Source organism: Anopheles coluzzii, chromosome 3 (assembly GCF_943734685.1).
Source record: "Anopheles coluzzii chromosome 3, AcolN3, whole genome shotgun sequence".
NCBI lineage: Eukaryota > Metazoa > Arthropoda > Insecta > Diptera > Culicidae > Anopheles > Anopheles coluzzii.
Genome location: NC_064671.1, coordinates 50,781,017 through 50,925,195, shown reverse-complemented (window position 1 = coordinate 50,925,195; position 144,179 = coordinate 50,781,017). Strand labels below are relative to the sequence as shown.

Below are 144,179 nucleotides of genomic sequence, written 5' to 3'. Positions count from 1 at the left end.
TTCGACTTCCGCGGTCCTGTTTCAAGTGCGGTCAGACTGATCATGTCTATCGAAATTGTCCTCAACGGGTTCAGCAGATTGCCGTTACTACAAATGGTCCTGAACATCTAGAAACAACGCCTGTGACGGAACCAGTTTTTACTCTTAACGCCAACCAAGAGGTAAGTGTTGCCTATAAGAGTCAAGATGTATGGAGCAAATCACTAAAATTAGTTTCTCTTTTGGATACTGGTAGCCCTAAAAGCTTCGTTAATGAAAACGTTCTCCCTAAATCTCTTGTTGGAGAACCTAGGACGTCCATGTTGCGTGGAATAGGAGGCCCAAATTTATTAACGTTAGGATTTGTGGAGATGCGAGTACAACTTGCCAAGACCACGATACGTCACACCTTTATCGTCCTTCCAAAAATATACATGGAATGGCCAATGATTCTTGGTAGAGATGCATTATCCAAGTTAAATATTCAACTCAATCAGATTCAAAATACGTACACTATAAACACTTTATTGAACATGAATAATATGAAAAAGCTGCCTTTAATAAAAACGAATTTATATCAAAAGCTCCATACACTTGACATTGTAAAGAGGTCAGTCGCACGTCGGGAGGGAGATTGCTCATTTTCTGCTTTAGCTCATGAGTCGATCGATGTGTTTACCGATACATTTTCTTCTTTGTGTATGATAGATGTTGTTGATCAAACAAATCCCATTGATATTGGTAAAAACCTTACAAAATACCAAAGTGAAGCTGTAATTGAATCGATAACAAAAAATTATTTAGAGTTTCCTACAAATGCAATCGTACCCTCAACTTATACTATGAAAATAAATCTCTTACATGACACTCCTATTTCTACCAAACCAAGACGGTTGTCATTTGCTGAAAGAGAAAAAGTAAAAGTAATAGTAAAGGACCTGCTAGAAAAAAATATCATACGCCCAAGTAACTCACCATACGCGTCTGCCTTAGTCCTGGTTCGAAAGAAAAATGGCGAAGTTAGAAAATGTGTTGATTACAGACCATTAAATAAAGTAACAGTTCGTGATAATTTTCCATTGCCTCTTATAGACACCTGCCTAGAACATTTGGGACATAAACAATACTTTACGTTACTAGACCTCAAAAGCGGATTTCATCAGTTAGTTATGGATGAAGAATCGATTAAATATACGGCGTTCGTTACACCTGATGGGCAGTACGAATATACCCGCATGCCCTTCGGATTGAAAAATGCTCCGGCTGAGTTCCAACGCTTTATTAATTCGGTACTTAGAGAATTTATTGAACGAGGGGAATTGGTAGTGTATATAGACGACATTTTGATTGCTTCAAAAGATTTTGACCAACATCGTGAACTGATCGGACAAGTGTTAAACGCGATACGCAAAAATGGTTTGGAGTTACGACTGGACAAATGCAAATTTGCCCAAAGGGAATTAGAATACCTTGGTTACAATGCAAACTGTTTAGGAATACGTCCGAGTGAACATCATATTAAATCAATTAAAAACTACCCCTTTCCTCGTAGCAAGAAACAAGTTCAACAGTGCTTAGGCTTATTTTCATTTTTTCGGCGGTTCATCTTTTTCAAATATTGCAAAACCACTAACAAACTTATTAAAAGAAAAAGTACCATTTGAGTTTACTAATGAATGCATTCAATCATTCGAAACTTTACGAAATAAACTTATTCAATCACCTGAGCTGTCAATTTACGACCCTAGCAGAGAAACCGAACTACATTGCGATGCAAGTTCTACTGGTTTTGGATCGGTTTTACTACAAAAACAAGATGATGATAAGTTTCACCCAATTGCTTACTTTTCAAAAACAACATCGGACGATGAATCCAAATTACATAGTTATGAGCTGGAGACACTTTCAGTAATTTACGCACTCCAAAGATTTCACACTTACGTCCATGGCATTCCCATAAAAATAGTAACAGATTGTAACTCATTGGTCCAAACACTGCAAAACCGCAATTTATCAGCAAAAATCGCTCGTTGGTCATTATTCCTAGAAAATTATGACTATTCAATGCAACATAGGCCTGGATCATCTATGCCTCATGTAGATGCATTAAGTCGAATAGAACACGTAGCAGTGATAGATGATCTGGATATAGATTTCCAATTACGGATTGCACAAGCTCGTGATGTAAATATTCAAAAAATAAAAACTGAACTACAGTCTAGGTCAGTAAGTGATTTCACTCTTCGTGATGGAGTAGTATACAAACAGTCTTCACCAGGTCGATTTAAATTCTATGTACCATCAGAAATGATTAACAATGTAATTCGATATATTCACGAAAAAATAGGACATCTGGCAGTCGATAAATGCTATTTACAAATCAATAAGAATTATTATTTTTCACAAATGAAAACTAGAATTCACAATTACATTAAAAACTGTATGAAATGTGTTATATATTCCGCCCCCGTGAAAACTAATCATAAAAACTTATACACTATACCTAAAATTGCCAATCCCTTTGATACATTACATATCGATTTCATAGGTCCTCTTCCTTCAATAGATTCAAAGAAGAAACATTTGCTAGTAGTAATAGATAGTTTCACAAAGTTTACAAAGTTATACCCAACAATATCTACAAGCACCCGTGAAGTGTGCAATGCTCTTAAATTATACATGTCATATTACAGTCGCCCTAAGCGAATAATTAGCGATAGAGCAACATGTTTTACGTCCGATGATTTTTCAAATTTTGTATCATCTCGAGGAATTACACATATACTAAACGCAACAGGATCACCTCAGGCAAATGGGCAAGTAGAACGGGTCAACCGCGTCCTACGACCTATTTTAAGCAAACTTACGAATCCGACTAATCATGCTGATTGGACAGTTCAAATTCCATCGGTTGAATATGCGCTCAATAATACAATTCACGCATCTACTCACTTCTCTCCATCTGTACTTTTATTTGGAACAGAACAACGAGGACCGATTCTAGATGAACTGACAGAATACCTAAATGATCAAAATCAAGCTTCACCTTGGGATTTTAATACAATACGAACCATAGCATCGAATAATATTACCAAGCATCAAGGGATTAATGAACGACAACATGCTATCAAATCTAAACCAGCACCTGTGTTTACTGAAGGGGAATTTGTGGTCATGCGCAATATAAATAACACCGTCAATTCAAACAAAAAATTTGTTGCTCGATACAAGGGCCCCTATGTTATACACAAAATACTTCCAAACGATCGGTACGTCGTCCGTGACATTGATGAGTGTCAAATGACTCAAATAGCTTATGACGGAATTTTGGAAGCTGATAAAATAAGACGATGGATAGTCCCTCTCCCTGGTGGCGATTGACTCTTTACAAACAATCTTGGGCAACACTAATAGGATAGGGATTGAGGGCAATTAATGAAGTCAGGAAAGGCCGAGCTGTAGACGTATCATAAATATGAACCTTGGTCAACCTCACCTCAAAATGTATGTATACCTTATCCTTAACTGTCAAAAGGATACGACAACGTCTGTCATTCGAAAACGGAATCACAAATAAACAAGTCGGAAAAACCTTGCTCCGTAAAAAACTCGTTTGGAATAAAACCTTTGGAATATATATATACCTATATATACCTTTGTTCACAAAACCCCGTCGACTATCATATGGAGAGCGAAATCAAGTACGTGAAATAGTTAATGACTTATTAGAAAAACAAATAATTCGTCCAAGTAATTCGCCGTATGCTTCGCCTCTAGTTTTGGTCAGAAAGAAGAGTGGGGAAATTCGCATGTGTATTGACTATAGGCCTCTCACTGTTCGAGATAATTTTCCGCTGCCGTTAATAGAAACATGTTTGGAACATTTAAGTAATAAGCGAATTTTTACATTACTAGATTTAAAAAGTGGCTTTCATCAAGTCAAAATGCACGATGATTCGATTAAATATACCTCGTTTGTTACCCCTGATGGTCAATACGAGTATGTCAAAATGCCATTCGGATTAAAAAACGCTCCTTCTGAATTCCAACGATTTATCAATAACATATTACGTGAATTTATTGAGGCAGACAAATTAGTAGTTTATTTAGACGATATCATCATTGCTTCAGTTGACTTCAATTCTCATTTGAGCACTCTTAGTGCTGTCCTTACGAGAAAAACTCATTTTATCTCCCGTATTGGCGATATTTGATCCAAAACGTGAGACAGAACTGCACTGTGATGCCAGTTCTTCTGGTTTCGGTGCGGTTTTGTTACAAAAACAAGATGATGGCAGATTCCATCCCATAGCATATTTTTCTAAGAGCACAACCACGAATGAAGCTCCATAGTTATGAACTAGAAACATTGTCGATCATATATGCTTTGAAGCGCTTTCATGTTTATGTTCATGGAATACCCGTAAAAATTGTTACAGACTGTAACTCTCTCGTGGAAACCCTCAAAAACCGTAACACCTCAGCCAAAATTGCTCGATGGTCGCTTTTCCTTGAAAATTACGAATATTCCATTCAACATCGTGCGGGTTCCTCTATGAATCATGTCGAAGCTTTAAGCAGATTGGAATCAAGTTGCGCTGTCAATGAAATTGATTTGGACTTTCAACTACAAGTAGCTCAGGCCCGAGATTCCGACATTGAGGAAATAAAAAAAAAAAACTTAGAGTTGGGGCCTGTTGCTGGTTTTACATTGCAGGACGGGTTAGTATATCGCGTATCACCTTCCAAGGGACTACAACTATACGTTCCACGTGAAATGTCAGAAAACATCATTCGTCATGTTCATGAAAAAATAGGTCATCTAGCTGTCGACAAGACTGGTGGTCGACGTGGCATAGGGCAGGAATTCTGATAGTGTCCAAATTGAGAGCAGTTGTAGCATCTCACTACAGCGGGTGCCTGCTGGTTATCCGATGTTCTTGACACATTACTTGGCTGGCGGATGGTCCCTGATGATGATGGTGTTGCAATGTGTTGAGGGCGGATTTGCTCGTACCGTTTCAATAGTCGCTTCAAATCAGTTAAAGAACGAGCATGACGTTGTTTACAATATATATATATATATATATATATATATATATATATATATATATATATATATATATATATATATATATATATATATATATATAATCAGTTAAAGAACGAGCATGACGTTGTTTACAATATATATATATATACATATATATATATATATATATATATATATACACGCGTGTATATATATATATACACGCAATCCTAAGTCTTTTCAGATACTCCTACGTGGACAGCCAACGCTGGTTTCGATCGACCGCTTAAAACCAGCGTATGGTGCAGAAGAGGAAGCCACCCCGGCCCCGCAGTGCTCGTGGGAAGGGCTAACGACAAACCTGCTGCCGCCAACAACCGACCACTCGGAAACTCTGCCGTTACCGGACGTCCAGGCAAATTCGGACCGCAGAGACGCCACCGCAGCCTCCAAACCGACGTCGCGCGAACAACCAGTGCGTAATCAGACGACACCCGCACCACCATCGCACCCGACGACATCGAGACAAACCGACCGAGCCGCCGTCGACGCCCCACCACCCTCCATCCTACGCCGCAACGACCAGACGGTATCGACCGGCGTCACCAGGTCTCAGCGGAAGGTCATCATACCTCTACGTTACCGGTGACACCGCTCTAGGAGGGGAGTACTGTAGCGACCAGACCGCCATCTGGCGTGGGAATCGTGAGCGATCGTGACATCCAGGGACAAGGACACGGATCTCCGTGAAGCGCACTCACCAGGCACACGAATGTGTCAAAGTGACGTGCGCCGCGTGTCCAGCGCTACACTTCCTGCTGTCAGCGAGCACATTCTCTCTCTTGCGACCCAACCTCGAAAGCGAACAGACCTCTTCCTTCGCTCCGCGCTCGAAACTTCCTCAACGTGAAACCCTCTCGCACGAACGTGCGCAACCGTTCATAATATAGTGTAAAATAAAGTTCCGTATTACCTACTCACGAAACCCAACGCGTTCGCGACATAAAAAATTAGGGACCACTTTTGTGGGGCCCCTAAATATATATATATATATATATATATATATATATATATATATATATATATATATATATATATATATATATATATATATATATATATATATATATATATATATATATATATATATATATATTGTAGACGTATCATAAATATGAACCTTGGTCAACCTCACCTCAAAATGTATGTATACCTTATCCTTAACTGTCAAAAGGATATGACAACGTCTGTCATTCGAAAACGGAATCACAAATAAACAAGTCGGAAAAACCTTGCTCCGTAAAAAACTCGTTCGGAATAAAACCTTAGTTTACATGTCAGAAGTGGGATTAATCTACAAGTATGCCTACAACAGAAGAAATAAAATGGTCATTAGACGCAGCTGGTATTGAATACCCAGAGACGGCAAAGGCGACGCAACTACGACAATTGTTTGCAGACAACGTGAAGAAGACAACAAGTCAGGAAATGGCGGCTGATAAAACACGTGGAGATGGTGATGACATAACCTCAAATGACGAAGCCGCTGCTATAGCCTCACTCGAAATGAAAGTAAAACGCCTGGAGCTAGAAAAAAAACTTTTATCTTTAGAAGAAGAAATAGCTGAGCTTTAACCAACTCACCTTAAACCAATATCAATGAATACTATTCAATATATAGAAACAATAGTGCCAAAGTTCACCGGAGAAGGCGATGAAGATGTGTGTGCTTGGATTCGTTCCCTTGAGGACATTTTCGTTATGACAAACGTCCCAGAGCCTCAAAAACTGCCGCTTTTGCGTCGATCGTTAACGAGCACAGCTGTTTTATTGGCACAAACTACTAAATCAAAAAATTACGAGGAGTTGAAGGGCGAATTGCTAAAAGAATTTAACAACAAGCCTTCTAAAGAAGTCATCTATAAAAATCTTAGAGCACGCCATCTGAACGCTAACGAAACAACGCTTAGATATTTGTTAGACATGCAACACATTGCAGCGGCAGCTTCAATTCCGGAAAACGAACTGGTGCATATCATCATTGACGGTCTCGGTGACCCCATACATACTGCATCCATGCGATTCATCGCAAAATCGATCGAGACGCTGAAACCTCTATTGAAAGAGTATGAATATATACGAACACGTGTACAGACAACGGTCCAGAAATCGTCTGTTCAACAACCACGAGTCCAGATTGCGCGAGCTGAACCAAACCAGTCGACTCCCAGATGCCTTAATTGCCGGAAATATGGACATTCGGAAAACTTCTGCCGCATGCCGATTCGACTTCCGCGGTCCTGTTTCAAGTGCGGTCAGACTGATCATGTCTATCGAAATTGTCCTCAACGGGTTCAGCAGATTGCCGTTACTACAAATGGTCCTGAACATCTAGAAACAACGCCTGTGACGGAACCAGTTTTTACTCTTAACGCCAACCAAGAGGTAAGTGTTGCCTATAAGAGTCAAGATGTATGGAGCAAATCACTAAAATTAGTTTCTCTTTTGGATACTGGTAGCCCTAAAAGCTTCGTTAATGAAAACGTTCTCCCTAAATCTCTTGTTGGAGAACCTAGGACGTCCATGTTGCGTGGAATAGGAGGCCCAAATTTATTAACGTTAGGATTTGTGGAGATGCGAGTACAACTTGCCAAGACCACGATACGTCACACCTTTATCGTCCTTCCAAAAATATACATGGAATGGCCAATGATTCTTGGTAGAGATGCATTATCCAAGTTAAATATTCAACTCAATCAGATTCAAAATACGTACACTATAAACACTTTATTGAACATGAATAATATGAAAAAGCTGCCTTTAATAAAAACGAATTTATATCAAAAGCTCCATACACTTGACATTGTAAAGAGGTCAGTCGCACGTCGGGAGGGAGATTGCTCATTTTCTGCTTTAGCTCATGAGTCGATCGATGTGTTTACCGATACATTTTCTTCTTTGTGTATGATAGATGTTGTTGATCAAACAAATCCCATTGATATTGGTAAAAACCTTACAAAATACCAAAGTGAAGCTGTAATTGAATCGATAACAAAAAATTATTTAGAGTTTCCTACAAATGCAATCGTACCCTCAACTTATACTATGAAAATAAATCTCTTACATGACACTCCTATTTCTACCAAACCAAGACGGTTGTCATTTGCTGAAAGAGAAAAAGTAAAAGTAATAGTAAAGGACCTGCTAGAAAAAAATATCATACGCCCAAGTAACTCACCATACGCGTCTGCCTTAGTCCTGGTTCGAAAGAAAAATGGCGAAGTTAGAAAATGTGTTGATTACAGACCATTAAATAAAGTAACAGTTCGTGATAATTTTCCATTGCCTCTTATAGACACCTGCCTAGAACATTTGGGACATAAACAATACTTTACGTTACTAGACCTCAAAAGCGGATTTCATCAGTTAGTTATGGATGAAGAATCGATTAAATATACGGCGTTCGTTACACCTGATGGGCAGTACGAATATACCCGCATGCCCTTCGGATTGAAAAATGCTCCGGCTGAGTTCCAACGCTTTATTAATTCGGTACTTAGAGAATTTATTGAACGAGGGGAATTGGTAGTGTATATAGACGACATTTTGATTGCTTCAAAAGATTTTGACCAACATCGTGAACTGATCGGACAAGTGTTAAACGCGATACGCAAAAATGGTTTGGAGTTACGACTGGACAAATGCAAATTTGCCCAAAGGGAATTAGAATACCTTGGTTACAATGCAAACTGTTTAGGAATACGTCCGAGTGAACATCATATTAAATCAATTAAAAACTACCCCTTTCCTCGTAGCAAGAAACAAGTTCAACAGTGCTTAGGCTTATTTTCATTTTTTCGGCGGTTCATCTTTTTCAAATATTGCAAAACCACTAACAAACTTATTAAAAGAAAAAGTACCATTTGAGTTTACTAATGAATGCATTCAATCATTCGAAACTTTACGAAATAAACTTATTCAATCACCTGAGCTGTCAATTTACGACCCTAGCAGAGAAACCGAACTACATTGCGATGCAAGTTCTACTGGTTTTGGATCGGTTTTACTACAAAAACAAGATGATGATAAGTTTCACCCAATTGCTTACTTTTCAAAAACAACATCGGACGATGAATCCAAATTACATAGTTATGAGCTGGAGACACTTTCAGTAATTTACGCACTCCAAAGATTTCACACTTACGTCCATGGCATTCCCATAAAAATAGTAACAGATTGTAACTCATTGGTCCAAACACTGCAAAACCGCAATTTATCAGCAAAAATCGCTCGTTGGTCATTATTCCTAGAAAATTATGACTATTCAATGCAACATAGGCCTGGATCATCTATGCCTCATGTAGATGCATTAAGTCGAATAGAACACGTAGCAGTGATAGATGATCTGGATATAGATTTCCAATTACGGATTGCACAAGCTCGTGATGTAAATATTCAAAAAATAAAAACTGAACTACAGTCTAGGTCAGTAAGTGATTTCACTCTTCGTGATGGAGTAGTATACAAACAGTCTTCACCAGGTCGATTTAAATTCTATGTACCATCAGAAATGATTAACAATGTAATTCGATATATTCACGAAAAAATAGGACATCTGGCAGTCGATAAATGCTATTTACAAATCAATAAGAATTATTATTTTTCACAAATGAAAACTAGAATTCACAATTACATTAAAAACTGTATGAAATGTGTTATATATTCCGCCCCCGTGAAAACTAATCATAAAAACTTATACACTATACCTAAAATTGCCAATCCCTTTGATACATTAAGGCCGGGCTACATTGATCGTACTCCTGAGTGTAATTTTTGTGAACGCGTACGCCATCTAGCGGCGGCGGGTCGAAGCTAGAGGCTGGTATAATTTATCTGTCAAAAAGCGTTTTGGGTCGAGGAGCCTATAATTTTGATCACAAACCAGTAAACAAACAGCTCGGTGAGTATGTTCGATATTTTGTCGTGTATGTTTTTTTGAAAATATGTGGTAATTTAACATACATATTGTATTTCTAGCCATGGAACAAGCAGGAAGCAGTCGACGCAATGAAAAAATAGTAAGTACAACTGTTTTTAACGAAAATTGTGTGTGTGTGTGTGAACTGTTGTCTGTGAATCGCCGGCTCGGCTCGGGGCCGCAATTGTGCTGAACATTTTATTGAAAAATGTAGTGTTTGTAGGTTTCACAAGTGCTTAAATAATTTGTTGTAGGGTTTGTCCATCTATTTCATCATTTAAACTACATTGCAGAGTGTGTGAAACTGGTTGTTCGTTTTGGTATTGTAGCGGTTTTTAGTATAGAGCGAGTTTTTTTATTCATGAGGAACGGCTTTGTCATATTGCTTGGTAGAACTTTTTTTTACAAAATTGTAAGCAAAATTTACCGGCCTATTTGTATACATTTAATATAAAAATAGCACGTGTTATTATTATCACTGTGGTTCCGGTGTGACGGCTAGCATGACCGAATTATCACGCGATTGTCGACCTTTCTGTTGTTTTAATTTAAATTAAAAAAGGGAAGTATTTAACTGAATTTTCTTTTTCATTCCAGGATCATGAAAAAAGCCTCCGCTTCATTGCCGAGGTGCAAAAGCACCGTGTTTTGTGGGAGAAAAAAAATAAAAACTATAAAAATGTAGTTTTGAAGGGCGACGCGTGGGCTGCGATAGCGGCCAAGGAGGAGGTTTCGCCACAAGATGCGAAACATCTGTGGTCCCGACTCCTTGGCATTTATCGGACCAACAAGGCCAAGGTCAAGAAGACGACGCAAACCGGTGCAGGTACATGTAGGAAAATATATATACAGTTAATTTATTATTTCTCATCCCAATTTATTATTGTTTTATTTTAGGCAATGACGACGTGTTCCGGCCACGGTGGTTCGCCTACCAAGCGATGTCTTTTGTAGACGAGGCCACCCAAGATGCGGTGCATGTAGACACGGTGAGTATGTTTATACTTATTTTAAATAACTAGTGGTGTGGGTTAACTAGTTTGTTTAATCTTTGGCGTGGAAGCTAATGTCAGCTTTCAAATCATTTTTTTTCATAAATGCCTAGTATTGAGCATCAACACATTTGGGTATCCATGATTGATAGATGTTCTCCGACGAACTAGTTGACCTTACTCACATTCTATTTAACTAACTTAATGCGAAGCTCGTTTGTTATATACATAAAAAAGCTCTCTTTTGCACTTATAAAATAAACATTTTGACGAACAAAGTATATCATGGTGGTTTTCCCCATAACACCACAGTAGTATGTGCTTCGTTCGTCAAAGTTCTAATACAAATGAATCATTTCACACACGAAGTGTTCCTATGATCCTTAAAATGTACACATATACGGACGATCACGACAAGCAGGAAATGCTGACCAGCGCACCACGTCAACAGCACGAGACCAATATGTATAGCCGTCCGGAATGATAGTGCTGACATGACGATGGATTCTTTCTTCGCTCGTTGTGCAATTGCAATCGGCAATAACAATTGGCAATCGATCGTTGCGCTGGAAGCAGGTGCGTAGTTGATAGACGAGCGTACCCTGCTTGTTACGATCGTCCGTGATACTCCGCTATTTCAGCGGGTCGATGGCCAATTCGTCCGATAATGTGTTTGGGCGAATCGCTATCGTGTACGTAGCTATAGTTAAGTTTCTCCATGATCAATCTTGAAGAGAATTGATTGTAGAAAGATTTTACTGTACATAGTTACATGCGTATGATTATCGCCACGTTCGTCCACTCGATCCACCAGCAGCAACCAAACACAACAGGCATGTGGCCACCTTTATTCGGTGAGTGAGCTAGTAAGCCAGCCAGTTTATCCAGCCGCTAATAGAGCAGGCGAGTAATGCTTAAAAAAATCCGTAGTTGTTGCACTCGCGTACTTAAATGTATATTATAAATAACCATGCTGGTAGTAATGTACAGAATAGTTGGTGTAGTTGTGTTTGCGATTTCATAATTTATTATTAATTTTAATATCCATGGTATTGGTTGGATGGATTTACGTAGAACGATTATGTTTTAAATGGTTTGCAATGTGGTTCCTTATGTCAGCAAGATTTTCTGAAGGTCGGGAAGCAATGTTTTGGAGATCGGTCAAGCCCCCTTCACTTCTCCAATCTCCATCGACTCGTCGCCCGCGAACAACCCTATCAAATGCAGACGGGGGTGTGTATGTGTCCCGCGAAGCATGCTTGCGCAAAAAATTGTGCAAGTAAACTGTTGTCAAAACAATGTTTTTGGCAACATCCGGCTGCAGTTGTATGCCTTTGAGCACTCTCCATCGATTCGCTAATATTCCAAGCGAATTTTCAACTGGCATACGACAAGTAGAGTGCATTTTGTTGAATATACGCTCCATTGAATCAGGAGGATGCACCCCGCTGTACGGTCTTAAGCAGTAATTGGTAAAGGCAAATGCCTTGTCACCGAGAATAAAGTATGGGACTGGGGTTTGGTACGGGACCTGCAATGGCGTTGCTGGTGGAATGTTTAGTTGGTCGTTTTCTAGCTTGTGATACAGCCGTGTGTTTTTAAATATTCCACCGTCCGATATTCCTCCCTTACCACCAGCATCTGCCCATAAAAAGTTATAATCAGCATCGACCACAACCATTAATACAATACTAAAAAATTTTTGATAGTTGTGATATTCGGATCCGCTATTACGAGGGCAAATAATTTCAACGTGCTTCCCATCGATTGCACCTATTGCGTGAGGAAATCTCCAGCGCTGCTCAAATCGTCTTGAGATTGCAAGCCATTCTTCTTCGGTAGAGGGTAGCTAAAAGAAAATAAAATAGAGGAATGATTTCAATGCATGTTTTAGTTACTGTATATTTTAGAGCTTATGAGAAACATAAATTATGATTTTAATGTTCATTTTCTTTTTTTTTCAGCTTGGCTACGACGATGAGGGCCTCACTCCCCGTTCCCTCGTGGAGGCAGCCTACGCGGTTCCACAATCGTTGGACGACATCGATTGGGATGCCGCGGTTGCCTTCGACCCCGAGCCATTCTCTCCCACTCCTTCTTCCTACCCTTCTGCCTTATCCGTCACTCCTGGCACGATCCGCGAGGGAAACGGTGTGAGTGGGGCCCTCAACAACCGGCTGCAACAACCGGTTTCGGGTGCAACAGGCGCACCGGAAACCGCAGATCCGGACGATTTCGGCCGGTACGTGGCCGATGAGCTTCGGCTTATTCCGTCTCCAAAAAGGAGACGTATTATGAATATTCAGCGGGAATTATTAGAAACATTAAAAAAAAATCTTTAAAAACATAACTTTGAATACTTTTTGAGTTTTGTATATCACATTAGTTACTTGATTGAAGAGCTACGTTCGAGGAAAAAAAAAGTTTCCGTTTTACATGAACCTTTTAGTAATGGGCGGATCGACCCGAACCTATCGGGTCGGAGCCATTAGAAAGCGACCCGGAGTCGTTCGGGTCAACCCAAAAGGTATAAGTAGTTTCAGTGGGTGCAAATACTCCGGTAGGTGCGAGAAAGCATAAACGACTCCGACCCGTTGTTGCTGCGAGTTCGGGTCGGGTCGGGCCACGGTAGGTTCGGTTGCAACGAGTTCGGGTCGACCCGAAAGATCAGTAGGTGCGAGAAAGCATAAGCGACTCTGACCCGTTGGTGCAGCGAGTTCGGATCGGGTATTGAACCTACCGTGGCCCGACCCGACCCGAACTCGCTGCACCAACGGGTCGGATTCGCTTATGCTTTCTCGCACCTACTGATCTTTCGGGTCGACCCGAACTCGTTGCACCCGCGGGTCGGATTTGATTCCAACTCCGACCTAGCGCACCCGCTGCACCCACGGATCGGAATCGATTCCGGCTGACTCTTTTTATACGAGGACGTTGAAGAGGAAAACGTAGTGCAGCACATTTCACACGTTCATTCCGGCTCCGTTTTTCATGAACTATCCGCCGGCATTTGCTACCCAAGCAGTGAATTTTGATCCAAAGATGCATGTAGAAAAAATGAGGTTTTTCGCTATAATTTCAACTCTACTCTCTTCATCAATACTGTTGTGTGTGGGTTGATGTCTTTATCAATCGCAATAATATTTAGAAAATCATTTTTTTTACCTTCACACCGTTGTATTCATGCGATTAGAGTACAGTTGTTCGCAATGCATTCTGTTTCTCTAGCCAAAGAGTCCCCAGAGCAATGGTTGGCCCCGGCAAACGGGAAAGTTTACTGGCAGGCCCTGGTGCCTGCCACCTGGCTGAACGTTTTAAACACATAAACACTGAAGCGAGGCTGGTTACACCCGCAACTTACCTTGACATAATCCCGCAAAGCCTCGATAAGACATGCGCACGTCTCTTTAACTATTCTGCTGATAGAATGCCTCGACACCTAAAATTATATGTTGATTGATAAAAGTGTGCTTAGCAAAAAGCAAATAGCTAAAATAATATTACTTACCCGGAACACGTATTGGAGGCTGGTAAATGTCTCTCCAGTCGCAAGATAACGCAATGTTATCAGCAGCTTTTCCTGTTCCGTGATTGCTTTGCGGAAATCTGTGTCCATTTTCGCAATTTTTGGACCAACAAGGGACAGTAAATGGAAGAAATCTTCCTTCTTCATCCTTAAAAATCGGTTCATCGTCTCGTATATACCCGATGTCGTGATGTCGGTCAGTAGCCGGTTGCCGGTTTCGTTTCGGTTCAGGAATAAGTCTTGAACCCACAAACGACGTGCATGCGGACTACGGGAACGAGATCGGGAACGATCCCGGACTTCGTTGTTGTCATTTTCAAGCTCTGGCTCGCTCATTTTTCCAAAAAATCGAGAACCAACAACATTTTCACTTCTACTAAACACCGGCCGGCAAACGATTCAAACAATAAACAATGCACACTGCTACGATCAAGGTGATAACATTGACTACAATTATATGTGGAAGATTTGGCTGTGGAAGCCATGATGGATGGAGTTTGGCAGATGGGAAGGAATGTTGTCGTGCGCTTTGTATGAAGCTTAGGCACCCAACTGTCAAATGACGATTTGCCCCGCAGTACTCGGCGTCCTGACCTGTAGCAATTTATTGATTTTGATCAACATGTCAAACGGCATACAGACAGCCTGGTCGAAAATTGATGAGACACCAAGCATGAATAATTTTGGCACTTAAATTATACCCACATCTAGCTTGCGCTGGTCGCCGCCAGATGCGCTAGTGAATATAAAAATTACGCTTGCGAGTACGATCAATGTAGCCCGGCCTTTACATATCGATTTCATAGGTCCTCTTCCTTCAATAGATTCAAAGAAGAAACATTTGCTAGTAGTAATAGATAGTTTCACAAAGTTTACAAAGTTATACCCAACAATATCTACAAGCACCCGTGAAGTGTGCAATGCTCTTAAATTATACATGTCATATTACAGTCGCCCTAAGCGAATAATTAGCGATAGAGCAACATGTTTTACGTCCGATGATTTTTCAAATTTTGTATCATCTCGAGGAATTACACATATACTAAACGCAACAGGATCACCTCAGGCAAATGGGCAAGTAGAACGGGTCAACCGCGTCCTACGACCTATTTTAAGCAAACTTACGAATCCGACTAATCATGCTGATTGGACAGTTCAAATTCCATCGGTTGAATATGCGCTCAATAATACAATTCACGCATCTACTCACTTCTCTCCATCTGTACTTTTATTTGGAACAGAACAACGAGGACCGATTCTAGATGAACTGACAGAATACCTAAATGATCAAAATCAAGCTTCACCTTGGGATTTTAATACAATACGAACCATAGCATCGAATAATATTACCAAGCATCAAGGGATTAATGAACGACAACATGCTATCAAATCTAAACCAGCACCTGTGTTTACTGAAGGGGAATTTGTGGTCATGCGCAATATAAATAACACCGTCAATTCAAACAAAAAATTTGTTGCTCGATACAAGGGCCCCTATGTTATACACAAAATACTTCCAAACGATCGGTACGTCGTCCGTGACATTGATGAGTGTCAAATGACTCAAATAGCTTATGACGGAATTTTGGAAGCTGATAAAATAAGACGATGGATAGTCCCTCTCCCTGGTGGCGATTGACTCTTTACAAACAATCTTGGGCAACACTAATAGGATAGGGATTGAGGGCAATTAATGAAGTCAGGAAAGGCCGAGCTGTAGACGTATCATAAATATGAACCTTGGTCAACCTCACCTCAAAATGTATGTATACCTTATCCTTAACTGTCAAAAGGATACGACAACGTCTGTCATTCGAAAACGGAATCACAAATAAACAAGTCGGAAAAACCTTGCTCCGTAAAAAACTCGTTTGGAATAAAACCTTTGGAATATATATATACCTATATATACCTTTGTTCACAAAACCCCGTCGACTATCATATGGAGAGCGAAATCAAGTACGTGAAATAGTTAATGACTTATTAGAAAAACAAATAATTCGTCCAAGTAATTCGCCGTATGCTTCGCCTCTAGTTTTGGTCAGAAAGAAGAGTGGGGAAATTCGCATGTGTATTGACTATAGGCCTCTCACTGTTCGAGATAATTTTCCGCTGCCGTTAATAGAAACATGTTTGGAACATTTAAGTAATAAGCGAATTTTTACATTACTAGATTTAAAAAGTGGCTTTCATCAAGTCAAAATGCACGATGATTCGATTAAATATACCTCGTTTGTTACCCCTGATGGTCAATACGAGTATGTCAAAATGCCATTCGGATTAAAAAACGCTCCTTCTGAATTCCAACGATTTATCAATAACATATTACGTGAATTTATTGAGGCAGACAAATTAGTAGTTTATTTAGACGATATCATCATTGCTTCAGTTGACTTCAATTCTCATTTGAGCACTCTTAGTGCTGTCCTTACGAGAAAAACTCATTTTATCTCCCGTATTGGCGATATTTGATCCAAAACGTGAGACAGAACTGCACTGTGATGCCAGTTCTTCTGGTTTCGGTGCGGTTTTGTTACAAAAACAAGATGATGGCAGATTCCATCCCATAGCATATTTTTCTAAGAGCACAACCACGAATGAAGCTCCATAGTTATGAACTAGAAACATTGTCGATCATATATGCTTTGAAGCGCTTTCATGTTTATGTTCATGGAATACCCGTAAAAATTGTTACAGACTGTAACTCTCTCGTGGAAACCCTCAAAAACCGTAACACCTCAGCCAAAATTGCTCGATGGTCGCTTTTCCTTGAAAATTACGAATATTCCATTCAACATCGTGCGGGTTCCTCTATGAATCATGTCGAAGCTTTAAGCAGATTGGAATCAAGTTGCGCTGTCAATGAAATTGATTTGGACTTTCAACTACAAGTAGCTCAGGCCCGAGATTCCGACATTGAGGAAATAAAAAAAAAAAACTTAGAGTTGGGGCCTGTTGCTGGTTTTACATTGCAGGACGGGTTAGTATATCGCGTATCACCTTCCAAGGGACTACAACTATACGTTCCACGTGAAATGTCAGAAAACATCATTCGTCATGTTCATGAAAAAATAGGTCATCTAGCTGTCGACAAGACTGGTGGTCGACGTGGCATAGGGCAGGAATTCTGATAGTGTCCAAATTGAGAGCAGTTGTAGCATCTCACTACAGCGGGTGCCTGCTGGTTATCCGATGTTCTTGACACATTACTTGGCTGGCGGATGGTCCCTGATGATGATGGTGTTGCAATGTGTTGAGGGCGGATTTGCTCGTACCGTTTCAATAGTCGCTTCAAATCAGTTAAAGAACGAGCATGACGTTGTTTACAATATATATATATATATATATATATATATATATATATATATATATATATATATATATATATATATATATATAATCAGTTAAAGAACGAGCATGACGTTGTTTACAATATATATATATATATATATATATATATATATATATATATATATATATATATATATATATATATGTATATATATATATATATATATATATATATATATATATATATATATATTGTAAACAACGTCATGCTCGTTCTTTAACTGATTTGAAGCGACTATTGAAACGGTACGAGCAAATCCGCCCTCAACACATTGCAACACCATCATCATCAGGGACCATCCGCCAGCCAAGTAATGTGTCAAGAACATCGGATAACCAGCAGGCACCCGCTGTAGTGAGATGCTACAACTGCTCTCAATTTGGACACTATCAGAATTCCTGCCCTATGCCACGTCGACCACCAGTCTTGTCGACAGCTAGATGACCTATTTTTTCATGAACATGACGAATGATGTTTTCTGACATTTCACGTGGAACGTATAGTTGTAGTCCCTTGGAAGGTGATACGCGATATACTAACCCGTCCTGCAATGTAAAACCAGCAACAGGCCCCAACTCTAAGTTTTTTTTTTATTTCCTCAATGTCGGAATCTCGGGCCTGAGCTACTTGTAGTTGAAAGTCCAAATCAATTTCATTGACAGCGCAACTTGATTCCAATCTGCTTAAAGCTTCGACATGATTCATAGAGGAACCCGCACGATGTTGAATGGAATATTCGTAATTTTCAAGGAAAAGCGACCATCGAGCAATTTTGGCTGAGGTGTTACGGTTTTTGAGGGTTTCCACGAGAGAGTTACAGTCTGTAACAATTTTTACGGGTATTCCATGAACATAAACATGAAAGCGCTTCAAAGCATATATGATCGACAATGTTTCTAGTTCATAACTATGGAGCTTCATTCGTGGTTGTGCTCTTAGAAAAATATGCTATGGGATGGAATCTGCCATCATCTTGTTTTTGTAACAAAACCGCACCGAAACCAGAAGAACTGGCATCACAGTGCAGTTCTGTCTCACGTTTTGGATCAAATATCGCCAATACGGGAGATAAAATGAGTTTTTCTCGTAAGGATTTGAATGCATTTTCACACGTAGAATCGAAATCAAACCGCTTTTCATTTTGTAACAAATTAGTTAATGGTTTCGCTATGTGTGAAAATGAAGGGACGAAACGACGGAAATATGAGAAAAGCCCTAGACATCTGCGTACCTGTTTGGTGTTTGTCGGTATCGGATAATTTTTAATAACCGCTATGTGCCTGTCACTGGGACGTATCCCACAAGAATTTGCTTTATACCCCAGATAATCTAATTCTTGTTGACCAAACCTACATTTATCTAAACGGAGCTCTAACCCATTTTGGCGTATTTTCGTAAGGACAGCACTAAGAGTGCTCAAATGAGAATTGAAGTCAACTGAAGCAATGATGATATCGTCTAAATAAACTACTAATTTGTCTGCCTCAATAAATTCACGTAATATGTTATTGATAAATCGTTGGAATTCAGAAGGAGCGTTTTTTAATCCGAATGGCATTTTGACATACTCGTATTGACCATCAGGGGTAACAAACGAGGTATATTTAATCGAATCATCGTGCATTTTGACTTGATGAAAGCCACTTTTTAAATCTAGTAATGTAAAAATTCGCTTATTACTTAAATGTTCCAAACATGTTTCTATTAACGGCAGCGGAAAATTATCTCGAACAGTGATTTTATTGAGAGGCCTATAGTCAATACACATGCGAATTTCCCCACTCTTCTTTCTGACCAAAACTAGAGGCGAAGCATACGGCGAATTACTTGGACGAATTATTTGTTTTTCTAATAAGTCATTAACTATTTCACGTACTTGATTTCGCTCTCCATATGATAGTCGACGGGGTTTTGTGAACAAAGGTGTGTCATGAGTAAGACTTATTTTCATGCTGTGATCGGGTGGAATAATTTTTTCAGATGGATAATTTAAATAATTTTGATTTATAGAACATAAAAGAGCTGAATTTTCATGGCCAGTTAAATGTTTACCTATATGGAGTTCTGAAACATCATCAAATAAATCAATCGCACATATTTCCTCAAATGCCTCATTTTGGGTGTCGTGATATTCTGCAGGGCATAGTCTTTCTAATTTGAATGGTACTAAATCTAATGTGTCTTGAGGCAACGGAATACTCTGAGCCAATGATGACATGCATGTTTCTCTGTTAAGATTGGTAGGTCCTTTATTAAGTTCAATTTTTGATTTGTTTTTATACAGAAAGATATTGAATTTTTTTAATAGGTCACGACCAATAATCATAGGCCAGGCAATACTATCGCTAGGGAGGATGATAAATGTATGTACTGCCTCATCCTTTCGCAGATTTATTTTGCAAGACACCTCTCCACAGACAACAAGCATCTGGTTTCCGAGACCCTGATATCTTGATGTCAGAGGTGGTTTAACCAAAGTTTTTGGAACTATAGAAGAGTCGATAAAGCTCACTGGGCTTCCTGTATCAAGGAGAGAACGCACGCATGTCAACACTTTGCTCGGGTCATTTTGATTTTGGAAGGCAACACTCACCTTTTCAAATTCGTCTAAAGTTGTACCCTGATCTTCATTACCCTGATCTTTATAATGCGCGGCAGCCGATGGGATGATTATTTTAATTGGGCAGTTTCGAGCAGCATGCCCAACCTGATGACACTTAAAGCACGATCCTGGTGGTCGACGTGGCATAGGGCAGGAATTCTGATAGTGTCCAAATTGAGAGCAGTTGTAGCATCTCACTACAGCGGGTGCCTGCTGGTTATCCGATGTTCTTGACACATTACTTGGCTGGCGGATGGTCCCTGATGATGATGGTGTTGCAATGTGTTGAGGGCGGATTTGCTCGTACCGTTTCAATAGTCGCTTCAAATCAGTTAAAGAACGAGCATGACGTTGTTTACAATATATATATATATATATATATATATATATATATATATATATATATACATATATATATATATATATATATATATTGTAAACAACGTCATGCTCGTTCTTTAACTGATTTGAAGCGACTATTGAAACGGTACGAGCAACGTCATGCTCGTTCTTTAACTGATTTGAAGCGACTATTGAAACGGTACGAGCAAATCCGCCCTCAACACATTGCAACACCATCATCATCAGGGACCATCCGCCAGCCAAGTAATGTGTCAAGAACATCGGATAACCAGCAGGCACCCGCTGTAGTGAGATGCTACAACTGCTCTCAATTTGGACACTATCAGAATTCCTGCCCTATGCCACGTCGACCACCAGGATCGTGCTTTAAGTGTCATCAGGTTGGGCATGCTGCTCGAAACTGCCCAATTAAAATAATCATCCCATCGGCTGCCGCGCATTATAAAGATCAGGGTAATGAAGATCAGGGTACAACTTTAGACGAATTTGAAAAGGTGAGTGTTGCCTTCCAAAATCAAAATGACCCGAGCAAAGTGTTGACATGCGTGCGTTCTCTCCTTGATACAGGAAGCCCAGTGAGCTTTATCGACTCTTCTATAGTTCCAAAAACTTTGGTTAAACCACCTCTGACATCAAGATATCAGGGTCTCGGAAACCAGATGCTTGTTGTCTGTGGAGAGGTGTCTTGCAAAATAAATCTGCGAAAGGATGAGGCAGTACATACATTTATCATCCTCCCTAGCGATAGTATTGCCTGGCCTATGATTATTGGTCGTGACCTATTAAAAAAATTCAATATCTTTCTGTATAAAAACAAATCAAAAATTGAACTTAATAAAGGACCTACCAATCTTAACAGAGAAACATGCATGTCATCATTGGCTCAGAGTATTCCGTTGCCTCAAGACACATTAGATTTAGTACCATTCAAATTAGAAAGACTATGCCCTGCAGAATATCACGACACCCAAAATGAGGCATTTGAGGAAATATGTGCGATTGATTTATTTGATGATGTTTCAGAACTCCATATAGGTAAACATTTAACTGGCCATGAAAATTCAGCTCTTTTATGTTCTATAAATCAAAATTATTTAAATTATCCATCTGAAAAAATTATTCCACCCGATCACAGCATGAAAATAAGTCTTACTCATGACACACCTTTGTTCACAAAACCCCGTCGACTATCATATGGAGAGCGAAATCAAGTACGTGAAATAGTTAATGACTTATTAGAAAAACAAATAATTCGTCCAAGTAATTCGCCGTATGCTTCGCCTCTAGTTTTGGTCAGAAAGAAGAGTGGGGAAATTCGCATGTGTATTGACTATAGGCCTCTCAATAAAATCACTGTTCGAGATAATTTTCCGCTGCCGTTAATAGAAACATGTTTGGAACATTTAAGTAATAAGCGAATTTTTACATTACTAGATTTAAAAAGTGGCTTTCATCAAGTCAAAATGCACGATGATTCGATTAAATATACCTCGTTTGTTACCCCTGATGGTCAATACGAGTATGTCAAAATGCCATTCGGATTAAAAAACGCTCCTTCTGAATTCCAACGATTTATCAATAACATATTACGTGAATTTATTGAGGCAGACAAATTAGTAGTTTATTTAGACGATATCATCATTGCTTCAGTTGACTTCAATTCTCATTTGAGCACTCTTAGTGCTGTCCTTACGAAAATACGCCAAAATGGGTTAGAGCTCCGTTTAGATAAATGTAGGTTTGGTCAACAAGAATTAGATTATCTGGGGTATAAAGCAAATTCTTGTGGGATACGTCCCAGTGACAGGCACATAGCGGTTATTAAAAATTATCCGATACCGACAAACACCAAACAGGTACGCAGATGTCTAGGGCTTTTCTCATATTTCCGTCGTTTCGTCCCTTCATTTTCACACATAGCGAAACCATTAACTAATTTGTTACAAAATGAAAAGCGGTTTGATTTCGATTCTACGTGTGAAAATGCATTCAAATCCTTACGAGAAAAACTCATTTTATCTCCCGTATTGGCGCTATTTGATCCAAAACGTGAGACAGAACTGCACTGTGATGCCAGTTCTTCTGGTTTCGGTGCGGTTTTGTTACAAAAACAAGATGATGGCAGATTCCATCCCATAGCATATTTTTCTAAGAGCACAACCACGAATGAAGCTCCATAGTTATGAACTAGAAACATTGTCGATCATATATGCTTTGAAGCGCTTTCATGTTTATGTTCATGGAATACCCGTAAAAATTGTTACAGACTGTAACTCTCTCGTGGAAACCCTCAAAAACCGTAACACCTCAGCCAAAATTGCTCGATGGTCGCTTTTCCTTGAAAATTACGAATATTCCATTCAACATCGTGCGGGTTCCTCTATGAATCATGTCGAAGCTTTAAGCAGATTGGAATCAAGTTGCGCTGTCAATGAAATTGATTTGGACTTTCAACTACAAGTAGCTCAGGCCCGAGATTCCGACATTGAGGAAATAAAAAAAAAAACTTAGAGTTGGGGCCTGTTGCTGGTTTTACATTGCAGGACGGGTTAGTATATCGCGTATCACCTTCCAAGGGACTACAACTATACGTTCCACGTGAAATGTCAGAAAACATCATTCGTCATGTTCATGAAAAAATAGGTCATCTAGCTGTCGACAAGACTTATGACAAAATTGGTACCCATTATTGGTTTCCGTGTATGAAGTCAAAAGTTGAACATTTCGTTCGACTTGTTTAAAATGCATAATTTATTCGGCCCCTACTCGTATTAATAACAAAAACCTACATAGCATCCCAAAAGAACCAGTACCGTTCCATACACTTCATATAGACCATTTGGGTCCCTTACTTTCAATTAGATCACAAAAGAAATACATTTTAGTAGTCATCGATGCCTTCACTAAATTTACGAAAATGTATGCAACTCGCTCAACAAATCCCCAAGAGGTCTGTAATATCCTCAACCAATACATGTCATACTATAGCCGCCCAAAGCGAATCATTACCGATCGTGCTACGTGTTTCACTTCTAACCAATTTGAAAATTTCCTCGAACATAATGGTATTCAACACATCTTAAATGCCACAAGTTCCCCCCAAGCTAATGGGCAGGTTGAAAGAGTCAATCGCGTTCTTCGTCCTATGCTTAGTAAGCTCTCGGACTTTCATGATCATAGCGATTGGAGTTCTCAATTACGATCAGCAGAATATGCTTTGAACAACACTAAACATGCGTCTACAAACTTTACTCCTTCTATTCTTCTTTTTGGCATCGATCAGCGAAGTTACGAAGTGGATGAATTGGAGGAATTTCTGGATGAAAAGAATATTCTAAATGTAATACGACCACTGATCGAGATCCATCATAAAGCATCAGAAAATATAAAACGATCACAGGAGATAAACGAAAATTACTTCAATAAAAATCATAAACCTGCTACCAAATTCCAAAAAGGTGATTTTGTAGTTATACGTAACGTTGACACTACCATGAACACTACCAAAAAAGCTGATTCCAAAATATAAAGGGCCATATGTCATTCATAAAGTTTTACCAAGCGATCGGTACGTTATCAGAGATATACATGGTTGTCAGGTCACTCAAATGCCATACGATGGTGTGTTAGAAGCGAATAAACTAAAGAAATGGATAGGACCATGCTTGCGTCTTTAGGCTAATAATCATCACGGCAACATTTACCTTAGATTAGTTAAAGAACTAGGCTAGGCTTGAATTGAGGGCAATTAAATGTTCAGGATGGCCGAGCTGTAGGCGAATGTATATATATATATATATAGATATAGATATATATATAAATATATATATATATATATATATATATATATATATATATATATATATATATATATATATATATATATATATATATATATATATATTTATATTGTAAACAACGTCATATAACATATTCTTAAGGACTGAAGGACATAAGACACAGAATTACACGTGCTTTTCCAACTGCGTACACAACGTGAATTCACCTATTCACCTATTATTCTCTTTTTCTGACAGCTCGGCCGGGTTGCCAAGATTTTACATTTGTACAAGGTTTGGACATTATTCGGTTGACAGTTGATGTATGAGGTTGACGTTTTTGATCCACATTCGCCTACAGCTCGGCCATCCTGAACATTTAATTGCCCTCAATTCAAGCCTAGCCTAGTTCTTTTACTAATCTAAGGTAAATGTTGCCGTGATGATTATTAGTGTCGCCGACAGAAATGAACAAGGTGGATTCTAAAAATAGAAATGAACTAATTAGGATTAAGACTAGACCTAGGATGAATTCGGAAGTAGGATGAACTATAGCATAGGATTAGATAGGAAGGCCACGCCCACTTTATAGATTAGGACAGCTAGTGCGATTAGTAGTTTAAGTAGTATTAGTAATTAGGATGCGCGCGTAAATTGCGTGGGCATAGAAGCCACATTAAAATAAGGGTGGGGGTATTCATGATAAGGACATAGGGCATAAGGAAACTAGGATTAGGAAAATTAGGATTAGGCATCGCTAGAGTAAGATAGCGGCGTAGAACGGCTACGCCGATATGAATGAATAAAGTTAGTTCCGTTCTTCCCTAAGAACAGTGTAGCGTTACTTACTCCGCTTGCATACGGGGTTGCGATTCCGTCACTGCAGACCTTCTATTGGGATTATTGCCCGGTTAAGGATATGGTGGCTCCAGAGAGGAAGTAAACCTACACAGGAACTCAGAGTAGAGGATCCAGGAAGGACGATTCACTCGAAAACCCGGTCGGGGTACAGCCAGGAAGGACGATTCCCTCGAAAGCCCAAGCCAGGGCAGGCCAGGACGGACGGACTGTCCCCACGAAAGCCCAAGCCAGGGCAGGCCAGGACGGACGGACTGTCCCCACGAAAGCCCAAGCCAGGGCAGGCCAGGACGGACGGACTGTCCCCACGAAAGCCCAAGCCAGGGCAGGCCAGGACGGACGGACTGTCCCCACGAAAGCCCAAGCCAGGGCAGGCCAGGACGGACGGACTGTCCCCGCGAAAGCCCAAGCCAGGGCAGGCCAGGACGGACGGACTGTCCCCACGAAAGCCCAAGCCAGGGCAGGCCAGGACGGACGGACTGTCCCCACGAAAGCCCAAACCAGGGCAGGCCAGGACGGACGGACTGTCCCCGCGAAAGCCCAAGCCAGGGCAGGCCAGGACGGACGGACTGTCCCCACGAAAGCCCAAGCCAGGGCAGGCCAGGACGGACGGACTGTCCCCACGAAAGCCCAAGCCAGGGCAGGCCAGGACGGACGGACTGTCCCCGCGAAAGCCCAAGCCAGGGCAGGCCAGGACGGACGGACTGTCCCCACGAAAGCCCAAGCCAGGGCAGGCCAGGACGGACGGACTGTCCCCACGAAAGCCCAAACCAGGGCAGGCCAGGACGTACGGAATGTCCCCGCGAAAGCCCAAGCCAGGGCAGGCCAGGACGGACGGACTGTCCCCACGAAAGCCCAAGCCAGGGCAGGCCAGGACGGACGGACTGTCCCCGCGAAAGCCCAAGCCAGGGCAGGCCAGGACGGACGGACTGTCCCCACGAAAGCCCAAGCCAGGGCAGGCCAGGACGGACGGACTGTCCCCACGAAAGCCCAAGCCAGGGCAGGCCAGGACGGACGGACTGTCCCCACGAAAGCCCAAGCCAGGGCAGGCCAGGACGGACGGACTGTCCCCGCGAAAGCCCAAGCCAGGGCAGGCCAGGACGGACGGACTGTCCCCACGAAAGCCCAAGCCAGGGCAGGCCAGGACGGACGGACTGTCCCCACGAAAGCCCAAGCCAGGGCAGGCCAGGACGGACGGACTGTCCCCACGAAAGCCCAAGCCAGGGCAGGCCAGGACGTACGGACTGTCCCCACGAAAGCCCAAGCCAGGGCAGGCCAGGACGGACTGTCCCCGCGAAAGCCCAAGCCAGGGCAGGCCAGGACGGAGGGGGCGAAATCTCTCGCTTAAAAGCTCGGACCGAGCTCTAGGACGCCAGTGAAGCAGTGAAAGTGAAAGTGCAGTGAATAGAATTGGTGAAAAGGAAATTGGTGAAAAGTTTCACGGAGCAGTGTGTGTCCATCGATTTGGACAGAACCAGGAACCGGTGAGCAGCGAAGTGACGGAGAGTGATTAAAAAAAAAAAAAAAAAGTGCTAGTGGCGTGCGAGCAGAGGAGGAAAATTGGTGAAAAGTTTGACGGAGCAGTGTGTGTCCATCGATTAGGACAGAACCAGGAACCGGTGAGCAGCGAAGTGACGGAGAGTGATTAAAAAAAAAACTGAAGCCGCAGTGTAGCAGTGAAGCAGTGAAGCAGTGAAGCAGTGCAGCAGTGAGCAGTGTAGCAGTGTAGCAGCGAAGCAGTGACGGAGAGTGATAAAAAAAAAGCAGTGAAGCAGTGAAGCAGTGAACAGCAAGGTGAGACAGCATGCCTCAACAGCAGTCGCAGCCGCAGCCGCAGCCCCAGCCGCCGCTGCCCCCGCAGCTGCCACAACAGCAGCCGCAGCAACAGCCGCAACAACAGCAGCAGGCGCAGCAACAGCAACATATACAACTGCAGCAGCAGCAAAGGATGCAGCTGCAGCAGTCACAACAACAGCAACAGCAGAGCGACGAGATGCAGACCAGCAAAACGGCGAAAAAGGTTGTGAGTACTACAAACGTTTTAACTAGATCTAAGTCTACTAAGGGGTCCGACGTAGACCCGTCAGAATTATATAATGTTATTGCGGAACTTAAAAGGGAGAACGAAGAATTAGTGCGGGTTAAAAGGGAGAAAGAAGAACTAGAGAAAAAACGGGCGTACGAAAGGGAAGAAGTTGAACGGTTAAAAAAAGAAAACGCGGAATTATTGCGTCAAGCCCAAGAGATGGAAGATTTCAGCTTAGGTGAAGAGGAGGAGGAAAATGTCACAACAAATCCTATCGCAAATATACCGAAAGCCGAACCGAGCCCAGATTTAATGGAGTTTATCAGGAGCATGGTGCAAGTTTTAAAGGAACGAACCGCAAGTCCTCCTAGGCCCCAGACAATGGACTTGCCAGAATTTGATGGCAACTTCAGAACCTGGACGCGATTTAAAACTGTGTTTGATAAATTTAAACGCGAGGAAGATTTTTCAGCCTTAGAAATTCTAAGAGCCTTACAGAAAAGTTTGAAAGGGGAGGCAGCTGAAAGTGTCAGCGGAATGCTTTTCGATGAAGCTAACATAGAAGCCATCATGGAGCGCCTTGAAAATGAATATGGCAACCCAAATATAATTTACCAAACGCTCGTTAAAGACCTCATGAGCATAGATAACCCAAACATGGATAACCCTAAAACTTTTCTTACCTTTATGCATGCAATCGACAATATGATAGGAAGTATGACCACGTTGGGTCGAGCAGATTATTTGCAAGATACTATGCTCATAGAAAACTTAGTGGGAAAACTACCGGTCGAACTAATGCGAAAATGGTATCAATACACTTTAAGTGAAAAAAGGGTTAGAACTTTAGGCGACCTTGCGGCATGGCTCAGACCCAAGGAGCAATTGGCAATCTTATTAAAGGCGAAGGGAGCAAAGGAAGCAGACCAACCGTCTTGCTCATATGCACAGCCCCAACAACGCGTAATTCAAGAGCCTGTCCAAAGGCAAAGAGCAAAATGTTTCATTTGTGGCCTTGGTCATAAATTAATTGATTGTCGTAGATTTCAATACATGCATGTTAATGAGCGTTGGAATGTCATAAAGCAAGGTAGAATATGTGCAAATTGCTGTAACCAAACAAATCATGAATCGCGAACTTGCTACCTTCCACCACAGTGCAGAGAAAATAATTGCCACAAAAAACATCATACTCTTCTTCATAATTTTCGACCAAATACGCATACCGTTGAAAGATTAAATGTCCATAATCACAAACAATGTCTATTTCAAATATTGCCCATAACACTTAAACATAACGCGAAACAATTGAATACATTTGCATTCATCGATACGGGTAGCTTGATTCTCAAGCAAACGAAGGAAGCGTTAAAGGCCACGGGTCCTAAGCTACCTTTATCATTGTCGTGGACAAACGGGGTACGTCAAGAGGAGCCCGAAAGTGAAGTGATAAGTGTTAAAATTAAAAATGTCGAAGGAAAATTCCTAGATCTAAACGGGTTACGAACAGTGCAAGAAATGCGTCTGCCAGCTCAATCAGTCAACGCAGAACAAATTAAAACACGATACAAACATCTCGAAGATATAACGTTAGCGAGTTTTGAAAATGGTAGGCCAACAGTATTACTTGGGCTACCTCACGCACATTTGATATATGCACGACAAAGTCGCGCAGGCAAACCAGGAGAACCGATAGCTAATGAGACAAATTTGGGGTGGGTGCTATTTGGTGAAAACAATGAAATTCAAACACAATACACAGAAAAAAACATGGCTGAAAAACATGAGCTCTTTACCGTCATAGAGAACAACGAGCAAAAAATGTCCTTGCATAAACTTATGAGAGACTATTTCTCAACAGAAGAATTTGGGGTCAAACCGGGATCGGATAAATTGATCTCAAAATCAGAAGAAAGAGCTAATACGCTTATGAAAAGTACAATGAAAAAGGTAAATCTTGGTTACGAAATAGGTTTGCTTTGGAAGGATGATAAAGTTGTTTTACCAGAAAGCTATGAACAAGCCTTGAGACGCTTACAAGGTCTTGAACGAAAATTAGAAAAGGATAATGCACTGAAGGAATGGTATCATGCAGAAATTGCATCATATTGTGAAAAGGATTATGCTGAAGTTGTGAAGGATAATCATCATCAATTGCTCGGTAACAAAATAAATTATATTCCCCATTTCGCAGTGATAAATTATAATAAGCCCAAACCAAAACCAAGATTAGTTTTCGATGCTGCCGCGAAAAACGCAGGAATTTCATTAAATTCGCAGTTACTAACAGGTCCCGATGCAGTTGCATCTCTTTTCGGAATTCTTGTTCGTTTTCGCGAAGGAAGTGTAGGGGTTTCAGGGGACATAAAAGAAATGTTCCACCAGGTTAAAATAAGACAGCAAGATCAATCCGCACAGCTTTTCTTGTATAGAGAAAGTCCTACTAGTATTCCAAAAACATTAAAAATGAATGTAATGATATTTGGAGCTACCTGCTCACCAGCGTGCGCTCAATACGTAAAAAATGAAAATGCTAAGAAATTTATAAATATTCACCCCGAAGCTGTCACAGCAATTATTCAAAATCACTACGTCGATGATTACCTTGACAGTTTTGATACAGAAGAAGCAGCTCTAGAAAGAGTAAGCGAAGTAATTACCATTCACGACGAAGCAAACTTTTTTATTAGAAATTTTATATCAAATTCAAAGGGCTTATTAAATAACTTGGCAGCAGAGCGTGTAAGTGAAAGCAGTTTATTAAAAATCACTGAAAAGGATCAAACTTACCCAAAAATATTAGGCCAATGGTGGGATACAGAAGGCGATTGTTTCAAATATATACTTAAATTTCTTAATATGGCCAACGAATTTACAACAAAGCGTGAAGTTTTGTCAGTAATAATGAAAATATACGATCCATTAGGATTATTAGCAAACCACCTTATAGAAGCCAAATTAATAATGCAGGAAATGTGGAGATTAGGGCATAATTGGGATGACAAGCTTCCAATTGTTATAATTAATCAATGGAACGCTTGGGTTAAGAGCATGGAAATAGTAGAAAAAATCAATATTAAAAGATGTTGTTCCCAAACAAATCACAGCATAACTCGGCGGGAAATTCACGTTTTTGTCGATGCGTCCGACAAAGCTTTTGCAGCCATCGTTTATATGAGAACAATTAGTTCAAATGGCATTGAAGTCTCTCCTATAGCAGCGAAATCTCGCGTTGCGCCGATAAAGCCTTTATCAATTCCCTGTTTGGAGCTGCAAGGTGCAGTTCTCGGAGTAAGATTAGCCGATACAATTTTAAAAGAGCTCAGGGTACACATTAACGACACGTTCTACTGGACTGATTCTAAAACAGTAATGGCATGGATAGCTGCTGCAGAACCAAAAAGGTACACACAATTCGTAGCTGCAAGAGTAGGAGAAATATTAAGTAAAACTTCAGCCGCACAATGGAACTGGGTTTGTTCAAAAGATAATCCGGCCGATGAAGCCACCAAACAATCATCGCGGCAATCCATTTGGCTAACAGGACCGAAGTTTTTGCAAGATCAGGAAATTCCAAAACTCGATCTCGAGTCAGAAACTGTAGAAGAAATGCAATCTACCTTAACGCAATTAGCACAACGGAAAAAATAGACTGGGAAGTCATAAATGTCAATTGGTGCTCCAGCTGGAAAAGATTGATGAAAGCATTGGCAATAGGGCTAAAATATTTAAAACGACTAAAATCAAAAAATAAAGAAAGTCCAAAAATAATAGATAAGCCCATTTTAGACATGGCTGAAAATCTATTAATTAGGAAAGCACAATGGGAAGGATTTGAAGAGGAGGTAACAGCCCTTAGCATGAAATTGCCAATATCGAAAAATAGCAACATAAAAAATCTCTGCCCTATCATAGATGAAAACAACATTATGAGAGCAAATGGAAGGCTAGATAAAGTCGAAATTTTAAGTTCAGATACAAAATATCCAATTTTATTACCTAAATCTCACTATATAACCATGCTCATCGTACGATTTTACCATGAAAAATATCAACATAAAAAAACCGAAACAGTAATTGCCGCCATACGCCAGAGATTCTGGGTAGTCGATCTTAGAGCCGTATTGAAAAGGGTATCAGCTATCTGCCAAAAATGTAAAAATGATAAGGCCAAGCCACAAGCGCCTCAAATGGCAGCGTTGTCACTTTGTAGAACAGCCGCATATTTTAAACCATTCACGCATACAGGAGTGGATTATTTTGGGCCACTTACTGTTACGATTGGTCGACGATCTGAAAAAAGATGGGGAGCATTGTTTACATGCCTAACAACCCGAGCTGTACATTTAGAGCTTGCCAACGATCTTAGTTCTAATACATTTATAATGATTCTAAAAAATATGCAGCATCGAAGGGGAAAAATTGCCCATATATATTGCGACAATGGTACTAATTTTGTTGGTGCTTGTAGAGAAATGGCACAAATTCAGCAAAGGTGTGCAACGGAAGGAATTTACTGGCATTTTAATCCACCGGCAGCACCACATTTTGGAGGGGCTTGGGAAAGAATGGTGCAAGAGGTAAAAAGTCTATTCCCGTTAACAAAAGATTCCTTGCCCGAAGTAGCGTTGAGATCTTTGTTGATAGAGATAGAATTTATCATTAACAATAGACCGCTAACGCACATCCCTATTGAACACGAGGATGATGAACCTCTAACACCAAGCCACTTCCTAATTGGTTATTCCGGAGAGGCCGCACCTTCTCTTTTAGACATTGTTGAAGCCGAGGCATCGAGGTCTATTTGGAAAAAATCCAGACTAGCGGCTCAAAATTATTGGTTGAGATGGGTGAAGGAATACCTACCTCAATTGATATCGCGCGGGAAATGGTTAAATAAAGCAGAACCACTAAAAATAGGAGATATTGTGACATTTCCGAACGAACAGGTTAGCGGTAGGTGGATAAAGGGAAGAGTAGTAGATGTTGATACGGCAAAGGATGGGCAAGTGAGAGCGGTAGTAATGCGTGTAGGAACCACGATGGTAAAAAGACCTGCCGCAAAAGTTGCTAAGCTAGACGTACGTAACGAAAAAGAAGAAAGGTAAGTTCAGTCGGCTCCTTTTTTGTTGTAACCCTCTACGAGCGCTTACGGGGGGAGGATGTCGCCGACAGAAATGAACAAGGTGGATTCTAAAAATAGAAATGAACTAATTAGGATTAAGACTAGACCTAGGATGAATTCGGAAGTAGGATGAACTATAGCATAGGATTAGATAGGAAGGCCACGCCCACTTTATAGATTAGGACAGCTAGTGCGATTAGTAGTTTAAGTAGTATTAGTAATTAGGATGCGCGCGTAAATTGCGTGGGCATAGAAGCCACATTAAAATAAGGGTGGGGGTATTCATGATAAGGACATAGGGCATAAGGAAACTAGGATTAGGAAAATTAGGATTAGGCATCGCTAGAGTAAGATAGCGGCGTAGAACGGCTACGCCGATATGAATGAATAAAGTTAGTTCCGTTCTTCCTTAAGAACAGTGTAGCGTTACTTACTCCGCTTGCATACGGGGTTGCGATTCCGTCACTGCAGACCTTCTATTGGGATTATTGCCCGGTTAAGGATAATTAGCCTAAAGACGCAAGCATGGTCCTATCCATTTCTTTAGTTTATTCGCTTCTAACACACCATCGTATGGCATTTGAGTGACCTGACAACCATGTATATCTCTGATAACGTACCGATCGCTTGGTAAAACTTTATGAATGACATATGGCCCTTTATATTTTGGAATCAGCTTTTTTGGTAGTGTTCATGGTAGTGTCAACGTTACGTATAACTACAAAATCACCTTTTTGGAATTTGGTAGCAGGTTTATGATTTTTATTGAAGTAATTTTCGTTTATCTCCTGTGATCGTTTTATATTTTCTGATGCTTTATGATGGATCTCGATCAGTGGTCGTATTACATTTAGAATATTCTTTTCATCCAGAAATTCCTCCAATTCATCCACTTCGTAACTTCGCTGATCGATGCCAAAAAGAAGAATAGAAGGAGTAAAGTTTGTAGACGCATGTTTAGTGTTGTTCAAAGCATATTCTGCTGATCGTAATTGAGAACTCCAATCGCTATGATCATGAAAGTCCGAGAGCTTACTAAGCATAGGACGAAGAACGCGATTGACTCTTTCAACCTGCCCATTAGCTTGGGGGGAACTTGTGGCATTTAAGATGTGTTGAATACCATTATGTTCGAGGAAATTTTCAAATTGGTTAGAAGTGAAACACGTAGCACGATCGGTAATGATTCGCTTTGGGCGGCTATAGTATGACATGTTGAGGATATTACAGACCTCTTGGGGATTTGTTGAGCGAGTTGCATAAATTTTCGTAAATTTAGTGAAGGCATCGATGACTACTAAAATGTATTTCTTTTGTGATCTAATTGAAAGTAAGGGACCCAAATGGTCTATATGAAGTGTATGGAACGGTACTGGTTCTTTTGGGATGCTATGTAGGTTTTTGTTATTAATACGAGTAGGGGCCGAATAAATTATGCATTTTAAACAAGTCGAACGAAATGTTCAACTTTTGACTTCATACACGGAAACCAATAATGGGTACCAATTTTGTCATAAGTCTTGTCGACAGCTAGATGACCTATTTTTTCATGAACATGACGAATGATGTTTTCTGACATTTCACGTGGAACGTATAGTTGTAGTCCCTTGGAAGGTGATACGCGATATACTAACCCGTCCTGCAATGTAAAACCAGCAACAGGCCCCAACTCTAAGTTTTTTTTTTATTTCCTCAATGTCGGAATCTCGGGCCTGAGCTACTTGTAGTTGAAAGTCCAAATCAATTTCATTGACAGCGCAACTTGATTCCAATCTGCTTAAAGCTTCAACATGATTCATAGAGGAACCCGCACGATGTTGAATGGAATATTCGTAATTTTCAAGGAAAAGCGACCATCGAGCAATTTTGGCTGAGGTGTTACGGTTTTTGAGGGTTTCCACGAGAGAGTTACAGTCTGTAACAATTTTTACGGGTATTCCATGAACATAAACATGAAAGCGCTTCAAAGCATATATGATCGACAATGTTTCTAGTTCATAACTATGGAGCTTCATTCGTGGTTGTGCTCTTAGAAAAATATGCTATGGGATGGAATCTGCCATCATCTTGTTTTTGTAACAAAACCGCACCGAAACCAGAAGAACTGGCATCACAGTGCAGTTCTGTCTCACGTTTTGGATCAAATATCGCCAATACGGGAGATAAAATGAGTTTTTCTCGTAAAGATTTGAATGCATTTTCACACGTAGAATCGAAATCAAACCGCTTTTCATTTTGTAACAAATTAGTTAATGGTTTCGCTATGTGTGAAAATGAAGGGACGAAACGACGGAAATATGAGAAAAGCCCTAGACATCTGCGTACCTGTTTGGTGTTTGTCGGTATCGGATAATTTTTAATAACCGCTATGTGCCTGTCACTGGGACGTATCCCACAAGAATTTGCTTTATACCCCAGATAATCTAATTCTTGTTGACCAAACCTACATTTATCTAAACGGAGCTCTAACCCATTTTGGCGTATTTTCGTAAGGACAGCACTAAGAGTGCTCAAATGAGAATTGAAGTCAACTGAAGCAATGATGATATCGTCTAAATAAACTACTAATTTGTCTGCCTCAATAAATTCACGTAATATGTTATTGATAAATCGTTGGAATTCAGAAGGAGCGTTTTTTAATCCGAATGGCATTTTGACATACTCGTATTGACCATCAGGGGTAACAAACGAGGTATATTTAATCGAATCATCGTGCATTTTGACTTGATGAAAGCCACTTTTTAAATCTAGTAATGTAAAAATTCGCTTATTACTTAAATGTTCCAAACATGTTTCTATTAACGGCAGCGGAAAATTATCTCGAACAGTGATTTTATTGAGAGGCCTATAGTCAATACACATGCGAATTTCCCCACTCTTCTTTCTGACCAAAACTAGAGGCGAAGCATACGGCGAATTACTTGGACGAATTATTTGTTTTTCTAATAAGTCATTAACTATTTCACGTACTTGATTTCGCTCTCCATATGATAGTCGACGGGGTTTTGTGAACAAAGGTGTGTCATGAGTAAGACTTATTTTCATGCTGTGATCGGGTGGAATATTTTTTTCAGATGGATAATTTAAATAATTTTGATTTATAGAACATAAAAGAGCTGAATTTTCATGGCCAGTTAAATGTTTACCTATATGGAGTTCTGAAACATCATCAGATAAATCAATCGCACATATTTCCTCAAATGCCTCATTTTGGGTGTCGTGATATTCTGCAGGGCATAGTCTTTCTAACTTGAATGGTACTAAATCTAATGTGTCTTGAGGCAACGGAATACTCTGAGCCAATGATGACATGCATGTTTCTCTGTTAAGATTGGTAGGTCCTTTATTAAGTTCAATTTTTGATTTGTTTTTATACAGAAAGATATTGAATTTTTTTAATAGGTCACGACCAATAATCATAGGCCAGGCAATACTATCGCTAGGGAGGATGATAAATGTATGTACTGCCTCATCCTTTCGCAGATTTATTTTGCAAGACACCTCTCCACAGACAACAAGCATCTGGTTTCCGAGACCCTGATATCTTGATGTCAGAGGTGGTTTAACCAAAGTTTTTGGAACTATAGAAGAGTCGATAAAGCTCACTGGGCTTCCTGTATCAAGGAGAGAACGCACGCATGTCAACACTTTGCTCGGGTCATTTTGATTTTGGAAGGCAACACTCACCTTTTCAAATTCGTCTAAAGTTGTACCCTGATCTTCATTACCCTGATCTTTATAATGCGCGGCAGCCGATGGGATGATTATTTTAATTGGGCAGTTTCGAGCAGCATGCCCAACCTGATGACACTTAAAGCACGATCCTGGTGGTCGACGTGGCATAGGGCAGGAATTCTGATAGTGTCCAAATTGAGAGCAGTTGTAGCATCTCACTACAGCGGGTGCCTGCTGGTTATCCGATGTTCTTGACACATTACTTGGTTGGCGGATGGTCCCTGATGATGATGGTGTTGCAATGTGTTGAGGGCGGATTTGCTCGTACCGTTTCAATAGTCGCTTCAAATCAGTTAAAGAACGAGCAGCGAATCGAATAGATGCTGTGTTGATAGGATCATTGATTCCATCGATGATGATATTTACCAGATCTTCTTCTGGTACTGGAGTTCCCCATGCTAAGGCTTGCATATCTAGAACGTACCGTGTGATGGACTCGTTTCTTCCAAGTTGTCGTGATCTGAGCTGCTTGTATACATTTTCAAGCGATTTGGTTTCGCTGAAAGTTTCTATCAAACTATCTTTCAATTCATGATACGCTGTAAAATCTAGTGATTTTGCAAATTTTGCAGCCGTACCAGTGAGCAATCGACGAGTATAGTGGAGCTTCATTGTATTATCCATATTGTATGGGAGAAACGCACGCTCCAGTTCCTTGAACCAACGCTCGATGTGATCATTATTGTCACCGCTAAATTTATCGACAATATCTTCAAAATTGAAACTCGGTGGTTGTGGCCCCGGGAAAGGAACGGTTGGAGCTTCTAGGGCTGTAATTCGTTGTTTGAGCTCAAGAATTTTAAGTTTTTTTTTTAGCATTTCAATCTCATCGTTTAAATTGGGTGTGTCGCTTTGCGGATTTCCAGCTATAGTTGAATCATGCGTAGCGGTATTGTGTTCATTGCGCAAAATGGCGGTTACGTCGTTCTCAGTATGCGTCATGGTGGTGGCATTGTTCTCGCTAACATGTGTCTGGCTTTGTAGAGCAAGTGCAGTTTCTTCCTTACCGTAGCAATAGACGATGCGCAATCTCAGATTGCGCATATATTTATCTGTCAAACGGGTCGGTTTGATATATTTATCTGTCAAAAAATATATATATATCTCGGACATATAATCTTGAAAATTTATGCGCAATCTTGGCGCAATCTGAAAATGTATGGAAATGACGTTTATAGCTCAGGGTTGGCTACGCGAAATGACTTATGTTTTGATAAAACGAATATATGCGCAATCTGAGATTGCGCATCGTGTATTAATACGGTTAGGCTTTCCACTAACCGATGGAACATCATATGGATTGTTCATATTTTGTACGCTTTCGAAGGTTGTAGTTTCGTACATCTTACGTATTTGCGCAATGGTGGCATTCGGCGACACAGGAACATTAGCGCATTCCAGGGCGCACAGCATTTGGTCTTTTGTCAACATTCTGACCGACACGCTAAACAACACACGCTTGACAACGCTATTAATTTTCACTCTATAATTCGTCGTATCCCACTTCTGAGATGTAAACAACGTCATATAAAATATTCTTAAGGACTGAAGGACATAAGACACAGAATTACACGTGCTTTTCCAACTGCGTACACAACGTGAATTCTCCTTTTTATTCTCTTTTTCTGACAGCTCGGCCGGGTTGCCAAGATTTTACATTTGTACAAGGTTTGGACATTATTCGGTTGACAGTTGATGTATGAGGTTGACGTTTATGATCCACATTCGCCTATATATATATATAAACCAAATAAACCAAATCGCTTGAAAATGTATACAAGCAGCTCAGATCACGACAACTTGGAAGAAACGAGTCCATCACACGGTACGTTCTAGATATGCAAGCCTTAGCATGGGGAACTCCAGTACCAGAAGAAGATCTGGTAAATATCATCATCGATGGAATCAATGATCCTATCAACACAGCATCTATTCGATTCGCTGCTCGTTCTTTAACTGATTTGAAGCGACTATTGAAACGGTACGAGCAAATCCGCCCTCAACACATTGCAACACCATCATCATCAGGGACCATCCGCCAACCAAGTAATGTGTCAAGAACATCGGATAACCAGCAGGCACCCGCTGTAGTGAGATGCTACAACTGCTCTCAATTTGGACACTATCAGAATTCCTGCCCTATGCCACGTCGACCACCAGGATCGTGCTTTAAGTGTCATCAGGTTGGGCATGCTGCTCGAAACTGCCCAAATAAAATAATCATCCCATCGGCTGCCGCGCATTATAAAGATCAGGGTAATGAAGATCAGGGTACAACTTTAGACGAATTTGAAAAGGTGAGTGTTGCCTTCCAAAATCAAAATGACCCGAGCAAAGTGTTGACATGCGTGCGTTCTCTCCTTGATACAGGAAGCCCAGTGAGCTTTATCGACTCTTCTATAGTTCCAAAAACTTTGGTTAAACCACCTCTGACATCAAGATATCAGGGTCTCGGAAACCAGATGCTTGTTGTCTGTGGAGAGGTGTCTTGCAAAATAAATCTGCGAAAGGATGAGGCAGTACATACATTTATCATCCTCCCTAGCGATAGTATTGCCTGGCCTATGATTATTGGTCGTGACCTATTAAAAAAATTCAATATCTTTCTGTATAAAAACAAATCAAAAATTGAACTTAATAAAGGACCTACCAATCTTAACAGAGAAACATGCATGTCATCATTGGCTCAGAGTATTCCGTTGCCTCAAGATATATATATATATATATATATGATATATATATATATATATATATATATATATATATATATATATATATATATATATATATATATATATATATATATATATATCATATATATATATATATATATATATCTTGAGGCAACGGAATACTCTGAGCCAATGATGACATGCATGTTTCTCTGTTAAGATTGGTAGGTCCTTTATTAAGTTCAATTTTTGATTTGTTTTTATACAGAAAGATATTGAATTTTTTTAATAGGTCACGACCAATAATCATAGGCCAGGCAATACTATCGCTAGGGAGGATGATAAATGTATGTACTGCCTCATCCTTTCGCAGATTTATTTTGCAAGACACCTCTCCACAGACAACAAGCATCTGGTTTCCGAGACCCTGATATCTTGATGTCAGAGGTGGTTTAACCAAAGTTTTTGGAACTATAGAAGAGTCGATAAAGCTCACTGGGCTTCCTGTATCAAGGAGAGAACGCACGCATGTCAACACTTTGCTCGGGTCATTTTGATTTTGGAAGGCAACACTCACCTTTTCAAATTCGTCTAAAGTTGTACCCTGATCTTCATTACCCTGATCTTTATAATGCGCGGCAGCCGATGGGATGATTATTTTATTTGGGCAGTTTCGAGCAGCATGCCCAACCTGATGACACTTAAAGCACGATCCTGGTGGTCGACGTGGCATAGGGCAGGAATTCTGATAGTGTCCAAATTGAGAGCAGTTGTAGCATCTCACTACAGCGGGTGCCTGCTGGTTATCCGATGTTCTTGACACATTACTTGGTTGGCGGATGGTCCCTGATGATGATGGTGTTGCAATGTGTTGAGGGCGGATTTGCTCGTACCGTTTCAATAGTCGCTTCAAATCAGTTAAAGAACGAGCAGCGAATCGAATAGATGCTGTGTTGATAGGATCATTGATTCCATCGATGATGATATTTACCAGATCTTCTTCTGGTACTGGAGTTCCCCATGCTAAGGCTTGCATATCTAGAACGTACCGTGTGATGGACTCGTTTCTTCCAAGTTGTCGTGATCTGAGCTGCTTGTATACATTTTCAAGCGATTTGGTTTCGCTGAAAGTTTCTATCAAACTATCTTTCAATTCATGATACGCTGTAAAATCTAGTGATTTTGCAAATTTTGCAGCCGTACCAGTGAGCAATCGACGAGTATAGTGGAGCTTCATTGTATTATCCATATTGTATGGGAGAAACGCACGCTCCAGTTCCTTGAACCAACGCTCGATGTGATCATTATTGTCACCGCTAAATTTATCGACAATATCTTCAAAATTGAAACTCGGTGGTTGTGGCCCCGGGAAAGGAACGGTTGGAGCTTCTAGGGCTGTAATTCGTTGTTTGAGCTCAAGAATTTTAAGTTTTTTTTTTAGCATTTCAATCTCATCGTTTAAATTGGGTGTGTCGCTTTGCGGATTTCCAGCTATAGTTGAATCATGCGTAGCGGTATTGTGTTCATTGCGCAAAATGGCGGTTACGTCGTTATATATATATATATATGATATATATAAATATATATACGACGTGACAACATGCCCGTCATGGGTTCAAGCCCCAAATAGATCGTGCCGCCATACGTAGGACTGACTATCCTGCTATGGGGGGTTATCCAAAAGTCACTGAAAGCCAACCCGACAAGTGGTACAGACAGGCCTTGACCGACAACGGTTCTTGAGCCAAAAGAAAAAAAAAATATTATGTATTTAAATAATCTTAAGCTATGTACACGTGCTACACAAACACACGGTGGCAAGCGAGCCACGGAGTCATGTTCCAACAGGAACCGAACTAGAAGCAGGTTTCCAGGATAGCCGGCGTAGATCGCGAACGATACCTCCACGTTGGGTGTTATATTGATTGAACACCTACCAGCATTACGCATTATTATTATTTTACATAACGAGAATTTACAGTACTTCACCTAGAACACCGCATAGATTGTTGCTCATTTATTAGCATCGGTACAGAAAAAGGTTAAGCAAATATTTCATTTCAGGGAACGGTCAGAACCTCGCCGCATGCGTAGTAAAAACGATAGCGAGTTGAATCAATCTATACACAGTTATATAAACTGTATAAGTATATTAAATTATCTTCAGTATATTGCGTCGATATTCCATAACGCATTAAAAAATTATAAGCCTTCATAGTCGCTGATTACCCGTGTAGCCCGGTTGCCTGGAATATGATGTTTTTTTGGTTGCCGGTGACAGGGTTCATAAAAGCTCCGGCAAGATTTCAAGTGCTTGATATAAACGGAGAAGTGACACATATGGGTAAGCAAAGACATGCTGTATTTTGTATGTGAACACTTGAATCTGGCGGGTATAAATGTATGTTTAAATGAACATAATTCATTTTGTACTGAGCGCCGAAACGGATTTCGTCGAACGTAATCCATGCTCTGGCCGATTGAAAACAACATTCGTTCCAAATCCGCAGCGCAAAACCTCGCGGATTTCTCCCCATACAAACGGGAACGTTCGACCCCGGCAGGTAGAACTCATTCTTTCACGCGCTTCTTACAGGCTCTCAATGGTACGTTATTTTAAAACTGAGCGCCAAGTGAGCGCCTTCTGACAACCGCGGCGAACGAATCTCGTCGTTCGAAGCCCATAGTCGCCCCGTATGTTTTGTTCCAACGTCAAAAACTTCGATCTATGCCACAGGGTACGGATGAACCGGATCTTAAGAACGTGCGACGTGTAGCGGCTGTGGCTAAACTTTGTGGGTACGTGAACGATCAACTCGTGGAAACAGTGGCTGATGTAATTCAACACAATGCCAATAATCGTAAAGTGCGAGACGTTGCTAGAAAAGCTGCTCGTAAGGGAAGCTCCCTTCAAGAACTTGTAGATTGGGTACCGAGTACGGAGATAGAAAAGCAGGCTGAGGAGATTTTTAGTAAGAATCATCCCAAGGAAGACATGGCGAGTGTAATGGCAGTGTCCTATGCAGACCCTCGATTCCTACGCAGATCAACATCAGACTTTCGAGGACGGGGTCATTTTCCGCGGAATCGAGGAGGATTTCATCGTGCGAATGGGCCTAGTTTTTATACGACAAAACCTTGTTGGCGTTGCACAAGTACGAGTCATCGCCCAGATAGTTGCTTCGCTATAGAAAAATTCTGTCATCGATGTCAAACAAAGGGCCATGTTGCGGCCGAGGGGCTCCGCCGGGCGAAGGTTCCGGCTCCTACGGCTACAACGGGGAATTCTCCAAGCCTTTCAGCTAGTGCTCCTCGCTACCTCGGGAGTCTATGCAACAGAAAGGGGGATCGTTCCTTGAGATTCGGATTATTTCGGATGTTCTGAAATGAAGCTCTTAACACTTTGGCTTATCGTTCGAATCTGATTTGGCTCCAGCTTGAGCCGCCTTTATATACCAAAAAATTCACAATTTTTCTGCCCGATACTAACCCAAAATTCTACGCCTTTCCTCCCACTCCCATTCCCGTTTGTCCCCAACTCCCATCGCGCTCCCGGTTTCCATTGTCACTCCCGGCGACATCTGTTTGCACTGGCGATTCCAGAAATTCCGCATCGATCAATCCATCGAGCAATCCTTTGTGTAGACGGTACCGGTGCTGCGCGTGCTGGTAGCGACGTTCATCGTGGGGGGTACGGCTGGCGTTTCGTGGAAATTCACCGATTTTGTGTCTTCACTTTTTATTTTTTATTCTGCATGCACTTCGCACGCAACATTCTCCCCCACGTAATTCACAGGCGGGGATTACGCTTCTTGCTTAGTTGGTCGAAGTGCTTGATGGGTTATTTTCCAATAACTGTTTTGCCCAATGACATGGGGCGATCTTTGTTTTCTTACGAGGAGGCTTCGTTTCATTGTTGTCGTTGTTAGGCTGAAGCGGTCTTATTCGATTTGTGCCCTGGTGTTGCTGAGATGTTGTGTGGAGAAGCAAATGTTCCTTTTGCTCTACATTTAATACGGCAACTCGGACAGCTGGCCGTTTTAATATGTTTTCTCCCACTTTTACTTCCACTGATCGTACTTGCCCATCCGGGGCCATATTCGCTTTCACAATTCTTCCTTTGATCCACTTTCCTGGAGGTGCGTTGTCATCGAACAGCACGACTATGTCTCCCACTTTTATGGGTTCTACGTGGTTAGTCCACTTATTTCGGCGTATTAGTGTTGGAAGATATTCTTTTTTCCAACGGTCCCAGAATATCTTTGAGTAATGCTGTGTGAGTTTGTACTGTTGCCTGTTTGCTGCCGAGGTTTCGTTCACTACTGGTGGTATATGGCTGCCATTTCGTCCAATAAGAAAATGAAATGGTGTGAGTATTTCGTCTTCTTCATTTTCCAGCGGTATGTGTGTTAAGGGCCGGGAATTAAGCATTGCCTCGATTTCAATTAAAGTGGCACGAAGTGTCTCTGGAGTCGGGTGTCGGTGACTCCATTCGGAAAACATGTGCCGCAATCCTTTTTTGATGTTTTGTATTTGCCGCTCCCATACTCCACCAAAATGGGGGGCGGAAGGGGGATTGAAGTGCCATTTTATTTCGTACTTGAGCGCCGATTCATGGCCCATGCGCTTGTCGATTTCTGTTACTAATTCTCTTAATTCGCGCTCCGCACCAACAAAGTTTTTTCCGTTATCGCTATACATGTTGCATATTTTTCCTCGGCGATTTTGGAAATTCTTCAGGCATACCATAAAACTGTCTGTGTCTAGCTTCTCGGCTAGTTCTATATGAACTGCTCTGGTATTCATACACGAGAAGATAGCACCCCATCGTTTTTCCAACGACCTTTTTACTTGTACTTCGATAGGTCCAAAATAGTCGACCCCTGTATTATAAAACGGTGGTGTGTATGGGTGAGCTCTGAATTCTGGGAGAGGTGCCATAAAGGGGGCTACTGGTGCAGCGGTTTTAAGAATGCACTTTTGGCAACATTTCTTTATGTTCTTTAGCACTACTCGTAAATTCACTATCCAATATTCTTGTCGAATTGCGCCGATAACTACGTTGTCGGCCTGATGCAAATAACGTTCATGGAAATTTCTCACTAACAATTTTACCAATCTTGGTTTCTGTGGCAGTATGATTGGCGTGCGTGTACTTTGGGGAAGCGTGCTGATGTTTTCCAATCTTCCACGGGAACGCATGATACCATCGGAGTCTAAAAATGGTGATAGCTTGTTTAAAGGGCTTTGCTTTGGTACTGGTTGCCCTTTGGTGAGAGTCGCCATTTCTTCGGGAAATCCTTCCCATTGAGCACTGCGATACATTCCATTTCGGACTAATTGGACGTCATTAGGCTGAATGGAACGTGTAAATGCTGAACGATTTCTAATAAAATCGGCAAACTTTTTCAGAATTGTTAGATGTTTTAACAATCTAGGCCACGAAGAATAATTCTCGACTGGTATAGCTGTTTCTGCGTGTTGGTGTACAGCTACTACGCGGCATTCTTCATTCGTTTCTACGATCTCTTTGTGTGGCCAATCTGATTCGTTGTTTCTTAAGAACGAAGGTCCATTTACCCAAATCCAATCATTTGGATATGGTTTTGTTGCAATGTCTGCTGGATTTTCTCGAGATGGAACCCATCTCCATTGGTCGGCACGAGATGATTCTAAAATTTCGCCCACACGATGTGCAACAAATTGTGCGTATTTACGACGATTTTTGAGCCAACTCAATACTACTTCCGAATCACTCCAGTATGTTATGTGTTTTACGAATAGGCGAAGTTCTTTTCTTATACTTTCGGTTAGACGTACACCCAGAACCGCAGCCTGTAACTCCAGCCTAGGAATGGACAATGGATTAATTGGCGCCACGCGTGCCTTTCCGGCCACAAGATTAATAAAAACTGTTCCTTCCTTAGTTACAGTGCGGGCGTAAACGCAAGCAGCAAATGCGTTCTCAGAAGCGTCTACGAAAGTATGCAATTCTAGCGGATCATTCAAGGTTATTACCAATTGCCTCGGAATTCGTATGTTTTCGGCACTCTTTACTACGCGTAGACATTCTTCCCATTTCTCTTGTAATTCATCTGGAATGGTGGAGTCCCAATCCTTCGTTATAACATGAAGTTCTCTCATTAAAATTCTGCCAGCTATTGTTACGTGGCTTATTAAGCCCAGCGGATCGTAAACACTCATGACAAAACTAAGAACTTCTCTCATTGTTGGCCTGTCTTTTGTTACTTTGTTCATTTTGACTTGAAACCCAAAATAATCGATCGTTGGGTTCCAATGAACACCAAGTATCTTCTCGTAGTCTTGGCCCTTTTCTTCGATTTGTACTGAAGTTGTTTTTTGTTGTACACGATCTTGAGGAATTGTTTTCAGTAACTCCCCCCGGTTTGAGGTAAAATTTCTTATGTGAAAATCAGCAGCTTTGTGTACCTCAATTACTTGTCTCACTGTTTCAATTGCATCTTCCATTGTGAAAAAACTATCGAGATAGTCGTCAACATAATGTTGTCGAACTATTGGGTCTACTGCCAGAGGGTGTGTTTCGGCGTGGGCAGCTGCGTTGGTATTCTTTACTACTTGTGCGCATGCAGGCGAACAAGTCGCGCCAAATGTCATGACTTGCATGACGTACACATCGGGACACCGGTTTTCACAATCTCGCCACAGAATACGCTGAGAGTCCTGATCTTCTTCCCGTATTCTTACTCGGTGGAACATCTCTTGGATGTCCCCTGTGATGCAGATGTTGCCTTCTCGAAAACGTAGCAAGACACCGAAAAGTGAAGCCATTTCGTCAGGGCCAGATAGTAATTGGGAGTTCAGCGAAATGTGATTTACTTCAGCAGCCGCGTCAAACACCAATCGTGGTTTCGGTATCGGTTTGTTTCGGTTGACTACAACGAAATGCGGTAGATAGAAAGTTTTTGGTGTTGCAATAGCAACCTGGCTTGGCGTCAACTTTCTCAGATAACCCTTCTGTATGTAATCTGCAAATGTGTTCTTTGCCCAGACTTGCAGCTCTCTATTCTTATTCAACTGCTTTTCCAAGCTTACTAGGCGTTTCAGTGCGTTTGGATAGCTATTTGGGAAGTGTGCCACTTCTGGTTTCCACAACAGTCCCACTTGATAATATCCATCCTTTTTCTCTAGCGTCTTTTCTAGAATTTTATTCGCTTGCTCTATCTCTTTGGGCACAAGAGGTTTTGTCACTTTCACTCCAAAATCTTCCGTACTGAAGTATTGTTGGATCATTCTATTCATTATTTCCTCGTTTTTGTGTACCATGAAATGATCCGATCTTGTTGCCGGTTGTGCGTACTCATTTCCGAATATTATCCATCCGAGTTTTGTTTTGATGGCCATCGGTTCTTCTGGACGGCCCATTCTGCGGTCTAATGGCATGATAAGGTGGCTGTGACTTAAGCCTATGAGGATGGTAGGGTAAGCGTTTGTAAACGATTTTATTTTAATGCCTTTCAGGTGTGGGTAAAGAGCAAGCAATCTATTTGTGTCTATTGTTTGTTGTGGTAGTTGTAGATTTTTAACGGTTCGCACCTCTTTCAATAGGAATTCTTTTCCTTGATCATTTACAATCGTAAGTTGCACTCGACGACTGGTGTCTTGTTCTACCGTTAGATTTTGGGTCCACGTCATTGTTAATGGATCTTGCCGGCCTTGTAAACCTAACTTGTTTGCCAAATCTTCCTCCATGAGTGTTAGTGACGATCCAGCGTCCAAGAAAGCAAACGTTTTCATAGCCACTGACCCATTGCGTACGGTTATCGGAACGATCTGGTAGTAGACACGTACGTCATTATAGTGATAATATATTGGCTGGGGGACTTCATGTAACAGAGGATGATGCCGCCTAATACATCCCTGCACACTACATACTTTGGACAATGGGCAGTTTCTTTGGACATGCTCGCTGGAGAGGAGACATGTGAAACACAGATGGTGTTGTGTGGTGAATGCAATTCGGTCACTAATGTTTTTCTGTAAAAAGATTTCACACTCTGGCAACGTATGTTGTCCTTTGCACAAGCGACAAACTGTGTGCAAGTTTTGAACAATGTTCATTTGCTGGGAATTTCGTGGTGGTTTGTGATTGTGATATTTGTGAACATTTACTTTGTTCTGTGGTCGATCTGTTCTTTTTGGCAGACTTCGCAATGCCTTTGATATTTGGCGCATCCAATCGTTGAACTGGTCAAGCGTTATCTCAGAATTGGCTGCCTCTAGACTGGCTTTGTGCTGTGCCCAATTCAGTTGTTTATCGATCGAAAGTTTTGCCAACAATTCATCGATGAGTCGAGGATCATTCAAGTAAGATCTTTTTCCTAAAATCTTAATATTTGTAACAAGGTTATCAAGAGCGTCAGAAAGCTCCATTATTTTCATTTGTCCTTCGACCTTTATTTTCACCACATCTTTCAATAGCTCTTTGTACACTTGGTCCGCTCTTCCGAATTGTTCTTCTAAACGACCCATGATGGCCGGAACGTTCTGCGGATCCAAGAGTAAGGCTCGTACTGCTTTTTCGGCTTCTCCCTTAACAAATCGTTGCAATCGATTCAAGTTTTCTAGCTTGCTAAAACCTGCTTCTATTGTTGTGTCTTCAAATGTCTTTTTGAAATGCGGCCAGTCTTGTGGTTTTCCATCAAATTCTGGAAGATTTACTAATGTGGTTTTCTTGATATGGCGGCTAGCTTCCAAACTATTGTTCTGTAATACCATAGCGAGTTCTAATATGGCTTGATCTGGTGTGCTTTTCTTTTCTTCTTGTTGGTATTGGATTTTGATATCTTGGCATTTTATGCACAACCATTCTTCTTCTGCGGTTGGTACCGCCGATAGTTTGGCGCAGGCCAGGTGAAAATATCGGTCGCATTCCTCACATCTAACAAACGGACTATCACCGTTTGGTTCGGTACAGAGGCGACATGCACCGTTTTTATTCTCAACAAAATAATTGCTCTTCTTGGTAGCCATTTTCACGACGATTCTACGACACACGGTCGTATGACAAAACAGCATAAATTGATGCGGCTGGACACTCGGGACCACGGCGCACTTTAATGACACGGATGGCTGGACACTCTGGCCAGAAGCACGGACTTAGCTTTCTTCCAATCCGGTCCACTTCGACAGAAGTACGTATTACAAACACATAAATTGATGCGGCTGGACACTCGGGACCACGGCGCACTTCAATGACGCGGATGGCTGGACACTCTGGCCAGAAGCACGGACTTAGCTTTCTTCCAATCCGGTCTGATGATGATGATGTGACGACGTCACGGATGGGCTGGACGCTTTGGTTCCAGAAGCACACTCTGGGCTCGACCCTTCCGGTGCGGCTGGACACTCGGGACCACGGCGCACTTGGTAACACGGAGCACGGTAGCTACACGGCTCGTCCACTCCGGTCTAACAACGACGCGACGACACTGCGGTGAGGCTCTCCTCTCTGGAGCCACCAATGTTGCGGCCGAGGGGCTCCGCCGGGCGAAGGTTCCGGCTCCTACGGCTACAACGGGGAATTCTCCAAGCCTTTCAGCTAGTGCTCCTCGCTACCTCGGGAGTCTATGCAACAGAAAGGGGGATCGTTCCTTGAGATTCGGATTATTTCGGATGTTCTGAAATGAAGCTCTTAACACTTTGGCTTATCGTTCGAATCTGATTTGGCTCCAGCTTGAGCCGCCTTTATATACCAAAAAATTCACAATTTTTCTGCCCGATACTAACCCAAAATTCTACGCCTTTCCTCCCACTCCCATTCCCGTTTGTCCCCAACTCCCATCGCGCTCCCGGTTTCCATTGTCACTCCCGGCGACATCTGTTTGCACTGGCGATTCCAGAAATTCCGCATCGATCAATCCATCGAGCAATCCTTTGTGTAGACGGTACCGGTGCTGCGCGTGCTGGTAGCGACGTTCATCGTGGGGGGTACGGCTGGCGTTTCGTGGAAATTCACCGATTTTGTGTCTTCACTTTTTATTTTTTATTCTGCATGCACTTCGCACGCAACAGGCCACATTCAAAGAGCGTGTACATCTCATGGTACGAAGCGTGAAAACATTGAAGAAGGAGAAAAGGCACCCTTACCAAAAACACGAAAAATCGCAGCACTGACGGCTGAATTAGACGAGCAAGTTGTAAGTGCGGGATATGAGGGCTCTAATGCTTCCTGAAGGGGTCACATTACGTTGTTCACTATTTAGAATAAATTATGATTAGAAGTTCTTTCGTTCAGCGGATCTGTTATCCACAGACTATTGCAGAATCGAAGGACAACGCATGTTCAGCGATTAATCCTGCTACATCATTATTTAACGGTGCATCAGAAGGAAAAGTAAAAAAGGAATACGTGATGTGCTCATTGGACCGGCTTGGTATGGAAAGCACAGGTTCTGTTATAGGTTCTGTGACCGGAGTTGCAGTTAATTTTTTAATAGATTCGGGTGCTGAGGTGAACACTATCGGGGACGGCGTTTTCAATGGGCTGATGAGTGATCCTTTGGGTATTGGGTGAGATCAATTTACGCCTTAAAGGAAGGAACTGACAAACCATTGAAGGCATACGCAACTACCCAGCCGATAAAGGTCGTGGCTTCTTTCTTAGCCGAATTTACCATCACAGCAGACCGCCCTTGCTTGCTTGAAAAATTTTATGTGGTTCCGGGAGCGAAAGCACTGTTAGGGCGTAGCACAGCAACTAGGTATAGCGTATTACAGCTAGGTCTACAGGTTCCAATAATAGACTCAAAAGAAATGAAACATGTTGCAAGTCCACGAGAAATGTGTGCTGTAGAAGTGCAAACGCATTTTCCAAAGTTTAATGTGCCACCGGTATTGCTTTCCTATGACAGAAATTTGCCACCATCAAGGAAAGTGTTTACAAACATTCCTCCGGCATTTAAAGCAGAGGTTGAGATGAGGCTGCAGGACTTATTAGCATCCGATATAATAGAGAAGGTAACCAGTGGCATGGATAAATCGTTTTGCTCGTCACTATTAGCAGTGCCTAAGGGTAAACAGGATATTAGATTAGTTGTAGATTTGAGAGGGCCAAACAAATGCGTCGTAAGAACTCCTTTTAGGATGCCTACTTTGGAAGAAATACTTGCTAGACTTCGAGAGGCTCACTGGTTCTCAACCATCGATCTCACCAACGCTTTTTACCATATCGTTTTAGACGAGTCGTGTCGACACTTAACAATTTTTTTCTCTGGGAGCGATATATATCGATTCATACGTTTACCTTTCGGCCTGTACAATGCTCCAGACATATTCCAGGAAACTCTGCAGACAGTTGTGTTAGGAAATTGTCCCGGTACGGTGAATTACCTTGACGATATCCTCGTATTTGGGAACACGAAAGAAGAGCATGATCGAAATCTTGATGATGTTTTATCTCGCTTGCGACAACATAATGTATGTTAAACCCGGCTAAATGTGTTTTTGGTAAACAATCCGTAAATTTTTTAGGCTTCCTTCTTTCTCACGACGGTTGGCGTGTTGATGAAGATAAAAGGAAAGCTATTGCAGGATTCCGCAAGCCAGAAACTGTTCAAGAAATGAAAAGTTTTTTGGGTCTTATAAATTTTATAGAGAAATTTACTCCAAGCAGAGCCGAAAAGACAGAAAAGTTGAGAGCACTAGCAAATTCAAATACATTTTATTGGACGAAGTATGAAGATTTTGAGTTCGACGAGATAAAAAGGATAGCCTTAAATTCAATCGCAAAACTAGGATACTTTGTTCACAAAGCTAGGACGGAGTTATTTGTGGATGCCTCCCCACTTGGATTAGGAGCGGTACTGGTTCAGTTCGATGAATTTGAAAAGCCTCAAATAATAGCTTGTATCTCGAAGTCGTTAACGAAAGTAGAAAAGCGTTACCCTCACACACAGAAGGAGGCGTTAGCTATAGTATGGGCAGTCGAGCGATTTAGTTATTACCTTACGAATATCAGTTTTACCATTTGGACTGATTCGGAAGCAAACAAATTTATCTTTGGCAGCCAATATAGATCAGGGAAAAGATCGGTTACACGCGCAGAAACGTGGGCTCTTTGTCTCTTACCGTTTAATTTCCAAATTAAATGTATTCCCGGAGATCAGAACATTGCGGATGTATTGTCTCGCCTGATAAATGAGTCTCAAGTAGATGAGCCGTTCGACGACGACAACGAAAGGCATATGTTATACGCTCTTGATACGTTGAATATGAGTATGTCATGGTCAGATATCGAGCTTGCATCAGAAGAAGACGAAGAGTTAGCAGAAGTACGGCTAGGTATAAAATCAGGCAAATGGCCACGGCATCTGAGTCGTTTCGAATGTTTGTCAAAGCAGCTGAGGACCCTTGATTCCCTAGTTTTCAAAGACGATCTAGTTGTTTTGCCTAAATCGTTAAGGGAAAAGGCATTGACTACAGCACATGAAGGTCATGTGGGCAGCAGCGCCACCAAAAGAATTCTACGGGACTATTTCTAGTGGGCCAATATGTCTAAAGTTGCCCAGATTTACGTTAGTAACTGTATGACCTGTTTATCCATGTCAAAGAGAAATCAGAGAAAGGGCCGTGGGAGGTACTACAAATTGATTTTCTTTCAGTACAAGAGTGTAGCTCAGGTCATTTACTGGTTTGCGTCGATACGTACTCTCGTTTTTTGCACGTTATGGAGTTAAGGCTTATTGATGCAAGTTCAACCAATGCATCATTATGCAAGATTTTCAAGACATGGGGTTTACCACTAGCTATCCAAAGTGATAATGGGCCTCCTTTTCAAAGTAAATAGTTTATAAAATTTTGGGAGCATAAGGGAGTAAAGGTTCGTAAGTCCATACCACTAAGCGCTCAGTCCAATGGAGCTGTTAAACGCCAAAACCAAGGTATTATTAAAGCAATAGCTGCGGCGAAAATAGAAAAGCGAAAAAAAACTAAAATATTCCATTATTGCTTTTTTACTTGGGATAGTTATATCGTGCCCGTATCCCCTCAGGATCCGATCATCGAGTGTAAACCGCCAGGCACCTTACACCAAGTGTCAAAGTGCTGTATACAACACAACAACAATCCTGCTCTTTGTATGGCAGTTAGAAAATCATTATTAAATTAAGTTTAGTGTAACATCTGAACGATTTTTAAATCTTAAAACCTATTCTCATACCACCATAAAGTGTGTGCAAAGTTTCGTTGAAAATGATCCAGCCGTTTCGGAGTTTGCTCGCAACAAACACCGTGACACGAGATTTTTATATATATAGAAGATAGATTGTTGAACGCATTCCGAACACTTAAAAGTGAAGTCAATTCCGTTATCGTCATTCCAGGCTCATAAACATCGTCAGCTGAATTTAATAGACGGCACATACAAAGAAGGGGGTTGCGAGAGCCAAATGTTGTTCGGGTTTCAGCGACTGCCAGCATTGGTCGGCGACGGAGTATTTTGTCAGAAACATAGAGGTGAATCCTTGAAAGCAGCTCGGGACAGTCGATGGTTCCGTTTAAGATTCCCGTGATAAATGCTAGTCTGGTGTACTCAACACGTTCGGCGAGAGGCGGGATTCCAAGCAGCAAACACCTAGTTCTGTAGTCGAGACGACGCGGCCAATCACGAAGGGCGTTGCCTTCCGTTGGATGGACTCTAGCCGCACAAGTGCCCGAGTAGATGCTGGCCACCAAACAATGCTAGCATATTCCAGCAGTGGTCTGATAAGTGCGCAGTACAGTGTCTTAAAACACATAGGATCACGAAGCTCGCGCGTCATGTTTATGACCAAGCCAAGTAGACGATTGCCACTAGCGACTACTTGGTCTATCTGTTCTTCGAAGGAGAGTTTAGCATCTAGGAGGACTCCTAGATCCTTTACACAGTTCACTCTTTCGAGGTTCTGACCATCAAGCGTATAATTAAACAGCGCTGGAGCTCTTGAACGGCTGAATGAGATATTGGCGCATTTATCGATACAGACGCTTAGTGCGTTACGCTTGCACCAGAAGACAAATTCAGTTAAAGTGGCTTGAGGTTGACGATGGTCCTCGGGCTCACGGATTTCACGATGGATTTTAGCATGATCTGCGTAGAGTAGGCAACTATTATCCGGGAGTGCCGTGCACAAGTCGTTTATGTAGAGCAGAAACAACAGAGGCCCCAGGTTGCTGCCCTGGGGTACGCCGGAAGAGGCACCAATAGATCTAGATTGGTGGGAGCCCATTCTAACTGCATATGAACGACCACATAAATACGATTTCATCCACTTAACCAGGGATGGTGATAATCCAAGTCTATCAAGTTTTGCCAGAAGAATGTTGTGGGACACACTGTCAAAAGCCGCCTTAATGTCCGTGTAAATGGCATCAACCTGCATACCATCATCAATGGACTTATAACAGCCGCTAACGAATTGCATCAGATTTGTCGTAGTTGATGTCTTAGGCATGAATCCATGTCGGTTGGTGCTGATGTATTTGCCGGCAGATGCTATTAATGGTTCATAGATGAGGTGCTCGAACACTTTGGCGCAGGCAGCTAAAGAGGTAATACCTCGATAGTTCACTGCTTCGTTTTTGCTGCCCTTTTTGTGGATGGGTGTTAGCCATGAGACCTTCCACAGTGATGAAAAGGTTCCTGTACGCAGAGATTCGTTAAAAATCTTAGTTAAAACAGGAGCTACCGATACGGCACAACGCTTGAGAATTGTCGCTGGGATACCATCTGGCCCCTCGGAGTATGACGACTTTAGACGCTCGATTTTTTGGGTAACCAGGGTCTCGGTGACGATAGGTAGCGTGACATGAATTGCATCTGCCGGAGTGTTCACGAGCGCGGAAGCAACAGCCTCCGGATGTGTGATGTTAGAGATGAAGCTATCCTCGAAACGTGTGGTGAACAGTTCACAAATATCTAATGGCGAGTGTGCCCAATTATCCTTATACCGAATAGTCCCGGGGAGGCCAGTTGACTTGCGCATGTTGTCGGCAAAGCTCCAAAAGCGGCGAGGGTATTTTCGCAAGCTTCGTTCAGTGTGGCGTATATATCAACGATAGCAGACTCTTTTATAACGTCGATAAAGTGCATGAACATTATTGTAGTAAAGCCGACACGGTGTGGACCGACTAGCGCGCAAATAGTCATAAGCGGCTCGCTCTGCTTTTTTTAGGGCATGCAATGTGCGGTCACCCCACGGCAGTCCGCGATGGGGCTTTTTAATAGGAGCACATTTACGCAATGCGGCCCGCATAAACTCTGAGAAATCGTTCGTGGCATGGTCAATGGATGTATAGTTAGAGCATTCAAAGGATTGGTTGAAGGATCAGATCAGTCTCTTGAGTTTAGTAAGGTCAGCACGTGCGTAATTGAGCTTTATTTCCGTAACAGTGGTAGCGTGATTCATAGACGATGCTGTGATTTCCAAATCAAATTCGAGCGGTGGGTGATAGCAGTCTTTTGGCAGCAGCGGGTGCTCGCTGACGCGTACGAGCGAAGAAGTTGTTGCACTTGACCAATTTCCGTATGCAAGGTCTAAAATGCGCCCCATAGAGTTAGTGTTGTTATTAAGTTGGTAAAGCGCATTATGGTGCAGTCCATCGACGAATTGGGCGCTACGAACTGAACTAGTATGAGGTTCAAAAAACACAAAAGGGGTTTCATGATTCGATTGCGCAGGCGACCAGGAAAGAGTGGGTTGGTTAAAGTCTCCCACGAGCACGAATCTGTCGTTTGGACCTAGTGTGTCGCAAATGCTGTTGACGGTGTCCAGTAATGCATTTATTTTTCCTTCGTCCGTGCTGTGGTTGGGAGGAAGGTAGGCAGCAGCAATGTATAATCGGTACGTCGGGAGCTGAATGCAGATGCAAGCGAATTCAAGTGTTTGCGCAAGCACTGGAAGCGCATGAGAGCGGAGAGCGGAACTCACCGCAATTAGTACTCCACCGCCTCGAGATAGAGAGCTGTTTGCGGCATTTCTATCGCATCGATAGACAAAGTGCGCATCGCCAAATAGGAGAGCTATGGGAAGGCTGGGATCGAGCCAAGTCTCAGTGAGTACCACAACATCATAGTCCGCTTCTAACCGTAGCAATAGACGATGCGCAATCTCAGATTGCGCATATATTTATCTGTCAAACGGGTCGGTTTGATATATTTATCTGCCAAAAAAATTTATATATCTCGGACATATAATCTTGAAAATTTATGCGCAATCTTGGCGCAATCTGAAAATGTATGGAAATGACGTTTATAGCTCAGGGTTGGCTACGTCAAATGACTTATGTTTTGATAAAACGAATATATGCGCAATCTGAGATTGCGCATCGTTTATTGATACGGATACATTTTTCATGTTCGATGTCGTGTTCGATTGGTGCTAGAGCGCCGGGTAACACAGTTAAACGGAACTCATCAGCTTTGGATCGTAAACCTCGCCCGTTCTGATAGTATACAGTTATAGACGTGGAACGGACATTGAGTGGTATGCGTGTGTAGGTTGGTGCATGCCCGACAGACAAAGAGAGCAAAATTTACAGGCGAGGGGCATGTAGAAACAGGGGGAAGGGGTTCGGTCGAAGTTGTATTGTCCGCCATAGTCGAGGCGCAGTGCTTTTTTTCCGAATTGAGAGTGAGCGCGCGCAGCGCTCTCTCGCATGCCTTCAAATTACACGAGGCGCTCTCGCGATACAAAACAGCTGATCAGCTGATACCCCCTCCCTCCCGTTTCTTTCCTCTCGCGTTGCGCTGGATGCGCGGATCAGCTGTTCTTGCTCTCTCGCGTTTCTTTCGGTTTGCGCTGCGCTGTTGCCGCACTTGCGCGCTGCGCTGAACACCCCCTCCCCCTCGTTTCTTTCGTTGCGCGTTGTGCGCTGTGCGCTTTCGTTCACTTTGATTTGCTGCGTAATAAAATCGCATGCATCGAAATAAATTAAATTACATCAAACTCGTTTGATATTTTTACACTTTATTGAAACTTAAGGCACAGTTCCACACATCGCTAACCACAATCTTGCCACAAAACCACACATATTTTTATTATAAATATTAAAAAAAAATCGTCACTTCAAGCACCCGCCTTACTGCCTGTATGTTGTGTATTGTTGTGGACAGACCGCTGCCTCATCCTGAGGGCTCACTGTTGACAGCAGGGCTGTCATCCTGTGACGTCCTCAGTGAGGATCGCGGCGCGAGCAGGACCAGTCGTCCTCTCCCCGCATTGCGTGTGTGTGTGTGCGTTTTATTTATATACGTGTTTATTTGTTACCATACCAAAGAGTAGAATAAATCACATATTCTGTTTGTGCCGTACACACCGTCTCATGTTTGTTTTGTGCGGACATAACAGTGGCGACGAGGATGGGATCCTCCTCGCGTAGGGGGGGATCCTACAAAGGACCGACGCAGCACAGAGACCACCATTGCGGTTCCACCATCGCGCAACCGCCATCGCGCAGGATGGGCACGCTCGGGGCTTGCGCGAAGCCCCGAAGGGATCCTCACTCCGCTGCAGCGTATTCCGGCCAAGGCGAGGGGACATTCCGCCTTGGAGCGACAACATACGGCATCACCGCCGCCCGCTGCAGCGTCAACGGACACACTGGTGCAGTATTGTCGTTGCGGCATCACGGCCGCTCCTGCTGCATCAGCATCATCGTCGAGCCCGGTGAGCAGGCACAGTGCTGAGGCATTTCGGCTGCCCCCTGTGCGTCTTCATCGCCGGCGCTCCAGCTGCACAGGTGCATCTCGACGGCGACACCACTGTCGCCCCTGTGCAGCAACATCGTTCGTATGTGTCCCGGGTCACAGTCGTCGTGCGCGGCATAACGGTCGCCCCCTGTGCACTCACATCATCATCATCACCATCACCATCATCCTGCGCGCCCTGCACAGCAGTTCACCGGCAGCGACATCACGGTCGCCCCTGTGCAGCGGTTCCGGCTGAGCGGTCCAAGCGCGCGCGGCACCACGGCCGCCCCCTGCTCAGCCGCACAGTGACGCCCCATCGGCAGCAGCATCCGGGAGAGCTGCCTCATCATCATCGGCGTCAGGTGCAACAGCCATCGACAGCGGCAGGATTATCCGCTACTGTTGCACCATCAACAACAACACCACAGCGGCTGCAACGGAACGAGCGAGCGCAGCACATCGGCTGCCCCCTGTTGCAGCCCGCAACGCTCATCCCGTTCGAGCGTTAGACACGGAGGCCGGTCAGCACTCTCCCCCGTTTTACACAGCGCCACTTGAGCCGTACGCTTGCCACGCCGGTTTTAATTACATTAAAACCGCTGCGTCGGCTTAAGCCGTACCAGCTTAATTAAAACGGGGAGATGTTGTGGACAGACCGCTGCCTCATCCTGAGGGCTCACTGTTGACAGCAGGGCTGTCATCCTGTGACGTCCTCAGTGAGGATCGCGGCGCGAGCAGGACCAGTCGTCCTCTCCCCGCATTGCGTGTGTGTGTGTGCGTTTTATTTATATACGTGTTTATTTATTACCATACCAAAGAGTAGAATAAATCACATATTCTGTTTGTGCCGTACACACCGTCTCATGTTTGTTTTGTGCGGACACAACATGTATGTTGAATACTGTAAAAAAAGCATTGAAATAAAGCAGCATAATTTACATATTCATGTTGAATTATGAAAGATTAACGCTGCTTTATTTCAATTTGCACAACACTTCAACACTTGAAAATACGACCGAGGCCGTAATAATGTGAATTGAAATAAATAACACTTCAACACTTCACTTCAAATTACATCGAGCGCCCGGGACTTAGGCTAAAACGCGCGCGGCCTCACACTGCGAAGGCTTGAACTGTACTGACGATTTTGTGTGGTAGCAAGAAAGGGAACGCACGAGGAACACTCGCTGCACTAGTGCGAGCGAGACACCGACACCAGCAAGCCGCTGCAAGAAAACCAAACTGAGCGCGCTGGCTGAAAGTGAACGCACACATTCACACATGTGTGATTGTGTGAGTGCAAAAACTGTGTAGAAAGCAAAATACGCTCTCGCCGCCGCGTAATTCCGCGTATTTTCAACCGTCTCCCCCTGCTTCTACATGCCCCTCGCCTGAAAGACGCACACTTTTCCTTTCTCATTGCTAGTAGGGGCGTATTTTCAACCGTCTCCCCCTGCTTCTACATGCCCCTCGCCTGAAAGACGCACACTTTTACATTCTCATTGCTATTAGGGTCGGGCTATGTCGAACAGGTATAGGTGTGTTTGTGTTGGTAAGTTCAGGACGATGGTGAGACGGCCTTTGCGGGAGTGAGATAAACTCACGCACACCGAGCCCTACCGGCCAAGATCCTGCGGTAAGTGCTTTATCTCGAAGAGCAGCGATAATTCTAACCTTAAAAGTTAGTGAACTAACCGAGCTAATGGTTGTTCCCGCTTTCAGCAAACTAAAAGCGATGACGTCCGTGGTGTCCAACTGTGATTTTACCATCGACACTACCTGGTCAACGGTGACGGTTTTAGCTAACTTAGACCGATGTAGCCACATACAGTTTGTTCTTGGTAGTTGTGACACGGTTGGGATCGACGAGGTGGTGTTATCGGTTCCTGTTATTATTGGTGGTAGTGAAGGGCGATTTCTTTGGTGAGTATTGTCGGTGTTTGTATTTACAGGGTATAGTGGAGCATTGTCAACAACAATGGCTTCCGTGAATGCAACAACGTCACGGAACAACCTTCTACGCTTTCCACTCGGGAGGGCATCTGGGGGCGGTACGTTGAAGCGTTCGCTAGGAGCTTGGTGAGCCGCGGCAAAACTGGCAAAGCCCTCACGGAGGGACTAAAGCAGCTTTCATCACCTCGACAGCGGCAGTAACAGCCGCCTGGAAGCCGACCTGCATACCCGTTGTTTTAACTACTTTACTATGTGGGTTGCCAAGAGCATTCGAACACCCTACACAGCTCCAATGAAGAGATGCCGTCCGTTTTACCTCTTCGATCACAGTGAAAGGTAATTTAGTGCACGCTGAGTGATATACAGCATCACAGAACGAGCACATAATACCACATTCAAACGATTCAAGTGGCACAGAGCAGTCACAACAAACTCCCTCCATTTTAGTTGCCGTTGCAGATAGATGCCACAGGACTCAGGAACAAACGCAGGAATACAGCAAAGTCAGGAATGGTTGTGACGAACAATTGAAGGCAGGACCACCAGAGACAGCCTATGTCACAGCTAAGCGGCAGTTTGACGAAAATTAGGCTTAAACGACAAAATAATTCACGAATTCACGCGGAGCACAGTGAGAAAACACACTTAGTCGTCAGCTGTCAACTGTCAATGCAGTGCCTATCGATAATATTCCGAAACCGGCAGAGCAAACCATCAATGAAAAGCCAAATAGTTCGTCACCTAGTAATGTGCAACCAATAGTGCATGATATGGAGCATTCACCTATCCCAGCTGATCGTACGGCTCAAAACAATGACGTTCATCACGAACACTGCTCATGAAGCTTACGCACACAAGAAGCATCAGCCAATTGTTATTCGCTCACTAACACTTCATGTAATGACCACGCACGCACTAACACAGCAACTCACTTGAAAATGTTTTCAGTTCGCGATATTAAAAACATTTCACATGCCAAACCGACTGACACTGCTTTGAAACCATGTGATATACATTTTCACTACCAAAATGTTAGAGGACTACGTACCAAACTCACAGAATTCAGATTGAACACATTGGACGCCAAATATCAGATAATAATACTCACCGAAACCTGGCTTGACAATTCAATTCCATCATCGCTACTGTTTGACCCGGGCTATTCGGTGTATAGATGTGATCGTAGCTTGTCCAACAGTATGCATACTCGTGGTGGTGGCGCACTGATCGCATGCTCATTCTTATTGAACACCCGTGAACTCACTCTACCTAGTAACTCACTTGAGCAAGTGTGGGTTACCGTTCGCCTTTCATCTTGCACGATATTCATCGGGACTGTTTACATACCTCCTAATCGAGCTAACGACACAAATACTCTTACATCTGTGATTGAAAGTGTAAGTGCAATAGTAAACCATGCAAAAACTAATGATCTAATATTTCTGTTTCGAAATTTTAATTTTTCGGCAGTATCATGGTCACCATCGCAACAAACATTTGGTCACTCATCATCGTTCGCGCACTATGTGGCAAATTCATCATCCTCGGTCAGATCCAGGTTTTTGGATGAAATTAACGCTAGCGATCTTAATCAAAAAAGCGGGATCAAAAACTCGCTTAACCGGCAGCTCGACTTAGTATTCGCAAATTTTATTGCAACATCTTACTGCATCGATTTGCACCCCTGCCCAACACCACTAATCTCTCCTGACCTGTACCATCCAGTCATCGATTTAACGGTTCGAATTCCAAGCACAATGCCTAATCCTACACTGACTCAGGCAAGTAGATCTAGGATGAATTTTTATAAAACCAATTTTACTCGGCTTGACGAGCTCATAACCAATTATAATAGCCAGTTCAGAATTAGCCAGTTTAATTCTGTTGATGAAGATTTATCGATATTTATACGCTTTCTTTTATCCTCGTTTGATTCATGTGTACCAATTATCACACCAATGAGCGGCCCTGCTTGGTCTGACCCCCACCTAAAAAAACTTAAAAGAGCTAAGGCAGCTGAATTAAAAAAATATACGAAGAACCGATCAAATGTTAACAAATGCATATTAAATGAAACAACTCGCTTGTACCGTAGTTACAATAAAATACGCTACGGTGGGTACTTGTCTCGGTTGGAGAAGAATTTCATCAAAAGGCCCAAAGCTCTCTGGAGTTGTCGTAAGAAACGCAATAATACGAATGTGTACCTAAATCGATTTACCACAATGACCGAGCTGGTTCAACTGCTTCAGATATTTGTGACATATTTGCGTGTAGATTCGAGGAAGCATACACAATCTCAACTACTGACGAAAATATTATCACCAACGCTTTAATTAATACTCCTAATGATGTCATCGACCTTAATTTTGTTGAAACATCAACTGATCTTTGCCATAATCCTGATTGCCATAACAGAGCTGCCAACATCATCTGTTTGACAGATAAACAATGCGGTGTGACGCGCCTAAAGTGCGCATCATTTTCTTCTTCCTTTTTTCTCGTTCTCGTTAAGACGTGAATAAACTCGATCCTATTATTTTGTATTGTGAACGCTCTGTAATTATTCATTTATTGTGCAAATACCTCTGCCCAAAAAAATTAACTAATATATCGCAAGAATCTGTTCTAAATGTGCTCAAAGCAGTCAAGCCCAAAGCTAGTCCTGGCCCAGATGGTATTCCTGCCGTCATTCTCAGTCGATGCTGTGAGTCCATAGCGCCGATCTTCACCAAATTATTTAATTTTTCACTGCAACAAGGAGGATTCCCCTCTATTTGGAAAAGTTCATGAATTGTCCCCATATTTAAAAAAGGCGACAAGGAAGATGCAGCCAACTATAGAGCCATAACATCACTCAGTGCTGGGGCCGAAGATTTTGAGAAAGTGATCCAAACAAGTTTACTCACGGTTTCATACCACTATATCAGCCCTCAACAACACGGTTTCGTTCCAAAGCGGTCGACGATTACTAATCTTGTTGACTTTACATCACAATGTCTCCGTAACATGGATAGCAGGATGCAAACAGATGCAGTTTATATGGATTTAAAGGCTGCTTTTGATAGCATCGATCACAACATCTTTTTAGCCAAGATGAATAAGTTGGGACTTGCGCGAAATTTAATATTTAATATTTAATATGTTAGAATCGTACCTTGTCAATCGATCGTATGCTGTATGTTTCCAACGGTGCCATTCAAGGTCTTTCATTGCATCATCTGGTATGCCACAAGGTAGCAACTTGGGTCCACTACTGTTCGTACTGTTCATCAACGACCTATATGTAGTACCAGCAGCGAATCATTTAATGTATGCAGATGAAATTAAAATCTACATGACGATAAAGAATGACACAAACCACTCCGAGGTACAGCAATACCTATTCGATTTTCGCCAATGGTGCAGTCGAAACTGCCTGAGCCTCTGCATTGAAAAATGCCGAGTCATTTCATTCACACGAGCACGAGAAATTAGGAACACCAGCTACACAGTTAACGGTTAACCTATAGAACGCACTAATGCTATGAAGGACCTCGGAGTCATACTTGATTCAAAGCTGTCATTTGACCAGCAAACGGAGGAGGTGATTACCCGAGGTAATCAATTGCTTGGCATGTTGTTTCGGATAACAAGAGATTTCAAAGACCCAGTCTGCATCAACGCGTTATACTGCGGTATTATCCGCCCGGTACTCGAATACGCCTGTGTTGTCTGGAAGCCCTCAACCCAAAGACTTTCTGAAAGAATGGAATCGATACAGCGTCGCTTATCCCGATACGCAACATGCTTGTTACCTTGGCCACCTCGCAGTCAGTTACCACCTTATGAAACGCGACTTCAGCTTCTCGGACTGCAACCGCTCCACATCAGACGCCGTACCGCGTAACAACTGTTTGTGGCTGGTTTACTGCAAAGTAACATCGACTGTTCATCCCTGCTCCAGCAGTTAAACCTTTACGCGCCTGCTGTTCAGCTTCGTTCTCGTCCGCTACTTGCCCTGAACCGTAGTCGAACTGGATATGGATCTAGAGACCCCCTCAACTTCATGATTAGGGTGTTTAACGAAGTTTGTCATTTATTTGATTTTCGAACCTCAGTGTAATCCTTTAAACACTGCCTTAGAAACGAATTATTAAGATGACCTTTCTACTTATCTTAAATTAATATTAGACTTAAGAACATTCACACGGATCCATTGTTATCCATTGAACGAGTAATAAACAATCAAACAATAATGATTCCTTCTAATATTTTCCACATACTCTATTATTACCGCAAACCTCCATAGCAACTGCATTCTTAAAATACTACGTCTTGTTGGTTAAAGAAAATAACGATTCATGAAATCAACAACTTCATTATTTTTCATTCTCCAATAGCTAGATCCATAGTTTATAATCAAGTCTTTTTACGTTGATCTATCATCGTGTGCATTTCGGTTGAGTCTCAATTCTGTCATGATGTGTTAGTATTTGGTTTACAAGTAAATCCTAATTGTTTATATAAATGTATGACTAACAATTCTACCGATTTTATGTTATTTTGTTAGTCTTTTGCCGACGGATAGTCTTTTAGTTACTACTATGCTAGGTGGCAGTAGCATGACACTATCTGCTAGTGGTGCTTCTAGCTGTTCGTTAAACTGGTTGTTGAGTAATTCATCAAAGTACTGAGCCCACCGCGAGAGGACCTCTGGCTGGTTACTAACCAGAACTATATCCTTGTTGCGACAGCAGGTTACCTTAGGTACAACGTTGTTTCGGTGTCCTGCTATCGCTTGGTAAAACTTTCATGTCGGTCCGTACGCCTCTCTGGTTTGCTCGAGTTCCCGCATGTTTTGCTCTTCCAAAGCATGCTTCTTGGAGCGGTGAACTCATTTCTCTTCGCGTCTGAGCCGTGAATATTCCTCTGCGCATGCCCGCGTTCTATGCCGTTGCTGCATTGCTCGGTATGCAGTATTCTTACGTTCGGTCACTTGTCTGCATTCATCGTCGAACCAGCCACGACGTATATTTCTTGCACAGTTTATTATTTTTGTTTTTAGATCGTTCCACCTCTCGCTCGTAGTTTCGTATCTGTCTTCTGGTAGTAGAGACTCGTCTAAAGCGGCTTTGAATTCCTGTTGGACTGTAATGTCCCTTAGAGAGTTCGTGTTGAGCCGAGGCTGCGTGTTTTCTCCGCCCCCATTGGCGCGGGGGCGGGCGATTCTACAACGTATCACTAAGCCAACCAAGTAGTGATCGGAATCGATATTGGCTCCTCGATATATTCTGACATTTAACAGACTCGACTGTCGTCGGCGGCTTACTAACACGTGATCGATCTGGTTGAGGGTTAATCCATCCGGGTGCGTCCATGTAACCTTGTGTGATTTTCTTGCGCGCAAATTTGGTACTTCCTACAACCAGATTGTTCGCTGCGGCGAACTGGACCATTATCTACTACCATTATCGTTACTGTGCTCATGCACACTGTGACAGCCAGTGTATTGGCAGTACATTGGCTCCCTACCGACTTTTGCGTTGAGGTCCCCCAGGATGATTATGAGGTCATGCCTGGGGCACGCATCTATGGTTCTAGCGAGGCGGCTGTAAAATAGCTCCTTCTCCTCTTCCTCTTTCTCTTCGATAAGAGCGTGAACGTTTGCGAGGCTTACATTATGCACTACGGTCTTCAACCGTATTTGCATTCTTCTCGATTTCTCATATTCTTTATTCTTTTTTTGTGCCAAACTGCCCTGTACATTTCAAACCAAACTCGCATTCTCTTTTCCCATTCAGATTCGGGATTTTGCCGAACTCACATTTTGCCTTTCTTTCATTAAAAGCTGCGCGCTACGACTTTTCCAGGCTCGCGCTTTTCCGTTATCATCTTATATCTGCCCGTTTTACACACCGCTAACAAAAAAAATCGTACCGGCTGCGCCAATGGTAGAATTTTGGTTCGGTGTTATATTATTCGCCCGTCTTCGGCGGTGTTTCAATAACAACTGTAAACCTATTCTCCCTACTTGTATATGCTGTCCCTCTCTGTCACTGCTATTGCACTCTACATGCAAATGTTATAAAAATCCTTCGTGAAAGAATATGTGTCGACGAAAAATGTGTACAAATGGTACGAGCCGAAGCCCAAGAAGTCGCGCCAAAGCAGGTCGTAAATCAAGGCGATGCTGACGGATTCTTTGATTACCGTGCGTTGGTTCACAAGGAATTTCTTTCGAATGGACAAACGGTGAACAAACAGAACTATCTAAGCGTAATCTAAGCGGCGGTTGCGTTCCTCCATCCGGCGAAAGCGGCTGGATTTGGGGGAAAACAACAGCTGGTTTTAGCACAACGATAATGCGCGCTCCCCAACGGCCATCATTTTGAGTTTTTCGCAACAACTGGCACCCATATTGTTCCGCAACCGTCGTAGTCGCCAAATTTGGCATCAGACGACTTCTGGCTGTTCAACAAGCTAAACCGGCCGCTTCGGGCACACCGTTTTGGCACTATCGAGGAGATAGAAGCCGCAGCGACGGAAGAAATAAAGGACATACCAGCATCCGCGTTTTCCTCCTGCTTCGAGGAGTGGGATAAGATGTGGAAGAGGTGCATTGCATCGGAAGGGGATTACTTCGAAGGTGATGACCTTCATTTGGCCTTATAAAAAAAATTAAGAAAAAAAACGCAAAGTCACTTTATTTTTCGGAAAAGTAGTAAATTATACCAATTTAAGCTTCATCGACTCGAAACTGCCGACGGAACTTATCAAATTGTTATGAAGCTGTGTTCTTTGGTATCCTTTATTACTTAACACGTTCAGCCCGGTGGCAGGCCCCAGGGCCTGCCAGCAAACTTTCAGGCATGCCGGTGCCATTGGTCTTTTGATAGGGAAACAAACAACATTGCGAACAACTGTACTCTAATCGCATGGATAACAGCAGTGTGAAGATAAAATAATGGTGTTCTAAGAATTATTGCGATTGATAAAAACCTCAACCTACACAAAACAGTGTTGATGAACAGAGCAGAGTTGAAATTATTGCAAAAAAAAAACTATTTTTTCTACAAGCATGGTTGTATCCAAATCCACCGCTTGCGTGCACAATCCTTTTTTTATTGTTTTCATTGGTGATTAAAAGTTTAATATTATAAGCAATACGGCCTTTTTGGACCGTTACTCCTGAATAAAAAAAAGTTTAATATTATTTTTAAAACATCCAGCTCCAGTAACTTCAGACCTCTTTACTCGTTGTTAGAAATGCATGTGTTATATTCAATATTTTCTTTTAAATATTTTTCTTTATTTATTTTAATTTGTTTAGTGTCAGTACCCCTTCATACAACAAAACCAGCAAATAGCCCGATCATTAATAATAATATAATGGCGCAATTGGCAAAGTGATTCGAAGTAGAACTAGCGATGTGGTTGGTAGCATCAAGGATGAAGCATGAGCATGAATTGGAGCATGGGGTGAGAGAGTAAATCCGAATGTTCATTTATATATTTAGCTCTTTTTTGCATGGGTTCATTCTTCACGTGTGTTAACTATCCCCGAAAATGGTCTGTATATAGTTGATGTTTTCGGGGATAATTCGTTAACGAGCCTGGGGATAGAGCGACAATTTGTCGCGCGCGATGTTGTCGCTCAATGTCTATTTGAACGGTTACTTTTACCCAATTTTCCCAAGTAACAAAGCAAAGATGGATCTTTTTACTTTTTTGTGAATAACTAAGCTTTCCGTAACAGCTAGTAAAATAAAAGTTTTATTAATTGCAAACCAAAATAATTATGAAATGAACATATTGGTCAACAATGCAGACTAAAATGATATGGTTAACAAAATAAATACAGTAGAATGTCGATTATCCGGGTAGCTCGGGACCGGACGGTTGCCGGCTAATCGATTTGCACCTATAATGGTCCGAGAAATGTCAAATTCGTATAAAAATTAAAAAAATCACTAGTGTTATAATAAATTCACTTTGAATCAATCGATTCATCGTTAGTAGAATATTATGCTAATCAATAACTATAGGTTTAACAACTGTTCATGAACAAAACTGAATTTCGAAAATATCACAAGACTCTAAAGCTGCACAAAAAACTGCTTGCCCACTTTACTATCGCTGCAAATGTTCGAAGTACGTTTGAACAGCTGTCACATTTATGCGTACGGTTAAGCCGCCCGCCGGTTAATCCGCCCCTGGATAATCGACGTTCTATTGTATGATATACCAGCAATATTCAGGATCATGCGTTATCAGATGTCTTGGTTGTTATCTTACACAAAAAATAAACAACGTTTGCTGGGCTAGTTTTACCATGCTTTTAAGCAGTATTGGTATTTAATTGATTATAGTTACATATAATTGAAATTCTTATGATGCGTCATACTACATACCATATTGTAGTTAGTTCTTGCTATTTCATGACATCCAGATACATCGCTGAATCATACACACAGTTCTATTTCTCGTTATTGTCATCAGTTTCATTTAAGCATTCTGTCTGCTTCTAGCATACTCTTCACTTTTCTTAGGAAACAATATGTAGGTGAAGGCTTTGTACGAGACATTAAAAATATTTTAAAATATCAATATTAATAAGAGTACAACCTTACATATTTTTATGCAACTCTTTAAAAATTTGCCGTTGTTATACATTGTAGCCATATTATGTTATTGATCAATGCTTCAGGATACATGCAATCAAAAACTTTACGGTTTACTCGACTTGATTTAACCAAAGGGGTGTCAAAGTTATTTTTTTGTGAGGCTCGCGGAAATCATGCTTCTTTTCACAGTTAGTTTCATGTATCAAATCCTTCAATCTTTAAATCATTCATTGGATGTTAGCACTCGTTACTCGGGAATCCGCTAAGATAATATTTATACAACCACATTATATGTTGAGGATATTATCAATCGGCCAAAATGCATGTTTCTAATACTTTTGGTTCATGTAAATGAAATACCCACATAAAGAATCCAAATCATGAGATTGTATATTGAACACATTCATAAGCTTTTATGAAACTTTACCGCTCTTTTCTAATATATCATCACCTCCTTCCCTCCTCCTGGCTTTCCATAAGCATTGAATTTGCAAAGAGTTATCTTACAGCTTTTCTGAATTTTCTTTTTAAGCTGGATATGCACATGTAGTCAAACCCCAACAACAACATTAGTTATTCATACGAACAACACTGTCCAAACATATCATATACGTAATTACATAGTTTCTCATGCCCACTGCAAAACAGAAGTCATACGCAAACAATTTTAAAACGAAAATTCTACCAAAGTTAATGCTATACAACAAAATCGAGTAAATAATTACACAATGAAAACAAACTCATTTAAAAACACAATTCAAAATACATGTGGGAATATCGAAACGGACACAGAAACGTTATTCGGTATTAATCGGCTTGACAATAGTGTCGTTGTGAGGCATTCAATGTTCTGATTCTGGGATATTAACAAAAACTTTGAGTATTGCATCTAGTTGAAACAAACTGATCCACAGCAAAAAAAAATACATGACGTTAGAAACAGCTTTACTTATTACCGGATTTAACGCCAAGTAGGGCTTCGGCAACACCTAGGAAATATACCATTTGCGCTATACCAAACAGAGGTGCAATGACAATCATACGACACAATCCTCCTTTGAAGAATGCAGTCACACCTTCGTATTTTAGAGTTTTTCTGTGAAAATATACAAAATTGTAGATGAGAACAACATTTATGACCTAAAATTAGAATACTATTTCAATCAGCTTACCCAATACAATCGGCAACACCATTGAATTGCATTTCGCCTTCAACCTTTTTTAAAGCTTGTAGACGCGTTTTCACAACATCAAATGGATTTACAGCTAGAGCTGCCATCGAACCGGCGGCACAGCCGCTCAAAAATGAACACCTGCGATTAAGAATTCAATTGATCATCATTCATTAAGATTATTACCATGCACCTACCAGAAAACAGCTTCATTACTGCCGTCATCCCGACGCGGACCGAGTGAGTTAAGAGTGGCAAATAATGGAAAATACACAATTGAAAATGAAACGTCGCGTAGCATTGTTGCACCAGTTCCTTTATACAATCCTGTTATTCCTTTCGTACGGATCAGTTCCATCGCTATGGAAGTAGCGGATACCTTCGGAATAGTTTTACCTATAGCTTTGGCCTGGAAAATGTGCCCATAAACGAATTAGAATTAACTCCTTTACACATTGTTACAAATACAATCGTCTAAACTCCAAGCAATAAAAGTTACATTAGTTTAACTAACCTGTGCAGCCACACGACCGGCATCTTGCATTTGAATTTTCAGGAGTTCCATAGGAGTTGTTATTACAATTTGACACAATCCAGCTAACCCACCTGCAGCCATCTGGCGAGTAATTGGCAGGGTGCTAAGGAATATGTATCACAAATAATAATTTCTTCCAACAGGGGTTATCACAGGGTTTTCCTATAGAACTCAAGACCTCAGGACACTTTGATGAATCTGCAGGAGTCAATCGCAAGACTGCGTAACGATACGTGAAAACGTTGACGATACCGGGATCTGCGGATTTGTATATCAAGACTGTAGCACACTTTTTCGGGTATATTATCGCCTCGCGAGGACATATTTTTTAATTTCAAATTTTGAGGCGCCCACTCAAGGTGGATTAAAAATATCAGGTGGTGGAAAAGGATATTTGCGGGGTCGCCATAGTTGAGGGACTTTAAGTCATTTTTAAACCGTTAACCATTGGTTTCTTCACTCAAAGTATAGCAAATAAAAAATATTTCTTTGTTACTATGTGCATTTCTGTATCTCTATTGATTTTATCGAAAGAATTACATATATTAACAAAAGATTTGATGATTTGTTTAGTCACGAAATTTAAAATCATGTGAGTAAGAGTTCTAATCTCACTTAAATTATCCATGTGTCTCGTAGATTTTTTTTATATTATTAATAATTTAATATTTTTAATCCACCTAGCACCCACTGTTTTGGAAAATCAAACTGCATTGCAACTGCGAAAACCAACGTGGTCGGGAGCTTGGGGCAGTCTTGCGATACAAATCCTCAGATCCCGGTATCGTCAACGTTTTCACGTATCGTTCCGCTTAGACATGGGCAAGGAGAGCGGAAATCATAAGGTTCGCTCGCTCCCATTAGTGAGACGCTCGCCGCTCTTCATTCTAGAAAAATATGATTCGCCTGCTCGCATAAAAAATCAAAAAAGCTCGTTTGAAACTAGTTGCCCCGAGAAAAAAAATTAAAATATATAACACTGTCGGGCTTATACGGAATGTAAGCAACTGCGTGAAAAGATGGCAAATATTTTTATTGTGGTCAAGTAAAACGTTTTTTACTAAAATTAACGTTTTTTATAAAAAAATTACTACCGTCGACCCACACTGCCTATTCGAAAAACACGTATAAAACATCGTTAAGCGCGAGCGCATCGTATGTGCAAAACATACCGAAATAAACAGCCTTACTTGCAAGCGCACTGCTTGTACAAAATACGTAGCGTGAAGATTAGGGTAGCTGCGAGCGACCTGTGGGTCTAAAATCCATTCAGAAAAAAACAGCCTAACTCGCGAGCGCCAACATGCATAAGGAGTGCGGATCATGTTAAATCAGTGAGGGTATCATGCTAGCTCGCGAGCGCCCTGCCTGGACAAAATACGTAGTGAGAAGAAAAGGAGCGCTCGCGAGCTCCCTTGTTCTTCTCGCTACGTATTTTTGATACACAGTGCGCTCGCGAGCTGATTGTAGAGCCGCTGATAAAAAGCAAGGTATATTTTTTATTGTATTTCAATTGCCTCACGCTATGTTTTACAGGAGGGCTTTGCCATATTGCTTAAAGACTCACTATTATAATGATTTGTGAACATTCGTTCACAGAGTGACATTTTGTTTTTTCTTCCTGCCTGATTATTGCTACTGTCTAAAAAAGATCATTATTTCATTAATGATCGGATGCCACGGATGCAAAAAACGCGGGGTACAAATAAAGAAATGAAAACTCATCAGTGATTGTTTTGCTACTTATTCCCATCTAAGATGTAAAAAATGTGTGTTTGTGTGTATTGATTTTTCTCGCCATTAGCTCTAAACCCTATTATTCGAGAACACACTGCATTAATCATCCAATTCCTCACGAAAGATTTCACCTATATATCCTGTCCAATTAAAGGTATGGTTGCGTGAGCGGACGAATCACCGCTCGCTCGTGATTCGCAGTAAGCAAAAGAGTCAGCTCACTCGAATCGTCACAAAGAATCATTTTGCCCATGTCTAGTTCCGCAGTTTTGCGATTGACTCTCGCAAATTCGTCAAAGTGTCCTGCGGTCTTGAGTTCTATAGGAAAATCCTTTATCGCATACCGCTTGAGAGTAAAGATAACTAAAAATGGTTCTAAAACATTCTTTTGTTGTGAACTGACGATGACATGTGCGTATTTAGCAATGGCATGCTTTTTCTTTGTTGTTATTTATTTAAAAACACTTATTATTATTATTCTATTATTATTGTCACAACAACAGCTACTTACCCATTGGATGTAGTTAAATGGTGTCGGAAGAAGTCGTTTGCTGCTAATTTTATAGCCTTTTCAGGGGTAATTAGCAATATATTTACTGCTGAACCACGGTACATACCAAAATATCCCTCCGCACGATAGGTTTTCTTAAAACAGTCAAGCCTATAATTTGACAAACAATTTAATTCTCGCATTTAAAAACTTTTTTATTTCATCACCTAGATTACAACAAAAAAAAACACAAATAAAAAATCGTGAAACTATACCATCAGTTTCACTGAATCAAACTAAAAGGGTTTCAAATAATGAAAATATTTAAGTACAAAAAAATAAAATACAACGGTTGTTAACACAAGAACATTAAAAAACAAAACAAAACAAAACAAACATGCTACATTGATGCATTATAATATATGATATAATGTTATTCATACGTTCAAACTGTTTACATGTTGAAAACAGTTTCATTATTGTACATCTAATAAGAGCATAACAATCGTCAATTGTGGCTTATGCACTGTATAAATCAATTCACCGAATAGAACAGCTGCTTGCGGTAGTGCACATCACTATTATCATTAACTTAAATAAATGATCAGATCAGATAACATAAAAAGACGAAAATAATTCGATGTAATTTACATCGCTGATTTACTTTTCCATCGACCTGTTTTCTATGATGCGATTGAATAATCCGAAATAATTAAAAAATAAGGAGTGCAGCAATCATAGCCTTTTGTTAAAAAATATAAACTGCTTTCTATAAAGATTAGGCGCAGTTTTACTCACATACACGAGAGAAGAGTATAATAAATAATAATACAAAAAATGTTACATAACAATCGAATATTTTTCTTCCAAACTTATTCTTGATAATTATTAACTTACATAGAATTGTACATTTTTTCTCCATTAGGTCCAACTTGTTGATTTTGTAGGCGAGTCTTCACAAGATCCAAGGGAAAAACGCACGAAACACCAATTATGCCGGCAATACCACCATTAATGATTTTTGGTAACAGGCTGAAAAGAAAAAGTGCTGATTATCGTGAAAAATGCCAAGCGTAGACTTAAACTGATTGTTATGCAACAACGTGAAAATTCAGAAACAGTTAACAAGACTGACACTTATTTATCCTAAATGATTAAAACATTGCTCAAGCGGTATACGAACACGTTATGTGTAAAATAAATAATATTTCACGCTTTACAAAAAAGAAAACAAGTTTTCAATTAGTTTCCAAACACTTTTTTTCTAACCGGCGTTTAAAAGTAAATCATATCATATCATAATCATAAATGAAAAAAGCGCAGCCAATATAACATATTTTATTCAATGAACGACAAATGAAGATTGTGGTATCTTGCTATTGATAGCAAGAGATTTAAAAAAAACACACACACAGATACCTAACATGATGGAGATATTCTGCTTTATAGTGGAATAAACCGTTTTTCAAACCTAAAAAGTATTTTGCTAAAAAGAAGCGAACCCGTGGTACAGTCGTCAATTCGTACAATTGAATAACATGATCGTCATGGATTCAAGCCTCCTGTGGACCGTTCCAAGGATAGGCTATCTGGCTGCGTGGAACTGAATAAGTCTCGAAAGCCTGTATATAGGAATACCGTAGGACGTTACGCCAAGTAGAAGAAGAATTAAAAGGAATTTGTAATATATTTAGAGATATTCTTAGGCCAGAGCAGGCGAGAATGAAAATTCAGGGCTTCTCGCAATAAAGAAGGCAAATAAGAAGATTTTCAATCGTTCAATTACAAGATACAATTACAGACATATTAATCAAAGGCACATGTTAAAAATGTACCAAACACGTATCTACCTGTATTGATAAACCAACGAGTTGTTGCCAAGGCACTCCTGTTTCCAAATCGCTAACTTTAACGAGCTCGTTTATCTCTCGGCTACATTTCATGTTTATATGATACTGCTTTCTTCAATAGTAATCTACCTCTTGTTATCAGCCTCATTGATGCTACTATCAATTATAGACTACATTGAATAGTACATATCATGCATCCTTTTGTAATACACATTTGATACAGATAATGTAAATCACTTACGCAAACTGTTTTGTTCCATTGACCATAGAAGATTTTGAGTTACTGCCACTGCTAGCCATTGTGGAAACTGCTGAAAACAAGAAAAACAACTTCTATAATATATATTACACTGCTTTTCTGTTCAACCTGTGCGACGGATTCATGGCATTTCATATTTTAACAGAAATACAATAGAGTTCATTAACAATGATAGACTAAATTTCGTGGGTTGATATTAATTGAATATGTAAATAAGCACATCAATATTGGCTCATTTACGATCGATAACGTTAATGTTTATATGGAATCATTCTGTTGCTAACCACGCACCAGAAAGGCAACAACATACACAATTACTGTACAATGGTCACTTTGCATAGACGATAGACTTTTCAAATTAATCGATAGGTTGTGGTTCGACATATTCAACAATTGTACGCGTTTGGGCAGAATCCGGCATTCTTACATAACACTTATCCAGTTGGCGAATCTATCAAAATAATTTGAAGCATAAACTAAACCACATTGCTAAATAGCTTACATGGTAAGAAATCGATTCAATGACGATTTTTTCGTCTCCTGCAAAATATTTACAGCAATGTTTTTACATACACGACTAGCTCTTGTTTTTGCATATGCAACTATTTTGTCATCTTACTTTGTTTGCAAAGCTTTCACACAACTCCCCCTTATAATCAAACACCACAAACACCACTCTTCACCGATAGTTTCAATCAGATACGATTAATCCTGTGATCACTCCACCAAAACTGAGTGCGGATTGAGTTGCTTGATTGCTAAGTATTTATATACACTGCCCCAAGAACCCTAGATGTGTCAGGACCGTCAAACGTATCACACGGACTAGTCAGATCATATAGATATTATTTTAATGTTTAATCATTGTTTATATCTGTTTTAACGAACGTATGTTATTGATCATCGATTCCATGAAAAGGATATGTTAGTAGGTGACCGCTAACTGAGAGGATAAATTTGTGCGAAGACTGCACATTTGCTATGAATTCCTCTTCGTAAGATTCCGGATGTATCATGTTTTGACATTTCTGTGTTTTTTAACCGAGAATCATTCCGGTTAGCGAACTTCCAGTTAAAAAAAAAACTCCAGTTAAACACTAACTAAATGTGTCACCTACTGTAGTTAACTCGTCAACCTTCAAATATTATTCTATTTGTTTAGCATGAAGCGGTGCTACAACACTGGGCTATCTGATAAAGATTTGTTGTTATTTTTCTCTCAGCTGATGTTGAACCAAGGTGGATTAAAAATATCAGGTGGTGGAATCTAGAGCATTGTGACAATTTGTCACTTGACGTAAGGTCCCGAGGATTCAAACGTTGTCTACATTTTTTTTACATTTGTTAATATATTTGAATTATCACATTTTTCGATTAAATATTCTTTAAAATATATTTGAATTTTGTGAGCTCTTATTTAAGATTAAAGCATAGATTGAAGTGTGTTATTTCATGTTATATCGTGAATTTACTCTTTAGTACTACAGGCGGTCCCCGAGATACACGGTATCTCTTTTACGCGGATTCGGAGATACGCGGTTTTCAAAATTTGACAGTTCTTGGAGCAAATTGTACTGATTTGACACATCCATTGTGAAATACCAAATAATTTCCGTGTTGATCGAATGTAAAATACCATTTAAAAAGGTTTAAAACTGTTCAATTCATTAGAAACATATCAAATAATTAATTTGGTGGCTAAAACCACCCCCTACTTGCAAAATTGCACGGAAATTAGAGATATTTTGGCTGGAAATCACGAGATTCGACTTACGCGGAAATTCGAGATACGCGGTATTTTGCGGCCGTTTTCGGTCCCCAATAACCGTGTATCTCGGGGACCGCCTGTACTCTTATTTACTATTACTCATTGTGTTTTAGACATGTAGCAGGATAAAAACTAGGAAATAATTTATATTTCATATTTAAACATTTATTCTTTATTATCTACGAGACACATGGACAATTTAAGTGAGATTAGTACTCTTACTCACATAATTTTAAATTTTGTGACGAAACAAATCATCACATAATTTGTTATTGTATCTCATTTTTTCGATACAATCAATAGACACACAAAAAAACATGAAGTAACAAAGAAATCTGATCTACAGGCGGTCCCCGAGATACACGGTTAATGGGGACCGAAAACGGCCGCAAAATACCGCGTATCTCGAATTTCCGCGTAAGTCGAATCTCGTGATTTCCAGCTAAAATATCACTAATTTTTGTGTAATTTTGCAAGTAGGGGGCGGTTTCAGTCACTTGATGAATTATTTGATTTGATTCTGACTGAATATAACAGTTTTAAACCTTTTGAAATTGTTTTTAACATTCGATCAACACGGAAATTATTTGGCAATTTACAATTGATGTGTCAAATCAGTACAATTTGCTCAAAGAACTGTCAAATTTTGAAAACCGCGTATCTCCGAATCCGCGTATAAGAGGTACCGTGTATCTCGGGGACCGCCTGTATTTGCTATACAGTCCATCCCCGCGTTACGCGCGTAGTTCCGGATAATGCGTTCCGAAGACATTCGCGTAAGTCAAATATCACGTTTTACAACAACAATATATTTTATTGATCATGAATTTTGATTGAATTTAGTTCATTTATGTAATTTATAACTTATGTGATTCAATTGGTGTAGAAATTTTGGTTATTTTTGACTTTTAAGTGATTTAAAACTTTTCAAGTTAAGTAGAACGTCGATTATCCGAGCAATTCGGGACCGGACGGTTGCCGGTTAATCGATTTGCACGGATAATGGTACAAAAAATGTCAAATTCATATAAAAATTATAAAAATTCACTAGTTTTATGATAAACTCACTTTGAGTTAATCGATTAATCGTTAGTAGAATATTATTTTATTCAATAACTATAGGTTCGACAACTTTTCCTGAACAAACATGAATTTCAAAAATACCACTAGACAAAACAGAGGTGCACAAAAAACTGGTTGCCCACTTTACTATCGCTGCAAATGTTCGCCGTACGTTTTAACAGCTGTCACATTTATGCGCACGGTTAAGCCGCCCGCCGGTTAATCCGCCCCGGATATTCGACGTTCTACTGTATTGCTAATTATTTTTTATTTGACAATTGATGGAGAAAATTGTACTGATTTGACATGTAAACTGTCAAAAATTAAAATTCGCGTAAGGCCCGTGTCTATGCTCCATCGGATGCGATTTTATCGGAAGGCCTGTACACGTACGACGTTATCTGTTAGGGCTGTGGCAACGCTCATCGGATGCGATTTTATCGGACGAGATTTATATGGGATTTGACAGATAACGTCGGAGGTGCGATTTCGTCGACCGACGTTATCTGTCAAATCCCATATAAAAATTTGACAGGCCGTCCGATAAAACCGCATGCGAAAAAGCGTTGCCACCGCCCGAAATCGCACGTCCGACGTTATGTGTCAAATTCCATATAAAATTTTGACAGGCCTTCCGATAAAATCGCATCCGATGGAGCACAGACACGGGCCTAAATGCGTGTCGATGTATTGGCGAGGAAGAACACCATAAGCCCTCCTGATATATACACTCACTTTGCTCCTACTGAAAACCGCCAAAACTATCTGGCCACACTGATGATAGTTACCATCAGAGTGACCAGAAATACCGATTTATCTGTATTCCTACCGATTTTTTATATGCCAACCGATTCACAGATGACCGCTCTAAAACTACCGATTTTTCATTCTTCCTATCTAAAATCACAGATTTTTTCGTAAAACTGACCAAAAAGTCATATAACCATTTATCAAATCACTTAATATATTAAACTCTATATGGAAATCACAAGCAACCAAAACCAGAAGTTCAACAGAGATAACTTAGGCACTGGTCTAATCTTGTTGCGCGCAACATTGTTGCTGGCAAAATGTATGGATTTTGACAGCTAGCGCAACTTTGTTGCAAGGTGTATTTATTGAGGAGGTGAATTATTAGCGCGTTTGCCGGGCGCCATCATTGAGTATTGTTATGTCAAATCGCATACAATTTTCTATACCCCCCTCCAGCCCTTCCCGATTTTAATACCGGAGCCCCCAGTATTGTTATGTCAAGTCGTGAAATGTCAATTTGCTCTGAAGCACTTCACCTCCTAATATCCATACACCTTGCTTTGTTGCATGCCAAATTCAATCCAATTTGATTTTTGTCTGGCAACATTTTCTATTTACCTTGGTCATGGTAATCGGGTGTATGAAATGACACAGCAGCAGTGTGCGTTTTGTTGACATCCGCTAAATTTGGATTTTAAGCATTTATAATACATTTTTTGGTGTATATTTCATTTTTTCAACACTTTATTCAACACGTGAATGATAAAAAATAATCTCTGAGCTGTTAATTGGCAATTTTTTACGCTAAACAATGTCAAAGCGAAATGTTGCCAGCAACATTCATAGACCACCTCAGCGATATGTTGCCGAGCAACAATGTTGCGCGCAACAAGATTAGACCGCTGCCTTAGGCTTTTATCAAGATGGATTAATAATATCAGGTGGTGGATTAGGGCCTTTGGGGGGTCGCCATAGTTGAGGGACTTTACGTCATTTTAAAACCGTTAACCATTGGTTTCCGCACACAAAGCTTAGCAAATAGAACAGATTTTTTTGTTACTACGTGCAATTTTGTGTTTCTATTGATTTTATCGAAAAAATGAGATATATTAACAAAAGATTTGATGATTTTTTTTATGCATGAAATGTAAAATCATGTGAGTGAGAGTTCTAATCTCACGTAAATTGTCCATGCGGCTCGTAAATAATGAGGAATTAATGTGAAAATTGAAAAAAAAATAATGCTTTCTTAATTTTTATCATCAAAAATGTCGAAAACACAATGAATTATATAATAAATTCACGGAATAACACAAAATAACACACTTTAATCCATGTTTTAATGTTAAATAAGAACTCGCGAAGTCCAAAATAATTATCCAAATATTTTTATTAATATTTAATCGAAAAAATGGGGTAGATAAATTATATGAACAAATTTAATAAATGTAAACAAAGTTTGAATCCTGGGGATCTTACGTCAAGTGACGAATTGTCAAAATGCACTAGAGTCCACCACCTGATATTTTTAAATCCACCTTGGGCTTTTATATGCTATTTGACAGATAATGTAAGCCGGCGCTCTAACAGCAATAGAACACGTCATCGAACATGAAAAATGTATAGGACTTGACATGTTCGATTTGTTCGGGTTATCACATCGAACATGTAAAATTCCATATATTTTTCATGTTCGATGTCGCGTTCGATTGCTGTTAGAGCGTCCCAATCATTTGTTGGGTTAGATTCCCTAGTACAATTTTCAGATCGACACTTTAGGCTGGAAATAGACGAACCGAGATCATCGCGGTACCGCGAAAATCGCGTATGACTTGAGCTGTCAATTATGTTATAAAATCTGACAGATAGGCGAGATAATCGCGGTTCGTGTATGGAACCATCCGATGTCTGGTGACGATTGAATGTGCCAAGAAGAAATATTTTTCTATCAATTTGCGAATCAAATTATTTATTTCACGTAGTTTATGCAAAATAAAATACAAAACTCATTTTTTGACACGAGTTTTCACACAAATCCGCCAGAAAAAGTAAAAATAATCGGTTCGCGCTACCGCGAAAATCTCAGCAATACCGAAGTTGGGTATCTCTGCGAAACTGCAGGCGCGATTGGAGGCGCGGAAGATTTGACAGCTCTACTGTTATACAACTGTTATAAACAAGGCGCGAATTTCGCGGTACCGCGACGATCTCGGTTCGTCTATTTCCAGCCTTAGAAAGGCCTCATGTGACCGCTATGAACCTAATCTAAACTATCTCCTTTAAATAAATGAAAGATGTATTTTCTCGTGCTGCTCTTCATTCGACAGATTAACTTCCATCTCCGACAACCCCCCCCCCCCCCCTTTCAACACTTCAAAGCCTACCGAAAACTACCGAAAAAATCTTAAACTCCTACCGAAAACTACCGATAAAATTTTGATGCACCTACCGAAAACGGCAAAAATAATCTGGCCACACAGGTTGCCATAAACCCTGTAAAAACCATCTTTCACCGAATATGACCAAACACACTCCTATGTGCTACACAAAACAACAAAACGCAGCAACGAAGAAGATTGTGAAAAACAAGTGGAAACAAATAGGAATGGAACAATATCGCTCGCACTTCCATATCATTATGGATCTATTTCGTTTACGTTTAAAGTAGTGCGTTGTTTACATTTTCTTCTGTTTTTCGCGCACAATTTCCTTCTTTCCCAATTGTCATCGTTTGAAGAAAGGCTCTGCTGATATCAAAGAATATCTGGGCGTGGGCGACAAAGTTATATTATATCTTTTTGTGTAATGTGATGGCCACAGTTACTGCTACTTCCAACACGATGGTTGCCGAGTTGTGGCGTGAATGTGCCGCCTGGCTCACGCGCTGCAATATAATTCCAAATGACCACCGTGCCAATCACCTAGACTCGGATATTAAAGTCCTCGCAACCATTCTCCGAGACGGAGTGCTGCTGTGTAATTTAGCAAATTTTTTCGATCCGTCGTCTTTCGATAGAAAAGATTTCAATCGTAAACCTCAAATGGCACACGTATGTATTCTAAAATGCTGTGATATGGCAAACGAAATTTCTACTTGTATCTTGTTGAGTTTAAATTATAAAACTCAAATTAATAGTATTTTCTTTAGTTTCTTTGCATACAAAATATTAAACTGTTTCTAGAAGCATGCAAAACCAACTTTGGCTTGAAGGAAGCGGATCTGTTCGAACCGACCATGTTGTACGACCTTACCAACTTTCATCGGGTGCTTCTAACTCTATCCAAATTATCAACATGCAGAAAAGTGCAAACTGCAACTAATATACCGTAAGTTCACTTAAAATTAGAACCAATTCACCATTCAGCTTCTCTTAAATTCTACAACTAAATGTAAATGTACCAAGAGTGGCTCCAATGTCCTATCAGACAGGCTCTCACAATTCGACCTAATCCTAATTCTGCCGATTCGCGGTGAGGTATATTATTTCAAGCTCTGGAGTGCGTGCGGTGCATCCAGGTATCCGACACATATCGGCTGCAACGATTCTATACTTGCGTTTCTGAGCCTTCCGGGATGAAGCTCGGGCTCTATCCTCAATCCAACCAGCATTTCTGTTGGCGGGTTGCCTCAATCCATTTCAGGCAAACCACAGCTATCCTGAATTGAAATATCTTAAAGGAAAAGAAACGATAAAAAGAGGAAAAACATTAAAAGGAAATGGATAGGGAAGCAGGGAATAGCAAGGAAGAGAAGGGACTAGTTAAGTTAAAAAAACAATGGTGACGTTTGTAGAGCCGGCTGTGGCTGGTCCAAATTCCTTCTTTGCTGGGTGGAGACGATGTCCTGTCAGAAGCGCCTACGGATTCCCAGGTGTCGCGGTTGGTGCACATCTCCGAGACGATGTAGTGGCTACTGCATCTCTTGTCGGGTCCTAGCGAATCGTGGTCAGTGAAACAGCCCGTGTTCGATGACGGATGCCCGATGATATACCACCACTACCTTTCTGTCTTGGCAGCGGATATCCCCCTACATTAGTGATGGGTAACCGGAATCGCACCCACTGCTCGGAATCGCTTCCGAGCATTGCTACTCCGGCTCCGATTCCGAAAAATTCAAATCGTCGATTCCGCCCGGAGCCGTCGGAGCCGTCCGGAGCCGTCAGAGCCGTCTGGAGCCGTCCGGAGCCGTCGGAGCCGTCCGGAGCCGTCCGGAGCCGCTAGTCGGCAGCTGGAGCCGTCCGGAGCCGTCGGAGCCGTCCGGAGCCGTCGGAGCCGTCCGGAGCCGTCCGGAGCCGCTAGTCGGCAGCTGGAGCCGTCGGAGCCGTCGGAGCCGTCCGAAGCCGTCGGAGTCGTTGGAGCCGTTGGAGCTGTCCGGAATCGTTGGAGCCGTCGGAGCCGTTCGGAGCCGTCGGAGCCGTTGGAGCCGTCTGAGCCGCTAGTCGGCAGCTGGAGCCGGTCGGAGCCGTCGTAGCCGTTGGAGCCGACGGAGCCGGTTGGAGCCGTCCGGAGCCGACTACTTCATATCAATAAATGAAGAAGACTCTTTTTTTTCGTAAGCTGTTTTTTACAATAAAATTATCACTAATATCGAGAAATTAATGCGCTTCAGAATGCTTCCGACTATTACAACTACTCCGACGGCTCCGACGGCTCCGGACGGCTCCAACGGCTCCAACGGCTCCGACGGCTCCGGACGGCTCCGGATGCCGACTAGCGGCTCCGGACGGCTCCGACGGCTCCAGACGGCTCCGACGGCTCCGGACGGCTCCAACGGCTCCAACGGCTCGGACGGCTCCGCCGGCTCCGGACGGCTCCGGCTGCCGACTAGCGGCTCCGGGCGGCTCCGGACGGCTCCGACGGCTCCAGACGGCTCCGACGGCTCCGGACAGCTCCGACGGCTCCAACGGCTCCGGACGGCTCCGGCTGCCGACTAGTGGCTCCGGACGGCTCCGAGGTCGGAGTTTTGCACCTACCTTCCGGAACCGCTTCCAATTTTGGCGGAGTCATGCGGAAGCGATTCCGGATTTTTGTTGAATTTACCCATCACTACCCTACATCAAGAGGTCTAGCGGGATGGTATTGGCGGCAATATAAGCGGCATCATACGAAACAGCGTCGTATTGGACGATACGTTCATGGAAGGGTTCTTACTGCTGCTCATAAAACCATGTATATTCGGCATCCGGTTGGTCAAGGCACTCGTATAACCAGGAGGCCACTCAACCAGGAAAACCGGGAAACCGTAAATTAGCAGGGAATTTTATTTTTCGTGGAAAAGCCGGAAAAACGGGAATTTATCAATAAAAACCGGGCATTGATAACATTTTCAGAGCTGTTACAGCTTGCGCGGAATTTGCTTTTTTGGCGGATTTTGCGCGTCCTTACTCTTTATTGGTGCGGATTTTGCGACAAGGAAAAATTAGCCTAAAAATCGTCATTATGTTAAGTAGAACGAAACATTATCACTATCTGTACGATGCATTCAAATCTATTGGCAGTAGTGCAAACAACCAGCGTATTGTATGGTTGGGAACAGAATGAATGTATTTAATAGAAAACTTATAACCACAGTGAATCATAGGTTACTATGATTAAAGTTATTCGTGATACAAAATATCAGCATACTATAAACTCATAACACTCCTCCTAAAGCCGATTATTTTGTAATACCCATCAATGTCCGGTTACGTTCTAATTCAATGCGTTGTAGTGGTTTCGTTAATCCATCTGCAACCTGATCTTCGGCATTCACATAATCGAGCTGCACAATTTTTCGATCCAACACATCTCGTATAAAATGATGTCTAATGTCAATATGTTTGGTTCTTGGTGTGTATCCACCATCTTTAGCAATACATATTGTGCTTTGATTATCACAAAACAACTTGATTGGGTCATGCTTACCAAACTGCGTTAAGAGTCCCTGCCACCAGGACGCTTCTTGTACAGCTGCAGATAATGCCATATACTCTGCCTCACATGTGGATAACGCCACAGTTGCTTGTCGTTTGCAACTCCAAGAAACCGCTCCTCCTTGGATTTTGAATATATATCCACTTGTTGATTTACGATCATCTGCGTCAGCGGCCCAATCAGCATCTGAATAGTCGACGATCTTATTATCACCAGATGAGAAGTACTTCAACTTTATAGAAGATGTCCCTCTGAGATACCGCATCAAATGTTTGACGGCCTGCCAGTGACTTGATCCGGGGTTGGTGTTGTACCGACTCAGCTGGTTGATAGCAAACAGGATTTCAGGTCTGGTACATTGAGCAAGATACATTAGGCATCCTACGGCTTCTTGATACGGTATATTCGCCATTTGTTCTAGCTCTTCTTCCGTTTGAGGCGACATTTTCGACGTAAGTTTGATGGCAGTGTTCATCGGAGTGGACGTGGCTTTCGAATCTTGCATGTTGAATCTGGCTAAGACTGTTTCAATATAGGCTTCCTGATCCAGCGCTATTCCATCTTCCGAATATGTAATACGGATCCCTAGGCAACTTTTTGCTGGTCCAAGATCTTTCATTTTGAACGTATTGCTTAACTGCACCTTCAATTGATTTTTCATGTCCACGTTATTCGAAAAAATCATCAAGTCATCCACATAGATTGCAACAAATAAAATTTTGTCGTTGTCAATCTTGAAGTAGACACATGTGTCGTATTTCGATTGCTTCAAGCCTAGCTTCTTGAGCGTTGTGTCTAATTTCACATTCCACACCCGGCTTGATTGTTTTAGCCCGTATAGAGCTTTGTTTAGGCGGCACACCATTGTTCTTATTATGCTGCTCAAAGCATGGGGGTTGCTCCAAATATATTTCCTGATCTAGATCACCTTGGAGAAAAGCGGTGATGGCATCCATCTGATCTACCATAAGATTGTGTCTAGCAGCGAGCGCAAAAAGGTATCTCAGTGAACTGTGACGTACCACTGGAGAGTAGGTTTCGTCGTAGTCCACCCCCTTTCGCTGAGAAAATCCTTTGATCACTAACCGTGTCTTGTAGCGATCGATGTTTCCAGCAGCATCATACTTGGTCTTGAACACCCATTTGCACTTAATTGCTTTTCTTCCTTTTGGCAGCGCTGATAAATTCCACGTGTTGTTTTCCATCAGCGCCTGGTACTCTTCTTCCATCGCTACCTTCCATCGTTCGGAGTCGTTACGCGACAAAGCATCGTGATGGCTAACAGGATCGTCATCTTTAACTTCCCTCCTGGCGTTGGATTCGGTCATGGCAATACCACTAAATTCTCTAGCTGCTCGTGAACTGCTTTCCTCTGTTTCCTCAGCATTGTTTATTCCTTCCTGGCTCCAGATCGCTGTCGATGAACCACTAGTTTGGCAGCTGTTGGATTCATGCTGAGAAGGAAAGGAACTAGGCAATCCTTTTGTTGAAATAACAAAATCATTGTACTTGCCTGGCAATCTGTGCTCGCGACCGCTGCGCCTCAACACCGGTGACCTTGGTGGATATGAATTTTGTCGCGGTGGGAGCACGGTGGTCACGTCAAACATAGAAATATCAGCAGCATCATCAGAATCAACCAATGTTCCGTCGGAATCTTCGCTAAAATCTCCAACCTCATTGGAAAATTCATTGAAGGCATCGTTATCGCTATCTTCCTCACTCGACGGTGTTTCAGCCCAAGGAATGCTCGGTGCAAGAGAAATCGTCTCTTCGTGTTCCAAAAGAATAATCTATTTTACGTTCGAGTTTTCTTCGAAAGGAATAGCGACACCTTCATCGATGAATTTCACTTCCCGGCTGATGACAATTTTCCTGGACCTCAAATTGAACAATCGATACCCTTTGGTATGTTCGTCAATTCCGGTGAAAATGCACTCTTCTGACTTAGGATCCCATTTTTTTCGATATTGTTTTGGTACTAGGACCATCGCACGTGTTCCAAATATCCTTAAATGGGAAAGGTTGGGTTTCTTTCCTGTCCATGCTTCCTCCGGAGTTACTTCGTTGCCTTTGGTTGGGGAACCATTCAGCAAATATACAGCCATTGCCACAGCTTCCGCCCAAAAATGTTTTGCAAGCTTAGCCATGTAAAGCATGCACCTTGCACGTTCTACGATCGATCTGTTCGCTCGTTCCGCCATACCGTTTTGTTCCGGGGTGTACGCATTGGATTTTTGATGTACTATTCCGTGCTTATTCAGATGTTTTTTTGAATGTAGCATTTACGTACTCTTTACCGTTATCTGTTCGGAGGACCTTAAGCTTTCTTCCGGATTGCCGTTCCGCCATTGCGTGGATATCATGGAAAACTTGCGCAACCTCAGATTCCGATTTAGTTTTTAAAAAGTATGTCCATATCCGGCGGGATTTATCGTCAATAAAGACAATAAAATAACGGTTTCCACTTAGTGACTTAACCTCCATCGGTCCGCAGATATGAACTAAATTTAATATCTCAGACGCCCTATTTCCTTGCTGAACGGGTGGCGACTCAGTTTGCCCATCGGACACACCTTACAGTCGGCCATGCTTCCTCCGTCGATATTGACTCCATCTGCCAATCCGTTGGCGAGGCTGCGCACACCGTTGATGTTTAGGTGTTCCATCCGTTGATGCCATAACTCCAAGCTTCCTGTAGATGAAACCGCCAAAGCATTTTTCTTACCTTGCTTGCGTTCTTGAAGCTTGAAAAGGTCGTTTTCATGGCTGCCGGTAGCTACCACATTGCCATCTTTGCCAATCACTTTGCATCCATCGTTGTTAAAAACGACAATGTATCCTTTCCGGACGATCTGGTTGACGGACAATAGATTCACTGATAGGTCTGGTAATACTTGAACATCACAAACAGGAATCTCATCATTGCTACACGAAGGCTTCACTATGTACGATCCCGTTCCGGTGATTTTCATATTACCGCCGTTAGCCGCTACCACAGTACCATTGGATGGCTTCACATTTTGTAGGAGTTCCGCGTTTCGTGTCATGTGAACACTAGCTCCCGAGTCAAAATACCAATCTTCGCCGTTGGCTGTCCCGATAGTAGAAAGCACTGTGCAAAACGTATTTTCCTTTTTCGAACTGTAGCAATCCTTTGCTATATGGCTGTACTTGGAACATTTCCGACATCTCGGCCCTTTCGGAGGATTCTGTTCTTTAAATTTTTGTCCAGAAACTTTCCTTTTTGCAACAAACGCTGGATGTGGCTGGCATTTCTTGTAGAAGTTTTATTTTGATAACGTCTCCAGTAATGACTATACAGTAGGTGACCGCTAACTGAGAGGTATACAAGCTCCAGTTAACGAACAATGTTCACTAACTGGAGTGACGTTTCTATGGATTGATTGTTTTGATTGGCGTGGACTGGAATAAACATACCAAACTTTTTTTCATTTATGTTGATATAAAGTATGGTAATTCGTGTAATAACATAAATTAATAGCAAACGTAGGTGAAAGACCCTAAATTTGTTTGAAAAATGCACATTTGCGACAAATTTCTCTTCATGAGATTCCGGATGTTTCATGTTTTGACGTTTAAGTGTTCGTTAATTGAGAATCACTCCAGTTAGCGAACCTCCAGTTAAAAAGCACTCCAGTTAAAACACATCCAGTTAGCGGTCACCTACTGTACCTGAATTTTCCAAAGCCATTATCATTGGACGATATTGCTCAGACAAACCAGCCAGTAGAAGCGTTCCAATCCACTCTTCGGAAATCGCAAAGCCTATTCCGTTGAGTTGATGCGACGTTGAAATTGTGCGGTTAACGTATTCAGACATGGATTCGCAAGACGACAAATCTGTTTTTATCAGCTTGTGGAGCAGTCCGACTCTTCTAGTAAGACCAGAATCTTCAAAAGCTCTCTCCAACTTAGCCCAAACTTCTCTTGCTGTCGTTGCTTCCTTGACGTGCACATAATTCAGCGGATCAAGAAGAAGGATGATTTTTGCTCTTGCCTTGCGATCCTTGTCTGCATCCACGGCTACGTAACTCCCGTCGTCATTCTTTTTCGGCTTTACCACGCACCAGAGATCTTCGAGCTCAAGGAAGGTTTGTACCGCAAACTTCCAAGTGTCCCAATTTTCTCTACCGGTAAGACGTTCGATGCCAAGAAGATTCGACGAAACCTGCAGCGCTTGAGGATCCAGTGGAACTTGAATTCATCTTCGGTTTCTTGTCACTTGATTGAAAATTACACTTCTTCAAATATCGTACTATTCTGGGTCCATAACCTATTGGCAGTAGTGCAAACAACCAGCGTATTGTATGGTTAGGAACTGAATGAATGTATTTAATAGAAAACTTATAACCTCAGTGAATCATAGGTTACTATGATTAAAGTTATTCGTGATACAAAAAATCGGCATATTATAAACTCATAACAAAATCATCTCCAGCTTTGTATCTGATGCTCATACAGGGTGGCAGCAAAAGTATTTCATTTCATTTATTAATTCACAATATATTTGTACCGTGGGGGATGTACATAAGTTAAATCTAATAATTAATTAATTAATGGTACTAATGAGCAAAATGAGAAAGCTGGTTTTGTTTGAATGCAATACGATGCAAAAAGTGATTAAAAACAGAGTAGGGGAAAGCAGGGCAAAATGGGCACCTTCTACTTATGCATTATTTCACTACAAATATACATTCCTATGCTCAAAATGTATTCATTAGAGTGTTTTATGAACACCATGTAAGCTGTATAACCTTTTTATATAAAAAAAAAAAACAAACAAAAAACATGCAAAATAAGATTTAGTAGCATATTGATGTAATTTTTGCCACTTCGAAAATAAGCTTAAACCAGTGTCCAGAGAAATTTGGAAGTCTTACATGGTATATTTTTCAGAAGAAAGTAAGGCAATCGAACTATCGAATTTTACTAATATAACAAAAAATACAAAAATGCTTCACGTGGGGCAAAATGGGCAGTTACTCTTGGGGTAAAATGGACAATCGTTAAATTCTTAAAATCATCCAAATAATTGTAATATTATACGAAAAAGCGTTTGACAGCACGTGCGATAAAATCGCATGCGATGAAGCACAGACACGGCGCTTACACTTGGGGCAAAATGGGCAGATGTTTTTGATATATAGGGGTAACACAATAATGGTAACAGGCATAGATTCAAAAGATTAGATTTTTTAGAGTGGAACGAGTAAAAACTGTTTTAATTTTGATTGCATATTTTTGGAAGAATTTTAAGGGTTTTCCTGAACAGCAAAACAAAAGATAGGACGAGAATATATTTTACGAAACGTGCGCAAAAGCATAGACCATTACCTAAGAGCAGTTGTTGTGGCCCATATTGCCTCAGTGTTTTGACGTTTCTCGTTTTATTTACATATGTCCATTTTGCCCTGCGTGTCAAAATATTATCTTTAAAAAGAAAAACTTTTATTTAACATTTGTTGAAGTTATTTTCAGGCTATGTGGCAATTTTAATTTATAGATAAATAGTAGAGGCTTGTAATTGTAATGTAAGAATAATTTGTGTGATGTGTAATATTCAAAGGAATATTCAGTAAACTGCTTAACATGCCCTTTTTGCCTCGCTTTTCCTTATTCAAAATCTGACGAAGCTGATGTTCTTAACCGTAGAGTTGGCAACCAGATTTACACACGTAAGTTGGCAACCGGCATACCCGGGTATTCCACACGTTTTGATACAAAAAATTAACTATTTTCATAGGTAAACAATGCTTTCTATATTTTAATGCTGTAAGCAAGTAATGCCGACCATATATTCTCTTCTATTTCATTTATTCATTTAGTTTATTCATTTTATTATAAAAATAACGGTCAAATTGAAATTTGGAATCGCTTGAATTTGACTCGAAAATAAGCACAATACGAAAAGAGGAAGAAGAGAAACGTCATTCTCCATACAAAACTGTATGGAATACCCGGGTATGCTGGTTGCCAACTTACGTGGTAAAGTTAAATCAGAAATTAAAAGTTGGGAGGCTACGGAAAATTTCAGGTCAATAAAAGCAATGAATCAAAAGTTATTGCAGTTTAAAGTTAAAAAAAATACCCGGGTATCCGGTTGCCAACTTAAAGGTTAAATGTTCTGAAATTTCAGCCTGTCAGCTGTTTGCAATGTATAGCAGTTTTCGAGCAGCTTACTAAGTAAGTAGAATATACAGGTGTGCTTATCCCAAGGTGTATGAATTTAGAAGGCTGATTTTTATCGCTTCTGCTTCTGAACGAAGATTTTAAGAGTGTTTTATGTATTCGTCAAGCCTCCAGAAAGTTTGTTTGAACAAAAGTTTTCACCCATCTTGTCAAAAAGTGATAGCGGAATTTGGGGCAAGTGTGCCATACGGGGCAAGAGTGCCACCAAGCATTTTTCCTTAAAAACTTTAGTTTAATGATCAATTGTGTATACAGTTGGTTGCTTTCCAATGACTAAGTATACTGAGCCGAATTTCATATAGACAAATCGATATTTCCCATTGTTTTGAACTGATTTATATTGAGTTTAAAAAATTGAGCAGAATATTATAATTTTTTAATCCAACCAAATAAGCTCTCAAAAATCATGCGAACAATCAACCGAGAAAATTTTTACACCACCGTATAGCTGAGGAAACGTGAATTTTTTTGTGGGGTTAGTTGAAAAAAACTTTCTTTTTTTTTTTTATTCAGTAGGGACGGCTTTGCCGTATTGCTTAAAAAAAACTTTCTTTTTGTCACTGAAAAATTCAATTTAAAAAAAGATACAACTTTTGGGGCAAAAGAGCCATCTCTATTTGGGGCAAGTGTGCCACCATCTTTCATAGGCGCGAGCTGTCAAAAATGTAAACATTGTTGTAGCGTTCAGCGGTATGGTGCGCTTTTACGAGCGGTTTCTACTCCGGAAAAACAGACCAGCAACAACCCATATTGCGATACAGTTTGTGATGAAAAGGGGTTCATTGGTGACTCAAGACATGTAGGAATACATACACTAGTGGTACAAACGTAATAATTTCCAATTATCTAAGAAATACGGTTGTTTTAACCAGGTGGCCGTCTTGCCCCATACGAGTGGCACTCTTGCCCCATAGCCCAAAAAACAACGTTTTTTTCACCCTTTTTAAAACGCTTCAAAAACTGTTTTGTTTGCACTTTTTTCAAGCGAAACTCATTTATAAGTGAGCAAATAGATGTAAAATGGTTATGAGATTTAAATTGGCTTTTGAAAAACACGTTTTAGTGAGTTATAACTTGAAATGCTTAAGGTGGCACACTTGCCCCAAATTCCGCTATTCAAATTTGGTTATAAAAACATGCTATGAGACCATCTGGACTACATACACTTTGATTCTAGATTCCACCACGTGATTTCTTTAACCGTCTTGTGTACGACCAAAATCTTATCTTATCAAGATTTTTTTCAATCAATAATATGTTCTAACTCCACCACCATAACTGGCCAGGCCGCATGTTTTAAGTGGATGATTAGTCTTTTTATAAGTTTTACTTAGGTTTCTTTCAAAAGTTATATACATTTTTCAATTGTTTTGCTTGTTGTATAAAAATATATGTTGACGATCTATAAAATATGCTCATCATCTTTTATTAAAAACCGGCTCCGATCGGCTCCAGACAACTTCGGAACCTCCTCCACTCCAACTCAACGGAGCCGGCTCCGCCCCCATGGCTCCGCACCCACGGCTCCGAAGCTGACTCCGCTCCAGTGGCTCCGCACCAACGACTCCGCACCCACGGCTCCGGAGTCGGTTTTAACAGATTGCTAAAAAAATCCTTTTCAATAAAGTTTCAATGGGAAAGATCCGTAAATAGCTTAGTAAATAATGTTGTAAAAGAATTTTGTAAAAAAAATCGATAAATTTTGAACATCGTTCAACAATCACATCGCGTGTTAGCTTCTACACTTGCAAGAAGATAGATTCGTTTTTAGACTATCATACAATGCCGTCTCTATTGAAACGTTAGTCCAGAGCCGTTGGTCCGGAGCCGTTGATTCACCGCCGGAGCCATTGATTCGTCGCCGACTTCGGGGCTGTTGGTGCGAATCCGGCTCCGGAGCTGTTGGTGTGGATCCGGTTCTGGAGCCGTGGGTGCAGAGCCGACTTCGGAGCCATTGATGCGCTCCAAAACACCCATCCCTATTCGGCAGTAACACTATGACTACAGTATGAATGTGTGTGTTAACTTTCAGCCAATTCTATTTCGTTTGCTTGTAGTGGTTGGTATCATTTTAAAAGAGGTGATTTCAGTGTTAATGTCGATATATTGTTACACTGTAATACAACATTTGAAAAAAAGGCCGGTTGGGGTGTTGGAGTTACAGCACATTTTTGATTGAAAAAAATATTGATAGGAGTTTTTAAATTCTAATTTTATAACAATATGTTATAAAACATTATTGTGACCCTAAGACAATTTTCATTCAATTCTAACTAGTAATTCAAAAGATATAAGCTTTTAACCTCGAAAAACATAATTCTTCCATACAAAATGTATAGCTTACACGGGTAGGCGGTTGTACATGTGTAGGGTATTTAAACTTAAATAATAAAAAAAAAAATTTAACATTTTTGGTATTTTTTGCACATGGGTAGAAAACATATTTTCTGAGGCATTTTTAAAATTTGAAGTCGATACGATTTTTTAATCCAAAGTTATTTTGGAATAAAGATGCAAAACTTATACGGGTAGGCGGTTGTACACATGACGGTTAATGCACCTTGGGGTAAATGTAAACAACACCGTGTTTTGCCATTTTTCGAGCAGGTACTCGAATCTAATTCTAGCTTTGAGACTAGTATAATCTAGACTGAAAATTGCAGGCTAGTTTTGTGTGGTTTTGTATGGGGTGTTTACATGATTTCAGCCTCCAACTGTCAAACTCCATACAAAAAACTGACTAGAATCGTGAAGGGCCCCATAATTACATCATCTCATTATTATATTTATCGAGATCCCAGTTGTGCGAATCACGGTTATTTTTAACCGAGACTCGGCATATTTTTTTAAGAGTGTAGACGTGCATTTCAGGCATATAATAGACTCTTTCAGCGAGATATAGAATTGTTCGGATGTAGGCGTAGACATGTTCAGCGATTCTGTAGTGCTGTCATTTGTTTTGTTTACACACTGTGCCGCAGGGTTCAATTTTTCATTCTTAAAAGTCCTAAAAGTAGCTAATAATCATTCTCCAAGCTGTTTAATAAATGAATTAGTTAAAACAAGCATATTTTTACGAAAACCGTTTGTTTACCTTCTGATGAGAATGATCCAAGCTGCAGTCCAAGGGGAACGAAAGTGACAGCTCTACAGTATAACCGTACATGTCTACACCTATATCCGAACAATTCTATATCTCGCTGAAAGAGTCTATTATATGCCTGAACGAATCTACAACTCGCTGAACATGTCTATATAATCCTCGAAAACCCTGTAAATCATTCCATATTTGAAGAAGAAGGAAGACGACACAAAACGTAGACGACCAAAGTACGGGGTACAAGAAATCACGCATCCTTCCAGCACATCCTACCACAACAAAAGTTCTGGACAGACAGAGGATGCCTAACACCTGGATGAGCGCGATAGCAGACAAATCATTGCAGATCGAGAGAGATGGGTAGTCCCGCAGGGCGACTATGGGCTTCGAACGACGAGATCCGTTCGCCGCGGTTGTCAGAAGGCGCTCACTTGGCGCTCAGTTTTAAAATAACGTACCATTGAGAGACTGTAAGAAGCGCGCGAAAGAATGAGTTCTACCTGCCGGGGTCGAACGTTCCCGTTTGTATGGGGAGAAATCCGCGAGGTTTTGCGCTGCGGATTTGGAACGAATGTTGTTTTCAATGTAACGTTTTGCTTTAAATTTTGCTTTAAATGATTGAAGTGAATTAAACTTAGAGGTATGTAACATTTTAAAAATGTTTTGTGATCAATTTCCAATGAAATAAATTTTCATCAGTTTGGAAAATGTATATAAAAAACATAAAATTTATCGGAATATAACTATACATACAAATATCTATAATAATATAGTTCTATAAATACAATATGTATATATATATATATATATGTATATATATATATATATATATATATATATATGTATAGAGATATTTTTTTGTTTTTTTTTTTCAAGAAAGTGAGTAAAGCTGCCTTATAATTGATAACAAACCATCCAATAATGATGTATCGAATGAAATCCAATACCAACGGCAAAAAAATTCAAAATTCAAAACATAACTATCCTTAAATCGTAGATATAAACGTCTTTAAATGCTTGACAGTTGTATCTCATGATTCTCATTCTCTCATGAGCGTCGAACGGATTTCGTCGTTCGAAGCCGGTACTCGCCCCGCCGGTCAAGCGAAATTCGCATGCAAATGCATGTGTGCGTGTTGTTCGAAGGATATCGGTTTTCCCTTCTCCCGTTTTTCGTCCATCATTTCTTGCCAGGCTACACGAGCGGTGTAGTTGCTTTCGTATTGACGCGGATTTGTAAATGGCTTGACTCGGCTTTCGCGGTTTTCAAATCGAGACTTCTGTAACAGCTCTGCGTTTTTTGCGACGACTCTATATTTTTTAGACCAATCGTAAAGCCAGTTCAAAACACAACATTTTTGTATTCAAAATCGTACCACTATTTTTCAATTTTGGTATACGCCACTTCAATCTGTCATTTTGGTGGGCAGTTGCCACTATGAGATAAAAAAAATTTACCATGTAAGACTTCCAAGTTTCACTGGACACTGGTTTAAGCTTATTTTCGAAGTGGCAAAAATTACATCAATATGCTACTAAATCTTATTTTGCATTTTTCTTGGTTTTTTATGTGAAAGGGTTATACAGCTTACATGGTGTTCATTGAACACTCTAATGAATACATTTTGAGGATTGGAAAGTATCTTTGTAGTGAAATAATGCTGAAATAGAAGGTGCCCATTTTGCCCCACATGCCCATTTTGACCCGCTTTCCCCTAATGAAAATTTAAATTAAGATTACTCTCTCGATAGCAGCTGTGAACCATTTTTCGTATGCTGTGTGTTTTCGAAAATTACCTTATTCCAAATAAATCCCGGAATGAAGCATCTCGTTTGGGCCGTTTGGTGTACTATCTTTCCCCGAGTTACGCGAATAATGCGTCCCGGAGATATTCACGTAAGTCGAATATTACGTTTCGCTGCCAAAATACTCTTGTTTAATAATTATTTTTGATTGAAAATAGTGCTTTTATGCACTTTATTACTTATTTAATTCAATTCGTGTAGAAAATTCGACTATTTCTGTTGTTTTAGTTAATTGAAATTTTTGGAAAAATTGTAATTGATTTTTCACTTAAAAATTTTTGGAGAAAGTTGTACTGATTTGTCGTATGAACTGTCTAAAATAAATATTCGCGTAACTCAAATTCGCATAACTCGAGTGTCTCGTAACCCGGTGCTCTAGCACCAATCGAACACGACATCGAACGTCAAAAATGTATGGAATTTGACATGTTTGATTTGTTGGTTATTACCGTAACAATAGACGATGCGCAATCTCAGATTGCGCATATATTTATCTGTCAAACGGGTCGGTTTAATATATTTATCTGTCAAAAAATTTTATATAACTCGGACATATAATCTTGAAGATTTATGCGCAATCTTGGCGCAATCTGAAAATGTATGGAAATTACGTTTATAGCTCAGGGTTGGCTACGCGAAATGACTTATGTTTTGATAAAACGAATATACAGTATAACGTCGATTATCCGGGGGAGGATTAACCGGCGGGCGGCTTAACCGTGCGCATAAATGTGACAGCTGTTCAAACGTACAGCGAACATTTGCAGCGATAGTCAAGTGAGCAACCAGTTTTTTGTGCAGCTCTGTAGTGTCTAGTGGTATTTTCGAAATTCATTTTTGTTCGTGAAAAGTTGTTAAACCTATTGTTATTGATTAAAATAATATTCTACTAAAGATTAATTGATAGATTCAAGGTAAATTAATCATAAAACTAGTGAATTTTATATTTTTTATATGAATTTGACATTTCTCGGACGATTATCCGTGCAAATCGATTAACCGGCAACCGTGCGGTCCCGAGCTGCCCGGATAATCGACGTTCTACTGTATGCGCAATCTGAGATTGCGCATCGTGTATTAATACGGTTAAATCGAACATGTCAAATCCCATACAATTTTCATGTTCGATGTCGTGTTCTATTGCTGCCAGAGCGCAGCCTAACTCGGGGAAAGACAGTAAATAATAACATATGGGGGCCCTTCTCGATTCTAGTCAGCTTTTTATATGGAGTTTGGAGGCTGAGATCAAGCACAGTTGGAGGCTGATATCATGTAAACATTCCGCACAAAACCACACATAAAACTAGTCTGCAATTTTCGGTCTAGATCAGAGGTCTCCAAACTACGGACCGCATGCGAAGAAATCAGGTGATGGAATCTAAAATCAAAGTGTATGTAGACCATGTGGTCTCATAGCATGTTTTTTTATAACCAGATGTAAACGTCACTTTTTGATATCACAAGTGAAAACTTTTGCTCAAGCAAGCTTTCTGGAGGCTTGACGAATACACAAAACACTTAAAATCTTCATTCAAATACAGAAGCATAAATATATTATTTCGCATAGCCAACCCTGGCCTATAAATGTCATTTTCCTAAATTTTCAGATTGAAATGAAATCAATTAGAAAACATTTTTTTTACTTATTTTTCAACATCGCGAGACTGAGAAGCGGTTATACACCCCCGAAATAATAATGCGTAGCCCCGTAACATAGATAAATTAACTAGTTTGTAACAAATTCTCGTTATCTCAGCAAAAAAAAACAATAATTAACAAATATTCGACCAGATATACTTAACTACTGTTGTTATGTTAACTTAAATGTTTTTTTTTTCTGTTTTATAGTGGCTTCATAACTCATTCTGTACAGACAGAGAGGACTAGTTTAGACGATGATATCTACAAAGATCTGCATGCAAGGTGAGTGGAAAGCGTTAATGTGCCTATAAATTATTGAATATGTTTTCTAATTTCCCAACTTGTCAATAGTAGTAGAAAACAGTAAAGCAATATGTATGCCATAGATTTATTCAGCCAATAATTATTCACAGTATAAATTGACGATTTCATCTAACTGTTTACAACTGCTAGAGGATTTCGGAAAGGAATTCATTTTCTAAATAAAGTAATTCTACTAATTCGTCTTGTATGTATTTTCATGCAACCATTTCATAGCCAAAGTTTGTTGGATTCGGAATTAAGGTGTGATAACAAAGAGATCGTGTTAATTAATGATTCGCTTCCTTGCCGTAATCAAGGTTAGAATTGATATGTGTGTGAATAATTTATATATGTTTTCGGCTATATCAATAATTACGTGTACATTTTCTTTTCTAACAAATATCCATATATTAACTGATGTCCTTAACACTGTAGAAACTTCCTTCTACGGTCATTGCAACGAACTATCAAGTTTTCCGGACTGTAGTGCGCGCGAAGAGGAAAAGATTTATGAAGATCTCTGCTATGTAACATTCTCATCAACTTTGCCTCAGGTTAGCAAAGAAAGAATTAATCTTGTGATAAGCTTTTGCGTGTTTTTCATCGCATTATTAATATGCAGCGATACGGTTAGTCCATAAATAATCCAGACAGTCATAATAATGAATGTTTTAATGTTTGGAGAGTCAAATACAGTGAAACCACTCATAACGAGTTTAATCTGTTCCAGTGACTATTTCGTTATACGAAAAACTCGTTATGCTGATGATGTTTATCCATATAATTTCTGCAGAATACTTATGTAGTCATATTTAAGTTATACAAGCGGCAGTAATTATCAGGGGCAAAATCTCGCCTTCGTGAGCAAATAGATCGAGAAAAAACGCGTAGAACACTTGTCAACATATAGGGGAAAGTGAGGCAAAATGGACTTGTTAAAGATTTTGGTCTGTATCTTATTGGTTAACCGCCATGTGTACGACCGCCTATCCGGGTAAGTTTCGCATCTTTATTCCGAAATAACTTTAGATTAGGAAGTCGTATCGACTTCAATTTTTTAGAATGCCTCAGGAAAGATGTTTACTAATCATATGCAAAAAAAAATACCAAAAATGTTTATTTTTTTTAAATTATTAATTATATATACCCTTCACATGTACAAGACAGTTTTCATTCAAATCTAACAAGTAATTCAAAAGATATACGATTTTAACCAAGAAAAACATCATTCTTCCATACAAAATGTATGGCCTACTTGGGTAGGCTGTTGTACGGTTACGTAGAGTTTTTTGGTCGTACACAAGACGGTTAAACCACTTTACTTTGTTATTTTGACGGCAATCGATACTTCAACGTCTTATTCATTAAACAGAAGTTTACTCATTAATAGCAAATGTCAAAAGCTGTGAAAATTTTTGTGCGGGGTAAAATGGTCTTGCTATGTTCAGCGAGTTGTTGATTCGTTCAGGCATATTATAGACTCTTTCAGCGAGATATAGAATTGTTTGGAAGTAGGCGTTGACATGTTCAGCGATTCTGTAGTGCTGTCATTTGTTTTGTTTACACACTGTACCGCAGGGTTCAATTTTTCATTCTTAAAAGTCCTAAAAGTAAGAATAATCATTCCCCAAGCTGTTTAATACATGAATTAGTTAAAACAAACATATTTTTACGAACACCGTTTATTTACCTCCTGATGCGAATGATCCAAGCTGCAGTACAAGGGGTGCGAAAGTGACAGCTCTACAGTATAACCGAATATGTCAACGCCTACTTCCGAACAATTCTATATCTCGCTGAAAGAGTCTATTATATGCCTGAACGAATCTACAACTCGCTGAACATGTCTATATAATCCTCGAAAACCCTGTAAAGGAGAAAAATGGATCACAACTTTTGACTTTAAGCTTTGGTTTAAGCTCTTGCATCTCGGTAGAATAGTGAGATTGTAAATTAAAGTTTTGTATTTATGTATTTCGTTGAATAATTCAGTAAAATGCTGGATTATTTCAATAATTCACGTGCTGTAAGTAACTTTTCTTGTGGACAGAGTATACATACAGCATAGCTTTATTTATGTAAAGCTAATATACAGGGTTTTCGAGGATTATATAGACATGTTCAGCGAGTTGTAGATTCGTTCAGGCATATAATAGACTCTTTCAGCGAGACATACGGCCTCAGCACCATTTTTCGATCGAAAAAATTCGATAGGCGCTCACGTAAAACTGACAGTCGGCCTCAGCACAATTTTTCGATAGAAAAAAATCTATCGATCCGACTGTCATTTTGGTGTCATTTGACACTCATTTCGCCGCCAAGGTGTTCATTTTACTGGTCTTTTAGAAAACTGGAATACCATGACACTCACGAGCAAAATAAACTATGCTACAAAAATTCGATCGTTCCGCTTTGTATGGCAAAAAATCCGCAACTCATTGAGCTTCGAATTTTCGAATATTAGAAAAATGCCATAAATCAAGGTTAATGGTTTTGAAAAACGTTATGTAAAAGCAAGTTGGTAAATGTTCTGGTTCTTTTTCAATATTTTGGGTGATAAAAAATCATTTATTAATTATTTTCAAAAATTGTTTACCTGGGGGGCCAACTTCATGTAGGGGTGTAAAAGAAATAGTTATACTGTCAGTTTTACGTGAGCGCCTATCGAATTTTTTCGATCGAAAAATGGTGCTGAGGCCGAGTATAACTATTTCTTTCATACTCCTGCATGAAGTTGATTCGCATCGAGTTCAGTACTTAGTGTAGGCATACCATTTTTTAAAGTATTTAATAAATGATTTTTTATCACCCAAAATATTGAAAAAGAACCAGAACAATTACCAAGTTGCTTTTACATAACGTTTTTCAAAACCATTAACCTTGATTTATGGCATTTTTCTGATATTCGAAAATTTCCGCAGCTCAATGAGTAGCGGATTTTTCGCCATACAAAGCGGAAAGATCGAATTTTTGTAGCATAGTTCATTTTGCTCATGAGTGTCATGGTATACCAGTTTTCAAAAAGACCAGTAGAATGAACACCTTGGCGGCGAAATGAGTGTCAAATGACACCAAAATGACAGCCGGATCGATCGAATTTTTTCGATCGAAAAATTGTGCTGAGGCCCATAGAATTGTTCGGAAGTAGGCGTTGACATGCTCAACGATTCTGTAGAGCTGTCATTTGTTATGTCTACACCCTGTGTCGCAAGGTTTAATTTTTCATGCTTAAATGTCCTAAAAGTAGCAAATAATCATTCCTCAAGCTGGTGAAGACATACATTAGTTGAAAAAAGCATATATTTTCGAAAACCGTTTGTTTACCTTCTGATGAGAATGATGCAAGCTGCAGTCCAAAGGGTACGAAAGTGACAGCTTTACAGTATAACGGAACATGTCAACGCCTGATTCCGAACAATTCTATATCTCGCTGAAAGAGTCTATTATATGCCTGAACGAATCTACAACTCGCTGAACATGTCTATATAATTCTCGAAACCCCTGTATTGTGGCGACCTTTGCTTGCATCACAGCCTCATCATGCTGCTCCTGTAAAAAAATACCGACCATTTTATCCCAAACTGCAACGTCATTTCCTCATTCTTTCCAATCATTCTACTAACTTTTACTTTAAAGTAAAATAGTTACTGTATTCACGTTAGTCATATATAAATATCATGTGCATGAAATATATCCATTTCCATTTTAACTCTAATTATGTGTTACGATAGCTTATTTTCGAGACGGTGAAAATTATATATTTTTGAGCAAACATTTTTTTTTTCTTTTTAACATTTTTTTAAAGCTGCCAATAATACAGGTCACCATTTCGCCCCACCTAACCATATTGCCCCAGGTTCCCTACAACATACCATACTTTTTTAAGTATTACTTTATTTTAATATTGCAAAGGCCCCTGCGCGCGCCACGCAATTATCTTCAATAAATAAATACTTGTGCCGCACAATATCATATGACACTTTTCCTCGTGGGAATATTTTTATGTTAAACGAATGCTTAGTATGAAAGTACTTATTAATCTGAACGATAATAATAATTTGAAAAAAGATCAACGTTTACAACGATTTCCCATAGGCACCGATTTCCATTTTGATTTCCTATAGGCACCGAAAAACGCACCAGAAACACAAATGATGTTACTCGTTGTGTGAGATTTTGCTCTTTACATATGTAATTACATATGTACATATGTAATTGTTGAGCATTTAGATTTGCTCGTTATGCGAATGATACTGTTATAAAGGATACTCGCTATGAGGAGTTCCACTGTATATGCCGGGTTTCATTGATCGTACTCGCTAGTGTAATTTAGATTTACACTAGCGCATCTGACGACGGCTGACCGAAGCATTTTGCCAAACAATTTGGATCTACTTCAGAAAATATGTAAATTTTCCATGTTTTTTTACTTAAACTGGACTGGAAAAACTTTGTTATTGATTTTTGTCGTTTTTTATTCAAACATGGCTGAAGTATTTGCAGAACATATTTGTCTATAAATTACAAAGCTTTTCCAGTCCAGTTTAAGTAAAAAACATAGAAAAATAACATATTTTCAGAAGCGGCTCCAAATTGTTTGGCAAAATGCTTTGACCAGCTGCCGCCAGATGCGCTAGTGAAAGTCGAAATTACAGCATGCGAATACGGACAATGTACTCGGACTTTTATATGCATTGTTTTTATATGATACAAGTACATTCCTAAAAAAAATATTCTAATTATACCTTGTTTGTTCGTCAGACATTTGGCATGGTGTATCGCTGCATATATTGTTATTTATTTTTTCTTTATGATCATGTGATTTTCGTAATTTTTATCCTACGTCATTTATTATTATATTTGCTACATACATAATAGTTTAGATTATGGCTAAACAGCTAAGAATACTCTTGTAACGGGTTATTTCGTTCAATATTTTAAATTTTAAGTCAATGAAAATGACGTCTACGTCACAATCACTGCTTTCACATTGAATAAATCGAATGCATGAACGAGAAATGTAACGAAATAGAAGAAAAAAAGCTATTTTTATGTAAAAAACTGATTTTTCGTTATGTGAGTCTTTGAAAAGGCTACTGTAGGAGTATTAGATTGAAAAACTCGTAAAAAATGTAAAAGTTTTGAGAAGGCTTCATTCTGTAAGTTATTCTACATCTTATAAGATATTTCAGAGCAAGTTCAGTTTTAAGGCTGGAGTACTTTGTCGATAATCACTAGTGTAATTTAGATTCTCATTAAGCGTCATCCATCAATTACGTAATGCAAAAATTTCAAATTTTCGACCCCCTCCTCCCCGAGTGTAACAAACTGTAACGTTGGAAAAAAACCCTGCCCCAAATTGCGTAACAGATAGACCCCACCCCCTTAAATAGCTTAGTTTATTGAACGAAATCAGATTTTTTTGTGACTTTTTCTTTTTTTCTGGTATGTTCACAAATTTTTAAATTAACCAAACAAAAATACATTATATTTTATATAAAGCAATACTCATTGTAGCAATCAAATTCAAAAAGATTCTGATAATCGAATCCTCAGCACAGTTTGCAACATGCTTGCATCACCATCATTAGAAGCGTATTTCATCATGCCATCTTCCTGTTCTTTCATAAATATGTCTATTTTTACAGAAATGTTCTTTGGCTTTAGATGTTGTATCATCATCAAATTGATTATTTTATTTCACATAACATGTGATGTTTAATATGTTACGCATGTCTTGCAATTTACGAACAAAATCGGTAATGTTTGCAAGAGTTTTGGCTGCATTTTCGACAACAACCGTTGTCGGTCAAGGCCTGCCTGTAACCATTAGTGAAGTGAGCTTAGCTTTCAGTGACTTATTGTTAGCATAGCAGGATAGTCAGTCCTACCTATGGCGGCACGGTCTATTCCGGACTTTAACCTATGACGGGCATGTTGTTACGTCGTACGAATTGACGACTGTCCAGACCGGCACTAACCGGCACCTCGTGTTTTACTCATTTGTTATTCGAAAAAAATCCATCATTTTATTTTGCGTTACGTAACAAAAGTTAAACTTTCCCTCTCCCCCATGTAACAATTCGTAACGTTTGGCGACACCCCCCTCCACTCCCCCTATCAGCGTTACATAATTGATTAATGACGCCTTAGTGAATTTGGCGGCGACTGACCGAAGCATTTTGCCAAACAGTTTGAAGTCGCTTCAGAAAATATGTTATATGTCCATGTTTTTAACTTAAACTGGACTGAAAAAGCTTTGTAATTGATAGATAAATATGTTGTTCAAGTATTTCAGCCATTTTCGCTTCCAAATCGGTCAAAAAAGCTACTTAAATTTTTGCCCAAGCTTATTATTGTCGATAATGCTCATAAATCAGAAATTATTGTAGCTTGGAATTTTTGTTTTGTTTTCTTTTTTTCCGTATGTTTTTGCCCATTGTACTGTGCGTTGCATTCCGCATCGAAATTCTATAGTACATCAAATCCAGTAGAATATTGCAGTCACGATGAGCATGATATGAAAGTAGAAGAAGTCTATCAGGATTTATGCTCGATACAGAATGCTTCGCGTAACCAGGTATGTTTTCTATTATTATTGTTTATTTTAATCGATTCTTCAACAGTTTTTTTAAATGTTGAATTCAAAATAATAATAATAATTTCAACGATTTAATGTTTGACGTTCGTAGCAGTGTGCATAATTTTAAACGAAATAATGTTTCTTATATGTGCCTTCTAACCCTTGTTTATCGCCAAACAGTTAGCTTCATCATCCAACAACTTAGAACAGCGAGACTTTGTAATTAAGGAACTGCTCGATACGGAGAAAAATTATCTCGAAGCTTTGAATGCATTGAAATACATCTTTATGCAACCTCTCGAAAAGCTTCTATCCAAGGAAGAGATACGAGCCATTTTCCCTTGCATTAGGGAACTTGTCGAAATTCATAATAAATTTTTGGATCGATTGCATGAGGCCGTTTGTCCAGGATCCAAGCTCAAGCTCAGTACAACCTTTCTGGAATTTAGAGAACCATTTCTAATTTATGGCGAATACTGTTCCAGTATGACAAGCGCAGTTGAAACTTTGAGAGAGGCGTGCAAAAAATCGAATACAGTCGAGCAGACCGTCTTGGTAAGTAACTTTCCTTTATCATAAAATTAAAACATTTGGTCGATTTTTTGAATTTGAAGAACAATGTTTTACGTAAATGTTTCATTGCATGATGGGACTGAATTTTTTTTTAATAAATTACTAGCTGGCCCGGTAAACCTACTTATTTTCAAATAACTAAAATAAACCTAAAATCTAAAATCTCTGTTTTGTTACTTGGGATATTTGAGATAGCATCGTAAACCGGTGGGAACTTTACATCGACTCTAAACCGCTAGGCACCTTACACCGAGTGTCAAATTGCTGTATACGGTGTCGGACAAATCAATAGGACCACTTATCAATTTATTATTCACTTATCATATTTCATGACTTAAAGTGAATCAATCTTTACCAAACTTACATGAAAACACTTTTAGAATGTTTACTTTAAGAATGTTTTTAAAGTTTGGTAAAAAGTTAAGAAACAAAAAAGTTATGATAAGAAATGTAAAAATAACCGAAAAATCATGTGCCAAAGTAATAGGACCAGTTCAGGAAATTTGAAAATAATTATCATTTATTATTATTAAATAACATTTTTCGATGTTATTGAGTCGTCGGATAACTTAACTTAAATTAATGAACAAAGGCGTGTACATTTTTTTTTGTACAAACGCTTAGCGCAGTGGCAATTCGCTGTGTCTTTAATTAACATGCTCTAATTTACTAATGCGAGAATATTACGGCACTCGCTTAAGGGTTTTGAGCTCCCTTTGCACTGAGAGACGAAATAGTGGTGAGTACCTTCGTCTATGGGTATAAAAGCGCGTCACAGCGAAGGAAGGAATTCCAACGATGGGCTGTAGTGCACACTCCAGCGTTTAGATATCAAACGTTTGTCCGCTGCTGGGTACTCCCAGCGAAAAATCGCGAAAATACTTGGCCGATCCAAAACATTCGTGTATAACGCGCTGCATAGCACGGGCACGAAAATACCAACAGGTCGGCCACGCAAGACATTCGCCAGAGATGATGCTCGGATGACGCGATTGTGCAAGGCTGATCCTTTCAAGTCGGCCAGGGCAATTAGGGACGAGCTGCAACTGTCCGAAAGTGATCGAACAGTGCAGCGTCGCCTATTTGAAAACAACCTGGTCGGCCGAAATCCCCGCAAAGTGCCGTTGCTTGGACGGTGCCACGTTCAAGCCCGGTTGCAGTTTGCTCAAGAGCACTACGACTGGGCAGGTAAAACCTGAACAAGTGGCGAAATGTACTGTGGTCGGACGAGTCCAAAGTGAACTTGGTAGGTTCGGATGGGAAACGCTTTGTGCGTCGTCCAAAGAATACCGCCTACCGGCCACAGTACACTTTAAAAACCGTGAAGCACGGCGGAGGCAACATAATGGTTTGGGCATGTTTCTCTTGGTACGGTGTCGGTCCTATCTTTCGGATAAAAGATATGGACCAACACCGATACTTAAACATCATCCAAACTGTCATGTTGCCTCATGCAGAGTGGGAGATGCCATTGAAATGGCAATTCATGCATGACAACGATCCCAAACATACTGCAAAAGCGGTTAAAAAATGGTTTGTTGATCAAAAAATTGACGTCATGAATTGGCCTGCACAATCGCCTGACCTGAATCCGATCGAGAACCTGTGGAATATTGTTAAAGCTAAGCTTCCACCGGCAGGTTCTCGAACTAAAGAGAAACTGTGGGAGCATATAGAGAATGCTTGGTACAGCATTCCGCCATCAACTTGCAAAGATTTGGTGGAATCCATGCCTAAAAGGATGCGAGCTGTCATCCGGAACAATGGGCATGCTACTAAATATTAAATGCTGCCAAGTTAGCCCAGGATAAGGCTGTTTTGTTATTTTCTTTAGTTTTTCAAATGAACGTGCTGGCCACATTGCGAAATAAAAGCCGGAGCTGTTATTGAATAATGATAAATGGTTAAAATAAAAAAAAATTCTATACTGGTCTTATTATTTTGTCGCATGATTTTTGGGTTTTTTTTAACAATTCTTATCATAACTTTTTTGTTTGTTAACTTTTTACCAAACTTTAAAAGCAGACTTTAAGCCAACGTCCGAAAAGTGCTTTCATGCAAATTTGGTAAATATTGATTCAATTTAGGTAATGAAATATGATAAGTGAATAAAACATTATTAAGTGGTCCTATTGATTTGTCCGACACTGTACAACAACAATCTTGCTTCTTGTATGGGAGTTAGAAAATTACTAATTACAAAATTGAGTGTAACATCTGAAAAAGTTGTAGGGCAACTGTATCAGTTTTCGACCTTGTATCTGTTTTCAGCAGGGTAACTAAAAACGTGAAATCAAGCAAAAACATGTTGAAAATTGAATCAACGCATATTCAACGCAACGCAAAAACATGTTGAAATTGACTCAACGCATATATATAGTCATTTGTTATTCATATTTTCATTAACATTCATTGGTGTTGAGGGTCATTTTTCCATTGCATGTATCTAATGCGGACGTTTAAATTTCGTCCTTATGAGAAAATACTAACATAATATACAAAACTTCTATATACAAACTTTCATATCTTTTTCTTGCATATCTTCTATCTATCTATCCTATAACAAATTTTACAAAAAGGTTCTCATTTTCAATCTCAATATAGAGCGTTACTTTTTCACTCTATAATTAGGTTAGGGAGTTGATGTTAGGTGCGGATAGCTTAGATGATTTTTATACCGTGTTGGTTTTCTTGCAAACTTCGGTGCACATAGCGATTCATCGATGTAGGCGTTGGACGAAAAACGACAACCAATGTTTTTGTCAAACGAACGAAAATCGCCCAAACATATGTTAAGTTGTGTAACCGCGAGGACACATGAGGTGAAATATACAGAGAAATGAACTTCGAGCTACTCTACTGCTGACTGGGGGACGTATGCTACACTCTAAATTCAAGCTATCGCCCAACCTGGACGCTAACAGTTCATGTAACATCCGTGTTCAGTCAGCACAGGCTGAATTGAAGCTACAGGCTTCAGTGATCGTTTGGTTGTGTCATTTGAAATAAGAGCAGGTTACATTCCCCCTTGACAAGGATGGAACACATACGCTGAGATCAGTGGGCACCACCACTGATTGTATGGAACGAAATATCCATGAGTAGCCGCTATGCTCTTGAAGCTCGCGCCATCGATCACGCCTTGCAGGACGTTATGGGAAATCGCCAAAAGTTCGGTGTTAAGGTGGTGTTGCTATGTGGCGACTTTCGACAGATACCAACGTCTAGGTTCTGCAGCAGTGCATCCGGCAGAGCTGTGGGGCAAATTTAGGTTATTGCGTTTGCGGGAAAAATGCGTGTGCAGACAGTCCAGACTGTTCAAGATGCTGAATAACAGTTCCGCAGAGATATCCAGCATGAGCATGTCTGCGTTTCCGCGGTAGCGCGTTAGAATGACTTTTCATTTCTTTGGCTGGATCGTTAAACACGTTTCTACGGGCGGGGGCTTCGAAAAAAAAATTGTCGAAGGGAATGTTCCAGAATCCTCTGTTATTTTTAGGACGTAAACATGAACCACTTTTGTCACCGATCAGTACACCGTTAAAGACTCCGAACAGAATTGGCTACTGCGAGCTGTCGAGAACCTCAAAGTGCTACGACTCATTAATCAGTGCCTGTGTGAAGAGACGCCACAGAAGGCGCTGACGATGTTTCTGAGTATGCCGTATTTAGCCGACTGTGTGCAGATACAGCCAGACCTGCTACAATGCGCCGTATCTGCTGACGAAATATGTTGCCTGGTGGACGTGGAGCACTCTTATGCTTTCGATGTGCTGGACAGTATATTAGTAAACGTGATTCGATTGAACAACGAACAACAAACTGTGTACGATGTAAATACCGTAGCAGTGGACAGCTACAGTTAGACTGAACAATCCAGCCGAGAGGAGACACACAAAGGACCGATATATTTCCTTGATGGACCTAGTGACACTGGGAAGCCGTTTAGGCTCGAAACTATTCTAGGGTGTCACTAATCAAAAATTGCAATCGCAGTGGCTTCGAGTGGAACTACTGCTACTGACCGGGGGACGTACGCTACACTCCACATTGGACGCTAACAGTTCCTGTTACATCCATTTATAGTCAGTACAGGCTGAATTGATGCAACAGGCATCACTGGTCTTATAAAACGAGACATCCATAAGCAGAACAGTCTTATAGAACAAGGGTCTCCAAACTTTTCAGTTCGCGGGCCGCATTGCCTCACATATAATGGTGTTGAGGGTCATTTTTCCGTTGCATGTATCTAATGCGGACGTTTAAATTTCGTCCTTATGAGAAAATACTAACATAATATACAAAACTTCTATAGCTTTCTATTTTTTAAGCTTGGTCTACGTCTCTAAAAAGCAACTATTACATTTTCTTTAAAAAAAAAAACAATTCACTCACAATAATTAACTTTTTATTTTGACCTTCACAAAGTTGCCACGGGCCGCGTTTAGGGTATTGCGTTTGCGGGAAGAAGGGGGAAAACATGCGTGTGTTGACAGCCCAGACTATTCAAGATGCTGAAGAGCAGGAAAAGTTCGTAGAATTTCTGCTCTGCATCAGCGAGAATCATACGACATACGGCATACGACATTTCCGGGATTCGGTAGGGCGTATACCATGGTACCACGCGAGTTGATATTACCTGGAATATCTGATCTAAATGTAAAGTAAATCTATCGCAAACAGTATGAATTTTAATACATAAATAATTTATTTGAAAAGGTACATCATCCACAATTTAATTTATAAAATATAAAAAAACGAAAATTAAGCAATCATAAATCTATATAGGGTAAATGTACCAGTATTGGGCAGGTTAGTGCAGCAGTTTCACAAAAACTGCTTGTACACTTACAATTTTTATTACTTTTCATGAAAGTGGCGTTATTTTAAACGATAAACTATCGTATTATGTTGTGCTATTTTTTATTTGCCGTTTCAAATGCATTTTATAGCGATATTCTTGAAAATGACCTTGAGGTGAATGGTGACAAGTGCAGTCCTGTGAATGTGTAGCTCCCGTTTGTGAACTGTGAAAACTTGTGAAATAGAGAGCTAGGTGTTATTTTGTTTTGTTCTACTTGTTACTTAATGTTAGTGCTACCTGCGGCATTATTGTTTAGTATTTGTATTATTGTTTTGTGAATGTAAAACACGGGTGAAGTACAGGTGTCCCCCGAGATACGACTGTATTTGGGACCGAAAAAATGTTCCAAAGCAAGGCGTAAGTCGAAAAAGTCGTATGTTGAATATCTATGAATGTTAAGTTTATAACCGAAGTTGAAGAGTCGGAATTTATGATATCGTGTATTTTATTTAAAATAATGTTTGATAATGTAATAATTATATTTTAAAAACCGTACACAATGTAAATATTCAAGATAGGGTAGTTGTGGAATCTTTGGAAATGTGTGTATAACGGTTATCAGCCCAGATATTCAAAAAAATACATCAATTTCTTGTCAATGACAACTTGTAACTGTCAAAATCAAAATCGTCGTATCTGCGAATCGTCGTAACTCGAGGGGGTCGTAACTCGGGGGACGCCTGTATCTCGGTCGACAGCGTCACTGCGTTGTCGAAAGTGATTAATCTTTGCTCGGTATGTGTTTGTGTTCATGCTAGACATACGTATCGTTGTCCGTTTGTCAAGACGTGTACACGATTGTAAGCGTTTGATATCGCAGGCTGTAGTAGAGTAGTGTTTGTGTGCATTTGTTGTTACCTTTTATTCATGTCTGTGTGATAATTTTTTTAATTCTAAAACAGCTCGCCTAAATTTTGTTTTTACGGCATGGAGTGTTTAGCATGCTCCGCCGTAGTTTGAATAAACGATGACTAGATTTTGTGTGCGGGAAAATGTGGTGGCAACTTTCATCGTCGCTGCGTTACCCCCTCGCTGTCGAAAACAGTGGCCAAAATAATTAATGAAAATAAGAATATGCTGTATATGTGTGATAGATGTTTAGAACACAAATCGGGCTTGGCGGATATGGATGTAGATGTGAGTGGATCGTACGATTTACTCACACAATCCATAAAAAATTTGGAGTCGAATGTGAGTGTATGGATATCGAGTGCCTTGGAAAAGGGAATCGAGACTCTAAAAACTGAGCTCTGCGCACAAGTAGAACGCAAATTGGAGCAAACATTGCGTGAAAGCTTGAGTGCGGTAGAATGCTCAAATAAGGCAAAGGAAGCCTTGCGTGCAACCTTTAACGATACTAAGGCCAGAGAAACAGTAGAGGATGAAAGTTGGGCTACAGACTAAGAAAAGAAAAAGGACGAATAGTGGGAACAGTAATGTTCAAACCATTATTAATCGTTTTGACACGGGGAATGCTAATTCGACGCCTAAGATTTCTGACAAGGTTACAGGACCCATTTTAGCAAACAACAATAAGAATAGTAAGACTCTGGTTATTGTACCAAAGGTGGGTCAATCTTGTGATAAGACAAGAGCTGACCTTCGCGCTAAGTTGGATCCAAGGAAGCAGTAGGTGTCGGAATTCCGTAACGGCAAGGACGGTCAGGTGTATGTTCAATGTTCTGCTCAGGTTAAATTAGATGAACTCAGGAAAGAAGTAGAAAACATTTTGGGAGATGAGTGTGCAACGGATTTACCATTGTCACGTGTAAAGATAATTGGGATGAGCGAAAAATACACTGACTCACATTTAGTAGACCTTTTAAAATCTCAAAATGAGGGAATACCCTGGAAACAGGTCAAGGTCATAGGAATGTTTGAAAATAAAATTTACAAGTACCAAAAATATAATGCGGTCTTGGAAAGCGCCAGCCAGCGTAAATGATTAAAAAGTCTGATAGACGAATACTTATTGCGCGCCAAAAAGACGACTTTTTTAGTTTTTTAATTAATTTAATTGTTATTGCACTATTTAATGCTTATTTTTAGCAGTGCGTGTGTATTGATAGTCCCTTTATCAAACCCCATGATTACTTTTACCGTCCCATGCCTATTGCGGCCATAATTAGTCTTTTTCTGTAAAATATTCAGATAGATGAATACTTTTTGGACTGACTGTACATAATGTACACACACAAACATATTTTACAAACGATCCAAAAAAAAGGTTGATTGAAGCGCAATTCTCATATGCCTCTCAATAAACGCTGCTGCCGTAACCGGGCCATTTTTACTAGTCTATAATACAAATTCTAGCAACGACTAACGGTGCGTTACTGCCGTTAATTTCGCTTGAAAAGTAACGACTGTTGTAGCGTGTGCAAATTATGAAACAAAAGAGCGTAGCTCCTAACCAGACTACTTTGATCAGACTACTTTATCTCTCTCTACACTGGTATATAGAAAGAGATAAGTTTCAGAATTTTACCAGATAGTATGAGGGAACATGATAGTAAGTGTGGTAAATAAAACCATGCTCCCTTACATCAGGATACACCCTGGCACAGCTATGCCATTGTGCCGTAATAACAAAATTTGGGAATAAACCAAAAAGTATAAGTGGAATTACGAACCACAGAATTGATAACAACATGGACCATGTGAAAATGAACTGGAAAAAGTAAATAATCATGAATAGTTTTTTATATAATCTGAGTTAATCTGATAGGTTGTCCCATGATGTAAATAAGAACTGTAACTTGGACTAAGAAGTACGAACAGTGAAAGAGTATGAGTAAATACTCTACACCAAAATCAAATATCATACGCCATGGTTTTTACAAAAATGCCTTCGATAATTGCCATAAATTCGATTGCAAAATTAACTATTATTTTTCAAAATATCAAATAAAATGTGCAGAGTTAAAAAATTATCGGTAGATTTGCTGTCAGCTAATAGTTCGGCAGGTTTCGTTACTAAGAGAACCATAGCAGTAAAACTATGAAAGTGTTGTTTTTATGAAAGATTCATTGGTTGCATAATTCTAGCCCGCTTGGAATTTTAAAATCATGGAAAACAAGTAATTATTAACTTTAAATTCTGACGAAAATAGGTACTCGGTAAATGTTGATTTTTGACAGATCAATGTTGTGGGCTCCTGCCAACATTTGTTGTATTAAATATAATCAATTTCACGATAAATAATCCAATCACTTGACAGGAAAAATAATACCGTAAGAATTCAATAGTTGAACGCTTTTTAGTTGGCATGCTTTTTAGTTGAACGCTCGATAGTTGGCTGACAGCTCAATTAAAAGCAAGCGTTTGTATGGAAAAACCGGGTTTTGAAAATTTCACAAAAATCTCATGGCTTGCCGAGAAAAATATGAAAAAAGTATTTGGCAGTGTACCAGTAATAAAAGGAAAATTAAATACTGTACCAGTATTTGGCAGTGTACCTGTTTTCGGCAGGGTAACTAAAAACGTGTAATTACGCAAAAACGCGTTGAGAATAGTCTCCACACATATTTTTTAAAAAGAGATATACTCATTTGTTTTTCATATACGAAGTATCACATCATTTCCTTGCATATTTTTCAAAATTTCAAACAAAATGTGCGGAGTTCACAATTTTTTGGCAGATTTGCTGTCAGGCAATAGTTCGGCAAGTTTCATTTTTAAGAGAATCAGAACACCAAAGCAATGAAAGTGTGGTTTTTATGAAATATTATTTGGTTGCAGATTTTATACTAGCCCGCGTGGAATTTTAACATCACTAAAAACAAGTAATTATTCACATTAAATGCTGCCGAAAATAGGTACACGGTAAATGTAGATTTTTGACAGATCAATGCTGTTGGCTCCTGCCGAGACTTGAAACAAAAATACACTTTTGATTTGGCTGAATATTCATTTATAACTTGATCAGAAAACTGCAATGTGTATGTCGACACATAAAATGACATTTCTTCTATCAAATATCACCATTTTCACTATAAATAATCAAATAACTTGAGAGAAAAATATTAATTTGCCGTACTCTATAGCCGTCAGGCAGTCTTATTTCTCCAGTGCCTACTTTGTTTGTAAATCAAATCAAAATGACTCTAAAAATTGCCAGCAAAATGCCCAATATGGGCAACATAAAATTTATAATTTAAGTACTTTACAACACAAATCTTAGGAAAATGAAAGTGTAAAACTGTTTTAAACATTTTTGTCTATCTATTGGCATTGATTAAAACATTTACCGACCCGTATTCGCGTTGCCGAAAATAGGAGCACAGCTGCCAAAAATAGGACCAAACTGCCGAAAATAGGAACAATACCAGTATTTGCATTTTCACGAATATCTCTAAAAAATACATTTAAATCGGCAAATAAAAAATAGCACAACATAATACGATAGTTTATCGTTCAAACTAATGTCACTTTCATGAAAAGTAATACAAATTGTAAGTGTACGAGCAGTTTTTGTGAAACTGCTGCACTAACCTGCCCAATACTGGTACATTTACCCTATTCAATAGTTGGCAGGGATTCGAAGTTCAACCAGTGAGTTCAGACTGTAGTTGGTTTGATTTTTTACCAGTTATTACTTTTAGTGTACTTTTGATTTTTCTTATTTTTCTTAATCTATAGGCTGCCATTATACAGGATTTTTTTAATTATTACTATCAAAGAACTTAATAGTCATTGCTTCTGAATGATAATGCGGACCTATAATCTGATTTTAAAGGAGTCTGCTGGCCTGCGTATCTGAGTTTCCGTCATCGGATAAATCTTCCTAATTCTTTTATCTTTAAAAAGGCCCGTTCAAAAATCCTGGTAGTTGATCATACCCCGATTCTTGCATCATTTCCAAGTTTAGATCTACTTATATCAAACCAAGTTTTTGGTGTAAGCCTACTTTTGCCAATAATAATGGGGCCCTTCACGATTCTAGTCAGCTTTTTGTATGGAGTTTGACAGTTGGAGGCTGAAATCATGTAAACACCCCATACAAAACCACACAAAACTAGCCTGCAATTTTCAGTCTAGATTATACTAGTCTCAAAGCTAGAATTAGATTCGAGTACCTGCTCGAAAAATGGCAAAACACGGTGTTGTTTACATTTACCCCAAGGTGCATTAACCGTCATGTGTATAACCGCCTACCCGTGTAAGTTTTGCATCTTTATTCCAAAATAACTTTGGATTAAAAAATCGTATCGACTTCAAATTTTAAAAATGTCTCTGTAAACCTCGAATTTTACTAATTTGAACTAAACGTTGAACTTATAAAAGGCACAAAATCGGAAGGCAGAAGAATTAACAGAAGGCTGAAGGTGTTGTCAGTACAACGATCCGTAAACGAATAATCTTTATTTTTGACATTCGGATTATCGCACAGTTGTCGCGGTGATGGTCATATTCCGATCCGGCACTATGGTCTAATTAGGGGTCAAATCTCCAGGGTACTACAGCTCGGCCATCCTAACCAACAAATTGACCTCAATTTATGTGTAAAGATTAGTAATTCAAATTTCGTTAACGGTTTCATACGGCTCACTCCATTTCTTCAACTTGTTTGATTCTAATATGCCATCATATGGCATCTGAGTTATTGGACAGCCCTCAATGTCCCTAATGACATAGCGATCGTTAGGCAATACCTTATGGACTATGTACGGACCTTTATATTTAGGAATCAACTTCTTATTCTGCTGAGTGTTGCTATCAATGTTCCGCATTACTACATAATCTCCAACTTCATATTTAGCTGCTGGTTTATGATTTTTACGAAAATAGGCCTCATTGGTAAGCTGAGATTTAATTATATTTGCCGATGCTTCAGCCCGAATGTCGCTTAAATCATTTAGTGTACTTCCACGACGCTCGTCTAAAAACTCCGTTAGTTCATCAATTAAATGACCCCGTTGTTCAATACCAAACAGGAGAACTGAGGGTGAAAACTTCGTACTGGCGTGCTTTGAATTATTCAACGCATATTCAGCATCCAGTAAATGCAAATTCCAATCATCGTGATCATAAGAGTCCGAAAGTTTGCTGAGTATGGGTCGAAGTACGCGGTTAACCCTTTCGACTTGTCCGTTTGCTTGTGGTGAACCAGTAGCGTTGAGTACATGCTGTACCTCATTTGATCTAAGGAAATTTTCGAACTGGTTGGACGTGAAGCAGGTACCTCGGTCACTAATTATCCGTTTGGGTCGGCTGTAATAGGAAATGTATTGTTTGAGAGCATTGCATACTTCCTGACTTCCAGTGGAACGAGTCGCGTATAGCTTAGTAAATTTCGTAAATGCGTCTATCACAACTAATATATACTTCTTTTTGGATTTCGTAAGAGGTAGTGGTCCCAGGTGATCAATGTGAAGTGTGTCAAAAGGTTGGGGAGCTTTCGGTATACTGTGGATGTTCTGATTATTAGTTCTAGTGGGAGCTGAATATATGATACATTTCAAACAATTCTTAATGAAAGACTCAACTCTATTCCGCATAGAAGGAAACCAATAATGACAGCTAATTTTTGAAATTGTTTTGTCAACCGATAAGTGACCTATTTTCTCATGTGTGTGGCGGATGATATTATCTACCATCTCGCGGGGGACATAAAACTGAAGCTCTTTTGAGGGTGACTCATGATATACGAAACCATCTTGCAAAACATATCCAGGTAAATTTTCCAGTTCTAGTTGGGACCTAATGCTTTCAATAGTAGGATCACGAGATTGGGCTAGCTGTAGTTGGAAGTCAATATCAAGTTCACTTATAGCACCAATTGCTTCAGTCCGGCTCAGAGCATCCACGTGGGCCATAGAGGAACCTGAGCGATGCTGAATAGTATAGTCATAATTCTCGAGGAATAGGGACCACCGGGCAATCTTCGCAGAAGTGTTACGATTTTTCAGCGTTTGTACAAGAGAATTGCAATCCGTGATTATCTTTAAGGGTAATCCATGGACGTACGAGTGGAACCTTTTCAACGCATATATTACGGATAGAGTTTCCAACTCGTAGCTATGAAGTTTTGATTCTTCTTTAGAGGTGGTTTTAGAAAAATATGCTATTGGGTGGAGTTTCCCATCATTCTGTTTTTGGAATAAGACTGCACCGAAACCGAATGAGCTCGCGTCGCAATGCAGCTCCGTCTCATATTTGGGATTAAATATAGCCAAGACAGGAGACTGGACAAGTTTTTGACGAAGGGTTTGAAATGCTTGGATGCAGGAATTATCAAAATCAAATGGCACATCTTTCTGAAGAAGATTTGTAAGAGGTTTAGCTATATGAGAAAATGATGGAACGAACCTACGGAAGTAAGAAAAGAGCCCTAAACATCTTCTTAACTGTTTGACATTAGTAGGCATAGGAAAGTTATATATTGATGTAAGGTGTTTTCCACTAGGTCGTATACCAGAGGCACAGGCTTCGTATCCAAGATATTCCAAATTAGTGTGGGCAAATTTGCATTTATCAATGCGCAGTTCAAGTCCATTTTGTTTAAGTTTCTCGAGAACAGAACTCAACGTCTCAAGATGAGAGTGAAAGTCATTAGAAGCTATTATGATGTCGTCCAAGTAGACAACTAATTTCTCGGAATCTATAAATTCGCGTAATATTGAATTTATGAATCTCTGAAATTCCGCGGGGGCATTTTTAAGCCCAAAAGGCATCTTTAAATATTCATATTGCCCATCAGGTGTTACGAAGGAGGTGTACTTAATTGAGCTTTCATCCATCTTTACCTGATGGAAACCGCTTTTTAAATCAAGCAAACTAAATACACTTTTACCACTCAGGTGTTCGAGGCATGTCTCAATTAACGGTAATGGAAAATTATCCCTTACTGTTATTTTATTCAGGGGCCTGTAATCGACGCACATACGCACTTCACCACTTTTTTTTCTAACTAGCACAAGGGGAGAAGCGTATGGGGAATTACTTGGTTGAATGACTTTATCATTTAACAATTGATTTACTATCTGTCGCACTTGATTCCTCTCCCCATAGGAAAGTCTACGTGGCTTTGCATAAATAGGGGTATCATGAACGAGATTAATTTTCATGGAATACTGAGGATATTCTATATTCTCAATAGGATAGTTAGTGTAGCAATGATCAAATGCGGACAAAATGGCAGCAGACTCTTTAGGCGAAAGTTGCTTCCCGATATCTAATTCAAGGGGGCTGTCAAATATCTCCGACACACAAATGTGGCTAAAAGGATCACCTACATCAAGGGACTTAACAGGTTTTGGTATCTTTTCGAAATCTGAATTACCCTCCGGTTCGCGAGCATAATGTGCGGGAATCATACTTGGATAGTGTGTAAGAAAGATTCTAAATTTTCCTAAGAGGTCACGACCTATTATGAATGGCCAAGGCATACTTCTAGCAGGTAAAATGATAAACGAGTGTGTCACACTAATATTACGAATTATGATCCTGCACTCCACTCGACCTAACGTCGTGAGCATAGTATTTCCTAATCCTCGGTACCCAGAAGGGGTAGGTTGATGCGGAAAGTTACCTGGTACTACATTGTCTGCTATTAGACTTACAGGGCTGCCTGTATCAAAAAGTGATCGTAAAAACGTTTGTTCGCTCCATGTATGTTGGATATTGAAACTAACACATACCGTTTCAATTTCGCTAAGCAGTATTTGGTCCGCAGTTTCCTCATCGAATCCATGGGAACCCAGATGGTGCACCGCAGCAGTCCTAACGGGCTGGAAGTTTCGGCACTCTCGATGTGTATGTCCCATTTGGTGGCATTTAAAACAGGATCCCTTGGGGCGGCGTGGCATTGGGCAAGCGCTTTGATAATGGCCGAATTGAGAACAGTTAAAGCATCTGGCCGGTTCATTATTGTTGTTCTGCGCCCATTGACGCGAGGGGCCAGTGCTGCGGGGTGGAGCTGGGGGTTTAGTGCGTAACGGTGCTGGTGTAGGAGTCACGCCACGAGTTTGACGAAAAGTTTCGTATTTTTTCAGCAGGGTTTTAAGGTGCTCGAGCGATTTTGCAGCGAAACGTATGGATGACGTATTAATAGGATCATCAATTCCGTCAATTATAATATTGACCAAGTCTTCCTCTGGAATGACGGTGCCCGCTATTTGCTGCATTTCCAACACATACCTTGTGATGCTTTCATGTTGCGAGAGATGTCGTGCCCTTAGTTTTTTAAACACTTCTTCTAGTGAAGTTTTTGATGTGAAAGTACTAATAAGGTCAGCTTTCAGTGTCTCATAGGTGCATGCGCCTGAGGTTTTAGCAAAAATGGCGGCGGTGTCGGTGAGCAGGCGGCGCATACAGAAAAATTTCAGCTGGTCGTTTAGTGTGTACAAGCTACATATTTGTTCAAATTCTCGAAACCAGTGCTCCACCCCTACTCCTCCTCTTTCACCACTAAATTTTCCTATGAAGTCTTCAAAGTTGGGTACATACACTGGCAGCGCTGTAGGTAGCGGCAAAGGGAGCGGTGGTGACGATGTTAAAGATGGCGGCACTGGCTGCGCTGTAGGTAAAGGCAGCGGTGGTGGTGATGATGATGATGGTAGCGAAGTCGAAGCGATGTTAGATGACTTCAGCATAGCGATTTTCTGACGAAGTTCGAGCACTTGCAGCTCCTTCTGCAGTGTTTCTAATTCCGTCTCTAACCCGCCAGAATTAGCTGTCTTGACAATTTCTTGCTCGTCATTCATTTGCTTTATCGCCAAATCCCCAGTATCAACACTTTCATGCGTTACTTCGGGCGCAAGCTTTTGTTCGGCTACAACGTGACTTCTAGGAAATAGCTCCTCGTACAACATGCGGATTTGAGCAATCGTAGCGGTTGGAGGCACCGGCACTTTCGCGTTCTCCAGCGCACACAACATATCTTCTTTAGACGGCATGGCACAATCCCACTTCTGAGATGTAAACCTCGAATTTTACTAATTTGAACTAAACGTTGAACTTATAAAAGGCACAAAATCGGAAGGCAGAAGAATTAACAGAAGGCTGAAGGTGTTGTCAGTACAACGATCCGTAAACGAATAATCTTTATTTTTGACATTCGGATTATCGCACAGTTGTCGCGGTGATGGTCATATTCCGATCCGGCACTATGGTCTAATTAGGGGTCAAATCTCCAGGGTACTACACCTCAGAAAATATGTTTTCTACCCATGTGCAAAAAATACCAAAAATGTTAAATTTTTTTTTTTATTATTTAAGTTTAAATACCCTACACATGTACAACCGCCTACCCGTGTAAGCTATACATTTTGTATGGAAGAATTATGTTTTTCGAGGTTAAAAGCTTATATCTTTTGAATTACTAGTTAGAATTGAATGAAAATTGTCTTAGGGTCACAATAATGTTTTATAACATATTGTTATAAAATTAGAATTTAAAAACTCCTATCAATATTTTTTTCAATCAAAAATGTGCTGTAACTCCAACACCCCAACCGGCCTTTTTTTCAAATGTTGTATTACAGTGTAACAATATATCGACATTAACACTGAAATCACCTCTTTTAAAATGATACCAACCACTACAAGCAAACGAAATAGAATTGGCTGAAAGTTAACACACACATTCATACTGTAGTCATAGTGTTACTGCCGAATAGGGATGGGTGTTTTGGAGCGCATCAATGGCTCCGAAGTCGGCTCTGCACCCACGGCTCCAGAACCGGATCCACACCAACAGCTCCGGAGCCGGATTCGCACCAACAGCCCCGAAGTCGGCGACGAATCAATGGCTCCGGCGGTGAATCAACGGCTCCGGACCAACGGCTCTGGACTAACGTTTCAATAGAGACGGCATTGTATGATAGTCTAAAAAACGAATCTATCTTCTTGCAAGTGTAGAAGCTAACACGCGATGTGATTGTTGAACGATGTTCAAAATTTATCGATTTTTTTTACAAAATTCTTTTACAACATTATTTACTAAGCTATTTACGGATCTTTCCCATTGAAACTTTATTGAAAAGGATTTTTTTAGCAATCTGTTAAAACCGACTCCGGAGCCGTGGGTGCGGAGTCGTTGGTGCGGAGCCACTGGAGCGGAGTCAGCTTCGGAGCCGTGGGTGCGGAGCCATGGGGGCGGAGCCGGCTCCGTTGGGTTGGAGTGGAGGAGGTTCCGAAGTTGTCTGGAGCCGGTCGGAGCCGGTTTTTAATAAAAGATGATGAGCATATTTTATAGATCGTCAACATATATTTTTATACAACAAGCAAAACAATTGAAAAATGTATATAACTTTTGAAAGAAACCTAAGTAAAACTTATAAAAAGACTAATCATCCACTTAAAACATGCGGCCTGGCCAGTTATGGTGGTGGAGTTAGAACATATTATTGATTGAAAAAAATCTTGATAAGATAAGATTTTGGTCGTACACAAGACGGTTAAAGAAATCACGTGGTGGAATCTAGAATCAAAGTGTATGTAGTCCAGATGGTCTCATAGCATGTTTTTATAACCAAATTTGAATAGCGGAATTTGGGGCAAGTGTGCCACCTTAAGCATTTCAAGTTATAACTCACTAAAACGTGTTTTTCAAAAGCCAATTTAAATCTCATAACCATTTTACATCTATTTCCGCACTTATAAATGAGTTTCGCTTGAAAAAAGTGCAAACAAAACAGTTTTTGAAGCGTTTTAAAAAGGGTGAAAAAAAACGTTGTTTTTTGGGCTATGGGGCAAGAGTGCCACTCGTATGGGGCAAGACGGCCACCTGGTTAAAACAACCATATTTCTTAGATAATTGGAAATTATTACGTTTGTACCACTAGTGTATGTATTCCTACATGTCTTGAACCCCTTTTCATCACAAACTGTATCGCAATATGGGTTGTTGCTGGTCTGTTTTTCCGGAGTAGAAACCGCTCGTAAAAGCGCACCATACCGCTGAACGCTACAACAATGTTTACATTTTTGACAGCTCGCGCCTATGAAAGATGGTGGCACACTTGCCCCAAATAGAGATGGCTCTTTTGCCCCAAAAGTTGTATCTTTTTTTAAATTGAATTTTTCAGTGACAAAAAGAAAGTTTTTTTTAAGCAATACGGCAAAGCCGTCCCTACTGAATAAAAAAAAAAAGAAAGTTTTTTTCAACTAACCCCACAAAAAAATTCACGTTTCCTCAGCTATACGGTGGTGTAAAAATTTTCTCGGTTGATTGTTCGCATGATTTTTGAGAGCTTATTTGGTTGGATTAAAAAATTATAATATTCTGCTCAATTTTTTAAACTCAATATAAATCAGTTCAAAACAATGGGAAATATCGATTTGTCTATATGAAATTCGGCTCAGTATACTTAGTCATTGGAAAGCAACCAACTGTATACACAATTGATCATTAAACTAAAGTTTTTAAGGAAAAATGCTTGGTGGCACTCTTGCCCCGTATGGCACACTTGCCCCAAATTCCGCTATCACTTTTTGACAAGATGGGTGAAAACTTTTGTTCAAACAAACTTTCTGGAGGCTTGACGAATACATAAAACACTCTTAAAATCTTCATTCAGAAGCAGAAGCGATAAAAATCAGTATTCTAAATTCATACATCTTGGGATAAGCCCACCTGTATGTTATACCCACTTAGATAGTTGCTCGAAAACTGGTATACAATGCAAACAACTGACAGGCTGAAATTTCAGCTTACCAACTTAAAACGGAAAGGCCTCCAATCTTGGATATCTGGTGCCAAATTGATGTGCCCATAGCAGGATATTCAGTCCTACGTATTGGAGGTCCGATCCATACGGGGCTTGAACTTTTGACCATCATCTTCTAAGATTGACCACGGGACCGGCCCAAAATTAATCGATTAGAATTAATGTGTTGAATTGCTATGTTTCATAACCAGGCGAATTAAAATAATTGAGTGTAATTAGTTGTATTTTAGGGGTACTTATTTACAGGGGTTTCCAAGTCAGTTTCGAATGTAAATATTGTTTCACCGCATCCAAGATGTTTTTCTACATTTGTCAAATGGTATATTTGGTTCAAAACAAAATTCCAGTTTCAACACATGATTTTCAACACATAACAAAAAACTGTCAAGCTCAATCCAGCTTGAGTCGTGTTGAAAATCATACTGTAGAAATTAAAAATTATTGTGATGGAAATGAAATGTCAGGTCGATGTGGAACAACATTTTGCCTGCGGTGAATACATGAAATATTGCGGTGAAACAACGCAATACATTTTAATATACATTCGAAACTGAAAACCCTGTAAATGTATTGAAAAAGTGAAAATATATTTGTACTAACACCAACATTTCAACAAATCTAGGAAAAATCTGAATCCCAATCAAGAAATAGAAAGCGCATCCCGTATTTCACCATGGCAACGGAGAAAAGGAGAAGGATGTTAACTTTTGAGGTGTAGTCTATAACAACCACGCTTTCGTTGCTAAGCGCGTGGTTATTATAGACTATGCAATTGCTAAATTTTCCCACGGTGTCAATGCTAAAGCCTAACGCTCCTTGGCGCGTTAAAATGTTTCTATACCAGATTTCCAAAATGAATGAAAAAGTGCTTGCTTCTTATTTGATTGACCTTAATTAAAATTAAATTATTGGTAATGGTATACCTTTTTCAAACATATACATATATGTTTCAGCAAAGCCAAAAAGAACACAGCGATGGAAGATTACAACTTCGAGACATTTTATCTGTTCCGATGCAACGAATTTTAAAATATCATCTATTGTTAGATAAGCTTGTACAAGAAACGGTGCCAGTAAGTTTTTAAAAGTTAAATCAATTTACTTCGTGTTTTATTAACCTCTATATCTATATACTATAACGATTACTTCAGACGCATGACGATTTTAGAGGATTGGAACGGGCCAAAGAAGCGATGGTAGATGTTGCACAGTATTCTAATGAAGTAAAGCGTGATTCTGAACATCTTATAGTGATACAAAAAGTAAAGGTTTGTGTTTCACAATACACGTTTAACTTTATACGTGTTTATATGTTTGGATGTTTTATACGTTTTTCTAACCTCAAATTAAAAATAAATTTTTAATATTTTTGTCATATTAACAACAGGAAAGTATTTCTGATCTGAACCTTCCCAACGGCAACAATCTCGAGCAATATGGACGGTTATTACTTGACGGGGATCTTAATATAAAAGCACACGAAGACCAAAAAATGAAGCATCGATATGCTTTTGTCTTCGAAAAGGTTATGATTCTGGTAAAAAATTCCAATACTAAGATCGGGGTAAGCTTTGATTGAAATGTAAAAAGCATGGCCATTTTTTCACTGAACTAAATTAGAATTAATATTCTCTTCATTTCTACCTATCTTTACAGGAAGCACAATATTCTTTCCGAGAAGCTCACAATTTGTTGGATTACAGGATAGAAATATTAAATTCTCGTCGCACTTTAGGTCGTGATGGTCGTTTGAAGTATTCTCTGCTATTAGCACGCAAAACGCAAGCTACTGCTTTCACGCTTTATATGAAAACTGAAGAAGAACGCGAAAAATGGAAGAGAGCATTTGAAACAGCAATGTAAGTAAATTTTCAAATAGTAAATTTGTATAAAAAAGTAAATAAAAATTATATTTTGGTAATAATTTGATATTTTATGATAACCAAACAATTGACAATAAGTAGTTAATGTACTACTAGTTGTATGAAATATAATCTTTCAGTCCAAGGGAATTTTATAATCATATGCTTAGGACATTTATGCTGTTCATTTTATTGGCATAATTATGCCCATGAGACATAGTTAGTATTATGTTGAACCCCTTGTTATTTTTATTTGAAATTTTCTATAGGGAAACCTTGGAACCCGTAGGATGCAAGAATACTGATCATAAATTTGTTATACACACTTTTGATACGCCTGTCATCTGTCGCCATTGCTCGAAGTTTTTGAAGGGAAAAATACATCAAGGTTATCGATGCAAAGTATGTGAAATAGTAGTACACAGAGGTTGTATTTCGTCAACTGGTCGATGCAAGCAATTGCAACAAACACCGCCGCCGGTATGTGACCGATTGCTTTCGGAGTTCAACTGGTTTGTTGGTACAATGAATCGAGATTCAGCTACCCAGCGTCTAGAAAACAAAAAGATTGGAACCTATCTGCTACGTGTCCGTCCGCAAGGTGCCTCTCATGAAAGTGAAACAATATATGCGCTTAGCCTGAAGTAAGTAATATTATACTTTCTGCTCTCACTATCGATGTCCAATATAATATACAGGCGGTCCTCGAGATACACAGTTAATGGGGACCGAAAACGGCAGCAAAATATCGCGTATCTTGAATTTTCGCGTAAGTCGAATCTCGGGATTTCCAGCCAAAATGTCACAAATTTTCCTATAATTTCGTAAGTAGGGGGTTGTTTTAGCCTCTTGTTAAATTATTTGATATGATTCTGACTGAATAAATCTTTTGAAATGGACAATGGATGTGTCAAATCAGTGCAATTTGCTCAAAGAATTGTCAAATTTAGAAAACCGCGTATCTCTGAATCGGCATATAAAAGATACCGTGTATCTTCTCGGGGACCGCCTGTAACTGCAAAAACTAGGATTAAAAACAATATGTTTATCTTTGGTAATAAATTAAAAAAAAGTTAAGTAAACTTCTTATTTTTCTTTGAACCCCCTCTTAATTGTGTTCAACAAGAAATATAGACTTTCTCTATAGTATGAAGACCCTGATCCTCTTGCTCAGCCTTGCTATTGGGCCGAATGTCTCTATATTGTGTTGCAAAACATATTGTGTTTGTTACAAATGAAAACCCTGTAAAAACGGTGTACAGTGACAGATTTTAAACAATAATCGATCTGTACAGTATATCAGTATGTACAGTCCAAGTATATCACAATTTGTTCAAAAATGACTTTTTGACCCCGGTTTTTTCGAGGTCGCACCATAGTGTGCTCTCGAGAGTCTCCAATGCGGCCCGTGATGCTTTTTGTAAAGATTCGAAAGAATTATCTTTTTTGTTGAGTAACTCAATCGGAATTTTAACATCTACTTTTAAAAAATCGAAAATCAAGCTCCAATAAAAGAATGCTGTGTCTAAATTTGATGTATTTAGTTAGTATTTTCCGTTCATTTAACGTTCATCCATTAGCTAAAGGTAACGATAAAATCTGAGGGCCACGTTATTTGCGAAGCGATGCGACCCGCGAACTGAAAAGTTTAGAGACCCCTGTTCAAATTAACTGACGTAGCTTATGATTGTACAGAAGTGTAAGGTAATCCGGAGCGGAGTCATGTATCAACTCCTACTACGGTGCGCAAAATATGACTCCGACTTCGGATCATAACTGGATTCGACTCTGGATCAGTCCGGATCAATCCGGAACAATTCGGATCAGTCTGGATCAGTCTGAATCAAACCGGATTAGTCTGGAACAATCCGTATAAGTTCGGGTCAGAACGTTCAGTCCCGATCAGTCCGGATCAGTCCGGATCAGTCCAGGTCAGTCCGGAACAATTCGGATGAGTTCTGGTCAGTCCGGATCAATTTGTATCAGTCCGGATCAATTTGGATAAGTCCGGATCAGTCCGGATTAGTCCGGATTAGTCCGGAAGAGTCGATGAGTCGGAACGAGTCCTGTAGAGTTTGGTAGAATCCGGGCGAGTAGAGTTTAGGTTGACGTTGCAATTGCTAATTTCCGAAATGACTGTCCATTGTCGTTTAGACAATTCTTGATGAGTTCATTGACTTTCAAATAAGGCATCAAATATGTACGTAATAGTGTAACAATTTTCTTTCTTGCAATAATATTTACCTTTTCCGCCAGATTTAAAAAAAAAATATCTTGTACTTCCCGCATGCTTCCCAAAAACTCAGTAAAAATTAAAAAAAAACTTACTGCTTTTGTACCGCCAACCGAAACTACTCGTCCGGACTCGACCAGACGCATTCGGATGCTTCCATATCCATCCGAACTGATGTGGACTGATCCGGACTCGGAGTCGATGAGTTCGAAGTTTTTCTCGTGTACAATTATCATATCATCATCATCATCATCATCATCATCATCATCATCAAGATATCATACAGTACTTTTCAGACGAGGAAGATATTTTATCATGTCGCGAATAATATTTTCTATTTATTTTCAGAACCGATAAGAAAATAATCAAGCATATGAAAATTTATCAGAAAAAAGAGCACCAGAATGTGTTTTATTATCTTTCGACAAGAAGATACTTTAAAACTATAATAGAACTGGTTTCTTTTTATGAAAGGAACGATTTGGGCGAAAATTTTGCTGGGTAAAAGACTGATTAGAATTTGTTTTTAATGTTTTCAACTAGTTCAATAAAAATAATTATGAATTGCAGCCTAAATCAACTTCTCCAATGGCCTTTTAAAGAGGAAATTGTTGTAGCCATCTATGATTTTGCACCCAATGAGCTCAATCAACTACCAATGCGCCAGGGATGTCAGGTGATTGTAATTGGAAAAGAAGGAGACAGTAAAGGCTGGTGGCGTGGCAAAACATTAGAAAAGGTATTACAGAACACAATGTTTTTTTTAATTAATATATTATTACAAATCATGTGTCTATTTAACTGCAAAATTATACGCATGATTGCATTCTTTTATTTTGTTCATATTTTTAGGTTGGATTTTTCCCCAAAGAGTATGTACGGCCAGCAGTAATCGGTGAAGTATAAATGATCAATTCGTAACATCCTGAACACAATCCACTCATATAAAGAATGAGATAATTGAGATGCTGTCATGTATTAAAGTTAGTGAGTTCGTTAATCAAATACAGGACCTGTTCTTTTTTTTTAATTACAAGGTTTGGCAGATGGATAAAGCAACATTCAATGCGACAACGAGTCTGATTCGAACTTATCTTATATCTTATAATTCGAATTATAATGATGCCATTAAAAAAAGGTTAACTAGGAAGTGATATTCCACGTATGGTTGTCAGTTTTTCAGGAAAGCTAAGTGAAAAACGATTTTACGTGTTTTCATCATAATAAAACAGAATAACAAAGGGTAGATGATTTAAAATGTGTTTAAAAAGTTTAACAGATTTAAAAAAATGTGAAACATTGCATAAACTAGTATTACGTATGTATGTGCTTTGAATGTTTGATGTGCAAGCAATGTTTTGTAAAAGCATGTTATGAAAAAAACAATAATCGAACAAAAAATCGAATATCTAAATATCAGCTAGGTGTTACGCGCTAAGAAACGTAAATAATAAATAAAGCAACAACGATTAAAAGATATAACATATTAGGAGGCATACAAATGCTGATTGTTTTATAAATAAATTGTGTCTATGTGGAACGTTTCACGTACCAAAATATTATCTGTTGGTATTGCGTTGTATTTTATGCCGGCCCAGGGTTTCGACTTCCCCCAATCCCAATTCCAATCCCAATCCCAATCCCAATCCCAATCCCAATCCCAATCCCAATCCCAATCCCAATCCCAATCCCAATCCCAATCCCAATCCCAATCCCAATCCCAATCCCAATCCCAATCCCAATCCCAATCCCAATCCCAATCCCAATCCCAATCCCAATCCCAATCCCAATCCCAATCCCAATCCCAATCCCAATCCCAATCCCAATCCCAATCCCAATCCCAATCCCAATCCCAATCCCAATCCCAATCCCAATCCCAATCCCAATCCCAATCCCAATCCCAATCCCAATCCCAATCCCAATCCCAATCCCAATCCCAATTCAATCCCAAAGGAATATCTAGCATTATAATGGTCGGCGTACGTCGACTGCACCCCCCAAGCGAATTAAAATATCACTTTTCGGCTGTGTTTTCGATGGACATTTCGTACACGATTTGACAAACGAAACAGTGTACGAGATTCAGACTTTTTTCGGCACTTAACCACAACCGCGTGCAATGGCATACAGGCGGTCCCCGAGATACACGGTTAATGGGGACCGAAAACGGCCGCAAAATACCGCGTATCTCGAATTTCCGCGTAAGGCGAATCTCGTGATTTCCAGCTAAAATATCACAAATTTTCGTGTAATTTTGCAAGTAGGGGGCGGTTTTAGTCACTTTATGAGTTATTTGATATGATTCTGACTGAATATAACTGTTTTAAACCTTTTGAAATAGTTTTGAACATTCGATCAAAACGGAAATTATTTGGCAATTTGCAATTGATGTGTCAAATCAGTACAATTTGCTCAAAGAATTGTCAAATTTAGAAAACCGCGTATCTCCGAATCCGCGTATAAGAGGTACCGTGTATCTCGGGGACCGCCTGTATTTGCTATCTTCATTGCACGTCTAGCGTTAGACATTTTGAGGTTAAATAGTTTTTACATTGTTGGTGTTTATATGAATGATACGATACCAAAGAACACAACTGATTTAAATGCAAACTAAACATAATAGTCAAAAAGAAATACACATAACCTGCTTCAACGCTTGGCTTGGAGAGCGAAATGGTTCGAATGGAAGAACCACACATACAGTCATATATTGTTTGTCAAATTATGAGAGTGTATGAGTTATCGTCCGAAAATTTCCGCTTGGGCCAGAACTAACCTGGTAATGCGGTTTTGTAACCGTTGAAGCCTTTTAATTTGCCCCTTGTTGCCAAGAAATAGAATAGACGAGCAAAAGTCAAAGTGTGGCGATACCAATGTTTTGTAGAGGTGAATTTTCCCAAAGAAGTCAAGATCACACTTCTTTGCCACTTTAGTGATAACCCAGTCAATGTGAGCGTTAACCTGTCACCTAAGATTACCCCTAGGTATTTAGCCTGTTCAACTCTTTCGATTCATTCAGAATTTATTACGATAGAGGGAGGTTCGTCCAGTACACCCACAGACATCATCAGTTTTGTTAATGTTTAATGCCAGCTTTTTGAACTTTAGTGGAACATGCACTGCACATGCACTTCTGTCCAGAGCTTTTAAATTGATATTAATCAGAGACTCAGGTACAGTTTCCAATGAACGATCGATGACGACTGATAGTTCATTTTGCGAAATTGAAATGTGATCGAACGCGCGCGAGGCGGTCGAGCACCGTTTTTAGCGGGGAGTCAGTTTTAACTGACATGAGCCGGGTTGAACGAACTGTTCGAAGCGGACTGATTGCCCGCGTACAGACGTCGCCCACGGGTCTGCCCATGCCCGAATGCAGAGCCGATAGCATGCGATTATATCTTCTCATACTTCTCACGATTTTGTATGACTTCGGTTGTTTTGGACCTCACGTGTGGATGCTTGCATTGAACCCGGCATTTGATCGTCATCGAAACCCGGAAGGAATTTCCCTCACTCGAAATGTTGGTGTTGAGAAGCCTTACCTTGGGTAGGGGAACATAATTTAACTCTTGAAATAAGTTGGTACACGAACTTTTAGAAAGCGTAACGTCCTATCTTGGAAGTCCGAACGAATCTTACCTGCCATGATCGGAATTGGTTTTATTTATACTCAAAATAAGTTATGGGTTTCGTTGTACATTTGGTTTTTCAATGTGTTTTTTTTGTAAACTAGTTAATTTGATTTTTCGTAACAGAACCTTAGACCAGGGGTTTCCAAATTACGGCCCACGGGCCGCATGCGGCCCTCAAGAGCCTGTAATGCGGCCCGTAATGGCTTTGTAAATGTTAAAATAAATAGCTTTTTTTTTTGACTAATCATTCAAAACATGATTTTAGTTCAATAAAAGAAAGGAGTAGACACTTGAACATGAAAGCAGTTAGTATTTTCTAATCAAAATAAGATTTGAACTTTCATTCATTCTAACGGTAACGCCATAATGGTCCTCAACAAAGTTATTTGTGAAGCAATGGAGTCCGCCAACTGAAAAGATTGGAGACCCCTGCCTTAGACGTATTTACTGACTGCAGGACACATTTAACCCTGTCACTGGTAACCAAAATGTTGTGTCCGCACAAATGAAACAAGAGACGGTGTGTACGGCACAAACAGAATATATATTTTATCACTACTCTTTGGTATTATTGTATTACACGTATATAAATAACAACGCATACACACACACGCAATGCGGGGAGAGGACGACTGGTCCTTCTCGCGCCGCGATCCTCACTGAGGACGTCACAGGTTGACAGCCTTGCTGTCAACAGTGAGCCCTCAGGATGAGGCAGCGGTCTGTCCACAACATCTCCCCGTTTTAATTAGGCCGGTACGGCTTAAGCCGACGCAGCGGTTTTAATGTACTTAAAACCGGAGTGGCAAGCGTACGGCTCAAGTGGCGCTGTGTAAAACGGGGGAGAGTGCTGAACGGCCTCCGTGCCTAACGCTCGAACGGGATGAGCGTTGCGGGCTGCAACAGGGGGCAGCCGATGTGCTGCGCTCGCTCGTTCCCTTGCAGCCGCTGTGGTGTTGTTGTTGATGGTGCAACAGTAGCGGATAATCCTGCCGCTGTCGATGACTGTTGCACCTGACGCCGATGATGATGAGGCAGCTCTCCCGGATGCTGCTGCCGATGGGGCGTCACTGTGCGGCTGAGCAGGGGGCGGCCGTGGTGCCGCGCGCGCTTTGACCGCTCAGCCGGAACCGCTGCACAGGGGCGACCGTGATGTCGCTGCCGGTGAACTGCTGTGGAGGGCGCGCTGGATGATGATGACGTTGACGATGATGATGAGGGTACACAGGGGGCGACCGTGATGCCGCGCACGACGACTGTGACCCGGGACACATACGATGTTGCTGCACAGGGGCGACAGTGGTGCCGCCGTCGAGATGCACCTGTGCAGCTGGAGCGCCGGCGATGAAGATGGACAGGGGGCAGCCGATATGCCTCAGCACTGTGCCTGCTCACCGGGCTCGACGATGATGCTGGTGCAGCAAGGGCGGCCGTGATGCCGCGCACGACAATACTGCACCAGTGTGTCCGATGACGCTGCAGCGGACGGCGGTGATGCCGTGTGTCGTCGCTCCAAGGCGGAATATCCCCTCGCCTTGGCCGGAATACGCTGCAGCGGAGTGAGGATCCTCTTCGGGGCTTCGCGCAAGCCCGAGCGTGCCCATCCTGCGCGATGGCGGTTGCGCGATGGTGGAACCGCGATGGTCGTCTCGGTGCTGCGTCGGTTCGTTGTAGGATCCCCCCCTACGCGAGGAGGATCCCATCCTCGTCGCCACTGTTGTGTCCGCACAAATGAAACAAGAGACGGTGTGTACGGCACAAACAGAATATATATTTTATCACTACTCTTTGGTATTATTGTATTACACGTATATAAATAACAACGCATACACACACACGCAATGCGGGGAGAGGACGACTGGTCCTTCTCGCGCCGCGATCCTCACTGAGGACGTCACAGGTTGACAGCCTTGCTGTCAACAGTGAGCCCTCAGGATGAGGCAGCGGTCTGTCCACAACACAAAACAACATCATATTCTAGGCAACCGGGCTGCCCTGGTAGCCAGCTACTTTGGAAGCTTATAACTTTTGAATGCGCAATCCAATATCGATGCAATATTGAAAATTAACCAAACTAGTGCAGTTTCTATAACTGTGCATAGATTGGTTCAACTCGCTACCTTTTTTAGTTATAGCTTTTCAAAGTTGACAGATTTTTTTGAAAAAAAAAATTACAAAATATAAAACATACACAACATAACACAACATACAACATTGTTCAGTACTTTACAAAATTTTCACAGTAAAATGACTCTAGTAGTTTAAGCAGCTAATTTTGGCATGCTAAAGATCCCTGCTTGAATTCGCCTTTTTTAGTAGATGAACAATATCAAAGTTCCAGATGGGTCTTTCAAATAGCGTTCAAGCAGCTTCCTTTTGCCCCAACGCCAAGGATTATTTTTCTTTGTGTTTTATTTTCAAGCAAGCGACTTCGATGAAATAAACAACAAGATTTGTTTCGTTTAAGCACATTAGTATATTTTTTAATCCTTTTGTTGTACAATAATAAATAAAATATAAATGACACACACACAATCAACACTTTAAAACCCACAAGTGCGGAGGCCGCGCACCAGCCGCACCGAGCGCCCCTGCCGAGAGCTCCTGCTCGATCGGCTCGCAAACACACTCTAATTGTGCGCTCGGCACACACTAAGCCTTGCGCTGCTTAGTGTGTGCGACAGTGTGCGTGACACACTGTCGTCCCCCTGGACGTTGACCGGTGGCAGCGCAACTGCCACGGCAGGTCCAGGGGTCGGCACGGCTGCCCACAACACCTTTGTATTGATGAATTACATAAAATTTCACATAATTTACTGTACAATCAACATCACTTCACTCAATTGTCAGACACTTTGACAAGAGCCACCTTGTACCGATGTCATGCATTAAAAAGCTACAAAGTTTCACCAAGTTCGGTACACATTCTTAAAAATCCTTAAAGTTCCATCGTCAACCCTACAGATAGTACTAATCAGCCGCAAAGTTCCAAAGAGTATCGTGTGTTTCTTAAAAAGCTGTATGGTTCCACCAAGTACCGTTTCATCTCTTAAACACCCACAAAATATGACATCGGAACGATTTTTCGTTAAACAGCTTCAAATCAGCTATGGAGGTCGAGCTGGCTATTTGGGATTGATCTTCTTCTTCTATTTGGCGTAACGTCCTACGCGGACATGCTGGCCTATACAGGCTTTCGAGACTTTATTCATTACCGTGCAGCCTTGCTCCGGCGAGACGGTCCATTCTAGGTTTGAACCCATATCGGGCGTGTTATTGAGTCGTTCGAGTTGACGACTGTACCACGGGACCACCCCTCGTGGCATTGATACTCAATCCAATTCTTGCTGCTTCGCGTGTACGCCTCATACACCTTCGCCGTTGTCCTGTCGATGATGTCGATGTCATCCGCGAAGCCAAGAAATAGGAAAGATCGGTAGAGGATCGTGCCACGGATGTCGTTGTCTAGCCACATGCTTCAAATGACACATTCAAGGGCGATATTGAAGAGTAGATAGTACCCTGTGCGATTCGAACGATTCCGACATCAAGTTCGATACTCTCTCCTTGGATTGCACTTTGTTCATGGTGACTTCTTACATCCGGATCGACTTCCCAGGTAAGTAGTTCTATAGCTCATTCCGGGCTATGATTTTGTAGGCCGCCTGAAGTCGATAAACGGGTTATGTGTAGGGATCTGACATTCTCGACACTTCTGGAGAATCGGTCCAAGAGTGAACATTTGATCAGTGGTGGATTTGCCTCCAACAAATAGTTGTTTGGTAGCCGACGAAATTTATAGCAAAGGACGCAAGTCTGCAGAACAGGATCTGAGACAGGATCTTATACTTACTTACTTACTAAATTATACAGCGCTACAACCGCTTTGCGGTCTTGGCCTGCCTCAGGAGTGTCCGAAATTGCTCACGGTCTCGTGCCTTCGTCTGCCAGTCCGTTATCCCGGCCTTAATGGCGGACGCCTCCACGCCATCTTGCCACCTCAAGGTGGGCCTACCACGCCTCCTCTGTCCTTGTAGACGGCCTAAAAAGACTTTACGGGCTGGGGCGTCCGTTTCCATGCGTACAACATGCCCAGCCCACCGGAGCCTGGCGAGCTTTATACGCTATACTACAGTGAGGTCGCCGTACATCTCATATAGCTCGTATAGCATTATAGCGGCTCCTCCATTGTCCTTCTACCCATACTGGGCCAAGTATCCTTCTGAACATCTTCCTCTCGATCGCGGCTAAGAGGGTTTCGTCAGATTTGGACAGTTTCCATGTCTCAGAGGCGTATGTGAGTACCGGTACTATATAGGTACTATATAGTCCCAGCTTCGTCCGTCGCGACAGGTTCTTTGAGGTGAACTGATTTTTCAGGCTGTAGAATGACCGGTTGGCAGCCAGCATCCTTGCGCGCAACTCAGCTTCCATGCTATTGTCGTTGCTGACATTTGACCCGAGATAGGTGAATTGTGGGACGACTTCAAAAGTGCGTTCACCTATCTGCACGTCACGCCTACGTAGATTCTGATTATTTATTGGTAGGCTTGCTAATGGGGACAGAAGGGACAGCCGCACACACACACACTCGGCGATGTTTGATTCGTCGGGCAGCTGGCCCAGGGAGCGCCGGCAATAGAAAGGTCCCGGCCCAAGTGACATTTTCGAGCAGATTGTTAGCGTTTTTCGAGTTGCTGGAAGCTTAAAGAGCAGGCTTAAAACTGGCTTAAAGAGTAACCCAAGTGACATTTTCGAGTAGATTTTTTCGTTTTTCGAGCTGCTGGAAGCTTAAAGAGCAGGCTTAAATTTAGCTTAAAGAGCTGGCGATATCAACGACTTTAAGCTTATTATAACAGTTGAAACGTCAGAAGCGTTTTCGCTGGTGCCATTTTGAGAATTGTCATCACGTTGTGCAAAAGCTACCGGTCCAAAACAAAACATGTGTACAGGCGTCCCCCGAGATACGACTGTACAGTAGAACGTCGATTATCCGGGGACGGATTAACCGGCGGGCGGCTTAACCGTGCGCATAAATCAGACAGCTATTCATACGTACGGCGAAAGTTTGCAGCGATAGTCAATTCGGTAACCAGTTTCTTGTGCAGCTCTGTAGTGTCTAGGGGTATTTTCGAAATTCATTTTTGTTCATGAACAGTTGTTAAACCTACAGTTATTGATTAAAATAATATTCTACTAACGATTAATCGATTGATTCTAGGTGAATTAATAATAAAACTAGTGAATTTGATATGTTTTATATGCGTTTGACATTTCTTGGACCATTATCCGTGCAAATCGATTAACCGGCAACCGTCCGGTCCTGAGCTGCCCGGATAATCGACGCTCTACTGTATATGGGACCGAAAAATGGCCCAAAGCAAGGCGTAAGTCGAAAAAGTCGTATGTCGAATATCTGTCAATGTTTAGTTTATAACCGAAGTTGAATAGGCGAAATCTATGATATAGTGATTTTTATTCGAAACAATGTTTAATAATGTATTAATTTAACACCAAAAGTCGTTTACACGATATAGATATTCAAGGCCGTGAAGTTGTGGAATCTATGGAAATGTGTTTGTAACGGTTATCAGCACAGAAATTCAAAAAAATAGATCAATTTCAAAATCAAATCAAAATCGTCGTACAGTGGAGCGCCGTTTATCCGGGCTTCTCTGGACCAAGGATAATGTAATTAGAAGGTTGATTTTTATCGCTTTTGCTGGGCGACATTGTGGGGGACATCTGTCACTCTCTGCATACAAATTTCATTACCCCGCACCAGCCCTCCCTTATTTTCATATCGGAGCCCCCGGATGAGAAATGTCAAGTCGAGAAATGTCATTTTGCTCTGAACAACTTCACCTTGTCATTTATAACACCTTGCTCTGGACTTGACTTCGCCCGGATAAGCGAATAACACGGATATTGGGTCAAATGATATATTTTATCACCAATTCCTGGTTATTTTTTGGAAATTTTTCTTATTTTTTGATAAGTTTTCATTAACTTCATGTTTTTCGAAAAAGAATTTTTAAAATTTGCTATGAATTATAGTGTTTTTGTTATGACAATGTGCTCTTATAACCGCTTTTTTAAATATCCTCCTCATAACCCAATGTCACTTTTGTATTGAACTGTCATTTCTCAACAGCACGGATAAACGGAAAGCCGGATAAAAGGTACCCGGATAAACGGCGCTCCACTGTATCTGCTAATCGTCGTAATTCGAGGGGGTCGTAACTCGGGGGACGCCTGTACTTTTCAATCCGTATCAAACAAAAAGTTTATTGTAAAACACTCTTTCACTTTTTTTTGTTGGTCCGTGCGCTTCCCTGCTATTCTGATACTCCTGGATAGATCGTTTATTTCTTCTTACTCAGTGTTTTGATTGTTGTACACCGAGGACGAAACTGCAAGCTTCCTGTTTGCCCGGCTTTTACCGAAGTTATGACATAAACTTCAACGCTTCAACACATCGTTGTTCACCCACACACCCATGTTTTCAAGCGTTTGTATGAGGCAATGGGTTAAATCGAACAGTTCAAGGGGAGTTTAAGCTAAAAATGTGGAACAGTTGTCACATGGGGGGCCATCTGCGGCGACGCTAGGTGTCGTCGGGCTCCAGCCCAAGGAGCGCCGGCAGTGTAAGGGGCGAAGTGTCATTCTGCCTAGCTGCTGGGCCATCATTGTTGACGCGAGAGGTCACTGAGTTGCTGCCGCTGTGTTCGACGGTGAGGGGGCGAGATACAATGCCCCGCTGCAGCCGTCGTAGACCAGTAAGAGGGGGCGAGGTCAAATGCCGCCCCGCTGCAGCAATAGTGTCAACGAAGAGGGGGCGAGGTCCCATGCCGCCCCGCTGCTGCCGTTGTGTTGACGGAGAGGTGGCGAGGTCCCATCCCGCCCCGCTGCAGCCGTTGTGTCGACGGATAGGGGGCGGAATCCATGCCGCCTCGCTGCTGTCGTTATGTTTGACGAAGAGGAGGGCGAGGTTCCATGCCGCCCCGCTGCAGCCGCTGCCCAAGCAAGTGAAAATGTCACTTTTCGGCTGTTTTTTCGACAAACATTTCGTGCACGATTTGACAAACGAAACAGTGTACGAGATTCAGACTTTTTTCGGCACATAACCTCAACTGAGGCGCAAAACTTCAAACGAAGCGTTACAGCTAAAAATGAAGCGGCAAAAAAAAGAGAGAGAATGCAAAAAAACGCTTCAGGTGCTTGTGCTGTGCGCAGCTTTGTTTTTTGCTCGTACACACTCTTCTCCATCCGCCCCCTCCCCTCTTCATTTTACGTATATACATCGTTGGTGGTAATGTAGTGTGTGGGTTGAGACATTATGACAATCTGTTCTCCACAGTTCTGCGCACACGGTTTTATTTACTTGGTGTTCGTTCTGTGGAAAGATAGGCCGGCAGAATCAAGATTTAATGTTAGGTTTATATAGTGTCAATTTTACTTACCGTCGATTTGTATCCGTCGTCCTAGCAAGTGAGCTAAATGATAAGGATAAGTTTTGTTATTTTAAGTTAGGTTTTATGATATTAGGGTCAAGTGATAAAGATACATACAACAATAGCTTGGTTGAACGCAGATTTTCTCAGGAAATGTTTTTGCTGTCACAGATCTGCGTGTTGAAATATTTCCTGTGTAGTTGGTTATAAATTTTGCATTATATGATTGATGATTCATTTAATTTAAGCATATTGTTTCGATAGCTCTTATTTCGATGAATTCTTTATTGCTACTAAAATTTCATAGGTTTTAATATGTGATCTTTAATGTCTCTATACTGCCGAAGTTCTTCTCTCCACAGCCGAAGCTATCCTCTCCACAGTTCATTCTCTATTCTAGAAACTCTCCAAATTCCCGTTAAACATTTTCAACCTGCTTCCCCAAGATTATGCGTAACACATATTGATCAAAAACCTCGCAGCTGGACGTGTTTTGCGATGGATAAATAAACGACATAAAATCTTCAACGAATTCTGTTATATCTGAGCTACACTTCTGGCAGCACTGGAGCTGTCATACGCTATTCCCCATACACACCGTGGTATGAACAACTACCTTCTATACACACCGTGGTATGAATAGCTAGATTCTATATACACTGCGATCGCTTCCGCTACCGTTCTACGACACTTGAAGAAGAGAAGCCGAACTACAAGCACTACAGGACTACAAATATATTTAGATAGAGATAAAACAGTTCGGTTGTACAATTTACTTAATTACGGTTCCGCCCCATCTACAACAATTTGGCGACGAGCAGTACGAAGCTACGTGAATGTGCTAGGCGCAATACATATACAAACAAGTTGCTGCATCGTGAATTTGGCTGTCTACTGCGTAATTTTACATCACAATGGCGCTTCCTAACCCGGTTGTCGACGATCCGGCAGTCGCCAGTCCCGCTTTGCCTGCTGTGAGTGGTGCTGCGGTACCAGTTACATTTCATTTCGAGCCATTCAATCCTGCTTCATCGAAATTTGACCGATGGTTAAATCGACTACAAATTTCATTCCGAATTTACCACGTGCGTGAAGCCGATAAACGCGATTTTCTGCTACACTACATGGGCGGCCCTACATACGATGTGCTGTGCAATAAGCTGAAAAATGCTGAGCCACATACAAAAACGTACGACGAGATTGTAGCTCTACTGAAGGAACATTACAGTCCTACTCCTTTGGAAATACTGGAGAATTTCAAGTTCGCGAGCCGTAAACAGCTAGAGCAAAAAACTCTAAGCGATTACCTGATGCATTTGGAGAAGCTCGCCCAAACATGCAATTTCGGGGACTACATGGACAAGGCCCTCCGGAACCAGGTCGTTTTTGGCATCCAGAACCGTGTGATACAGTCTCGATTGCTGGAAGTGCGCGACTTAACCTTGACAAAGGCAAAGGAGATCGCATTCGGAATGGAAATGTCTCATCGTGGAACCGATGAAATGCACAACTCACGTAAAAAAAGTGAGGTTCAGCACATCGAGCATGGAGCAAAAAAAACTAAAAAAAGTTTCCAGTCATCGAGCCAAGCCAGTTCCAGTCAAAGTTCCGGTCGCCTGTCGAACAAGCAGAATGGTGGAAATAAACGATGTTATCGTTGCGGGGATCCTGACCACTACGCAGACAAATGCAAACATAAAGCTACGATCTGCAAATACTGCAAGAAAGCGGGGCATCTTGAGAGGATGTGTCTCACCAAGACCAACGAGAAGGGGACGGATGACGCACATCACCTGGAGGAGCAGCCGTGTGTTATGAAGGATGTGTTACACCTGAACGCGATCCAAGGTATTGCTGGTAAGTTTTTGTTGAGTCTGTGGATAAATCAAAAACAGCTAACGTTCGAGGTCGACACTGGTTCGCCCGTATCCTTAATCAACCTACAAGACAAACGAAAATACTTTAACAATTTTGACATTTCCCCTACTAACATTCGACTCGTGAGTTACTGCGATAATGACATTGGTGTGCTTGGGAAAATAACGGTAAAAGTAGTTGCAAATGGTGAGGAATTTACATTGCCTCTACATGTCGCAGAATCTAGTAGACATCCGTTGTTAGGGCGTGATTGGCTACTTGCTTTGAATTTGGATTTCAATCGTGTATTCCAACCAGGTACACATTCAGTTTCCTACTGTAGTGGCAAAAATCAGTCTACCACTAATGCATTGAATAACTTACTTACAAAATTTTCACGTGTCTTTGATGAACGTGTTGGTAAAATTGATGGAATACAAGCTACACTTACTGTTAGGAAAAATACAAAACCGGTATACATAAAAGCTAGGCCAGTGGCATTTGCAGTGCGCAGCACGGTTGATAAGGAAATTGATCATTTCGTGAAAGAAGGCATATGGGAAAAAGTGGACCACTCAGAGTGGGCTACACCTGTTGTTGCTGTTAGGAAAGCCGGAGGCAAAGTGCGGTTGTGCGGCGATTACAAAATTACTCTTAACCCAAACTTACTGGTGGATGAACATCCTCTTCCGACGGTCGAAGAACTTTTTGCTACTGTTGCGGGAGGGGAGACATTCTCAAAATTGGACCTTTCGCAAGCTTACTTACAACTCGAAGTTCGACCCGAGGATAGGGACTTATTTACATTGAGCACTCATAGAGGCTTGTTTCGTCCCACTCGACTCATGTATGGAGTTGCTTCCGCACCTGCAATTTTTCAACGTCTGATGGAGGAAATTTTGCAGGGCATACCTGGCGTTACTGTCTTCATTGATGACATTCGCGTTACTGGTTCTGATACAAAAATGCATTTACTTAGACTTGAGGAAGTACTTAACAGATTAGATAAATATGGATTGCGTGTCAATAGAGAAAAGTGTGACTTTTTCTCTGATCGAATTGAGTACTGCGGGTACATGGTGGACAAGCAAGGAATCCACAAACTCCGCGAAAAGATTGATGCAATACAAAACATGCCTATTCCTAAAAATAAGGAGTACGGCAAGTACGGTCTTTTGTTGGACTCATTAACTACTATGGTAGATTTTTCCCTAAACTCAGTACTATTTTGTACCCACTGAATAATTTACTTAAAGATGATGTTCCATTTGTGTGGAGTGCTGATTGTGATAAATCGTTTACATTGGTAAAAAGGGAGATGCAATCCGATAGGTTTTTAGTACATTATGACCCGTCACTTCCGGTAATTTTAGATACTGACGCGTCCCCATACGGGGTTGGGGCAGTTCTTAGTCATCAGTATCCTGATGGAACTGAACGGCCATTACAGTACGCATCTCAGACCCTTACTCGAACGCAACAAAAATATTCTCAGATCGATAAGGAAGCCTACTCGATCATTTTTGGTGTTCGCAAGTTTCATCAATACCTTTACGGTCGCAAATTTATTCTGGTAACAGACAATAAACCTATCAGCCAAATCTTTTCGGAATCTAAAGGACTTCCTACTATGTCCGCAATGCGCATGCAGCATTACGCAGCATTCCTACAGGCGTTCGATTATAAGATTCGACATCGCCGTTCGTCGGAACATTTCAATGCCGATGCTATGTCTCGCCTACCGGTTTCAACTACTGACCCTGAATCGGAAATTGAAGAACCGGAGGTAGTCGAGGTAAATGCAATACAAACACTCCCACTGACTGTAGATGAATTGAGTGCAGCTACCCTAGCGGATGTGAATGTTCGCGAATTGCTACGTGCCCTAAGAACTGGAAACTCAGTTGAAGGGAAACATAGATTTGGTGTGAATCAGGAAGAATTCAACTTACATAAAGATTGCTTGATGCGTGGTAGCCGAGTATACATACCACCTGCATTGCGAAGAAAGGTGCTTGAAGAACTCCATTCAACACATTTCGGTATAACACGAATCAAATCACTTGCTCGGAGTTATTGTTGGTGGGAAGGCATAGACAGAGACATCGAAAACCTGGTCAACGATTGTGCTTCCTGTCAGGCTGCAAAGGCTAATCCTCCCAAAGTCACTTTTCATTGTTGGGAAACACCTACGGAACCGTTTCAGCGTGTTCATGCGGACTATGCTGGCCCATTCATGGGACTTTACTACCTCATATTAATTGACGCATACTCGAAGTGGCCTATGGTCTACGTTGTGAAAAACATGACTACGGAAACGACAATTCGTTTGTGCCGGGAGTTTTTCAGTACTTATGGATTACCTTCTGTCTTTGTGAGTGACAACGGTCCTCAATTTACCTCTACTGAATTTTCAAGATTTCTTAAACTTAACGGAATTACTCATAAACTTAGTGCTCCGTACCATCCAGCCACTAATGGACAGGCTGAAAGATTTTTACAAACAATGAAATCTAAACTAAAGTCGCTACAATGTGATCGAGGGGAAGTTCACAGTGAAATTTGCAATATACTGCTCTCATACCGTAAAATGATTCACCCAGCCACCGGATTTTCACCTTCAAAATTAGTGTTCGGTCGTCAGATCCATTCAAGGCTGGATCTCATGATACCATCAAACGATCCAAACTCAAATGAAGTTCAGTCTAAAATACGTGCATTGACTACTGGATCAAAAGTTGCAGCTCGAGAATACGTTCACGGAAACAAGTGGGAGTTTGGGACAATTAAAGAACGTCTAGGTAAACTCCACTATTTAGTGAAACTTAATGACGGGCGGACCTGGAAAAGGCATATCGATCAACTACGTAGTGTTGGTGCAGGGCTATCGGAATCTACTAAGGAAGAAATTTCTTTGCGCCGTGAAGAGATTGGTGGTGAAAATTTCTACGACAACACTATCGCAGTCACTCCAGACATTACTACAAATACATACAACTACGATAACACTTATACATCCACTGACATGTCCCTCCCTGCTATCTCGACTGCTCCTAATCTTGAAACGGGTATCCAACTACCGATTTCTAACGAAACAGCTGCAATTGATCAACCCACAGGGTCAGCGGACTTGCCGGTGGACCAAAGGTTGCGTCGTTCTCTGCGGACCATCAAGCCTCCGCAACGGCTCAACCTATAACAACGAATTCTATTTTGCGCGGAAGAGCTGTTATATCTGAGCTACACTTCTGGCAGCACTGGAGCTGTCATACGCTATTCCCCATACACACCGTGGTATGAACAACTACCTTCTATACACACCGTGGTATGAATAGCTAGATTCTATATACACTGCGATCGCTTCCGCTACCGTTCTACGACACTTGAAGAAGAGAAGCCGACCTACAAGCACTACAGGACTACAAATATATTTAGATAGAGATAAAACAGTTCGGTTGTACAATTTACTTAATAACGGTTCCGCCCCATCTACAACAAATTCTACAATGGTATCCAATATTACAAGGGAAAACGTTCAGAAGACAAGTAAGTATTATTTAAGGTGTGTGAGTGTGTGTGTGTGTGTGTGTGTGTGTGTGTGTGTGTGTGTGTATGTGTGTGTGTGTGTGTGTGTGTGTGTGTGTGTGTGTGTGTGTGTGTGTGTGTGTGTGTGTGTGTGTGTGTGTGTGTGTGTGATTGTGTGTGAATGTTTTAAATGATGGTTGTGTGGTCAATTCGTGCTATGTGTGTTTTAATGCAAATAACAAACTATTGTCCTCATATACTCTTCACTTACAATTTACTTTCAGCCAAATATCCCAGCTTGGTCGATCTTGATGTTGTATCGCATCCTTGCTCCACTCGGACAAGTTCTACGGCAATCTTTTATTACGATGGTTCGTTAAAGTTACTATGCCAATGAAGTTTGTATATCAATAATAATATTGGTTCTTTCACAGGTGCACGTATTTCCTCGGAGCACAATTACGTAGACATTTTCTAAGTGTTATTTGATTTAAAACAAAATGTTTTATTACAGAAAACGATAGATTAACTTTGCCTGCTCCCTATAATCCGTTTATCGGTCCGAAAACATCTAAAGGTATGTAAAAATACAATGAAATCTTTCCATGTACATCAACAAGAATTGGTATGTTATTTTTTTTTCAGAACTCAATATTAATTCGACGTTTTTAACAAACGACTCAATATAACGTTCACCATACAAAGTTTCAAAATCTTTCACAAATTTGTCTAGCAGTTGCCCAGCCACCTTCCACTTCGTCTTGTAAACATTTGACGAAAGCAATTTTACAGCACAAAATAGCAACATAAAATGGTTATACAACTCATTAGGCACATGTGGCTTCAATACAACAAGTCCCGCGTAGTTTAAAAAATATCCAAACTCTACTCCTTTCCAAAAATTCGCATATTTTATGGAACGTAATTTGCGATGCATTTCCGAAGGAAGATTAATCTTTAATAAAGCAGCGGATATCTTTTGGCATTGCTCTTGGGACCATGCTCTCTTGCCTAGCTTTCCATCACGATCATAGGATGGCTATAATTAATCGCTTCATTATCCCTAGATGAAACAAGTGCAACAGATCTGAAATGGTTACATGCTGCACTATGTCAAAGTTATTCAATTGACATAGGGGTGTTGTTGTTATTTGATGTCTTGGATATTCATATTTACGGAATTTTTGTTCGTTTTCTTGCATTTGAATCATTTGCATAAACGATGGTGTGTCCAGCCTCGCTATGATTCCCTTCAACGGTGCATTTTAAACAGGCGTTATAGCCGGTATGCCCTTTTACACCTGCAAAAATATAGAATGTTGTTCATTATCAGATGTGTCTGTTTATAAAACCCTATAAACACTAAATAATTTTTAACATGTTTTCAATACCTTTAATAAAAGCTCTGGCAGGAGTATCTGCAACAATAGCACGCATTTTCACAACAACTTTCTTTCCGTGAATGATGATACCATTCGCCATTAGAAGGCTTAGCTCATCAACGGCTGGTCGAAGAAACTCTTCTATATTGTTTGGTTTCTGAAATCCACAAAAAAATGCGGCTGCCATAACTGGAGCTTGTGGGAGTTCTTCGATTTTGAACAATATCGGCCAAAATTGCATATTACTGCTATTATGTAGAGGCAATCCATCAATCGACAATGTTAAAGTAATACAATTAGGAGGTACACTGGTGGACATAAAAATAGGAACTTTTTTCTGTGACCGAAAAACATAGTTCTTGTCGGAAATATTTGGTAGCCCTGAAAAGGACTGTTTAAGTGGTTGTTGGGAGGTGGTGTTGCGGTGTTCCACAGAGCGGAAACATATTTTAACGGTCAATGTGTTGACCGTTATTCGATATCACTTCCTCACAGCGTAGAGCCATATCGCCGATGAGGTTACGGCATTCGCTTCTGTCTATGCGTTTCCACATAGCCTTGCAGTGTCTCCATAGCGAATCGGCAGAACGTGCATGCTTGTTCTTAAGCTGACGCTTGAGAGTTGACCACAGATTCTCAATCGGGTTGAGGTCTGGACTCAACGCAGGCCACAGTAGAACTTGCACATCCTCGTTTGCCAAAAAACATTTAACTAATCGCGATGTATGCTTTGAGTCGTTATCGTGCTGAAAGATGTAATGCTCTTCGTCTCCGAATTTTTGTCGGGCGTGTGGCAACATCTTACGACGTAGTATGTTTCTATACCCTTCCGAGTTCAGTGTCCCTTTGATACGGAACAAAGGACCCGGGCCGTGCCAGGAGAAGCAACCCCACACCATTACGTAGCCGCCTCCGTGCTTTAGGGTTTTTATAGTATTTTTTGGATGATACGCCTGTTAAGGAAGGCGCCAGACGTATTTAGTGCCGTCCGAACCATCCAGATTGATTCTGGACTCATCCGAAAAAAATATTTTGCTCCACCAAAAGATGGATGCAGCTAAATGCTCTTCGGCAAACCGAATGCGCGCTTCTACGTGGTGCGGCATTAGCTTACGAACCTTTCGTGGTTTCCGGGCACAGAATCCACCGGCGTGTAAACGGCGCGACACCGTTTTCGCCGAAACTTGCAATCTAAGCTCCTGCGATTGCAAGTTTTGAAAGGGTCCACCCTGATTATCTCAACCATCTTCGCGTCAACGTCAGCCGTTGTTTTTCGCGGACGACCTGTGGATTTACCCGTAGCCTCGCTACGAATGGCATTGTCCACAAACGTCCGCGAACGGCCGAACGCCTTGCAGATGGTTTTGATAGGCACGTTCTCACGATACAAACCCTGAATATGTTTCCGCTCCTCTGGAGTGCAGTGCTTTCCGCGACCCATGATGAACTTGTGGAATTTTCAAATCGCAAACTTTCACCTTTACCACTGAATGAAGAATGAAGCGCAACACGGTTTGGATCTCTTTTTATACTACCGAAAAACGCTGCCGTTACTCAAAACTCAGATAAGTAGCGCACCACAAATGCGAGTATAAAAGGCAAACAAACAGCGATTGCAAATTCAGTACGCCTCGAACGTTAGGCGAAAG

General features: G+C 40.6%; 6 protein-coding genes and 1 non-coding gene across 15 annotated transcripts; 4 read left to right on the top strand and 3 right to left on the bottom strand.

Moving 5' to 3' along the window:
* Positions 1-11,985: 11,985 nt before the first annotated feature.
* On the bottom strand, positions 11,986-15,293 carry LOC120957856 (uncharacterized). Its single transcript, XM_049610084.1, has 3 exons — positions 14,490-15,293; positions 14,343-14,420; positions 11,986-12,830 (listed from the first exon to the last, which is right to left on the bottom strand). Exons 1-3 carry the CDS (start codon positions 14,841-14,843, stop codon positions 12,048-12,050), a joined length of 1,215 nt encoding a protein of 404 aa, XP_049466041.1. The 5' UTR covers positions 14,844-15,293; the 3' UTR covers positions 11,986-12,047.
* Positions 15,294-57,604: 42,311 nt separating this feature from the next.
* LOC120959073 (uncharacterized) lies at positions 57,605-67,950 on the top strand. 3 transcript variants are annotated; one of them, XM_049610074.1, is made up of 3 exons: positions 57,605-58,362; positions 58,449-59,015; positions 59,127-67,950. In XM_049610074.1, the coding sequence occupies exon 3, from the start codon at positions 59,618-59,620 to the stop codon at positions 61,013-61,015; it is 1,398 nt and encodes a 465-aa protein (XP_049466031.1). In that variant the 5' UTR covers positions 57,605-58,362; positions 58,449-59,015; positions 59,127-59,617; the 3' UTR covers positions 61,016-67,950. The 3 variants fall into 3 exon arrangements, with proteins under 3 accessions (XP_049466031.1, XP_049466032.1, XP_049466030.1); XM_049610075.1 differs by having other exon boundaries at positions 57,605-59,015; positions 59,139-67,950; XM_049610073.1 differs by having other exon boundaries at positions 57,605-59,015.
* Positions 66,984-74,534, bottom strand: LOC120955878 (mitochondrial glutamate carrier 1-like). 5 transcript variants are annotated; one of them, XM_040377086.2, is made up of 9 exons: positions 73,948-74,082; positions 73,831-73,868; positions 73,311-73,380; positions 72,117-72,251; positions 71,241-71,390; positions 68,972-69,095; positions 68,655-68,866; positions 68,458-68,598; positions 66,984-68,381 (listed from the first exon to the last, which is right to left on the bottom strand). In XM_040377086.2, the coding sequence occupies exons 3-9, from the start codon at positions 73,367-73,369 to the stop codon at positions 68,231-68,233; spliced, it is 972 nt and encodes a 323-aa protein (XP_040233020.1). In that variant the 5' UTR covers positions 73,370-73,380; positions 73,831-73,868; positions 73,948-74,082; the 3' UTR covers positions 66,984-68,230. The 5 variants fall into 5 exon arrangements, with proteins under 5 accessions (XP_040233020.1, XP_040233019.1, XP_040233022.1 ...); XM_040377085.2 differs by having other exon boundaries at positions 73,311-73,377; XM_040377088.2 differs by lacking the exons at positions 73,831-73,868; positions 73,948-74,082 and adding an exon at positions 74,447-74,534 and having other exon boundaries at positions 73,311-73,377.
* A 4,906-nt stretch (positions 74,535-79,440) lies between these two features.
* Positions 79,441-126,239, top strand: LOC120955709 (protein vav). Of its 3 annotated transcripts, XM_040376802.2 has the most exons (14): positions 79,441-79,961; positions 80,060-80,238; positions 95,792-95,866; positions 96,122-96,204; positions 96,323-96,441; positions 102,651-103,025; positions 121,536-121,655; positions 121,734-121,850; positions 121,970-122,146; positions 122,239-122,441; positions 122,714-123,088; positions 125,026-125,178; positions 125,248-125,416; positions 125,530-126,239. In XM_040376802.2, the coding sequence occupies exons 1-14, from the start codon at positions 79,722-79,724 to the stop codon at positions 125,581-125,583; spliced, it is 2,439 nt and encodes an 812-aa protein (XP_040232736.1). In that variant the 5' UTR covers positions 79,441-79,721; the 3' UTR covers positions 125,584-126,239. The 3 variants fall into 3 exon arrangements, with proteins under 3 accessions (XP_040232736.1, XP_040232737.1, XP_040232738.1); XM_040376803.2 differs by lacking the exons at positions 96,122-96,204; positions 96,323-96,441 and adding an exon at positions 102,365-102,467 and having other exon boundaries at positions 79,442-79,961; XM_040376804.2 differs by lacking the exons at positions 79,441-79,961; positions 80,060-80,238; positions 95,792-95,866; positions 96,122-96,204; positions 96,323-96,441 and adding exons at positions 96,492-96,881; positions 102,365-102,467.
* LOC120960267 (U6atac minor spliceosomal RNA) lies at positions 106,037-106,126 on the top strand. Its single transcript, XR_005752322.1, has one exon. It is a non-coding gene; the product is annotated as a U6atac minor spliceosomal RNA (small nuclear RNA).
* On the bottom strand, positions 107,618-121,529 carry LOC125907475 (uncharacterized). The gene is made up of 2 exons (XM_049610077.1): positions 116,551-121,529; positions 107,618-114,121 (listed from the first exon to the last, which is right to left on the bottom strand). Exons 1-2 carry the CDS (start codon positions 117,805-117,807, stop codon positions 114,101-114,103), a joined length of 1,278 nt encoding a protein of 425 aa, XP_049466034.1. The 5' UTR covers positions 117,808-121,529; the 3' UTR covers positions 107,618-114,100.
* A 9,882-nt stretch (positions 126,240-136,121) lies between the features above and the next one.
* LOC120958534 (uncharacterized) lies at positions 136,122-143,797 on the top strand. Its single transcript, XM_049610095.1, has 2 exons — positions 136,122-137,623; positions 140,743-143,797. Exons 1-2 carry the CDS (start codon positions 136,681-136,683, stop codon positions 140,820-140,822), a joined length of 1,023 nt encoding a protein of 340 aa, XP_049466052.1. The 5' UTR covers positions 136,122-136,680; the 3' UTR covers positions 140,823-143,797.
* The last annotated feature ends 382 nt before the right edge of the window (positions 143,798-144,179 follow it).

Bases quoted from the DNA above. Each gene is read 5' to 3' on its own strand.
- LOC120955709 (XM_040376802.2), top strand. From the start codon at position 79,722: ATGGCCACAGTTACTGCTACTTCCAACACGATGGTTGCCGAGTTGTGG. The intron at 122,147-122,238 runs GTAAGCTTTGAT...CTATCTTTACAG, and splicing joins ATTCCAATACTAAGATCGGG to GAAGCACAATATTCTTTCCG. The intron at 123,089-125,025 runs GTAAGTAATATT...ATTTATTTTCAG, and splicing joins ATATATGCGCTTAGCCTGAA to AACCGATAAGAAAATAATCA.
- LOC125907475 (XM_049610077.1), bottom strand. From the start codon at position 117,807: ATGCCGTCTAAAGAAGATATGTTGTGTGCGCTGGAGAACGCGAAAGTG. The intron at 114,122-116,550 runs GTATGTGTTAGT...TTCCTATTACAG, and splicing joins TGCTTAGCGAAATTGAAACG to CCGACCCAAACGGATAATTA.
- LOC120958534 (XM_049610095.1), top strand. From the start codon at position 136,681: ATGGCGCTTCCTAACCCGGTTGTCGACGATCCGGCAGTCGCCAGTCCC. The intron at 137,624-140,742 runs GTAAGTTTTTGT...ATCAACCCACAG, and splicing joins CGCGATCCAAGGTATTGCTG to GGTCAGCGGACTTGCCGGTG.
- LOC120959073 (XM_049610074.1), top strand. From the start codon at position 59,618: ATGTTTTCAGTTCGCGATATTAAAAACATTTCACATGCCAAACCGACT.
- LOC120957856 (XM_049610084.1), bottom strand. From the start codon at position 14,843: ATGAGCGAGCCAGAGCTTGAAAATGACAACAACGAAGTCCGGGATCGT. The intron at 14,421-14,489 runs GTAAGTAATATT...ATATAATTTTAG, and splicing joins GCCTCCAATACGTGTTCCGG to GTGTCGAGGCATTCTATCAG. The intron at 12,831-14,342 runs GTAAGTTGCGGG...ATTTTCTTTTAG, and splicing joins CTTTGCGGGATTATGTCAAG to CTACCCTCTACCGAAGAAGA.
- LOC120955878 (XM_040377088.2), bottom strand. From the start codon at position 73,369: ATGGCTAGCAGTGGCAGTAACTCAAAATCTTCTATGGTCAATGGAACA. The intron at 71,391-72,116 runs GTAAGTTAATAA...GTCAAATTATAG, and splicing joins GAAAAAATGTACAATTCTAT to GCTTGACTGTTTTAAGAAAA. The intron at 68,382-68,457 runs GTAAGCTGATTG...ATATTTTCACAG, and splicing joins GGTGTTGCCGATTGTATTGG to AAAAACTCTAAAATACGAAG.